Here is a 109,846-nt window from a genome sequence, read left to right on the forward strand (position 1 = left end):
ATATGCATATAAATAATTATATCAATTGCACACATTTTATAATATATGTAAATAATTTCATTTATTGTTAAAATAATTATAACATAACATAACATTATTAAAAACACTGTTCATAATTTGTTATGTTTTTACATAATAACATTGATCACTGTAACAGATAATAATAACTCCAACACAAATCTAATTGATTGAAAGTTGAGAAAGTCACAAAGTAGAGAATGATATGGTCAATAAGCCTTGAAATTCAATATTCACGGTCTGCAAAATGTGGACAGAAGAAATCTAACAGCCTTCGCACAACTCTGACTTCTGAGCAAAATCTGAAGTGGCACCAATGACCACATGCTGTACATTGTGCCCACTTTACAAACACTATCCCATCGCATTGGCCAATTCCTGGAGGTGAACACTTATTGCAAACACAACAGTTATTTGCTGGGTCATCTTCTGCTAAGTCACTCTCACTATCTGATGAAACTTCATATGTTTTCATGCTGTGGTCTTTGCTGCAGGAAGGTTTTTGGTCATTAATTATTTGTTTAACCATAACTGTTGTTTTTTTCCTATTTTGTTCACCCCGGATCTTTCAATGTCATATTCTAGTAGCTGGTTGAACACTTTGTCCTCTGTAATTGGTTTGCCTCCCAATTTTGTTTTCTTTTTGGTTTCTTTTGTCTTGTTTTTATTCGGTTTTGTTTTTTCTTGTCTGGATTTTTGCGCGGTTTCAATTGGATTTTTATCTAATAGTTCTTTCATTGTCATGCTCGATGTTTCTGTGTTGCATTATTTTTTTTTGGGGGGGGGGGGGGAATGTGATGGCAAAATCATCTCAATAAGAGCCTTTGTTGCATCAAAAGGCAATATTCCGGCTTTTCTAAATCCAGCTTGGATTGTGAGTAGTGTCATCGACGTCAAGTAAGCCTTACCTGACAACTCTGCAATTTAATACTTTGTAACTATTCCACTCCTTTCTTCAGCCATGTATAAGTTGCATTTACTATTGAATGTGGCCTTGAATATACCAATGCATGCTATGTCTAGCGGTTGGAGGGCATGCGAACTTTGTGGTGGGAGAACAAAAAGGATCACATGGTGCTGTCTGGCCCACTTTACAATGTCAAGAGGCACATGAGATGAATGACCATAATACATCAACAAGATAGGTTCAATGATGTCACCAGATCTGCTTTGCACAAATTTCAAGAAGTGTTCTTTGAGGTACTTCATGAGAACTTCACCATTCACCCACCCGTGTCTGACATTGTGTAGGCGGCCCCAGCTGTTGCATTTGTCATTAACTTGTCGTTTGGCCGTTTCCCTTTGAATATATAGTAGGGTGGTATAGCAGTACCTGCTGCATTTATACAGGCTACTATGGTAGTGGTGCCTGTGTTTGGTGAGGTTTCTGCTTGCGTTTTAGTTGCAGAAACACCAGTTATAACTTGTGATGGCCTGTGCTCCGGTTGAATTCCTGTCTCGTCAAGGTTGTAGATGAGATGTGGTTTTGATTTGAGACCATACTTTTCAAGAACCGCATTCAACTCACAATAGTTATTTTCAATGATTTCTTGGGTCACTGCTGCTGCACGGGTGGATGAAAGGGCTCTTGGTTTTATTATCTTAAGTCCATGATCCCATCTGTTCAGGAAGTTATTGTACTAGAAATTTCTCAGCTTGTCATCTGAATTACGTCTGCCAAGCTTCACTGCAGGTTCACTGGCTAGAACATTCAATTGTGCGCGATTTAGACCATCCCCACCTGTGCTAGTGATTCAAGATGGTTACCAGCAGCTCCTCTTCGTCCAATGCAAACAATAAATCCTTACCCCACTTTGCATTTACATTCACTTTGTTTAGAACCCTGTCCCTTAATGTTTGTTTTAGAACACCAAATGTCATAGCAACTCTGTCCACTTTCATATGGTTTTCCTTAACTGCTTTATAGGCTGCCATCATATAATGTAGTATTTTAATGACGAAATAAAAGTTAAACAATGTAAAAAATACCAGCCTGTGTATGCGCATGCGCGGTAAAAATAGTTAAGAGGCACGAAAGGACGAGAAGATAGCATACTGCTTCAGGTTCTTCATTCTGACAGTTTTTTTTCTGAAAAATATAATAAAACACAACATTTATTTATTACTGATTAATTTGTTCCTGTCTTCAAATTTCTAACAATTAATGAACAGAAACAACAATTACTAGAGACTGAGCGTTACCTGTTAGCGTCTTTACAGCAATGCTGTGCGCCTGTGCAGTCCGCCATTTGTAAAAAATTTAAACTGACGATGTAACGTGGAAATTACTCATAAAAATGATTTTGTGTCACTTAAACTATTTCACAAGAACTTTCACAAACTACATCATATTGTGAGTACAATAAGCAACCTAATGAAATTATTACCGACCATATTGCCCAATGCATAAAGTTAAATGTAATAGTCAATATTACTGACAAGAAATTGCCATCACTTTACTGGATACCTAAATTACATAAGACGCCATATAAAAGTCGTTTTATCGCTAATTCAGTGTCTTGTACCACCAAACAATTATCAGTGTATCTTACATCTGCATTGAGTGCTATTAGATATCATATAGCTAAATTTTGTAATAAAGTTTATGAAAATAGTAATATTAACCTATTTTGGTCAATAAAAAACACCTTAGAAGTTATTGATAAAATTGAAAATAAAAAATATAAGGTGTCACAGGTAAGTACTTATGATTTTTCGACACTATATACAACGCTTCCTCACGCTTTAATAAAATCCAAACTTGTTTCTTTGATTGAAAAAACTTTTGCTAGAGGGAAACGTTTGTATCTAGCTTTAAACACTAAAACAGCTTTTTTTACTAATCAGATATTAGATAATTACATCATTTGGACTGGTCTTGACTTTTGTGCAGCACTTACTTTTCTTTTGGATAACTTGTTTGTTGAATTTAATGGTAAAATATTTAAACAAATTATTGGCGTTCCTATGGGTACTAATTGTTCGCCACTTATAGCTGACCTTTTTTTATATTGTTATGAAAGCGAATTTATGTAAGAATTATCTAAAACTAAGCAAGTAGATTTGATTAATTGTTTTAACCTTACTAGTAGGTACATTGATGACATACTTAATTTAGATAATCCATTATTTGAACAATATATTCACAAAATCTACCCAAAAGAACTAGTCTTAAATAGATCGTGTATATCCAATACAGACGCTGCGTATTTAGACTTACATTTAACTATTAATAATAATTTGATAAAAACTAGTTTATACGACAAACGGGACGATTTTAACTTTGAAATTGTGAATTTTCCGTTTCTAGATGGCAACATCCCTAAAGGACCTTCCTATGGTATTTACATTTCGCAGTTGGTACGTTATGCCAGAGCATGTTCGTGTATTAAAGATTTTAATGATCGTAATCTAAAATTTAACTAAAAAATTGCTAAAACAAGGCTTTTTGTATCATAACCTAAGAAATAAATTTGCTAGATTTTACTCTAAGTATGGTGATTTAATTTCAAAATATAATGTTTCTTTAAAATGGCATTTAAATAATGGAATCTCCCATCCATCATTTTACGGAGATGTTTTGAAGCGTGTCCGCAAATTAAAATATGTTAAACCAAATGTTCATATTAAACTTTTCAATTTAATTAACTTGTTTTTATCAAAAGGATACGATGCTTATGTACTTAAAAACACGTGTTTGATGGTTTTCGATTCACTATATCTTTCTTCCCTTAAAATTTGGAATCATTAGTGATATTATAGGCATTTTTCACTGTTGAATAAAATTGTGTCATTGTGTCGTATGAACAAATCTGCATGAATACTACATTATAGGCATTTTTCACTGTTGAATAAAATTGTGTCATTGTGTCGTATGAACAAATCTGCATGTAAACTACATTTGGACTCAAATCGTACATCAAATCATTTCTGTCTTCAGTTGTCAAAACACCTATATACTGTTTGATTCCAATAATGTCGCTTTAATGGAATTACCATTTGTATTCATTTGCTTCTTAATATTAAATCACGTAAACTTGTTTTATTAGTAGCACAGCCCCATTAATATTTTTATTAAGTACTGCCCTTGTAATTTGTTCACGTCATTATGTCATTATGGATTTTTGTGACGTCATACGACCGACTTTCCCAGTTGTAATCTACATGCATAGGTCATTGGGTTTATAACGTTCCATTTTATTTATATTTTCTCTCTGATAGGCGTTTCTTGTTTGATTTAATTATTTTTAATTTGTTTAGCAGTCACATAAACAACCAAGCTATGTAATATGGAATTTTTACACCCATTATTGCTGCTTCTTCCTGTATTTGCGCGATGATTATCTGAGATATTAACTCTATGATTCTACATTCTCAAATCTTTTCTATAAAGAAGGAATGTAGTTGACAATTGTTAATAGTTTTATTTGATCGTTCGTCAAAAAGTTGTAATTCTGTTACTCTTGTATCTTCAATGCAATTGAGTAATTAAATAGTAATTAAATTGAATGCGTTTTAATTCCCTTTTATTATTGTTTAATTTGAGTTACAATGCTATGACGTTAAATTTTATTTACACTTAAATGTATTATGAATATTGCTGGGCCAAGTGTGAGGTTGAGCGCTCTATAACCAGGTTTAAACCCCCAATGCTTTGCATTGACCGTTCCAAGGCGGTGACCCCAGCTTTATTCATATTTTGTGTTTATGTTGGTTTGTATTGTGCTGTATTGTGCTGTTTTGTACTGTTTGAGCAATCGGTCACTTGCCTTAAATAAAGGACCAACTATTTTTTTTTAATAAAAATTCAATACTGCTCCAGCAGCGGGAGTTTCACTTCTTTATATTAGAAACAATATTTGGGTAGAAATAGTGTTTATATTGGAAAGAGTGCATTGGATAGTGGTAAATGGCAATATTTACCTGTTTTGTCGCATTTTCGAGCTGTAAACCGAACGCCGACTATGTCAATTTTTTACCAGAACGAACTACAGCGGGTGCGAACGTTCCATCATGCCATTTCACGCCATCTCTATAACCACGACTCAACAAGAACCCACGACTCAACCAAAACCTACATGTGTGTACCATTGTGAAGTTTTGTCATATGTTAAAGCGTCCATGAAGAATTTTGACTCCATAAAATGACAAACTAAGTAAACGTGTATGTTTGTGGACAGATATTTCTTTTATAAACTAACACAAAACGACATATTCATTAAATACACTACCCTTTCAGTTTCAAACGCGTCAATATACCTCGAAATGATGAATACACACTTATATTATATTTGACTCTTTTAAGGAAATATGTTCTCAATTGTTCACCGAATAATCTTATAATGACTTATGATTCATAGATCTACTCGAGTTCATTCTAACAATAAAAAAAGAAATGCTTACTGTATAACCGTTCCATTGGAGTATTATATACAAAACATTTAATGTCATTATATTTTAATATATCATTAAAATCCATCCAAAACTCAAAAATACCTCATATTTTCCCGAATGTGTTTCAAAATGCTAAGTAACACGCTTAGATTGTAAACCACATTGAACAAGTGATTACGTATGGATTTATTGTGGATTGCGTTTAAGCGTATGACGTCATCGGATTTCCAGACAATCGATTTATCGTAATACGTCAGCACTAAGGAAAAGTGATCGAGAGTCGGAAACACGTCACTTTTCCAATTTTTAACTTTTGAGCTTGTTTAAAAACATGGACGGATTTGGTACCCGGTGTATAGTAATATTCCAGCTTTAATGTAAAACCCTTTAAAGCTGGTTTTCAAAAAAGGTATGGTTTACAACTGTGTTTGAATAGGGCTAAATACCCGTAAACGACTGTGAGACGCACAATTTCTATAAGATTTCCAAATATGGGCATGCAGTTGGTGTGTACAGATGCAGTAAAGGTGTTTAAAATGTAAACAACATGTAATAAGTCTTTTACAGACATTTATTTTGTATAACTTGTTATCGATGGAAGGTCGCCATGAAATGTAAGAGGTTTCAGCCAAGTAAAAATGCATGATTCTTATTTTCAGCAGTAAATCACCCAATTTAGCCATAACGTTGTTATAATTTTAAAAATTGAAGAAGGTACATAAAAATTGCATCAAATTTAACAATAAACATTGCTATTATGCTATATTAAATCAAATTAATTTAGAAGAGAAATAAAAATCGTCGCAAAAAGTATGCGTTGTCAGCAGGATTCGAACCCGCGCGGGAAGATTCCAAAAGAGTCTAGTCTATCGCCTTAACAATTCGGCCACGACAACTTCACATTAATACCTGCTTAAATTAGATATCCATAAGTAAACAGGTGAAAAGGCTCTTCAATCTTCGCAAAAATCGCGGGAAATCATTACGGGTGGGCTACCTTAAGTCGGACACTGTTACTTACGATCACATGAATGCCTGTGATATTCATTTCGCTTGATTGTCACATGCTAAAGTTGGGTCCTTTTTAGTCGAAACCGAATGTTCAGTCTCACATACTTGCATAGACTAAATGGATGTGTGATTAATTTATTTTATAGATGAGAATTTGGACAATCTCAGATTCATATCTTCTCCTGAGGTTTTCAAAAACACCTCATTTATCAAACTTAAGCTGCATCAGGTACATCCAACTAACTAAAGGTAACACATTCATGTATTCATGGAATCGCGGTGGTGTAGTGGACCAGCGACGGGAGGACACAGATTCGATCTTCACTGTGTGAGCGTTCTTAAGCACCAAAAATCACAAATGAGGCACATATATCAGGTACAAAAGGTCAAAAATATTTTGCTTCTTTCATCCAAAAAAATGTTAATTCGGAAGTATGAAGATGTGCAGTAATACCTTCAAAATCTGATCTGCCAATTCCATCTACAGCTGAAGACATCGTATTCCAACCTATATTCCAACATGTAATTAAAAACATACGTTATATTCAGTTGACCCCCCAAAATAGGTTCAGAGCTTTCTCATAATTATAATAATCAGAATATCTTTTCAACTGTGTTTATCTCCGTCAAGTCTATTTAATAGAACCAGCATTCGTTAAATTGCTAGAAAATATATCTAGAAGAAAAAACACAGACTTGAATCCTCAAAAGAGTATGGCTTTACAATTAACTAACACCATACATACTGATCATTAAAACTAACTAAACATCATTACACTGAAAATCATCTGTATACTCAATCAACTACAACACGGGATAAATAATTCAAGTTTCTAAAGTATTATTTCGAACTCTTTTCATGTTCAGATAATAGCAAATACAGGCCCCGTGTTCACAAAACTTTTAATGTCATCGAAAATCAATTTTGCATGACATTGAAAATCGTTGTCAAGTGACATCGATGACAAAGTTCGAGTTCACGAAGATATTTATAATTAATGTCGTTCATCATCGGTTTTAACGACATCGATTTTTTTCGACTTTTTGTGGACGTAAGCGGTAAAGCGGGCATTCTATACATAGATGGTGAAGCGGGAGTTGTTTTTTGTTGACGTCTGCTGCAATGATGTTCCAATCTCTTGCACGAAGATTACATTACATTCACCTCTGTGTTGGGCTCAGAACGGACAATTGTTATGAAAGCGTCTCATTTATGTCATGATCATTCCAAGCGTTCATCATTGAGGTTACAGAATACTAAACAATCTCTTGCACGACGGTTACATTGCATTCACTGCATTAAAGAAAGCCATCTCATACCATGATATCTTATATCAGTCTTAATTCATTATTATAAAATTGATATGTTTTTTATGTTAAGAAACCAACACACATACACACGTCGAAGCAATTCCTAACGTCACTCAAGAAAATATGTTCAATTGTTTACATTTGTGAAGTGCGTGGAATGATTCCATCTGCGTTAGTGGGCAATAAATTAGTTCCAAAGAGTTGCATTAAAACTCGCAAGTTTTTGCACGATTTATCGTACATTTAAAAGTCATATTTCTTAATTTAATGCATGCGATCTTAAATATCCAATCAAATATACGTTGAATGCGTTTGTTCGTTTTTTATTTATTTTATAGACAAAATGGAGGGCTGAGCCTTTCGCAGAGTTGTATGTGAGAGCAAGGAACGACAACTCTGCGTGGAGATTGATGATGGTCGTGTCAGTTTTGGAAGGAAAACTATTTGGCCAAAAAATATGGAAATACAACGCCTTTGCAGCAACATTTACGACAATGATTTTTTTATTCTATTTTAATTGGATTTTAAAAGTATTAAATAAAACTTCTTACTTTGATAATGATAAGTAGTTATATCTCTATTTATAGTGAAAATATTGTGAATAAACATATTCAATTTGTAATACAGATTTATAGGGCTGATTGTGCACTACGTGCATTGTGTACACACCGGTCTTACTGACAATAATTAAGTGACGTCACCATCTATGTATAGAATGCACTACGTGTGCTAGGTGTTTATTTTGCGGATCGGCTAGTATGAATTACGAGTGTTATAAAGCCCTATTTGTCTGCTTGAACAAAGTTGATGCTTTAGATGCACATCATGTGGAGTTCTGCAAACAGCATTAGATACTGCCAGGCACACTATTAGGAGTTCAGAATACATATTTATAGTGAAGATCCTGTAACTTCTATTTACCTGCGTCTCTGCGTCTCTTCACAAGTTTTTATACGGGTGTTATAGCGTTGGTGAAGTAATGGGCGCCTATAAATCTTTATCCAGATAACGTTCGCATCGTGCTTATAATGTACGTTAAAATCGGGTTTATAAATTATTGTTCCCTAAAGATCTGTGCTCAGTTTACATGACATGCGCTTATATACGTCCATTATTCCATAGTTGAACCCTATAATATATATGCGTCAAAAATTGAGTGAGCTTGGGATATGCATGGGATAAATCATTGACTTCTATCTATGGACTATCTGCGCGAATACGGGTGTAATAGCGTGTGGGAACTAATGAGCGCCTATTATTCTGCGTCCAGACAACGTTTTTTTATATCCCGCGTAAACGGTTATATTCGTGTTTAAAAATGTTGGTTAACGGTAATCTGGGCCCAGTAACATTTACATACGGTCGTACGTGCATTATAGAGCATTTAGAGCCCTATCAACCTGAGTCGAGAGTCAACACATTAAGCATAGGCGGCTCCAATGGAGGGAGCGGACGCGGCGTACGCCCCCCCCCCCTAAAATCTTCAAAGTAAAGTCAAATAATATGACGTTTCACACTTAGCTAGATCTAAATCACCTATGTAAACTCATTTTCTTTTCTTCTTCTTCGTACTCAACATCGCCCACTAATCAAAGACAATCGCTAAAATGTTTTAACTTTATACTCTCTGTCGCCCGGCGTATAAACTATGCATATTTTTGGCATTATAAGAAGGTACTTTGATGAAAGTAAATAAGGCGTGACATGTTCGAAAAGTGGTTGACAAAGCCTTCAAAATCACTTTAATCGTGGAGCTTCCGGGAGGGGGGGGCTTCTGTTGAGTGTGCTTTAATGCTATTAATTGCATCAAATAACTAAGTTAATTAGATTGATGTACGTGCAGAAAATCTCCGCGTGTTTTATTTTTTATATTTTTTTTTTACCATTGTATAATTAATACCACAACCTCCTCCAAAAAAGCATCCAGACAACATCCACTTCGTGCTTATACGGTACAATTAGGGTGAAACCAGGGATGGATCCCTATTTGTCTGCGCCCAGTTAACGTTCACATGCGATTATAAGGTCTTGATTGCATTATAGTGTAATGAAACCAAATAAATCTGCATCGTATGGCCTAATAAAACCCAATCAATCAGCATCGAGCGAATAAATTAAGTTTCCTTATACGGTATCAACTGCATGAAGAAACTGATCTACTTCTGTTTATCTGTGTCCATAGGATATGCACATGTTATTTTACGGATTTAATAGCGTTTGGGATCACATGAACCCATATTGGTATGCGTCTAGACAACGATCACATCGTGCTTATAAATCGGGTTTTATAAATGAAGGACCCCTATAAAGCAGCGACAAACAAACAATCTCACGTGCTTATCCCTTTACCTCTCAGAAATGCACTTTGACGCATTTAAAGTCCTTTAGAAAATTAAATTAAGTCCTTACTTAATATTTTCAAGTTTTAAATGCTTCATTTCCAATCCTTATGTACTGATGAGTAACAAACAGAAAAAACCTTAGCAGACTGTGAGTTGCTGTTCTGGGTTTATACTGGTTGCAAAATCAATTTTCACTTTGCTTCTTATGGGAGAAAGGGTTATACGGTCTATATTACATTTTAGAAGTCATACATTGTAATTACCTTATAATTGATGGATTGTTATTGTCAATGACTTTATGTTCTCTGATAATGTCATATCTTCCGTTTTAATACAAAAATTATTACAAACAAAAATGCTTAGAACAAGAACAACATTTATTCAGCAACAAAGCCTATACAAGCTCATAGCTTACATTATATATGGATTATACAATTTATAAGTGATGGTAGAAGATAAAGGTTGGACGATATTGTTATGAACTGGTTAACATGGAATGTTTATGAAGGGAATACATAATTTCATGTAATATTGCAACTGCGTATCTAAAATTTACTAATTTACTCACCAGACATACCATAAGAAGAATTTGCAGTATGGAAACGAACATATTGATACTGATTTTTCAGTTGTTTAATTAATGACGTTAACATGATAAAAAGGAGTGCACCTTATTGGTAAATGTTCAATGGGTTAATGTGCGTGATGCATATGGATCAATTGTTAGGGTATAAGACTAAATATATCTAATATGTATATCATTACATACATACATGCATGCATACATAAATATATACAACTTTATATGGCATTCCAATATGAACACACATCTATGAGATTTAACCATCCTTGGCCACATAAGTGCTGTTGAGTGCAGCCTATGTTTGGTTAAATTTATTTGTTGCGAAAACACGGACTAGACTTAAAAGGTTACAAATAAAAAATAATTACAACTTTAAGTATTGTAAGATCATCTTTGAAGAGTGTCGCCATAACTAATGTGATAACGACGAATATGGTTAATTTCACAAAAATACACAGTTAACATCACGAAAACTCATTAATTACAGGTTGGAACACTCAATCAATCATACAATTATTAAAAATACATACGTCTCCGAAAATGCAGATAAAGTTGACATTTTAACAATGCATTATTTACACGAACTTCATCATAAATATTTACCAATTCAAGGTGAAATGGGAGAAATTGTGAAATGGTTTACACACAATCTATACATTTCTGCCGTGCACGTCTGTGGCAACCCATCTCGTTTCAAGAAAATCATACCAAAACATCGAATAAACTATGGTTATACGCAAATGCTAAAAAATGCATCGAGTTTTAATGAAGAAAAATATAAACTAGCAAATTAAAATGTAACGTAGGTATCGACGTTACTACAATGCAACTATGCCTTTACATGAAATTTGAAATTTAGCTTGAAAGGCTTTAAAAATACATTTTACTTCATATTAATGTCCTTGAAAATGTAATTAAAACAAACGCAGAACTCGTTCTATGCCGAAAGGTAGTTGACAGCGTCCGTTTAAAAGGTTTGTTTGAAGATTTATTACCTTTCATAACAAAAATATGTTTTATGTTTAATCGTGTTTGTGGAATTACACATCGGCTATTAAAAATTCCTTGGCATTTCCGTACAAATATAGACACGAAAGTTTTAAATAGCCATAAATCTTCCGAACATCGAACGGACATCGCGTATTTGAATCACGTTTATGTGTGTTCAATCTAAAACATTTGGTCGAATACAGTACATTATATGCTATGCAATGCAGGCATATGTAGAAAGAGACAAATGCGTGATTTAAAGCCAAATATATAGAGTGTTAACGTCGTTGTAATGGGAGGCGGAAAACTACAACGGGCGAGGCATGGTATGGTATTGCGCAAGGGGAGGTTAGAGGGTTAGGGTTAGGGTTTGGGTTAGTGTTAGGGGTCGGGTAAGGGTTTGGGTTAGCCTAAACCCAACCCTAACCCGACCCCTAACCCTAACCCTTACCCTAACCTTTTTTTGGGGTTATCACCCCTGACCATGCCTCGCCCGTTGTAGTTTTCCGCCTCCCCGTTGTAATATTCGGTATCAACGAATATAAAGTAACCCGATGTACGGAGTTTAATTACTTCAATGATATAGTAATGTTTTATCTATAAGAACTTCTTGTATATGTTCCAGAAGCAGACGTTTAGTATTCGCATCGTCACGATGCTTATGGAGAGCATAACTTAGGTAGTATTCAATGGAAACTTACACTTCTTTTGCTCTTCTCGTTCTCAAAAGCCGCTAAATCATGTATATACATAAGTTTATTTACATGATACAGCGACCTTAGAGAAGAATTCGGCTGAGAAATTACTGGAACAAATGTTCTGAGCAAGTTTCTTATGATTGGGCGATAATTGTGTCTGCTGACGTGTTCACAAGATTCCATTATAGCAACGATATGAAAACTGCCCCCAGACGGTAATGTTTTAATGGCATGCGTCATATGCAAAATAGGCCAACATATTATTAGAATGAATATTCTGAACATGTTTTATGATGATTGTTCTTTAATGTGACTTCTCAATTATTTACAAGGTTTCAATAGTGCCATATCAAGAAAACTGACCCCCCCCCCCCCTCCCTTCGCGCGGCGGCTATGTTTCGATCTCGACAAGGATATCATTAGAAAACTTATTGCCAGGCGGCAAACCATTTTTGAACACTGGCAGGATGCATCATACAAGTACAAAACATGGTGTGTGCAAGTGTGATGATTGGGTAAAATTGTGACTTGTTTAGTTTGAACAAGGTTTTATCGTAGCCATTTACAGACAACTGCTTTAGCCCCTGTTGACCATGTTTTATGATGACTGGAAAAACGGGAAAATATTAGACTTCTAGTTTTCACATGGTTTTCCTTTAAGTTAACCAAGTGACCTAGTTTTTGACCCCATATGCCCCAGCACTTCGCCCGATGCATATTCGGAACAATGTTCTGACGTAGTGTCATGAAGATTGGGCAATATATCAGGCCCCTAGTGTTTACAAGGCAAACGTTGACGACGGACAAAAGCTCAGTACAAATGAGCTAAAGGTAAAGAAAACATTAACGCAGGCGGAAAAATTTCCGATGCCGTGGGTCTGTGAATAATATTTTCAAATGAAGAATCTAAGAAGTAGTCCGTGAGTTAGAAAATAACGGAAAGGTGCTCATGGTTTTGGTAAATTAACATCAGATGTCGTTAGATAGGGATTACTGCATCACTAAGTATCTAATACTTCCTCTTGAAAACACGTGTAAAATGTATTTTTATCAAAGGTCATGAAGGTATAATCATTGAAAGGCAATTTAGACTTTGCCCAGTCTTGATAAAAAATCAAAGTACTGACAGTACTGGTGTGACGATGCTTTTGAAGAGGATTGATATAAAAGCATCTATTTAAGTTTATCTACATCACCACAATTGTGTATGTGGGTACGAAAATTTTGGGTAGGAAAAAATGGGAACGAAAATTTTGGGTACAAAAATTATGCCAAAAAAAAATAAGTACGTAAAAAGATTTGGTTACGAAAAAAAATTGGGAAGGAAAAAAATGGGTACGAAAAAAATTTGGTTACGAGCAAAAATTTGGGTACGAAAAAAAAATTCGGTACGAAAAATGTAGGGTACGAAAAAAAAATGGGGGTACGGGGAAGTAGTACCCGTGGGAAACTTGATCCTTTGGAGGCAGTCTACAGTTTTGTAGCCCTATTTGCGCATTGGCCCCGGTCAATTTCCTGAACATAAGGTGTATGACCTAAACAAAATTGTTTTTTTGACTCCAGGAGCTTAAATGTAAGTACAAATGGTCAATATTCTAGTAATTTCACAAGTTTTCAGTAATTCGAAACTAAGTTACCTGAATTGTAGTCAACAACAACAACATGCTCAGTGAGATGTAAACAAATGTACTTCCTGCTTAAAGCAGCCGGCATTTGACAGATTTCAACGGTGGGTTTAAATAAGTTAGCAGTGCAAACAAGTTCAATGGTAATGACCCATTTTGTTTGGCTCAGTTTGAAAGCTTTTGCGGTGATAGTGCAAAGCATGTTGTCCACTGTGTGCGTATTCTTACCCGAAAAGATAAATGTGATTGCCGGGTTTATCTGAAAATGGGGTTTTTAGGGGCAAGTTCCGAGACCTCCGAAAAGGTCTATTTTACATCAGATACCAGTTTAAAGTGCTTTTTCTGCATTGTTTTGTGCTTTATTTGCAAGCTGTTGATGAGCTGCACTGAATATTGTCTGAATCTATTTTCAGGTTGGGACTGAAGGCCTTGTTTTGAGGGTGTTTTGCAGACCATAGGTTGTCGGCCTGGGGATTTTCAAGAAAAACCGTAGACTGCCCCCTTAAGGTAAATACCTAAATTTCACACCCAACGCCCCATAGTCAAAGGTGACATTTTTTAATAAAATAGAGTCATCAACACCTGAAAACAGCTTTCCCATTGAATTCTGAGCAATTTGAGCAGAGATATTAACATTCCAGTAGGGGGAGGTAAGCCTGATTTTTGAAGAAAACCCTATTTTGCATGGTGCGCACATCTGCTATAGATCCGCAGTCTTTGTTTCTTTGTGCGATATGCTTAGTTGTTTATGCAAGAAAGACTAAGCTGACTTATCTCAACTATATGTACAACATTTAGTGCCTTTCAACCCATTTAAACCCCTAAATGTGCATACACTTTGATGAAAAGTGAGTAAAAAACACTGATTTAAAGGAAAAAAACATCAAAATTCTTTATTTTTAAACTTTGACCAGTGTAGTGAGCAATTTTTGACTCAGGATGCAAGCTGACACTCATTATGAGTGATTTCTGGCAATATGATTATATCTACATCTCATATCTGTGCAAATTGAGTGCTTTTTAGACTTGCGTAGAATACCGAAAGAATGACCAAAAAGTTGCGTGAAAATGCTGCCGCTGATATGCTCACTAAAAATAGTCTTAAATTGTACATTGCAGTTATATTACAAAGAAAACCACCCAGTTTCATCCAGAATTGACTGAAGAGTACAAATAATTCAAATTTAGATGGGTTTAAAACTTTGGACTGCTATCTTAAGGAGACAGTCTACAGTTTTGTAGCCCTATTTGCGCATCGGCCCCGGTCAATTTCCTGAACATAAGGTGTATGACCTAAACACAATTGTTTTTTGACTCCAGGAGCTTAAATGTAAGTACAAATGGTCAATATTCTAGTAATTTCACATGTTTTCAGTAATTCGAAACTAAGTTACCTGAATTTTAGTCAACAACAACAACATGCTCAGTGAGATGTAAACAAATGTACTTCCTGCTTAAAGCAGCCGGCATTTGACAGATTTCAACGGTGGGTTTAAATAAGTTAGCAGTGCAAAAAAGTTCAATGGTAATGACCCATTTTGTTTGGCTCAGTTTGAAAGCTTTTGCGGTGATAGTGCAAAGCATGTTGTCCACTGTGTGCGTATTCTTATCCGGAAAGATAAATGTGATTGCCGGATTTATCTGAAAATGGGGTTTTTAGGGGCAAGTTCCGAGACCTCCGAAAAGGTCTATTTTACATCAGATACCAGCTTAAAGTGCGTTTTCTGCATTGTTTTGTGCTTTATTTGCAAGCTGTTGATGAGCTGCACTGAATATTGTCTGAATCTATTTTCAGGTTGGGACTGAAGGCCTTGTTTTGCGGGTGTTTTGCAGACCAGTGGTTGTCGGCCTGGTGATTTTCAAGAAAAACCGTAGACTGCCCCCTTTCAGCGAAACTGGGAGGCGGGTTACATTCTCGATCAAATATAACAAGAAATATATTGTAAAAGGTATTCGACGTGTATTTTCTGTACCACTTATCTTAAAAAACTGTCTGTTACAGTAAAACGTTTGTGGGTTATAACATTACGTTTCAGCATATAAATTCAAAACTTGGCATGCTCTTTAATTACACCATGCTCTTTAATTTCACATGTATATCATACCAAACTTTATATTTCGTTGTTTCCTTTCCTTAGTTAATGATGCTATGTGTACGGACGTGATTTCGCAATCCCATGTGCATGAACATATACGTTTTCTCGTTTGATTATCGTTCTTTTTCTCTAATTTAATAAGCTTAGGCATGTTTGTTCGTTAAGTACGGCAATAATTTCATGATGATTCCCGATCAAAAGTGGGTATGAGGACATAGTTAGAGCACTTTAATAAGTGAGTTCGCCCATGAATACATGGTAAGGTTAACTAAATCTCCGCGATTTGTTTGTTGGATATTGTTTGCTGTTTTAAACACATATTAGGATATGTGTTGAAAACAGCAAACAATATCCAACAAACAAATGAATTGTCAAACATAGTATGTGCACTGATGTGGCTCTGTAATTTATGTTTGAAAAGTTTATAAAATATGCAAAATGACAAAGCACGCAGAAGAGCGAGTATCACAAAAATGATATGTGTGTGTGTTTCAGAGTTTATTTACAGGTCCTACTGGCCTCTTCACGAGGTTACGGTAGCCCGACCTGTTACACAAAAATGATAAAGCTATTATGCTGTTTATATACCATAGTCGCTACAACGTTTACAAATGGCAGGTTCGAAATAATTCGTTTTCTTTACACTCATGATCGCGTTGAAAGTTAATTATACACGTTTTAATTCGCAATTTATTTACCGAAACACGACAAATGTCAAATACAATACAGAAAATGCATAGTTGTTTCATTGATCTATAAACATAGAATGGATTGAATAAAACTGATTTAAAATTAACGTTTTCAAACTATTATTAAATCTTTTCCCAGAATATGCTGTCCTATTTATAGCTGAGCTTCCTAAACCTTTATCAATGATAATCAGCGAGGTATGCCGATTAGAAAAATCTCAATCGGACTGGCTCGGTCCTTTACATAGGTTTCCATTGTGAATAATTTTTTCATGATATGATAACTTAGACGATGCTTCGCAGCATCGTCAAAAACACTGACAGGCGTATCTTTGTGACACGGGCACTCTTGTTGATCTTTCATACACCTTAACCAGTTTATATAACTTATGTGGATCATTTTAGGAGGCATATCCGTTATTCTTATTGATAATACAACAGAAATCTAACTTTGTTAAATATCAGTCGCTGAAGAAAATTACCTGTTTGATTTTATTAATAGTTTTTATTTAATGTTGCTGTTGAAATAAGCCGGTGTGTTCATTTTGAATCAAATGAGGTATATCCATGTCCGAGCCAATGGAGTTGGGGCCATGACTCCGTTCAAATTTACTTACTCGACTCAAAAATTCGGACGTGTTATCAGAATAATGCATAGCATGAAGCTCCAAATTTAAGCATTTTGTTTAGAATTTTAAAGTAACTTTTGGAATTATCTTAAGTTGAACTGACAAAACAAGATCAACCGTAGGAAATCCAGTGTGGACTTTGAAATAACAATTTTTTTGTTCATCTTTTGAAATACTTTCAAACATGTATTCCTTATTGTCGGTGCCTTTAACTGTACATGTATGCTGCTTCTACAACATTTACAAATCATGAACAGACAGACAAACAAGTGATCAAAATTGTATTTGTTTATTTGGTATGATAACATCCCATACACTAGAGAATGTATACCGAGTAAGCATAAATATTTATCATAAAAAGTGCAATCTAGTATGGTTACTCGTAATATACATTAAAACACTAACCTCTGAGAAGTAAAATGTACATGAAGAGTCTTTTCCATGAAGACAATCACTTAATGACCAATTCATTTGAGCCAAATCATGCAAAAATGAGTCCAATGACACATGTGACCAGTGTACCTGCAAACCAGCCTATCCATTCATATGAGCAGTCTGGTCAGTAGCTACTTTTTCGGCGTAACTCAAGGTTTCGTGATCTCAGACAGAGTAGCTACAGACCAGACTGTGGTGTTGTGCAGGATGGTCTTAAGCACTGATGGCCATATATGACACGAGACCAACATTCGCATGACGTGAAGCAAACCATAAACGGTCTACACGGTCTACAAAATCTCTTAGTGAAACTGTGAAAACTGTATCAGACAATGCAGAGAGGCAGAACAGATTACAATCAGAGCGACCTGGACCCCCACTTTATATTCGGGATGCTACCACAGGACTTTGCTGAGGGTGGGGTGGAATATTTGCATCACTGTTCTATTAAAGAAAGAAGTGAGCATTATGTGAAAATACTTCAAGTGGATGTTTCATGTAATATACCATTTCAGATGTGAACAAACTCTTTTTATTACAAAGTCTTATTTACAAGTTTAACATTTTATGACACCCTATAGGGAAAGCTTCTTACAACTGCAAATTTGGCAGACTGAGGTCCTTTACAATAATTGCAAAACAATGATAGCAATCGGATCCAGTTTGCAAGTCAGAATCCAGGTATTGTCATTTGCATTATGGTCCAGTTCTTCTAACAAACAATACTCTTCAAATCCAAATAAGTTCACAGTTCCATAAAGACTTCCCAACCACTCAGTGTGCCTACGCTTGCGGCAGTGCTAGCAAGGTCTGCTGGCCAGAGGGCAGGTACACAACGTTCCTTGACTGGGCCAGCTGGAGGGCGATGTCCTCTGCTGCCTCTATTTTTCTCAACTCCACCAGGCCTTCTCCGCTCTCCCCAATCGCCTTGGAGACCATGTTTGCAGCCTCGGACTCACCCTCTGCGCGGATAATTGCTGCATTCTTCATTTGTTCTTCCTGAAATGGTGGCAGTAAAACTGACATTTTAATATTTTTTTTTAAGAGTTTAGAGCATTTAACTGTATAATTGTCATGGCATAATGTGGATGATGTACTGCACTGCTTAAAAAAACATGCACTTTTTGTATTACATGTCCCTTTTTGTTTGCCGTTACATACTAAGCCACATGCTGAATATTTCATACAATTAAATATCAATGTCAGATAAAAATTACAATGTATAAATAAAAGACATTTAATTCCAGCTGAGATTAATAAAACTTCACAAACAATCCAATCGAGGATACAGTTTATGGATACCCACCATACATAAGCAAAGCCTTAAATGCAATGTATGATATAACCTTGAGCACATTGTTCACATTCAACCGACAGTCATTCAAAAATCTGAAACTGAGCACAAAGTAACTCATTTTTATGCTCCCCCAAAATTTATTTTGGGGGGAGCATATACTCGCCGCTTCGTCTGTCATTGTTTGTGTCTGTCTTTCTGTCTGTCCGTCAGTGCACAATTTTTGTCTGGGCTATTTCTCAGCAACTAATGACCAGAATTCAATGAAACTTTATGGGAAGCTTCACTACCAAGAGGAGATGTGCATATTATCAGCCGGGTTTGGTTGGATGATTTTTCACAGAGTTATGGCCGTTTGAAATTTTTCATTAACTGTACATATAGTGCAATTCTTGTCCGGGCTATTTCTCAGCAATTAATGACCGGAATTCAATGAAACTTGATGGGAAGCTTCACTACCAAGAGGCGATGTGCAATTTATCAGCGGGTTCTGGTCGGATGATTTTTAACAGAGTAATGGCCCTTTGAAAAATTTTATAAAAAAATTCTTGTCCCCCCAACTACTGTGCCCTCAAGACGTTTCCTTTTATCTGAATATATAGTGCAATACTGTGACCAAAAAAACTTTTGGGGAGCATCACCCGTCTCCGACATTTTCTTTTATCCTAAGCATTACACTTACTTGCAGTAGGAGGATCGTGGGCCTTTATAAGAGTAAGGAACTGAATGTCATCATCACAACCAATTATATTGAAGACCATCTTAGAAATGTTCAATGAACTCAAAATATTCAGAAAACACATTTTCTTATTTCAGTATGTTTTCCAATATTTTAATATTATTTTTCATGTTTTCATTTTAGTCATCCTACAACTGTTTCAAGGCAGGTATCATTAAAAGAAAGTTACATTCTACTGAAATCCCTCTAAAGCAATAAAATACCAGAAGTTCCAATGTATGTAACAAAAGGGGCTATTTATCTCAATCATGTAAATAATAGTGTCAACAAATCATTGAGTTCAAACTGTTTTTGAAACATTATGCCTTGTTCAGTTTATCAACATGGTTTTACGTGTTCAGTAAAACATTGCATTTTTTGCGGTATAAGTATTCATCAAAGTAACAAGTACCTAAATATTAATATCTAATAAAGTAATAACATATTTCATAATAAAAATGCATAAAATGTAAAAGGCAGGCCCAATGCTACAGACAATAATGATTGAAATTTTAGACCAATTCTTTGAGACTGAAGTATGCATATTGGCAGGGCTAGATTTATATTTTTAGCTTAACATAACCCTTGAAATCTGGTGGCGCAAAGGCATGGAAAAAGGATTCTTAACAATAGAGGGAGGGGCGAGTATAGAGATTTTAGCTTTGGATTCAAAACTTTTTGTCTGACAAAAAAACTGAAATAATGTACATATTCCCTACATGACCTTCTTTTTTTGCATACCAAGTATCATCAACGTTTAGCTTTAGAACGTTTCAAATTATCGCACAAAGACCAGAATTTTTCTGACCAACAGACCATCAGCTCAAAAGTTATGTCATAATTTATGAAAAACATGTCAATGTGCGTAAATTGTGTTGTTTTGTTTTAACCAGTGTAAGGGTGTTTGGTGGCGTATGCCCCTTTCGCTTCAATCCATAGTTGCTATATTGACATACCCGCTCTACAAGGTAGCGTGCTCTTTCTGCCTCCTGCTGAGCAACCTGCTTCTGCTCAACGGCATATGTGAACTCTGTACCAAATGTCAGGTGGGTCTGCAATGATTGCAATTAGTGTCAATTATACACAGGGGTATGATTTTGTTAACACCACAGAAGAACAGACGCTCCCCCCAAACTTTTTTATTATAAAACACATACATTATAGTCTTGAATAACTATTTCTAAAGCAATATCAACAATGAAAAGCACGAAATCCGCTTGAAGAGTGAATATCATTTCCTTGTGCCTGGCACTGAAGCTGTAAATGTGTATTTTACTCATGGTTTCATTTCTACAACAAGTTTTAATAGTGAGTGTGGTCTTTAATCAAACAAACAACATGATAAAACAGCAACAAAGGATACAAACACAATTTGCAAATTATTTCAAATGCCAAACATTTCACTTCATTTTGGCACAAGTGCAAGTTACATGAAACAATCAGTTTCCCTGCCTATTGAATTCTGATACTTTTTAAACACTGTTCCCCAAAAAATTATCTATTAAGTCATTCAGTGAAACAACTTTCTATTTGCGGTAATGGTTGGTAACCTTTACTGCAAATTTCTCATATGCAATAGCCCATGACCATGTGTTATCAGTTGTGCATATATATTATTGTTAAATACACATGATTTCAAATTGACATATCTCAATCAGTTCTTAATTTATTAATTAAATTGCACAGGGCAACAACACAACAGGGTAAAATACCCCAAAACCCAAAAACTTTCACAAAATCTTGGTTAAATGAGTACTTTTGAAAAATGTCAAGGTCTTATCACTAGAATAAACTTATTTGAATGTAAACTATTAAGAGTGATTTTATTTTTAACTGTGTTTCTCACCAATGAGATGTCATCGAGGAGAATGCTGAAGGCGTCTGCTCTATTGCTCAGGGCCTCACGGACCTTGTGTGACACCACCTCTCTCTGTGTGATCATCTCGGCAGCATCAAACTGGGCCTGTTCAAGTAGGCAGAGTGTAAACAACAATCTTTACTAAACAAGTAAATATTGCTTGCACGGAAAACATTTTATGCGTGTTAGTATTTTAAGCAATGTAATAGAACAAGAATTTGATTTATCTTGTTTTATCAGAATTAAGTGTAAACACATAACTTCCAATAGTTCCTTTTTAGTTATATATATTTGTAATTCTATATTTATTTCGCTATATTATTTAGCAGTATTTCAGTCACATGGCAGCAGTCAGTAAATGTACTTTTTATCTACTCAAAATTGTTCTAGTAAAACTTTGCCAAACAAAGCATTTAATAAATGCACATACATGTAACAGTAACGGACAACAGCACTATACAAAGGTTTAACAAGAATTGCAACTAAAAGGTTTCAAGAAAACAACATGTAGCTGGACACATTTATGAAATTCAAACATTCTTGTTTGAATGATACACTTACCATGCAAGCTTGCCTGATTGTACAGGAAAAGGTCTGAATATTTTCAGAAACCATTTGCAAAGACAGACAAAATCTTAACATTTCTGATAGCCTTTTTATTATAAACACAACAATAAAAGTACCGGTAATCAATTGTAACTTGAATTCAAAACATATGCTGAATATAAATGTCTTGCACAACATACCACAACAGCTTTTAAGACTTCTGTAGTAATAGATGGCAGTACTCTTTCATCGTAGTCTATGCCCAGGTTTGTGTAAATAGCTGGTAGGTCGGACGGCTTTGGTCTATACAATATCCTTAATGTGATGGAGACAGTCTGAAGATCTGCAACACAAGGATGTATATGTACTAGTCTATGAAGACATAATACATGAAGCCCATCTAAATAAAATTATTTAACATTTCATAAAATATGTAAAACAGTCATCAAAATTTAACACTACCTATCATACCTACCAATATTATCTGCCAAAACTTTTCCAAAATATTAAATCAGTGAAATGTGTATTAATCTGTTAAGGATGAATTATCCAATTTACAATTTACTATAATTACCGGTACTGCATCAACAAATGATCTACATATTTAAGTCAAGCCATTATACCTGGCTGGCAGCTGTTATTAAAATACTGTTGTATTTTTACCTTTGCTACCAGTAGCAACAGGAATATTTCTGGGACGTGCTCTTATGTCAAAAATAATAGGCCTCTGAACCCAAGGAATGAGAAAATGTGTGCCTTCTCCAACTATTGTTTGTTGAACACCACGGAATCGGTCAAAGATCACAGCTCTATGCCCACCATCAACTGCAATATATAATTTAAAAATTGTATTTGACATAGCAAATTTTAATATAAACTAGAGCTTTGTCACAGACGTGACGAATACCCCCACATGCCGCATTGACACAGAATATTTTGCATGTTGTCTTCACAAAATACAGCGGACACCATGCTCAATGTTTAAAACGCACTTAGTCACCCCGTGACCTGGTTTTTGACCCTGCATGGCCCATGTTCGAACTTGACCTACATGTACACATCATCTAGATACAACTTCTGACCAAGTATGGTGAAGATCAGATGAAAACTACTTGAATAAGAGAGCAGATTCCATGCTTAATGTGTAAAACATACTAAGTGACCCAGTGACCTAGTTTTTGACCCGGCATGACCCATATTAAAACTTGACCTAGACATCATCTAGATATAACTACTGACCAAGGTTGATGAAGATCAGATGAAAACTACTTGAATTAGAGAGCAGACACCATGCTCAATGTTTAAAACGCACAAAGTGACCCCGTGACCTAGTTTTGGACCTGCCATGACCCATGTTCGAACTTTGCCTAGACATCATCTAGATACAACTTCTGCCCAAGTAAACTTTGTTAAGTGGGGGTATAAAAATGGTGTTCCAAGAACAGCGGCCACCTGTCAACGACGGTCATTTTGGCCATTTCCCTTGACTGACCACTGATGTCAGTTTTGACTGTACTTTTTTTCAGCGTAGCTGTTTAACATCACTTTTGACCTTACCTGACCTGTGTAAGTGTCCAATAAAATTCAAATACAATTTCCCGCGGCTAGACACGAATGAATACACTTCATTTATTCCATTGGCTGATTTGAGTATCCCACCAGAACATTGGAAACATGTCCGCGTCTTTGTAACACTGTTTAACTGCATGAAACAATTGTATCTCTAATGAAAAGGCTAAATAGATAGAACAGTTTTACACTCAACTCTCGACATCAATACAGTTTGTAGGTGCACCTTTTGTTTTCAGAGGATTGCCAGCGCAAGAGCGTTTGTACTTTAAGGCTTTGTTCTCATATTTAGTACTGACTTCCATATCCCTGTCAACATGTTAACATGTAAAAGTATAAACAGCAGTGGAAGCGTGGCTTCACTTTAATGCATTGCATTTCAACCCGCGAGGTATCAGGGTCAGTTAGCGGCCAGTGTGTGTGAGTGTCAGGTCATCGCTGCGTCTTCATGACTACCTTATGTGCTGACCTGAGTTCGCAGCCAGTTAAATAATCGTTAAATAATATAGACGCTATCGCGTGAACTAGGTGAACTGGAATTTTCTTAGACCAGAAATATATTAAATGAAGATATTCAGTGATATAATTATGGTATGCCAATAATAGATTCTTAATGTGTTTTCAACAATACCATGATAATCATATGTTTGATTAATATAACAAGAATTATTCAACCGGCATATTGACTATGTATTAAGCATGAGCGCGATGATTCTCGATACTGCAGTGTTTTTTTTCACTTATAGGGGAATGGTGGCAGGGCCCGTCCAAAGGGCATTTAAATGCGTCGTTTTTTAGGAAAAGGGGAAAATTAAAAATTCACTCTTTTATTTGTAATGATATTTATTATATGAATACACATGTTTGTATGAATATAATATTCACAGCAGAATGTCTCTGTCCTTTTTCTGAAATATATATCAATGATTTTTTCAACATTAGTTTCAGACAGTTCAGCCTTCATGCACAATCTCAGTTTTCTTAGCCATTTTGAGTCGAATTGAGTTTTTTTTAAATCGATTAAATGGCAAATTTGAGCATTTTGTATCAATAAAATGGACCAAATTGGAATGTTTTTATCAACAAATATTGACACAATATAGATACATTAGGCCTTTTCCTGGCCATTTTGGGAGACAAATGCAATTCATGTGAAAATTCACTGATTTGGAAAAAACTAATCTAATTTAATATAACACTTTATAATAATTAAAAATCATATAAATTATAGTTATATACTTTGTTAGTTATTTATGAAATAAATTTGAGATATATTTGTCATGATTATGAAACAGTTCTTTCTATAAAAAAAAAAAAATAAATAAATATTTTTTATTACTTCTGGAGGGGATTTTTTTTACAAAGTGGGGGAAAAATATATACTCTTTTTTTAGGGGAATGGGGCCGAATATCGGCCCCGAAATGGCCATAAAAAAAAACACTGTACTGTTAATAATCGAATCATATAGCAATGCCGGACAAACGACTCAAACATGTTTGTTCGAAGAACAGGCGTATAAATATTAAAAATATGTACGAATACTTCGCGTGTGGCCGGTTGACTCATATGTTTTAATTTCACTTCCATTCTTCTTTTGGTTTTCTGTTTTGTATCTAAAGGTTAATGACCAGCAATATGTAATAATGTAAAATAAGCCGAGAAAAATCCGCTTAACATCACGTACTGTGTGTGATGCAGCTAAGAACTGCACAGAAAAAGACATTCCCTATCCTTGATCTCATTCATTGAACTCTTTACCTTTCACAAACTCCAACTACAATCAACGCCGTATATCTTTTTTAAAGATATATCTTGTTTCTATTGCACTCTCTATCGATCATTGTGAAAAGCTGTTGCAATTTTGCCAATATAAAGTATCGGTTAGGTTGCAGGGTCGCAAGACGACTCTCCCAAAGACAACTCGCCCTAAACATAATCAACCTGCCCCAAACTTTTTGGACAACTCGCCATAATGGAAAGCCAACTCACCCCAAATGAAACAACAATCTGCCCAAAATTTTGGTTTGGGATCGTGTCCGTTCGCTTTTAGATCGGGTCCGTTTAACATCCTTTTTAACATAGTAGAAAACAAGTGGGCATCAATCATTTCATTTTAAATTAAACAAGGGCTGTTTGTAAAACATTTATGCCCCCCATATGGGCTCTCCGTTGTAGTGACAGCCATTGTGTGAATATGTTTTTGTCACTGTGACCTTGACCTTTGACCTAGTGACCTGAAAATCAATAGGGGTCATCTGCCAGTCATGATCAATGTACCTATAAAGTTTCATGATCCTAGCCATAAGCGTTCTTGAGTAATCATCCAGACACCATTTTACTATTTCTGGTCACCGCAGGGTTCGCCAAAACCGTCGATCCGCCGGTCCTGACCGGCAAATTTTTCTAAGGACCAAAGTGATTTAAGATAATCGGTCCGACTGACCGACACAATCGAATGAAAAATGGTTTCAAAAAGATCACTCAAAGTGTATAATATGCTATTTGAATAATAGAAGGTAAATGCTTTTTGTTCAACTTCTGTTAAAATCCTTTTTTTCTTACCTTCATTTTGATGTTTTGATGTTTAAAGTTGGATTAGAAGTGACTATCAAATGCGTGTTCAAAATCAACGGTCTTTGTTAAAAAAAGCAACCGAGTGCGTCCACCATTTTATTTGTTCCATTTAATTTCTCCACAACAAAAACGGCATGAAAACTTGTTTCAACAGGCATTCGTGAACATTTCTGTTAAATAGTTTCATTATTATATTGTTCTGGGAAGGATATATTTTAATTAACACACCAACAATTTCTGAAATCATAATTAGATTTTTCACCCGATGTACTATATTTCGGATATTTTAAAATTGGGACATAGGCAGGGGTGGCGAAATCTCAAAAAACTATACTTGTCCACGGACAACCATTTAGGAAATTTAACTTGTCCGTTGCTGAACTACACTTGTCCATTAATGTTTATATATATTATAAATGCATTTATTGATTAATGTAAAACAATGTGGAATTCACCAAAATGAGTATGATTTTCTAGTGTTGTTTATAGTTGTATTTCAATAGTACATTCATTTTAGCAGTATATTATAAACAATATAAAGACTTTCTAAAACTTTTAATTTTGCAAAGCTAGTGTTATTAAAACATGTGTTGAACATAAGTACATCATAATCTTAACAAATTAAACTAGTCTAATATGTGGACCTCATCAGACTGAGGCTCCGCTACTGGTAGCAATTTGATTATCATCAACTGGTAACCATTGAAAATCTGTGAGCCAAGTTTCTTGAAAAGTTCTGGTGCGTTTACTAAGATTATATTTTTTATCATAATCTTTCTTAGTTTTTTTTGGAAGGTGGACTGCTCAATGCTTCGGGTTTCTGCTCCGTTGTTGAAGATTTAAAAAAAACTAAATGTTCCATTTTTACCATTAAAGTCGTCTAAAATAACAAAGTAGACCGTGTTTTGATTACCTTACTTTGATACTTTTTATTTCCGTCTGATTGTAAAAATAAAGAAACCAGTCTGTACACTGTCTAACAGTCGGGCCGAATGTTTAAAATGCGGCATGCTCCTGGTCTTTTATAGAATAAGGGAGATCACTGCGCAGGAGTGTGCCCGTATTTAAGCTTGATTGCTCCGCAAATAGCACTGACAATGTAATCGCATGCCGGTTTTGTAAAACTTAATTACTGCTTTTATACAATGTATTTTTTTGTATACCTGGACCCGACTTTTGAAAAACTTGTTGTCCACGGACAACTTAATTGAAAAAAATCAGTTGCCCAGACAAGCAAATGTACGACTCGGGCAACTCGGACATTTGATTTCGCCACCCCTGATAGGGATATTTATGTTTTGATTTGTTGTTAATAGTTTGTAGCAATATGTTTTGTGTTATTTCAGACAACAAGAATGGATGGTGGTAATTATCATGGGCCTTTCTATCAAGAAATAGGTGTGAAAGACATTCATTTAATTGAACCTGGAAATCAACCACCTCAGCTAAGAGAAAATATTTTAACAATAGGTGTTGTTTTAGAACTTGTGCAATTGGCTAATAAACAGAAATTGAAGTCATCCAATGTAGTGTGAATGGGTGTGTGCAATTAAGTCAAACTTGATTGGATGTCACCCTAACTTTTCAAGAACACGGATTTGTAGAGCTGTGGAGGCTAAAAAACAGTTTGACAAAAAGTCAAAAAAGAATACCTTATGCCTAGGATCATGAAACTTCGTAGGTAGATTGATAATGGGTGGCAGATGACCCCTATTGATTTTCAGGTCACTAGGTCAAAGGTCAAGGTCACAGTGACCCGAAATAGTAAAATGGTTTCCGGATGATTACTCAAGAACGCTTATGCCTAGGATCATGAAACTTCATATAGGTACATTGATCATGACTCGCAGATGACCCCTATTGATTTTCAGGTCACTAGGTCAAAGGTCACGGTGACCAGAAAAAGTAAAATGGTTTCCGGATAATAACTCAAGAATGCTTATGCCTAGGATCATAAAACTTGATAGGTAGATTGATCATGACTCGCAGTTGACCCCTATTGATTTTCAGGTCACTATATTAAAGGTCAAGGTCACGGTGACCTGAAATAGTAAAATGGTTTCCGGATGATAACTCAAGAACGCTTATGGCTACGATCATGAAACTTCACAGGTACATTGATCATGACTCGCAGATGACCCCTATCGATTTTGAGGTCACTAGGTCAATTTCATGGTGACCCGAAATAGTAAAATGGTTTCCGGATGATAATTGAAGAACGCTTATTCCTAGGATCATAAAACTTGATAGGTAGATTGATCATGACTAGCAGATGACCCCTATTTATTTTCAGGTCACTAGGTCAAAGGTCAAGGTCACGGTGCAGGGTTCACCAAAACTTGAAAAATCTGTCAGTCATCCGACTCAGTTTCTGTCAGTCCCACTGTCCGACTAAACTATAACAGCAAAACACAACAAAAGAGAGTACCTTTTTGATGTTTATTGGTTTTGATCACATTGGCTTCAGCGTACAGGTCTGTCAAAACTATATAAACTGTATCCCTTATTCTTCCGATACCGTTATTCTCGAGATACCGTTACGTCACATATATTACAAGAATTACAGCGCGTGCGAAATTTTCATTGTCCGAAAACTACGCCAATTTTGTTGGACCTCGTCCTTGTAAGAAAATACAGAAGAAAAGATGCGTCATAAGCAGGTATATTGCTGAAAATCATCATATTTATGCTAAATTATAACAAACAATATGTTAATCAGTACCCTTTGACCCAAATTTACTTTAAAATCCGATTTGGAATTATGAATTTATGTTGTCGTTTGTTTACACAGAAGGGAAGTAACTCACAAATCAGGTCAGTATATTTATGCGCTAAAAAGTATAGGTAATGTCAGGAAGTCTACGCTAAACTACCATGTTCACTTATGTGCATCAAAATCAATTAAAATCCAATTTAAAACTTGTATTCAAGATTGGTTGCACTGAAATCCGTTTCCTTAATGAGGTGTTGTCAAATTTTTTCCGGGTATTACCGGCACATCTATTGCAGATCTAATGGAAAAAAATATTGCGTTATGTCTGAGCCATGAATGGCAATTTAAGCAATTTAAGTAAAATAGTTTCACATTATTTCGACTGAATTGTGTGCTAGAAAAAACTGTCGAGTCCGTGCCATTCAGCGAACCAGATTGTTGAGTTTATGAGCAGATATTTATAACTTTATTTAGAGAGGATCGAACAATGAAGCTATTGATCGAAAGTTTAGCATGCACCATACGAGCTTCACATGAAACACATGTACACATTTAGGTAGCATTAATTTTGCCTTTCAGCCCGTCCCCAAAAAGTACAATGCTGGAAAACGAAATTACAATCCAGAAAGCCTGCTTCTTGCTAACAAGGCAGTTAAAGAAAAGGGTATGAAAATTAAAACTGCTGCGCGCAATTTCGGAGTTCCGACTCAAAAATTGAGGGATCGCGTTAAGGGTCTTGTAAACGCAGAGAATCCAAATGAACGATGGAGAGCTATGACCCAAGAAGAAGAAGAAACCCTAATTGAGCGCATCACAACGTTGTCCCAGTTAGGGTATGGTATAACCAATGCCAAACTTAAACAGCTGGCCGGCAAATTGCTTCACGAACTTGGAAGAAAACCGGATAATAACAAACCAATGAGCAACACCTGGCTCTACGGGTTTAGAAAAAGGTGGGACGACAGAATAGTTTCATTAAAGCCGAGAGCATATGACAACAACCGCGCCAAGTCAACAACCCCAGAAGCGTTAGAGCAGTATTTCAAGAATTTAGAAATGTCCTTTCATCAACACAATCTCCTTGACAAGCCACATCTTATATTCAACATTGACGAAACTGGAATTCAGCCTGAACACAGACCACCCAATGTTATCGCTCCCGTCGGCAGCAAACCACAGGCCATAACTTCTCCCAGATCCTCAACAACAACCGTTATCGCGTGCGCTAATGCCTCAGGAAACTCACTCCCACCCTATTTTGTTTTCAAAGGCAAAAGGTATAACCCCGAGTTGATGAAAGGTACGTCTCCGAGGGCCAGGGGGGTCATGTCAGACTCCGGATGGTCTAACGGTGACGTATTTCTTGAGTACCTGAAGACGCACTTCCTTGAGCACGTCCCTGCCCTTGGACCACAGCAGTCAGTTCTTTTTATCTACGACGGCCACGCATCTCACGTGAATCAAGAGCTGATTGATTGGGCAAGCAAAAATCGAGTGGTTTTGTTTGTGCTACCACCACACACATCTCATGTGCTTCAACCCTTGGATGTTGGTATCTTTGGGCCTTTTAAATCTTACTACTACAATGAATGCGCGTCTTTCATGAATGCTCATATGGGGCAGAAAATAACTCGTTTCGACATGGCTAAGTTAGCATGTAAGGCATACCTGAAGGCCATGACGCCGCTCAATATCCAGTCGGCATTCAGGAAAACTGGAATACATCCCCTGTCAAGCAACGCAATATCTGCTGAGAAGCAGATAACGTGTGAGGGTTTCCGCGAAGCAAGTCCTGTTCGCAAAGTAGCGGCACTGAAGGGCGGGAAAGATGCGGTGCTGGCATTTCTTAATTCAAAGAAAGAAAACGACATAGCGTCATCAAATAAATGCAGCATTTGCCAAACCGAAATGAAATGCCCTTCGTGCAGCAATGCAAAACCACGGACGCACAAACCAAAGTCAGGAGGACGAGAAATTACGTCAGACTCGTATAAAAATGAGGTCGCAACATACGCATCCCAGAGAAAGGAACAAAACGACACCTGCAAGATAACGCCCAGCCGTCCACTATCATCTACAAGTGGCCTTCAAATAAATCGACCCGATGTTGCCATGGAGACGGACACAGATGATGATGAGTTGGACGACAGAGTACCGTGCTGCGTTTGCAAGCAGATTACACCTCCAGACTTAAGACTCCATCCACATTTGAAGATCGTCAACTGGGCACAATGTGATAAATGCGACGGTTGGGTACATCTAGCTTTCTGTACAACCGTTCGTGTCGTCAGACGTATGTCGGAGTTCGTGTGCTCAAAATGCGAGGTCGAGGCTTAACAAACAAATCAGCAAGCAATTCATATCACAGTTTTATTTATGTTTTAAATCTCGTTATTATTTCTGTTACTGTTTGAAGCCGTTTTGCATTATACAATTTAATAGTTTAACGAAATTTGCAAGTTACATACGTTGATTTCATTTTAAATTGATTTTGTACAACTGGATTAACTTTCACGAGCCGACCCGTAGCGAGTGAGTCATTGTGTGTGACGTCAGCACTTGGCCAATGAAAAGAACGGTATCGAGAGAAGCGCTTGCTGTACACAGATCGTCATGGTCGAGTACATTCAGGTAGAGGTCACAGATTATAACATTGATGTTTGATGTTATTTGTGTTTTTAAAGTAAAGTTGAATGTTTTTCCCATATTTTGTTGCGTTTTAATAAATTGTGAGTTGAAACTATAGCTCACAGCATCCAATGTAACGTCTAAGAGGAACGGTATCTAAAGAACGATTTCCAGTCGTTACACCCCCTGGACGTTACACCCCTAGTCATTACACCCTCTAAGCCTGGACATTACACCCACCAAGATGTAAACATAATTGATTAGGTTACTAAGGTGTGATCACACCTACCATGGGGCACACTTCACTTGATTAATGATGTTTCTGCTTTAATGTGTGTCCAATTTTTTGGTGTCATCATTTATGAAACACAGTTTGTAAAACTAACAGTAACACTGGGCCACTTAGATAAACATTGGACCTATTAATAATTAAGAAACTATTTGTTACATATTAACCAACTACATCATGTGGAAAGTTTGGAATCCTAATAATACTTTCTTATTTTTACATAAATGAAATTCAATTTAATGGTCTTATGGACAATACTGGGTACAACTTGATATCTGTGTTTTATCTGTTTATATAACTTATATAATTATTAGTCTTTATAAAAACATATCCATTAATTATTAATAATTAGAAACTATTTGTTACATATTAACCAACTACATCATGTGGAAAGTTTGGAATCCTAATAATACTTTCTTATTTTTACATAAATGAAATTCAATTTTATGGTCTTATGATTTACATTTTATTAACAAAAATATTATTTTCCAAAAATATGATATGATATGTAACAGAATGGTATTTATGCAGGAAAACGGAAATGGGTAGAGACATGAGGGATTATACATGTTATATATATTTTTGTTATCATTCAAATAATAAGTTGATGTTATGTTGCATTAAGACTCATGCCCCAATTTAGTGTTTTAAATCATTGACACAGTTTTGTGTCATCATTTATGAAACACAGTTTGTAAAACTAACAGTAACACTGGGCCACTTAGATAAACATTGGACCTATTTGGGCCACATTAGGGCCAGACAAAGACCCTCTAACTGTTTATTAGGGGCCATTAAAGATACACAGACTAGTGCCAATTAGGGCCCTCCCATAAACTGTGAAAACATGCTTTGAATGCTACAGAAAGTGACAGATTCCTGTTAATTGTGTTTCAATATAAAACAGTATTTCTTCAATGATCCCTCATTATCAATTCTGACTTTAAAGGTTAATGATATTGTAATTAATGAACTTTGAAGTCTGCAGTAAAATTTTATATATCATACAGTGACAATATGTTACTTCTATTTCAATATCTAACAAACTCACTGAAACCAACAGATATAGGATATTTCTACTTTATTAATACTTGCTTAAAAATTAATAATGGGATTTCTTGGCAATATTATTTTAGTTTTTTTTTAATCAATCATAATTTGTATTTTATTCTCAAAGTTATTTCTGTCTGTAAAAAAGTATTTATGATTTAGATGCATATTATAACATTATGGTGAAATAAGAATAAATGTATATGAATTAAGATTGTGTTTTGTTATTCTAAATAATTATTGTATTTATCATTATTTTATTTTGTTTTCAAAGTTTTTTCTGTCGTTATTATTTATGATTTAGATGCATATTATTACATTATGGTGAAATAAAAATAAATGTATATGAATTAAGATTGTGTTTTGTTTATTCTAAATATTTATTTTATTTATCTTTATTTTTATTTCTTCAAGTTTTTTCTGTCTGTATATTCTTGAAAAAAAGTATTTATTATTTAGATGCATATTGTTACAGTCATTCTGGTGAAATAAAAATTAATGTTTTAAATGATGGCTGCTCAATTAAATAATTTGAGCAACCATTAATCTCATCAGTGTCATCTTACATGACAAATCCAATTAGTGGTTCATAAGTTGATTACACCTTTCTAATCTAATCAATATCTTGGTGGGTGTAATGTCCAGGCTTAGAGGGTGTAATGACCAGGGGTGTAACGTCCAGGGGGTGTAATGACTGGACACCTAAAGAACAGAGCATACGCTGAAGTTTCTTTAGCTACTAGTAAAATCGCCGGCTACCGTTGATTCCGGATAACGCAGCAAGTGCTTGAAAGATGCAATTCTTAATGTTACCACCAAAGTTTTTAGAGAAATAAATCATTCTTCATCACATGCTGATTGCATTTACCGTTGTACAGTGCCGAGTTGATGACCGATCCACCGACGAGGAGTCCCATCCCGATACCGGTGATGGAGTTGAAAATACGTGATGCCATGTCGAATGTGTCAGTGAAATATCTAAGACAGATTGAAAGTTATCAATTAAATAAACTGCTTTGACTGGTATATTTTTATTTTAAGAGAAATCTCGATAATCAGACTATGCCAATGTCAAACAAATTTCATAAGATTTAGCCGCCAATCGCACATTCTCGGCCCTTTCCGTCAAACATCGGATAAGTACCTCGAAGGAGATAGTATGAATACACATTTCGGAAGCGGTATTGCGGTCTACCTACGCGGGCCTACGCGAATCAAAATTACATAGTAAAAACAAACATGGCCCGTTTTGCGAGTTGTTTACATTTTGCAAAGATGAACATGGGGATTTTCTATGCTCTGAAGCCAGAGCAAGTACAAACTCTACAGGAATTATGGACGCCGTCGTTGTTATTGTTTTTGTTGTTGTAACATTCTTAGAATGGTATCACGTGGGCGGACTTCTTTCAACCCGTATTTCTCCCGAGTCCGATTATGATAATCTGCGAGGGGTACCGAATGATTTAGCCGCATGTACTTCCGGCGGAAACTAAACGGACTACTAAATATAACATATTTATTTGTTAAAGTTGCAAAAATGGGTATTACTGAATGGCGTTAAGAGGCCTATATGATAATTAAGTCCGCGATAGAAATTCAAAGAAATATACATTTTTCTACAATTTTCGCAAGATACGTAAACGAGTATTTTAGTCAGAAAAGGGTCATGCATTATATTTCAAGTTCACAATTGTCCGAATTTTTTTCTTCAAAAGGCAGACCACAACGAAAAGCGGCAAGACTGTACAGTCCAGAGAATAATGCCAGGAAAAGCGCTCATTAAGGCTGGTCAGTGCCAACCATATGTAAAGTTTAAGATAATGACAAGATGCCCATTAATGTGTGCTGTGGTCAGCATCCCATCATGATTAGAGTAATTAAGGGGCCATTGTAGTTGATAAGAAGTTGGCGGGCATGCCCAAACTTCAATTCTGAGGTACCTTCTGCGTTTTTAGTATTTCACAGCTACACAGTGTTTTATTCACTGCAAAATGATATTTCAATAGTCTTGGTCCCCATTATCGGATAAAAAAATGCATGGCAATATTGTGTCATGCATTTTTCTCACATGACAGTTCAAGTAAAATTGCTCGATGGACACACTGAGGATGATTTAGCAACTGTAAATAGTATTGCATTCCATTGAAAGAATATTGCCTGAGATCTGGGATGTTTATATTACAAAACCTATTAACTCATAATGAAAATTGTAAGAACATTTTAATACATTTTAATACCGCATTAATAATATTTATTAGCTAAATTGCAAATATTGTTAGCGCGTTTTGAATAATTATTGTCTTTACATGAAGGAAACGATTTATTCTTGAGGTACACACAGGCAAGTTCAGCTCGATTGGTCATTGTCGGCTCTAGTACTACTTACATGTACCCCGGGTACTTTTAAGTATACTTACATATACCCCGGGTACGGTTAATATACTAAAACGTACCCGGGAATTTTAATGCTAAATCGGTCGTTGTCGGCAATTTTTTTTAATTCAGTATATTCACATTTATGTCAATTTTCTGTAAAATGGCCTCTATATTATCGAAGCTTATACTCAAAAAGCATGTTGATGCATTTTTATTGTAAGAGAAGTTTGTTCCGTGATAACCGGTAGCACGTTTAACGACATCGGATTTTGGGCGGGAATATAACTCGGGTACAGTCTAAAATCGACCGGGAACGACTAAGTATATTTACCGTACCCTGGGTACATGTAAGTATACTTAAGAGTACCCGGGGTACATGTAAGTAGTACCCGAGACGACAATGACCAATCAAGCCAAATTAAGTCAACCCTGAATAAGGGTGTCATTGATTTGCAAAAGACGACTCAGTACGTCACCAAGGCTGAATGAGTTCAGTATATGATTGATAACTCTCTGTGCAATGATAGCTGTCTGAAACAGTAGAAACTTTGTAATAGCAGTGTGTTATTAATAACTGTTCATTACAACCATGTTCATGTGCATGTATCAACATTCATATTTACTATGATTGACATTTATTATATTTGTATTTCACCAAGTTGCCTTTTTAATTCATTTGACTCATAAATGTGTTCTTAACACATATGAAAATATGATGTAGCTTATGGTTGTTTATAATCAAAAGGCGTAAAAATGGCGGAATGTACAATGGCTAAGCCGGTTAATGCAACTACTGCTGGTTGCTCAATAAGACGTAAGTGTTTTTCGTATTATGTTTTAAGTATATTGTTCTTATAACATATATGGAGTGCTAAATAAGTGTAGGTATATAATTTAATCAAAATATCAGTTTAGGCGTGCTTGTAATGAGGATATTAATAATAAATAATTCTTGTAAGTTATGAGTGACATATTTCTTTATGTTACATAGTCTTGTATGTTTAACAGTATGCAATGAAAGAAAATAATTTTAAATCAATATAAGTGAATTGAAACATAAGAAATTATAACAAATACAGATCCAATATTATTTCAATCATTAGTCTATGAATATTCAAAGAATTTAGTTTTGTATGCCTCAACAAAAAAAATTATTGTATGAAAGTTTGCATAATTTATAACATCATATATTTTGTGCCAAGCATTGTTTGCTCATACATTAGCAAACATAGTTTAACCTAATCTTAAAATCAAGTACATCCTGTAGGAGCTGTCTGATCAGAGTATACGTATTTTGCAAAAGTCGTTCAAGGCGTCATAAGGACTGAATTTCCTTAGTACTATAACTCTGTAATAGTGTATTTTGTAAGTTGTTTACGTTGTTCACAAAGTGGTGTATCTTTTGGAGAGTCTAGAACAGATTTAAGCTTAAGTTATAAATGGTTGAGTACTCTGCTTGTTTGTACATTTATTTTTACTCGTAGTGTTCAGAAATTTTTCAACATGTGACTTAACTTTATATTTATAAAATTAATAGATTTTAGTTTTTATGTTTAAAATCTCATGCATACAAAATCAAAGGATCTGCACTATGTCGATAATGAGCATTTTTGTCAGTTGCTTGGCAAAATTTTTGTTACCTCCCGTAGATAAGTGTTATTTCAGTGTTAACTTCGAATAAAATATCTTGAAGTGTGACATTTTAGCATGATTAACAAAAACAATGCACACTGTGAGCTTAATTACTGCATTGATCTGTGAATAAACTTTTGTGACATTGTTTTTTTCTGGATATTTTGATTTGTTTTTATTGCAAACAATACATTTTGAAATTAATTATGTAGCAATATGTCTCAACACTCGACACTGTAGATCATGACATACTGTGTCAAAAGCTTCGTGCGATGGGAGTGGAGTCTGTGGAGTGGTTTCGCTCGTACCTAACTGATAGGACGCAGTCTGTGCATGTTAATGCCGCTAAATCGGATTTCGAATCGGTTGTGTGTGGAGTCCCTCAAGGGAGTATACTGGGTCCTCTCTTGTTTTTTTACCTACAATAATGATATGAAAACAAGTATATCATTCAATTGTAAACTAATACTCTATGCTGATGATAGTGCAATTTTGCATTCACATAAAGATCCTAGTACCATTAGTCAAGTTTTAGGCAAAGAGCTCGAGTCCTGTAGTAAGCGGTTAATAGACAATAAGCTATCCCTCAATCTAGGCAAAACAGAGTGTATTCTTTTTGGTTCGAAACGTAAACTCACTGAGGTGGACAATTTTAATATACAATGTAATGATCATGTTATAAAATCTCAGTCGCATGTAAAATATCTTGGTTCGATTTTGGATGCTGATTTGTCTGGTACTTCTATTGTAAATAATATCGTCAAGAAGGTTAACTCTAGAATTAAGTTTTTATATAGACATAGTGCTTTCTTAAACAAAAGTCTTAGAATAAGTTTATGTAATTATTTAATACAATGCCATTTTGATTATGCATCCTCTTCGTGGTATTGTGGGCTCACGAAACAGCTCAAGCACAGGCTACAAATAGTCCAAAATAAAATGGTTCGTTTTATTAACAATTCCCATGGTAGAACATCACTTGGTGTATCGAATTTTGAAGATCTTGGTTTATTGAACATTGAGCAAAGATACAAGCAGCATCGACTTAACCATATCCATAAGATTTTCTACAATTAATGCCCGAGCTATATGAAAGACAATTTTGTCAAATGTACAGATGTCCATCATTATGGGAATAGATCAAGAATAAATTTGTATGTACCTCAAGTTGAGGGCTTTACTAGTTCTTCATTTTACTACAATTGTATTAAGGATTGGAATTCATTACCTGATAATATAAAGTCCATCAAATCGAAATTTACTTTTAAGAAACTTGTTAAGAAACATCTATTAAATGAGATGAAGGAAGACGAGAATTCCATGTATTTTTACTTTTAGATATGTTTTATTTTATGAAATTGCTTATTTTTATTTTTATTTGTATGAGTCTGTGTATTATCATGTCAACGTTTGAAAGTCTCACTTTTTTAATATTTAAAAGAAATAATTTAAGGATCATGTCGTTTTTATCTTAAGAACTGAAACAAACTATATATTTATAGTCACTTATAAGACCTGTTTAACAAAAATCAGGGACCCCGTTGGAAATAAGCTTATACATGTTTACATGTCCAGGCTTTACGGGTTATCCTGTGTATACATCATGTCGTTATATTAGTTAGATCTGTGATAAAAGGCACCATTTACACTTGAAGTTACAATGTTAGCTATATCGTAGTATTTGTATTTGTACTTAACATGTTACGATATTGTAATGCATTGAGTATATTGAACTGTAAAATGTTTGACATGTATACACACATAAAACGAACTAACTAACTCAAATGTCATGACTCCAGTACATATTGTTCATACATGTACCTTTTTTATTAATTCTGAATTTTGAAATATTCCATGTGTTTTAAATATCTTGAAATTATACATTTCACTGTATTTTATTTAACTTATCAGTCTAAACAATTATCATGAAAACATGCAAAACTGTTTATTAGAATACATGGTTAAACAGTACTTGGAAGCAACTTGCAACCACACTGGCCCTGTGCAGTTTTATGGCAGTTTTATGGCCCCTAATTACCCTAACATGTTGATAGACTGACCACATGTGGCCCATTAGCGTAACTATAAATATGCTTCAGCCAAGCCAGCCTGAATGAGCACTTTTCGTGGCATAATTCTCTAGACTTTGTACACTAAAAAAAACATAACAATATGCCTGCATGTAATCCGTTGATATTCTTTGTAAGAAACGGAAAGGATGTCTGAATAACTCAGATTTCCGATATATTGATAATTCACACGTTAACTACGCCGTTATAAAGCAACGTGATCATCATAAGTATTAATTTTTTAATCCAACCGAATCCATACAATTAAACACCTAATGAAACTGATATTATAAACTTCATGTAAACACTAAGGCATAATTTTATAACGTACAACAGGTATTAAAGACAAAATTGAAGAAAAAATGGACACATAATCTCCTGCCATTAAATATAAGAGGAATCTACTAAGTAAATATAGAGAAAAAAAATAACATTGTTCGCTGTATACTATATTTATAAAAGCTACATTACTAGTACAAGCACGGAGCGTATATTGAGTCACTATACGCTCCGTGCTTATACTAGTAATGTAGCTTTTATAAATATAGTATACTGCGAACAGTATTTAAGTTTTTTCTATATTTACCTAGTAGATGGCATCTAGAGTCCGTGGCATAAGTAATATTGGTAGGATTAATACTAAAATAAGAGATCTTATATTTCAAGGGGTTTGCGAGTGGGAGCTCATGATTGGAAAACAAAAACGTTTTTCTCGACCGTTAACAGGGACCTATACAAACTTTGTTTGTATAGGTCCCTGCCGTTAATCACGGGCACAACCTTCTCCTTTTATATGTTTAAAGCAATTGTTTGATGCCGTTAGCGATATCATTGGGTGTAAATTTGGTCGCCACACACGCAATATACACCGATCTTCTGTTTAAAATTTCCCAGTGCCAAAACTTATAAAGGTCCTCACGTTTCCAAATCGGTTGTAATTACATGTATCTGTTTCTGAAAATTATTACATGTATCTGTTTCTGAAAATTATGGAATAATAAATCTTCACTGAATCGCACTACATTGTGCGATTTTTAAAATAATGATTAATATGTTTAAAAAAAAAAATAATAATTAAGTTACTCACCTTGTACATTTCAAAACATCCGGTCCTTATCGCTACCTCAGAAGTAGCTTGGGCTCATTTATTTATGCAGCGCAAAAAAGAGGTGGCGCCCGTGATTTACGGACGTGTCTTTTCTTCGTATGAACCAATGAACAGTCATTTCAACATCGGATCGATAGGCTGTTAGCATTGTCGTTATACAAAAGGTGTACACGTTTTTAGTTTAATAATTTATATGCATAAATGTTGTTGCACGATAATTTGTTACTAGTCAACTTACAACCTGTATTTCTGCGTTTTACTTATAGAACTTATATAAACACTCGCAGTAACGTAAAATTAGCTGAGGTTGAAAGTTTTGTAAATAACAATCGTTTAATGTCAATTGTTTTTTTTTTACGTAAGAGTGATTAAATATTGATTTATACTTTTGAACTTACACTTTATACTAACGCTCGATTGATCTTTGTCTGATATGGTACTACTTGAATGTACTCCTGCTTCTCTTAAGTATGCTTAAATGAACCCCGCTAACGGTAAATTTACTGAAAGATACCCGCTAATGCAAAATTGGTCGTTGACGGCCTTTTTTCTTCATAATGTCCATATTTATGTAAATATTCTGTAAAAAGGTCTCCATATCATCGAAACGCCTAATGAAAAAAAATGTTTAGGCAGGTATTGTTAAAAGAGAATTGTTTCGTTTTCCGTAGCGCGTTTTACGGTATCGGTTTATTGGCGGGGATAAAACTTGGATAATGTCTAGTTCGACCATTGTGTCACACCGGTCTTTACTGACCATCTATGTATAGAATGTAGTTCGACTGGTAAGGGCTGGTATATTTTCCGGGTTACATTAACGTTTACTTAAGAGTTCCCGAGGTCGATTTAAGTAGTACCCGTGCCGACAATGACCAATCAAACTATCCTTACTCATGTTTTTGTCGTTAATTGGTCGGAGGTTCATCTGGTTGTGATTATATCTTCTATAAATTGATATGTGTGTTTGTTTTAATATTCATTGCATATGATGGATCACTTTTAGAGAAATATCTCTTTCCTGTCCTAATTGAGACTGGATATGATTCTACATCACTAGTTTAGTGTACATCATATTGTGGGTATCTTCTATTAGTTGTTCTGTGCTTATTTGGAAACGTGCATCATCATTTGGGTATCCATCTTCTATTTTTCCCCTATTCATCCAGTTTAACCGTTTATCCATATCCTGAACTGTCCTATGGCGATTCTGAATTGTTGTACACCCGCCGGGGGGGGGGGGGGGTAACTTCCCAAAATTTAAGGTCGGGGTGTCCCACTGAGACTCCAAAAATGTGATGATAAAGAAGACCCATTTTGATACAAGATTTTTGAAAAAAGCAGACACATTTTTATACGATACCATTGAGAAGTGGACCCATTTCAATACAAGAATTTTGATAAACTGGACCCAATTCAATACTATAGGACTTGATAAAGTTGACACATTTCATACTAGAAATCAAATCTCTTGATTTTGTGCATCGACTTTCTCCGGAATGGTTCGTAAGGCTGATTTAAGCAATAAATCGTTTGCTGATCCAGAGTGCAGAAAACTATGTGGTTTACGCCTTCGTTTTCGTCATCATTTTCAATGTTTTCATACATTAAAACACCGTTTTCTGTAAATTTAACTATTTTCGCGAAAACAGTACTGTTTTCGGTATCTAATCACACCGGTTTGCGCATGCGCAATTTATGTAAACATTATCGTTAGAAATGGAAGACTAAAATGGATCAACGAATGTCGAAGTACCTGTTATCGAACAGCACCTATTATCGAACTTTTTGTTTTGGTTCTGTATGCGCAAGCGCAAAAGTGCACATGAGGTCACATCGATAAACAACTGGTCGTACAATAAATCCATGACCTACTTGCCTACTTAGCTTGAAACAAATGCGTAGAAAACAGGTGAAATTAATGCATTTATTGTTATTGTCATGTATTGTAATGTAAGGGACACAACTCGTATTGTCTTGTTAAAGCATGCAGTCATGAGTTACTTGTATTGAGATTTATATATATATGTGAATCTATGAATAAAGCCAGTTGTGAGTTACCCACCGACGAGTTCAGAGTTATTACAGTTATTTACACGTTTTTATGTGTTTTTTGCTATTACTTTTTGAATGCTTTTATCAAAACGTGCATTTACACACCAAAAAGCATATTTCCCTTTTCAATTTTGATTGTAGCTGACGCAGATTTTTTCGCGGAGTCCGGGTCACGTGATAGTCATGTGACTTTGTATATACTGGAGTAGTATTTATGCACTGTCTGGTAATGGGTCATGTTTACATCGGCCGCCATTTTGTTTTGTCTGCTAGAGGTGACAATAACCAGGGAATCATCGTTATGATTTCTTGAAGGATATTTGCTGGAAAACTTTACAGATAAGTTAATGAATAATTGAAATGTAAGTCATTAGTTAAAACAAAATGTTTTTGTTATTTTAAGTGTTTCAATTTTGAAGTAATTTCTTAGGTGTTCGATAACTGGTGCGTCCACCATATAACTAATTCAGTTATTAATAATGATTATTGCTTATTACACATTATATTCAAACACTAAATAATATCACTTTCTTCAAAAGTCCTAGTAAACCGTCAGCTTAGTGCGCTGCATCATCAGTAACTTCCGCTAATGAATCGGTAAGTCAACTTTAGCTGACACAATTGATGAACATTACATGTATCGTGCGATTCCCTTATTTCGAGCATGACCTAATTTCGATCACTTTGTTATCCCCACGCTTTTTGAAAAAAAGGTGGGGATATTGTGGTTATCTCCGCCGTCCGTCTGTCTGTCCGTCCGTCCTGGCCACTATCTCCTCCTACACTAAAAGCACTAGAACCTTGAAACTTACACACATGGTAGCTATGAGCATATGTGCGACCCTGCACTATTTGGAATTTTGATCTGACCCCTGGGTCAAAAGTTATAGCGGTTGGGGTGGGGCCGCGTCAGAAATTATCACTCATTTTTTTAGGTTATTTTACATTTACTTCTTTATTTCTACACCGATTCACTTCAAATTTATACTGGACCTCTCTTATGACAATACGGTCAATCTCAACCATGCATGGCCCCATTCCCAACCCTGGGGCGCCCCGCCCACATAGGCCACACCCACCAAAAATTTCCATTTACTATAATTTTTTCATTTCTACACGGATTCACTTCAAATTGATACTGAACTTTTGTTATGACATTAGGGTCAATCTCAACTATGCATGGCCCCAATCCCAACCCTGGGGCGCCCGCCCACATAGGCCATTTACTATAATTTTTTCATTTCTACACGGATTCACTTCAAATTGATACTGAATTTCTCTTATGACATTAGGGTCAATCTCAACTATGCATGGCCCCATAACCAACCCTGGGGCCCCGCCCACATAGACCACACCCACCCAAAATTGCCTTTTACTATAATTTCTTCATTTCTACACCGATTCACTTCAAATTGATACTGAACCTCTCTTATGACAATACGGTCAATCTCAACTATGCATGGCCCCATTACCAACCCTGGGGCCCCGCCCACATAGACCACACCCGCCCAAAATTGCCTTTTACTATAATTTCTTCATTTCTACACCGATTCACTTCAAATTGATACTGAACTTCTCTTATGACAATACGGTCAATCTCAACTATGCATGGCACAATTACCAACCCTGGGGCGCCCAGCCCACATATGTCACACCCATCCAAAATTGCCTTTTACTATAACTTCTTCATTTCTACACCAATTCACTTCTAATTGATGATGAACTTCTCTTATGACAATACGGTCAATCTCAGCTATGCATGGCCCCATTACCAACCCTGGGGCACACCTAGGTCAAACATTCGGCGTGGGGATACGCGTCGGCCTCTGCCGCGCCATTTCTAGTTTACATTAATTGGATCTTTTCACGGTTTGGTAAATTGACAAAATTGAAAAAAGTTGTTTCAGATTCGCAAATTTTCGTTTAAGTTATGATATTTGTGAGGAAACAGTATGGACTGAACATTTACCATTGTCCAATATAGTCATTATATCGTACGATTACCGTAAGTCGACCATGACCTAATTTCGACCACTTTGTTTACATTAAGAACGCGGCCATTTGGATGACGTCACACGCAAGCGCTCCGAGTAATTCGATAAAGTGACATAACTACGCTTATAAACAAAAACAAATAAAAACAAAACGAGGAAAAAACAGGTAAAATTGCATTTCAAAATAAAAAATTTAACTAAAATTACACAAATTAAACTATATCCCATACATTTTATTGGTCCTATTTATTAAATTCCCACAAAAATTGAAATGTAAAGCCGACGATCTTAACATAACACTTTCATTGACAGCGCTTCATATCGGAAATAGTAGTAAATCGTAGTAAATTTAAGGCAAAGCTTTTTTTATTAAATTGGTTTTCAGACCTTTTCTTAATGGTGATTTTTTTTTACTTGTTTTATTTTAAGGCTTATCCAAAACGACTTTTGTAAAATGGGCACAGTGTGACAATAGAGCCTGCAACCACTGGGTACACCTGTCATTTTGTACAGAAATTAAAGTCATCAGAAGAGGTGCAACATTTATGTGCCCATGCTGTGCTAAAGAAGAGTGAAAATTGTTTTTAAGAAAAGTGAAGGAAACTTGTTCAATTGTATTTATAAAATATTGAAAACATATTTAATATATATTTACTGTTTTAGTTCTTGTTAAAATTGTTCAAAGAAGCGAAGTTTTAAGTTACGGTAAGTTGTCCTAATCCATTACCACTAGAGTGCTGTCCCTTTCCCAGATGTGACGTATCGACTTAAGGTAAACAACGCGCAAAGTTAATGTTCTTGTTGTGTGTAAGGAACTATCGGCTTTGCGTAGTAAACATGCTGTAAATAATCATTTTGACATTGATTTAACGGGAATTAAATAAATCTCTGAAGGTAAATAGTATATTGCTGCATTTTGTTGCATAAATTCAGAAATTCTTTTACTTATTTCCTTAACCGGTCGACTTATGGTAATTGGAGGATATGTATCTTTTGACAATTTGAAAACCTCAAAATTATAAAGCGTTGCAACGCGAAATGATTGAATAAGTTGGAGAGTTCTGTTGTTGTCGTTTAAATTAACGAAACTACGAAGATTGCTTATATAAGGTATAAAGTACTTAAACTGTGTATACTCTGCAGAATAGCCGAGAGGGCTAATGCGTTTTTACTTCAGACTAACTCCAGGACTCCGGGGGTCACTGGTTCGAGCCATGGTACCGGCTACTTTTTTTTCCTTTTTTAAATTTTATTCTTGATTTTTTACTGGAACTTTTAAGATCCAATGTTTACATTTATCAATATAAAGCATTTAATGACAAACTTCAAAATATGCCAAAATCTGTGAAAAGGCCCTTTTAAGGACGCGGCTCTAATGATGACGTTACACCAAGTATTTTGTATTTTGTTGTACTAACATTACTACGCTTGAAAATAATTAAACACACGATTAAAATTAGGAAAAAATCAGTTTAATTGCATTTAAAAATCTGACTTCAACTGAAATAATCCTAATTGAGGCCTATTCTGTGCATTTTTTCGGTACTCTTCATTAAACTTGCTCATAAATGTAGACCACTGTGCTGGTGTAAACACATACTTTCATGTTTTTGATTTATTTAAAAGAAAATTATTTTACTTTTTCATGATTCCCAGAAAATGTTGCATGGAAAAATCTCTGTGCGTACATCGCGAAAATAGGTGATATCCCGTATCCACATGTTCAGTGGGTATACCTTGTCCTGATTGGATAATAATTTTATCAAATATTGTAATAATAACATATATGCCAAAATTTTATTTGAACAAATTGAGAAGGTTAGATTGAACTTTACCGGTACGCAGTTGTTTACCACTATCGACAAAGGGGGGGTTTGGGGGCGGTAGCCCCCGATACTAAGGAAATATATAGGATAAAAAGGATTATAAGGTGTTGCATTAGTTGTTATGTGTTAAGGGTTAGGGTACGCTGTTTGATGTTAAGTGTTGCGTACCGGTAAAGTTCACTCGTCCCAATTGTGAAAGTTGTTTTTTTTCTCAATAATTGAGCACTTTTTCGTGTCAATGTTGCTCAACAAAAGATCAACCCATAAAACAGAAAATTGTAAAATGGTAAATAGGATAAGGTGTTATAGAAAAAGTTAAATTAATCTTTCAGTTTCTCTAAATTTGTTCAGTGAATCAAATTTGCAAAGTTTTGTTGACCTCATGCCTATTGCAATCGAGTACTATAGCTTCAGGGGTTTTTCAGCACTGTCTGTGCCTCCGGAAAACGAAGGCGTTCCCAAAGCAAACGGACCCGATCCCAAACAGAAATTATAAAAAAATCCCAACTTCCCAAAAAAAAACTTTTTTTTTTTTTTAAAGAAGCGTTTTATGACTTATGATTATTAGATTATTAATGTACACATGTACAGCTGATGTGTATCATACCAACAAGCACTGCTGTGGTTGAGCGAGGATTCAGCACCATGAACCTGCTGTGTTCCCATTACGCAGCACATTCACACAAACCAAACTTACTCATCTGATGCTTACCTGCATCGAAGGTCTAGATCTGAATGACAAAACAACAAATAAAAACAAATTTATTTGTTAAACCACTGACTTATTTAAGCATGATAAATTCACAATGTTTTCCCAAAATGAGCCATTTCATCGAAGCAAAAATTCCCAAAATGGACAATTTTGTCGATAAAAAATTCCCAATTTGGTCAGACTCCTTTTCCCCAAATAGGCAGAAAAACTCCTGCGCTTTTTGTATGTGACCTATCGACTCAAGGTAAACAAGTCAACGTGCATAGTGTATGTCATTTGCGGGTGTAAGTGGAACTAACAGCTTTGCATGGTTAAACATGCTGTAAATAAACAATTTTGACATGGATTTAACGGGAATTAAATTAATCTTTTTAGGGACATCATTTATTGCGATTGTTTAAATTAATTCAGAAATTATTTTTGTTGTTTCCTTAACCGCTCAACTCAAGGTAATTGGAGGATATTGTTAAGAAACATTGGATATGTGTCGTACGATGCCCTTATTTCGAGCATAGCCTAATTTCGATCACGTTGTTAAGATTATGAACTTGGCCCTTTTGATGACGTCACACTATCTATCTATCTATACTGCCTAACTCCCCTTGCAGGTATTATTCATTATAAAATATTGACAGGTGTGCAGTCAGTGCCAGATAAGTGTTAAAAGTAGTGAAAGGAGACTTCAAAAGTGAAAAAGTGAGAAAGATAAAACAGGGGTTAACGTAAGAAATTGACACTCAATTTTTTATTGTCATTTGATCTTGAAGAATTGATTCACATGCATTATTATGCTACATTTAATTTCAGCTGTATTCAATGTATCAACAATAAAATAATAATCGTTTTTATAATATAAAGTTGTCAACAAAACAAAATCTGGACAGTTTTATTTCATTGAATAGTCACTATTGAATACAATACATATCAAAAGTTTATTACTATTAAAATTGTAAAATGGTATACTTGTCACTATATCTATAGCAGTTAAGGCATAGATTTAAAGGGGGAGGGCTTAAAATAGTACATGTGTACTGTGAAAATCATGTTGATGTCTTTGATGAAGAGTTCTCACTACGGTATTTTAAACTGTGAATATGTAACATACAAGTTATTCACAGTTTACAATTTCGTGATTCATTTTCATATTTTCTCTTCCATTCTTTTTCGGTTGTTTTTGTTTGTTCTTTTGACTGTTTCGAGTTACTTTTATTAAAGATAGAAAAGATTGGCTGGGCGATACCGTCCGCCATGTTGAAACGATTGCCGAGTAGAACTTGTTTTGAGCGTTTAGATTGGCTTATGGTTATATTACACTAATTCCGATTCCCATAGGGTCCCATTATAAAACTGACAACTTTCACAGCATTTTTCTTGCCTTTTCGACATATCAATTTTTCCGAACCTGGTATCATTTTAAAGATGGATCTGTCCTCTTCCAATAATTGCAATCAGAAACATATCGTCTCGCAACTTCTAAGAAAGTAAATAGGTGTCGAATGAACCCACCGTAGAAAAACGTATTTCGGAATCCTAATTTCGACAAAAGCCCCACACAATAGAAAACACACCCTCAAAAGTTCATCTTTTATGTTGTTTTCCAATCCAAGGCATCAAAGTACTCCAGACACATACAGGATATAACAAATAACCACAAAAGACATGTCTCACATTGTTAAATGGCTTATTTTCAAGAAGAGAAAATGAACTCTTTAGAAATAGGCACTACTTTCGAATGGACCACGGAGGGATACACAATGATTTAGTGTAATGTAACCTTATACAATGCAAGCAACCAATCAAATCTTGTTTTACTTGTACTTGATAAACAAATATATTGACCCAAAGAAAATAAATAGATACAAGGGGAAAAGTAAAAAAAAAGCCGCAAGTATGCTAATAGGAAACGGACTTGCCCGGCGGACTGCCGTTATCTACTTTGGAAAATCACTTGCCCGCGACGATTTTAACCCGGGCAAGCGTGCGTCAGCTTTAAAAAAGCCCTGGATAAAAGTATGATAGAGTTATCATATAAGGTTAAAAACTGATAAAAACATGTCTCCCAGAGTTCAAGGGGCAGAAGGGGAAAGCAGGGACAACTTAAAGTTAAACACGCATGCGCTCCGAGTATTTGTTTTACTTACATTACTACGTTTGAAAATAAATATAGACACAGCTAAAAATAAAATAAGGAAACAAAGGAAGTATAATTGCATTTCAAAATCGTATTTCAACTGAAATAATCCAAATGTATGCCTATTCCATTCATTTTTTCAGTGCTGTTCATTAAACTTTCACAAAAATTGCAGATGACTGCGCTGTGTGAACATGACACTTTCATGTATTTGATTTATTTTAAAGAAAATTCGTTTACTTTTTTATGATTCTCAGAAAATATTGGCGCACATGGCCAAAATTGGTGACATCACGATAAACACTTGTTCAGTGGGTAAACCCTGTCCCGATTGGATGCTAACTTTATCAAATTTTTGAAAGCAACATAAATGCCAAAATTTTATTAGAACAAATTGCGAATATTGTTTTGTTTTTTTTGCAATCCTCGAGAATGTTTTTTTGCCAATGTTGTTCAAAAGAAGATCGACCAATAAAACAGACACTTGTTAAATTGTAAATAGAAGTTAAAAAAAAATTAAAATCATCTTCCAGTTTCTTATAAATATGTTCAGTGAATCAAATTTTCGAAGTTTTGTTGGCCTATTTTTATTGCAATCAAGTACTCTCACATTTTGGATGTGACGTCTCGACACTAGGTTAACAACACGCGTAGTGAATGTAATTTGCGGATGTGTATGAAACTATTGGCTTTGCGCGGTTAAACATTTGTAAATAAACAATTTTGACATGGATTTAAGGGACATGAAATAAAAACGATGAGCTTGTTTTCTGTACACAGCTTAGGTATTTCCGCCACCTTTTTTGTGGTGATGTCATTTTTACACAATGCGCATGACAAGGAAATTTGTCCATTGTTATAACTGATTGGAGCTTGAACACTTCGCCCAGCTGCTTAATGTCAAACTTGACATTTAATATTTTGTCATTTTGTTAATTTTTTGTTAATTTTTATTTAAAGCATTTGTTGAAATTAGTTTTTTGCATGACAAATGTAATTCAACATGGTTCAGTGTGTGGCTTTCAGGTGCATGGAGTGTCCAGCCAAAACTTACATGAACACCCACCAGATTTCAAAACAAAATATTATTTTTATATATTTCCTGAAATTGCGAGACAATATTGTTAATGTATTAATATTACTAGAATCACGGAAACACATTATTGTTATGCCTTTTTGTAGATCACATACATGTATACAGATTATTTTTAATTCCACTTTTTTCATTTACATGCATGCTTAAATGGTTAGGTATCGAAAACACGTTATTTTAACCTTTTGCTAATCATTAAAAAAAATAATACAATGTAGATGAATTAGCACAAGAGCTATAAAAAAAGGACAAATACCTTTCAACTTATAAATAACTTAAGTTATGGTCTGCGTCTCCATAATATAAATTAAAAATTAAAAATATGTCTGTTTATCAATTATTTTTCCTGAACTTACAAGAAATTATGAGAAAATAAAAAAATAACTATGCAAACTAAGTCATATGGATATTTAACCCAATAATTTACTGTTTTCTACACAAACTAGATACAGACAATTTTTATCCCCCGCCAGAGGCGGAGGGATATTGTTTTGGCGTTTTCAGTCCGGCTGTCCGTCCGGCACTTTTGTGTCCGGAGCCATATCTTGGAAGTGCTTTGGCGGATTTCATTGAAACTTGTTATGAGTATATATATGCATAAGAGGATGATGCACGCCAAATGGCATTGTACACCATCTGTTAAAAACAGAGTTATGGCCCTTTGTATCTTGAAAAAATGCTTTTTACTATAGGCTCTTTTGTGTCCGGAGCCATATCTTGGAAGTGCTTTGGCGGATTTCATTGAAACTTGGTATGAGTATATATATGCATAAGAGGATAATGCACGCCAAATGGCATTGTACACCATCTGTTAAAAACAGAGTTATGGCGCTTTGTATCTTGAAAAAATGCTTTTTACTATAGGCACTTTCGTGTCTGGAGCCATATCTTGACAGTGCTTTGAAGGATTTCATTGAAACATGGTATGAGTATATATATGCATAAGAGGATGATGCACGCCAAATGGCATTGTATACCATCTGTTCAAAACAGCGTTATGGCCCTTTGTATCTTGAAAAAAAGCTTTTTACTATAGGCACTTTTGTGTCCGGAGCCATATCTTGGAAGTGCTTTGGCGAATTTCATTGAAACTTGGTATGAGTATATATCCCCCGCCAGAGGCGGAGGGATATTGTTTTGGCGCTGTCCGTCGAGCTGTCCGTCTGTCCGTCTGTCACTTTTGTGTCCAGAGCCATATCTTGGAAGTGCTTTTGCGGATTTCATAGAAACTTGGTATGAGTATATATATGGATAATAGGATGATGCACGCCAAATGGCATTGTACACCATCTGATAATAACAGAGTAATGGCCTTTTGTATCTTCAAAAAATGCTTTTTTTAGTGTCAAATATAACACTTTTGTGTCCAGAAGTATATAGGCGGGGGATATCAATTCTACGAATTTGCTTGTTTAAACAGCAATTAGAATAATATTAATAAAATTAATATTGTTTGCTAACACTAGTTGACATGCGATATTGAACTATTCACAATCAAATATAATATGCTAGTGGTTTTGTGCATGGATCATACTAATTATCCTCGCCAAAATTTCGGAAGGGGATATAGTAATAGTCTCCGTCCGTCTGCCTGTCCGTCCTTCTGTCCAAAACTTTGTCCAGAGCATAACTACAAATCTATTCAATGGATTTACTATAAACTTAGAATATAAACAAATGGCAACTAGGAGTAGTGCAGTGACCAAGAACCATAACTCTATCTACCTTAGTTTTTTAATTATCTCCCTTGATTATATCAAATTAAATTTTTGTCTGGAACTTTGTATCTTGAAAAAATGCTTTTTACTATAGGCACTTTTGTGTCCGGAGCCATATCTTGGAAGCGCTTTGGCGGATTTCTTTGAAACTTGGTATGAATATATTCCCGCGCCAGAGGCGGAGGGATATTGTTTTGGCGTTGTCCGTCCATCCGGCTGTCCGTCCGGCACTTTTGTGTCCGGAGCCATATCTTGGAAGTGCTTTTTGTGGAAAACGCACGACTTATTAATTCACCAAAATAAATTGTGAAGGCTTAAGAACCTTCCTTTGTCTTAGTTGTGTGTTATTGTCCTCCGTCCGTCCATCTATCATTATGTTCATCCGTCCAATTTGCACCCATCCTCAAACAAAGCATATGTTGCGGGGGATACCTTGGGCCTTTCAGGCTCTCTTGTTTAGATTATTTTTATTTTGCATTTTCTAAATTAGAAAGACTCTATTCTATTTCACTAACTGTAGTAAATTTTTCTTATTTTTGCATTTGATTCACTGAAGTTTCCTAATCTCCATAAATATTGTTTTTTAAATCAAATTAGACCTGTTTTGTAAACTAGATTTTTGAAGCACTTTCTGGACTAACAGTAACTTATATTTATATCATTTTTTTTTGACAGATTTTGAACTTCTTTTTACATTCATTAAGGTATTTGCTGTATGTTGTTCATTTTTGTAACGATACTTAGATTCTTTAGACTTGGCTTGTACCTGTTCTTAATTTTCTGTCATTGTTCTTCATTTTCCGAGTTCTTGGAATAAAGATTAGTTATTATTGTTAAAGCTGCCTTGGTTTTCACTTATAAATAAATTCTTTGAGTGTATTTAGGCGTCCCTGACTGAATGCCTTTAGTTAATTGAATTACAACCAGTCAGTATATTCATCCTGACTGGAAATAAGAGTATGTCAAATAAATATTTCCGCATTACATAAATGCTTACAAAGTTACATAACTTGTAACCGTCCTGTGACCGGTTCATTTGTGTAAGCGAAGGGGACCGCACTACCACACCTGGATAGGACAGTTGAGTTTGATAATGGTTTGGATCGGTAAAAAAACATGGCCGCCAGGGGGGGGGTTATGTCCCCCACTATAGTAGTGGGGGATATATTGTTTTTGCTCTGTTGGTTGGTCTGTTGGTTGGTTTGCGCCAACTTTAACAGTTGCAATATTGAAGATAGCAACTTGATATTTGGCATGCATATGTATCTCATGGAGCTGCACATTTTGAGTGGTGAAAGGTCAAGGTCATCCTTTAAGGTCAAAGGTCAAATATATGGGTCAAAATCGCTCATTTAATGTACACTTTTGCAATATTTCAATATTCAAGATAGCAACTTGATATTTGGCATGCTCATGGAGCTGCACATTTTGAGTGTTGAAAGGTCAAGGTCATCCTTCAAGGTCAAAGGTCAAATATATGGGTCAAAATCGCTCATTTAATGTACACTTTTGCAATATTTCAATATTCAAGATAGCAACTTGATATTTGGTATGCATGTGTATCTCATGGAGCTGCACATTTTGAGTGTTGAAAGGTCAAGGTCATCCTTCAAGGTCAGAGGTCAAATATATGTGGCCAAAATCGCTCATTTGATGAGTACTTTTGCAATATTGAAGATAGCAACTTGATATTTGGCATGAATATATCATGGAGCTGCACATTTTGAGTGGTGAAAGGTCAAGGTCATCCTTCAAGGTCAAATATATGGGTCAAAATTATTTTAACCTTTTGCTAATCATTAAAAAAAATAATACAATGTAGATGAATTAGCACAAGAGCTATAAAAAAAGGACAAATACCTTTCAACTTATAAATAACTTAAGTTATGGTCTGTGTCTTCATAATATAAATTAAAAATTAAAAATATGTCTGTTTATCAATTATTTTTCCTGAACTTACAAGAAATTATGAGAAAATAAAAAAGTAACTATGCAAACTAAGTCATATGGATATTTAACCCAATAATTTACTGTTTTCTACACAAACTAGATACAGACAATTTTTATCCCCCGCCAGAGGCGGAGGGATATTGTTTTAGCGTTTTCAGTCCGGCTGTCCGCCCGTCCGGCACTTTTGTGTCCGGAGCCATATCTTGGAAGTGCTTTGGCGTATTTCATTGAAACTTGTTATGAGTATATATATGCATAAGAGGATGATGCACGCCAAATGGCATTGTATACCATCTGTTAAAAACAGAGTTATGGCCCTTTGTATCTTGAAAAAATGCTTTTTACTATAGGTACTTTTGTGTCCGGAGCCATATCTTGGCAGTGCTTTTGCGGATTTCATTGAAATTTGTTATGAGTATATATATGCATAAGAGGATAATGCACCCCAACTAGCATTGTACACCATCTGTTAAAAACAGAGATATGGCCCTTTGTATCTTTAAAAAAATGCTTTTTACTATAGGCTCTTTTGTGTTCGGAGCCATATCTTGGAAGTGCTTTGGCGGATTTCATTGAAACTTGGTATGAGTATATATATGCATAAGAGGATAATGCACGCCAAAGGGCATTGTACACCATCTGTTAAAAACAGAGTTATGGCCCTTTGTATCTTGAAAAAATGCTTTTTACTATAGGCACTTTCGTGTCTGGAGCCATATCTTGATGGTGCTTTGGCGAATTTCATTGAAACTTGGTATGAGTATATATCCCTCGCCAGAGGCGGAGGGATATTGTTTTGGCGCTGTCCGTCCAGCTGTCCGTCTGTCACTTTTGTGTCCGGAGCCATATCTTTGAAGTGCTTTTGCGGATTTCATAGAAACTTGGTATGAGTATATATATGGATAATAGGATGATGCACGCCAAATGGCATTGTACACCATCTGATAATAACAGAGTTATGGCCTTTTGTATCTTCAAAAAATGCTTTTTTTAGTGTCAAATATAACACTTTTGTGTCCAGAAGTATATAGGCGGGGGATATCAATTCTACGAATTTGCTTGTTTAACCAGCAATTAGAATAATATTAATAAAATTAATATTGTTTGCTAACACTAGTTGACATGCGATATTGAACTATTCACAATCAAATATAATATGCTAGTGGTTTTGTGCATGGATCATACTAATTATCCTCGCTAAATTTCGGAAGGGGATATAGTAATAGTCTTCGTCCGTCTGCCTGTCCGTCCTTCTGTCCAAAACTTTGTCCAGAGCATAACTACAAATCTATTCAATGGATTTACTATAAACTTAGAATATAAACAAATGGCAACTAGGAGAAGTGCAGTGACCAAGAACCATAACTCTATCTACCTTAGTTTTTTAATATCTCCCTTGATTATATCAAATTAAATTTTTGTCAGGAACATAACTCGTAATCTACTGAAAGGATTTACATGAAATTTGAAATATAAACAGATGGCAAGTAGGAGAAGTGCAGTGACTAAGAACCATAACTCTCTGTACCTTAGTTTTTGAAATTTCTCCCTTTATTTAATTTAAAAGTAAATTAAATTTGTATCCGTTTTGTCCAGAGCATAACTGTAAATCTACTGAAGGGATTAACTGTAAATCTACTGAAGGGATTAACTTAAAACTTCAAATATAAACAGATGACAACTAGGAAGAGTGCAGTGACCAAATACCATTACTCTATCTACCTTAGTTTTGAATTATCTCATTATTGTCCCCTAGCGGGTTTACCGGAGGGGACTTATGGTTTGCGCTCTCTGTGTCAGTGAGTCCGTCACACTTTTCTGGATCCTGTGATAACTTTAAAAGATCTTCATATTTTTTCATGAAACTTGAAACATCGGACATATGGCAATATGGAGATTATGCAAGTAATTTTATTGTGTTCCTACGTTAAGAATATTGGTTGCTATGACAACAAATAGACTAGAAATACTGCTGAAAATGGTGGATCCTGCACACTTTTCTGGATACTGCAATAACTTTAAAAGTTCTTCCTATTTTTTCATGAAATTTGAAAAATGGATAGATGGCAATATGGACAATATGCATGTCAATTTATTTTTTTCTACGTCAAAAATTCTGGTTGCTTTTGCAACAAATAAAAAAAATCTGACAATGGTGAAGCAGGTAGGGGACATATATTGCTTGGCAATAGTCTTGTTTAATTTGAAAGTTCATTTTTGTCCAAAGCATAACTCTAATTCTATATAAGAGTTTCACTTGAAACTTAAAAAATAAATCCTTTCTATATAAGGGATTTACTTGAAACATATTGTTCAAAGCTATCCGGGTCTAAGAAAGAGTTTAAAATGAAACTCAAAATATATCAAGGACAAGTGTAGTGTCTCAAAGCCATAATCATAGCTATGTATTTTAGCTTTTCAATTTTTAATATCTCCCTTTATCAAATTTTACAAAATATTTCAATTTTAACACTGAAGTATTCACTGTAAAATGAATGGAAGAGTTAAAGGAAAAATACAGTGATCAAGAACAGTAACTGTTTATAGTCATCTTGTTTAATTACCTCCCTTTCTTTCATTTCCATATTTTTTATTTTCTACAGCATAACTCCAACACTATGTAACTAATTGATCCTTGAAATATGAATAGATGACACAGGTGCCATGTTTTACAAATATTATTCTTCTCTCTAAAACAAATGTTCTCCTACAGGCAAACACATTTCGGCGGGGATGGCTATGTTAATCAGTTAATGTGGCTCTTGTTGGTATTTATTTTATAAGCACATAACAGCTTTGCATTTTCCAGTTTTTATTTCTGGATTAAATTGAAGGTAACAAAGAGAATGATTGCCATCTTATTTTTCGTAACTTTCACAAATATCCAGAAGAAGCGAATCTCAAATTTACACAAGTTATCATCACGGTGTATAATTCCAGATGTTGTCATGTAGTTTATTGTTATTTGGGTGTTGTTATGTGTCTTATCAGCGGATATATTTCAAGTTCATTATGGCAGTCACAGTGCGGTATCAGATAAGATATTAGACCTCCCAAATTCAAATCAACTTTGTATTATAAACATTGATCGCTATCAGACAAGGGCCTAACACAAGGGTGCAGAACCAAGTCACACCAAGGTCCCACCCTGCCACCTTTTATCCACACATGCCCTTATTTTGATTTCATCACATTATTATAACAGAAGTTGTATTTGAAGTTTCAACAATAAATCCTTTCAAAATTCTATCAAGTATCCGTTCTGTGTCAATGAACCCTACAGCGTAGTCATATGCAATGCGATCGCACTGTAGAATTACAATCAAAGAAATAAAAAATAAATTGTGTTTTGTTTCCAGCATGTGTATTAGAAAGAAAATTATATTTGCAAATCCCTATTTCCTTAGTTTAAACCTATTTATTTAAGCTCGCTTGCATAGAAAGCCTAAGGCTTATTTGGAACGCTCTTGAGTACGTTTCCTGGGACTAGAACCAGTGCTTGGAGTCTGGGGGAACTTTAAAAAACGCTTCCACAGTGGGGATCAAACCCCTGACCTCCAGATTGCAATGCAGACACCATATTCACTACATGACTTTTCCCTTCACAATTGGCATCTTAAGCATCGCCAAAAGAATCCTGGCTGTCCGATTTAGAAGGATATGACTGACAATCACTAAATTCTCATACAATTGCAACATATACAGTTCAACAGAAAATTCTCCATGATAACTATCGTATTCTATTTCCATTTATTTTTCTTACAAAACTTGCGAGAAAAATATCACATCCAAAGCCCAATTATGCCGGTGCGGGCGTATAAGCACGGATTCAAACTAAGTATCTACCAGTTTTAATGACAATGTAAAAATTCAGGACTTTCTCATATTCCTTCTCGCTAAAAACACTATCATTGAATCGAAGCTGGGTGTGAAAATGTTTTTATATGGACAAAATTTGATAAATAAAGTGTTTCTATTAAAGGGTTTTTAAAAAGCATGGCATTTCACCTTTAAACCCCCTTTTCACAGAGCACCTCCCATATTAAATGAAAGCTTGTTTTACAGCAAACATAAAAGTCATTATGAATCTATTACAAGTTATATAATATTTATATATTTTAAGCTCAACTGAGCACAACGTGCTCAAGGTGAGCTTTTGTGATCGCCTTTTGTCCATCGTCCGTTGTCTGTCGTGCGTTGTGCGACGTCAACGTTTTCCTTGTTCACTCTCTAGAGGCCACATTTATTGTCCAATCTTCATGAACTTTGGTCAGAAGATTTGTTTTCAATGATATCTTGGATGAGCTCAAAAATGGTTACGTTTACTTGAAAAACATTGCTGCCAAGGGGCAGGGCATTTTTCCTTATACATGTATGGCTATATACTAATATACTAGTACATGTATGGCCATAGCAAAATCTTGTTAACACTCTAGAGGCCACATTTATTGTCCGATCCTCATAAAACTTGGTCCGAAGATTCATCCCAATGATATCTTGGACGAGTTTGAAAATGATGTCCGTTGGTTGAAAAACATGGCCGGCGGGGCATTTTTACTTATATGGCTATAGTAAAACCTTGTTAACACTCTAGAGGCTACATTTATTTTCTGATCTTCATGAAACTTGCTCAGATGATTTGTCCCAATGATATCTTGGATGAGTTCAAAAATTGTAACCTTGGCTTGAAAAACATGGCTGCCAAGGGGCGGGGCATTTTTCCTAATATGGCTATAGTAAAATCTTGTTAACTTTCTAGTTTGCTCAATCTTCATGAAGTTTGGTCAGAACATTGGTTTCCTGTGTAGTAATGTTTGGTTTTATTATGTCAATATTACTGTATGTGACATTAACTGTGTTATGTAATTTTTCATAACACAGAATTTTCATAGTTAACATAACTGTTTTAGTCATTAACACTTATGATAAGCCTTTCAACTAAAAGATAACTGACACAAAGACAACATGTACATGATTTTGCAGTATTTATGCAGTATTTATCTCCCTTGTTTAACCTGGTTCAGTTATCTATTTTTAGTTCTGCTCTGGAATTTGGGAAGATATTGATCATTGATAAATGCACTGTTCTGAGGGAAAATTGACTACTCTGCCATTGATCTCTTCTGAACTGTATAAAATAAGCTGTTTGGGCTGATTTTAACACCTCTTGATGCTTTCTTGAAAAGTTAACAGCTCTTGAAAAAGGTTGAAATTTTGAAATAATTAAACTCTAAATTATTTTAAACACAAGCATCAAGACATTTTGGCATTATTTTCTTAATTATTCTTATTATTATCCCCCGCCAGAGGCGGAGGGATATTGTTTTGGCGTTGTCTGTCCGTCCGGCACTTTTGTGTCCGGAGCCATATCTTGGAAGTTCTTTGGTGGATTTCATTTAAACTTGGTATGAGTATATATATGCATACGAGGATGATGTACGTCAAATGGCATTGAACACCATCTGTTAAAAACAGACATATGGCCCTTTGTATCTTGAAAAAATGCTTTTTACTATAGGCACTTTTGTTTCCGGAGCCATATCTTGGAAGTGCTTTGGCGGATTTCATTTAAACTTGGTATGAGTATATATGCATAAGAGGATGATGCACGCCAAATGGCATTGTACACCATCTGTTAAAAACAGACTTATGGCCCTTTGTATCTTTAAAAAATGCTTTTTACTATAGGCATTTTTGTGTCCGGAGCCATATCTTGGAAGCGCTTTGGCGGTATTTCTTTGAAACTTGGTATGAATATATTCCCGCGCCAGAGGCGGAGGGATATTGTTTTGGCGTTGTCCGTCCATCCGGCTGTCCGTCCGGCACTTTTGTGTCGGGAGCCATATCTCGGAAGTGCTTTTTGTGGAAAACGCACGACTTATTAATTCACCTAAATAAATTGTGAAGGCTTAAGAACCTTCCTTTGTCTTAGTTTTGTGTCATTGTCCTCCGTCCGTCCATCTATCATTATGTTCATCCGTCCAATTTGCACCCATCCTCAAACAAAGCATATGTTGCGGGGGATACCTTTGGCCTTTCAGGCCCTCTTGTTTAGATTATTTTTATTTGGCATTTTCTAAATTAGAAAGACTCTATTCTATTTCACTAACTGTAGTAAATTTTTCTTATTTTTGCATTTGATTCACTGAAGTTTCCTAATCTCCATAAATATTGTTCTTTAAAGGGGCCTTTTCACAGATTTGGGCATTTTTTAACTTATTCATTAAATGCTTTATATTGATAAATGTAAACATTGGATCGTAAAAGCACCAGTAAAAAATCAAGAATAAAATTAAAAAAAGGAAAAGAACTTGCCCGGAGCATGTTTCGAACCAGTGACCCCTGGAGTCCTGCCAGAGTCCTGAAGTAAAAACACTTTAGCCTACTGAGCTATTCCGCCAAGTACACATTCTTGACGTATTTTATACCTTATATAAGCAATCTTCGTAGTTTCACAAAATTTAACGACAAAAACAGAACTCTCCAAATTATTCAATCGTTTTGCGTTGCAACGCTTTATAATTTTTAGCTCATCTATTTTTTGAAAAAAAATTATGAGCTATTGTCATCACCTTGGCGTCGGCGTTGGCGTTGGCGTTGGCGTTGGCGTTGGCGTCGGCGTCCGGTTAAGTTTTGCGTTTAGGTCCACTTTTCTCAGAAAGTATCAATGCTATTGCATTCAAACTTGGTACACTTACTTACTATCATGAGGGGACTAGGCAGGCAAAGTTAGATAACTCTGGCGTGCATTTTGACAGAATTATGTGCCCTTTTTGTACTTAAAAAATTGCAAATTTTGGTTAAGTTTTGCGTTTAGTTCCACTTTTCTCAGTAAGTATCAATGCTATTGCATTCAAACTTGGTACACTTACTTACTATCATGAGGGGACTGGGCAGGCAAAGTTAGATAACTCTGGCATGCATTTTGACAGAATTATGTGCCCTTTTTATACTTAGAAAATTGACAATTTTGGTTAAGTTTTGTGTTTAGGTCCATTTTATTCCTTAAGCATCAAAGCTATTGCTTTCATACTTGCAACACTTACTAACTATCATAAGGGGACTGTGCAGGCAAAGTAATGTAACTCTGACTGGCATTTTGACAGAATTATGTGCCCTTTTTATACTTAGAAAATTGAAAATTTGATTAAGTTTTGTGTTTAGGTCCACTTTATTCCTACAGTATCAAAGCTATTGCTTTCATACTTGCAAGATTTATGAACTATCATAAGGGGACGGTGCAGGCAAAGTTATGTAACTCTGACTGGCATTTGGACGGAATTATGGGCCCTTTATACTTAGAAAATTGAAAATTTGGTTAAGATTTATGTTTTGGTCACTTTACCCCTAAAGTATCATAGATATTGCTTTCATACTTGGAACACTCACAAACTATCATAAGGGTACAGTAAAAGGACAAGTTGCATAACTCTGGTTGTCATTGTTACGGAATTATGGCCCTTTTTTGACTTAGTAACTTTTAATATATGGTTAAATTTTGTGTTTCGATCCACTCGAAGTATCAAGGCTATTGCTTTCAAACTTCAAATACTTACATGCTATCATGAGGTTACTGTACCTGGCAACTTGAATTTTACTTTGACCTTTGAATGACCTTGACTCTCAAGGTCAAATTATTAAATTTTGCTAAAATTGCCATAACTTCTTTATTTATGATTAGATTTGATTGATACTTTGATGAAACTACTCTTACCTGACATACCACAATAGACTTCACCCAAACCATCCCCCGTGCCCTCCCCCCCCTCCCCCCCTCCCCCCCCCCCCCCTAATTTTTTTTTTTTTTTTTTTTTTTATAAGATCATCTCACAAATGACCACCACACCCTCACACTATACCCCCACCCCACCCCCCCACCCCCCCCCCAAATTTTTTTTTTGATTTTTTTTTTTTTTTTTTTTTTTTTTTTAAGATCATCTCACAAATTATCACCACACCCTCACACTATACCCCCCCCCCCCCCGATTTTTTTTTTTTTTTTTTTTTTTTTTTCGCTTTTTTGGAAGATAATGTAATAAATGTCCACAACCCCACACTATACACCCCTCTTCACTCCACTCCTCCCTCCTTTGTGATTGAAAATGAGAGTCCCTTCACCTTTAAAAAGAAAATAGATGAGCGGTCTGCACCCGCAAGGCGGTGCTCTTGTTAGGTTTTAAAATCGTCAAAAGATGCATATAATGGCTATATTAGAGCATGGTAAATGTTCAGTATTACTGTTTCCTCACAAATATCAAAACTAAAACGAAAATTTGCGGATCTGAAACAACTTTTTTCAATTTTGTCAATTTACCAAAGCGTGAAAAAATCCCTTTAAATCAAATTAGACCTGTTTTGTAAACTAGATTTTTGAAGCACTTTCTAGACTAACAGTAACTTATATTTATATCAGTTTTTTTTGACAGATTTTGAACTTCTTTTTACATTCATTAAGGTATTTGCTGTATGTTGTTCATTTTTGTAACGATACTTAGATTCTTTAGACTTGGCTTGTACCTGTTCTTAATTTTCTGTCATTGTTCTTCATTTTCCGAGTTCTTGGAATAAAAATTAGTTATTATTGTTAAAGCTGCCTTGGTTTTCACTTATAAATAAATTCTTTGAGTGTATTTAGGCGTCCCTGACTGAATGCCTTTAGTTAATTGAATTACAACCTGTCAGTATATTCATCCTGACTGGAAATAAGAGTATGTCAAATAAATATTTCCGCATTACATAAATGCTTACAAAGTTACATAACTTGTAACCGTCCTGTGACCGGTTCATTTGCGTAAGCGAAGGGGACCGCACTACCACACCTGGATAGGACAGTTGAGTTTGATAATGGTTTGGATCGGTAAAAAAACATGGCCGCCAGGGGGGGGGTTTATGTCCCCCACTATAGTAGTGGGGGACATATTGTTTTTGCTCTGTTGGTTGGTCTGTTGGTTGGTTTGCGCCAACTTTAACATTTGCAATAACTTTTGCAATATTGAAGATAGCAACTTGATATTTGGCATGCATATGTATCTCATGGAGCTGCACATTTTGAGTGGTGAAAGGTCAAGGTCATCCTTTAAGGTCAAAGGTCAAATATATGGGTCAAAATCGCTCATTTAATGTACACTTTTGCAATATTTCAATATTCAAGATAGCAACTTGATATTTGGCATGCTCATGGAGCTGCACATTTTGAGTGTTGAAAGGTCAAGGTCATCCTTCAAGGTCAAAGGTCAAATATATGGGTCAAAATCGCTCATTTAATGTACACTTTTGCAATATTTCAATATCCAAGATAGCAACTTGATATTTGGTATGCATGTGTATCTCATGGAGCTGCACATTTTGAGTGGTGAAAGGTCAAGGTCATCCTTCAAGGTCAGAGGTCAAATATATGTGGCCAAAATCGCTCATTTGATGAGTACTTTTGCAATATTGAAGATAGCAACTTGATATTTGGCATGCATGTGTATCTCATTGAGCTGCACATTTTGAGTGGTGAAAGGTCAAGGTCATCCTTCAAGGTCAAATATATGGGTCAAAATTGCTCATGTAATGTCACTTCTGCAATATTGAAGCTAGCAATTTTATATTTGACATGCATGTGTATCCCATGGAGCTGCACATTTTGAGTGGTGAAGGGTCAATGTCATCCTCCAAGGTCAAACGTCATATACGGGGACATAGTGTTTCACAAACACATCTTGTTCCTTATATTTATAGAGTAAAAAAGCTTGTGAACACTCTAGAAGTCACATGTTTTGCCTAATCATCATGAAATTTTGTCAAAACATAAGTTATGTGGATGTCTGGGACGAGTTTGAAAATGGCCGTGATCAGTGAAAAAACATGGCCGCCAGGGAGTGGGGCAGTTTTGTTTATATGTATGTAGTGACAACATGTGAACAGTCTAGAAGACACATTTTTTTCCCAATCTTCATGAAATTTGGACTTGTCTTGGAAGAGTTAAAAAATGGTTCAGGTCTGTTAAAAAAACATGGCCCTCAAGGGGCCATTTGTTGTTCATTCTTCATGATACTTGGTTAGAACATTTGTTCCATTGATATCTTGGGCTGCAAAGAACAGGTCATTTCTTTTTATCTCAGTTGAGCAACTTTGGGCCTTTCAGGCCCTCTTGTTTAATTCACACTGAAAAGAAGTGAATAAAAATATGGCCCAACAGGTAAAATTCTTTTGCTTCATATTCACAAAGAGAAAAGTCCTTGTTATTTCACAGAGAGTTTACCATGTTCGTTTAAAGGTAATTCTTTAATTTCTGGCTTTGATTCATGCTTGAATAATTACCGACAGGTAGATGACCATCAATGGCAGCAACAAATAGACCAGTTAATAAGAAGAGAAGGCCTTCTTGTAGTGGAGAGTACAATGAGGCAGATGACTACCTGGACCTCACGGACACCAGTCTGGAAAGTGCAGAAATGTATCTGTCCATGAACTTGTCAGACCAGACTGCTGAACAAAATACAACTGCTGACTTTTTTGACAGTGGTCTTGGGTCAGAACAATTATTAATGTCAGAGAGTATGTCCCTCCTCTCGTCACAATCAGGTTATTGTAGTTTCTGTATTCTGATGAACAATGGAACAGTATTATTTAGTAATATCAAATATTTAATTTGTTAAATGATTTTTACCACAGCTTTCACTTTCTTTATTGATATACATGATTTATGATGTAATCAAATTTTTACAGTTTAATATTTGTTGCATTGTATTGGAAACAGTTTTGCTAAGTGCAGTTCTGTGTGTAAATATTTTTAACTATCTTTTCTATACAGAACGTCACAATTCCAGTATTAAAATAGGATTGGAACAGAAGAATGCACTGGAAGAAAAATTCAACAAAAAGGTAAGCATGATTAAATCATTACCAGGTTTGTCTAGATTCATAAAAATCATCATTAATTTGCAAATTAGAGAATGTATTACCAACTGTTAACATCTACATAACATTGATGCATAAATTACATAAGAAGAATAATCTTTTATGTTGATAAAAATCTGGCATTCAAAACTGGTGTAACACTCCGCCAGGGCTAATTAAACACCCTTATGTGTTAGTACCCGCTGCCTTTTTAGCTCACCTGAGCACAACGTGCTCATGGTGAGCTTTTGTGACGGCTTTTTGTCCATCGTCCGTTGTGCGGCTTCAACATTTGCCTTGTTAACTCTCTAGAGGCCACATTTATTTACCAATCGTCATGGAATTTGGTCAGAAGATTGGTTTCAATGATATCTTGGATGAGTTCGAAAATGGTTATGTTTGCTTGAAAAACATGGCTTCCAAATGGCAGTCATTTTTCCTTACAGGGCTATATGTGGCTATAGTAAAATCTTGTTAACACTCTAGAGGCCACATTTATTGTCTGATCTTCATGTCAGAAGATTCATCCCAATAATATCTTGTACGAGTTCGAAAATGATGCCATATGGTTGAAAAACATGCAGGGGTTCCGCTGTCGATCGCCATTGGCGCCAAATGGCGCTAAATTTTTAAATGTGGCTCCAATTTTTTAAAAGTGGCGAATTTCAAAAAATCGGTAAAATCCTATCCGAAAATGTACTGCGAGTCGAAAGCACGCGACCGAGCATCAGCGGCCAGCGTCTGTCAGTTGTAAATATTGATTTACGATGATGTAAGCGACCTACAGTGCAGAGTGCATTAGAAATCACCGAAGCATGTAAGTGTTACAAACGGTGTTTTTACTGCTATTGTCAAGTTTTATGGGGGTTATTATCGGATTAACGGCTCCTTTATGATATTGAGCAATAAGTTAAGTAACTCGGGGACAAACTGTCACGACGATCAATAATTATAATGATTATTAGGGCCTCTATTTCTTTGTTAAAATCAAAACCATGGGGCTGGCAAAAGCATTTAATTCCTCCACATCAACAAATAAAAACTTGTTTCAACAGGTATTTGTGAGCATTTCTGTTTAATAGATTCATTATTGTAATGTTCTTGGAAGGATATAAATTGATTAAGATAACAACAATTTCTGAATTAAATATAAAACATTCACTCGATGTACTATATTTCGGATATGTTAAATTCGGACATTTAAAGATAGGGACATTTATGAGTTGGTTTGATGTTGATAGTTTGTAAAAATATGTTTTATGTTATTTTAGGCAACTAGAATGGATTGTGGCAATTATCTGGGCCTTTCTGTCAGGAAAAAGGCGTGAACAACAGTCATTTAATTAAACCTGGAAATCATCCACCACTCACAGAAAACTTGTTAACAACAGAAGCTGATGTATATCATGTCCAAATGACCAAATATAACTGTTAAACAATTTGAAGTGAGATGCTTTATTTTCTGATTCCCTTTCAAATGATGAACATTGGTGTGATTTTATGTTTAAATAATTACTTTCGAAACATTTATGCAGCATACTGTTTAATACATTGATGTTAACATTATTATATTATTTTGGTTATCCGTGTTGTTTATCAAGTTGAAAAAAATGTTATTTATATACAAATAAAGCTTATTAAGACTTATAAAGGTACTTATTGTTTTCTTTATGAAATAACATACTTTTTAAAGTGATAATATAGTAAATGACAATAATGTAGTAAGGTTTCTTAAAATGATTGTTCTTATTAATAAGGTGGAATAACCAACAGTATTCACGCCGCGAAAAAGTGGCGACAACTTTTTTTGGGCCAGTGGAACCCCTGAACATGGCCGCCAGGGGTGAGGCATTTTTTCCTTATATGGCTATAGTAAAACCTTGTTAACACTCTAGAGGCCACATTTATTTTCCGATCTTCATGAAACTTGCTCAGAAGATTTGTCCCACTGATATCTTGGATGAGTTCAAAAATGGTAACCTTTGCTTGAAAAACATGGCTGCCAAGGGGCGGGGCATTTTTCCTTATATAACTTTATATGGCTATAATAAAATCTTGTTAACCCTCTAGAGGCCACATTTATTGTCCAATCTTCATGAAACTTGTTCAGAAGATTCATCCCAATAATATCTTTGACGAGTTCGAAAATTATGCCTGTTAGTTGAAAAACATGGCCACCAGAGGGCGGGGCATTTTTCCTTATATGGCTTTGGTAAAACATTGTTAACACTCTAGAGGCCACATTTATTGTCCAATCTTCATGAAATATGGTCAGAAGATTTGTCTTTATGATATTGGATGAGCTCGAAAATTGTAACCTTTGCTTAAAAAACATGGCCGCCAAGGGGCAGGGCATTTTTCCTTATATGGCTTTATAAGGCTATAGTAAAATCTTGTTAACACTCTAGAGGCCACATTTATAGTCCGATCTTCATGAAACTCGGTCAGAAGATTCATCCCAATAAAATCTTGGATAAGTTAAAAAATGATGCTGGTTGGTTGAAAAACATGGCCATCACAGGGGCGGGGCTTTTTTCCTAATATGGCTATAGTAAAACCTTGTTAACACTCTAGAGGTCACATTTATTTTCCGATCATCATGAAACTTGGTCAGAAGATTTGTCTCAATAATATCTTGGATGAGTTCGAAAATGGTTTTGGTTGCTTTAAAAACATGGCCACCAGGGGCGGGGCATTTTTCCATATATGGCTATATATGGCTATAGTAAAACCTTGTTAACACTATAGAGGCCACATTTATTGTCCAATCTTCATGAAATTTGGTCAGAAGATTCATCCCAATAATATCTTGGATGAGTTCGAAAATAATTATGTTTGCTTGAAAAAAATGGCTTCCAAGGGGTGGGGCATTTTTCCTTATATGGCTATAGTAAAATCTTGTTAACACTCTATAGGCCACATTTATTGTCAGATCTTCATGAAACTTGGTCAGAAGATTCATCCCGATAATATCTTTGACGAGTCCAAAAATGATGCCGGTTGGTTGAAAAATATGGCTGCCAGGGGGTGGGGCATTTTTCCTTATATGGCTATAGTAAAACCTTGTTAACACTCTAGAGGCCACATTTATTTTCCAATCTTCATGAAACTTGGTCAGAAGATTTGTCCCAATAATATCTTGTTATATCAGGTGAGCGACTTTGCGCCTTTTAGGCCCTCTTGTTACACTATATACGTTTTATTGACCAATTTAAATAGCATTTGGCAAATTATTTAATTTATGGATCTTCGATATCAAAGGATGTTTATATTGACAAAGCATTATTAGTTAATGCATAATATAACATTCTTTCACAATGCTTGCAAGTTGCATGACTTAATTCATCTTCTAGCCTAGGCACAGTTTGGACTTCACTTCACCTGAATCAGACCTTGATGTTGATGATGCCTTGGATGACAGCTTTCTGGCAGAGGTCGTGTCAGATGATGATGCAGTTGTTGATCATATAATGTCAGCTTTAGATGATGTTTCTTACGATGCAGAACCAACAGTATGTTGATTTCATAGTGTTTCCAGATGAGTAATTTGAAATCAGCGGTGATTTAAATGTCCTCTAGGTGCCGATTTCCTGATAGATGGTGATGTTGAAAACTTGCTTCAATTTTTAAAGATCATTATTTTCTGGATAACTAAATCCCCTATTGTGATAAAACATCATGCATAAATAAGTTGTATTCAGATTTAGGTTGGGTTTGCATATGGAGTGGAAGGGGTCATGGTCAAGGAAACGTTTAGTAAATTAATTGTTTCTGTTCAATTACTTAAGAATAAATTTAGCTATGGGTAATGCAACTAGAATATGTAATATCTAGACGACTCTAGGGTTGCATGTGGCATGAATGTTGTCAAGGTCATGCCACTGAGCATGTCAATTGGGGACAAGATCATCATGCCACTGGGCATGTCAAGATCATGCCACTGTGCATGTCAAGAACATGCCACTTTGCATGTCAAGAACATACCACTGAGCATGTCAAGAACATACCACTGAGCATGTCAAGATCATGCCACTTTGCATGCCAAGATCATGCCACTGAGCATGTCAAGAACATGCCACTGTGCATGTCAAGATCATGTCACTGAGCATGTCAAGATGATGCCACTCTGCATATCAAGAACATGCAACTTTGCATGTCAAGATGATGCCACTGTGCATGTCAAGAACATGCCACTGTGCATGTCAAGATGATGCCACTTTGCATGTCAAGATCATGTCACTGAGACGGTCAAGATCATGCCACTGAGCATGTCAAGAACATGCCACTGTGCGTGTCAAGATCATGCCTCTGTGCATGTCAAGATCATGCCACTTTGGATGTCAAGATGATGCAACTTTGCATTTCAAGATGATGCCACTTTGCATGTCAAAATCATTCCACTGTGCATGTCAAGATCATGCCACTTTGCATGTCAAGATCATGTCACTGAGCATGTAAAGATCATGCAACTGTGCATGTCAAGATCATGTCACTTAGCATGTCAAGATCATTCCACTGTGCATGTCAAGATCATGTCACTGAGGATTTCAAGATCACGCCACTGTGCATGTCAAGATGATGCCACTTTGCATGTCAAAATCATTCCACTGAGCATGTCAAGATGATGCCACTTTGCATGTCAAGATCATGCCACTGTGCGTGTCAAGATCATGTCACTGTGCATGTCAAGAACATACCACTTTGTATGTCAAGATGATGCCACTTTGCATGTCAAGATCATGCCACTGTGCATGTCAAGATTATGCCACTGTGCATGTCAAGATCATTTCACTGTGCGTGTCAAGATCATTCCACTGAGTATGTCAAAGTCATGCCACTGTGTATGTCAAGATCATTCTACTGTGCGTGTCAAGATTATTCCACTGAGTATGTCAAAGTCATGCCACTGAGTATGTCAAAGTCATGCCCCTGTGTATGTCAAGAACATTCCACTGTGTATGTCAAGATCATTCCACTGTGTATGTTAAGATCATGCCACTGAGTATGTCAAGATCATGCCACTTTGCATGTCAAGATCATTACACTGAGCATGTCAAGATTACTTATGTCATTTATTTCAAAAGACTGAAAATTTTGTTGAATACAAGAAATCTGAAAATCAGTCAGTTAGATGATTCTTTAAATTGACGAACAAACTATCTTATATCAAGGACAGACAAATGACAGATTGGTACATGCATGTGTATAGAATTTACCCAATATTTTTTACTGCCAAATTGATGCATTTAGTTTGACTGCCTTTTTTAGTCATTGTTGAATCCCTTGAATTCATTAAATCTATCTTTAGACTGTGACAGTATAAGTGTGGTGTGTAAGTCTTATTTTTGTGTGAGATTTTAAAATATTTTTGTTCATTTGTGCACACAATGATTTATGCATTTATAAAATATTAATAAATCAGTCCATTCACTCTGATTTAGAGAGGTGAATGCTAAAGTTAAAGATATGTCTTATAATTAGTTTATATACCTTTTTCCAGAGTATTTCTTGAAAATTATAAGAGATGTCAACTTAGAACTTAAGAGGGTAGATCTAAATCAGAGAAAGTGCAGTGCATGAGAACGCATGAGATCCATAGCATCTCATTATCTTATAGCTATTGCTCTTGTGAATGTTATTTCAGTTCATATCTTATTTATAATGAGGTACCTAGATAAAACTTCATAAATAGGGAGCTTCCATTTTTGGAAACCTTGAAACTGAAATGCCAGTGCCTTCTGACAAAGTTGAACTATAGCCCTATCTTTATAAAACTTAGTTTTGCATGATGTATTGGATGAATTGGGTCATTTGTGCGATAACGTATGTCACTAGTTAATTTAATTTTTTTTTTTTAAGTCATAGTATCATTTAAAGGGTTAAATGACCTAGGCTCCAAATGATCTTCATTTACACACTTCCTGAAATTACATGAACATTAAGATATTAAGTTGCCCTGCCAAACTTAAGAAATAGTTCTACCCAATAGGGCTGTGTTTTGACTGCATATCGAGTTAACAATTGACTGTTGCAGTCTAAGAAACAGCGTATCCATCCATACAGCAGCAAAAAGGGCAAGCAGCCATTCAAAGGAAAGGCAAGGTTTAAATTTACTCCAACAAGGGAAATGAATCCCATACAGCAACAAATGCCTAGAGAAGAGTTTGAGGTATAGTAACATGTTTGCTGTTGTTTTAATACATTTAGATGATCTTTAAATGATTGGTATTTTGTCATTATGATGTGATCTATAACTTCTCACAGTGCTCCAGCTAGGCCTAAATCGAAGGGCCCCGCGCCCTGCCCTCCCGAACCTCCGCCCTGCCCTCCCGAACCTCCGCTTTTTTTTTACATATGATAATTCATAAATCTCTTATTACATTGTAATTAGTTTAATCCTCATTGTAGACATTATATTTGAATGGTTTAATAATAATGGGAATAATAAATTATTTATAACATATATATTAACATGCAATAGAAAGCATTCCAGAAACACCCGCGCGCTCGAATATACCCTTTTCACAAAATACTGCGCGTCGAAAGTGCCCTTTTCACAAAATACTGCGCTTCGAAAGTGCCCTTTTGACAAAAAAGCCCCCCTGCCCTTTTCAAATCCTAGCTGTAGCACTGTTTTGATTTGGAGAAGTTCTCCAAATCAAAACTGATTATGAACATAATCATTTTGAAAGCTATTGATTTCAAACTTGATTGACAGATCATATTTAGGAGATTTGCAGTGAAAGAACAATAACTCACTTTCTTGAGGAGTTATTGCCCTTTATAGGTGTTCATACAAAATTGTGTATACATGTCGTAACATGAACAGAACAGAACAGAACAGACAGTTTATTAAGACTTATACATAAGTACATCGTCTTTAATGCATATAATTATAAATAAAGTAATGTCACGTATCCTTATACTATAGTAGGTAACCAAATCAATATAATGATGTATATATGTTAGTAAGTAAAATGACATTTCAGAACTAAATTCAATGAAATGACATTTCTAAACAAAATAAGAACCGAGATAAACAACGATTTTGACAAGGAGAAACATAATAATGTTAAAGGCAGTAAGGACAATGTATTACAAATACTATCAGTGACTGCAAAGTGATACATACACTTCTTTGAAGAAAGTCAAACTATAATTCAGTGGTATTATTTAAAATAGCATTTCGTACAGATAATGCTTCCTTAACATATTTACACACGGTAAATATCACATGTGTCACCATGCCAGCAACTCTGAAACCAGCTGTAAAGACAATCATGAAGTGGCTAAACTGTGTCCTCATAGAAAATGTTGAAAAAAAACTAATGTGGAGAATAATCAAGTGTTGCAATTTCTCATAGAGACATAATTGCTTCTCTCACCTTTACCTACAAAGCATAATTTAATACATCTGACTATTATTATGCCCCCCTTCGAAGAAGAGGGGGTATATTGCTTTGCTCATGTCGGTCTGTCGGTCGGTCTGTCTGTCGGTCGGTCCGTCCACCAGGTGGTTGTCAGACGATAACTCAAGAACGCTTAGGCCTAGGATCATGAAACTTCATAGGTACATTGATCATGACTCACAGATGACCCCTATTGATTTTGAGGTCACTAGGTCAAAGGTCAAGGTCACTGTGACCCGAAATAGTAAAATGGTTTCCGGATGATAATTCAAGAACGCTATGCCTAGGATCATGAAACTTCATGGGTAGATTGATCATGACTAGCAGATGACCCCTATTGATTTTCAGGTCACTAGGTCAAAGGTCAAGGTCACGGTGACCCGAAATAGTAAAATGGTTTCCGGATGATAATTCAAGAACCCTTATGCCTAGGATCATGAAACTTGATAGGTAGATTGATCATGACTAGCAGATGACCCCTATTGATTTTTATGTCACTAGGTCAAAGGTCAAGGTCACGCTGACCCGAAATAGTAAAATGGTTTCCGGATGATAACTCAAGAACGCTTATGCCAAGGATCATGAAACTTGATAGGTACATTGATCATGACTGGCAGATGACCCCTATTGATTTTCAGGTCACTAGGTCAAAGGTCAAGGTCACAGTGACCCGAAATAGTAAAATGGTTTCCTGATGATAACTCAGGAAAGCTTATGGCTAGGATCATGAAACTTCATAGGTACATTGATCATGACTCGCAGATGACCCCTATTGATTTTCAGGTCACTAGGTCAAAGGTCACAGGGACAAAAAACATATTTACAAAATGGCTGTCACTACAACTTAGAGCCCATATGGGGGGCATGCATGTTTTACAAACAGCCCTTGTTTCATATTTTCTTTATATTCATTTTTTGCAGTCAGTGCTTGAAGAATGGATTCCAGAAGATGAGCCTATGACAATTCCTGTTGCTAAGCTTAAAAGTAGGTTAATAATTGTATTTAAGCATTTGAAGGCCCTTCTGACTGTTAAACTTATATCTACACTCATTTTCCTTGGTCTGCATTGTAAATAGAGTTGCCTTATTGAGAGCAATCCCTCTTTTCAATGGAGTGTCAATATCCATATATGTATTGGATATTATTCTTATGAGTGCAAGAATGAGTTGCATAATCCCACTAATTACTTTACAGCTGCCACGCCCCCTGTGAAACTAGCATGCCAGGGCTGTGACAGCCTTTTTAGCCACCTCAGTTTAATTGAATGCTGTGAAGGCCACTTTGCTTGCAACGAGTGCGCCACAAAGAAAACAAAGCAGGTGCTAACAGGAGAGAAGAAAGGCTCCGTTGGATGTCCAAAGCTGGACTGCAATAGCTCCCTGCCTATCAGTAGGTCATTTAATACATTTCAGCATCCCTCTGTGATAATGGGTTTTAATGCATGTGAGGAAAGTGTTGTCCCAGATTAGCCTGTTCAGTCGCCACTTGTTCATCTACTTTTGCAACTCAAATTAAGCAAAAAGAGCTGGCAATTACAAAGTTTGCAAATCCGAACAAGGACTTGATTTAAGCTCACTTGAGCACAATGTGCTAATGGTGAGCTTGTGATCGCCTTTTGTCTGTTTTGCATCGTCATCATTTTGCCTTGAGAACACTCTAGAGGCTACAATTTATTTTCCGATCTTTATGAAATTTGGTCAAAATTTTTTTTCCCAGTCATATCTTCGATGAGTTTAAAAATGGTTCCGTTTGGTTGAAAAACGTGGCTGCAAGGGTGAGGGGCATTTTTCCTTTTATGGCTGTAGAAAAACCTTGTTAAAACTCTAGAGGCCTTATTTATTTTCTTATCATCATGAAACTTTGTCAAAACATTTGTCCCAATGATATCTTGGACGAGTTCAAAAATGGTTCAGGTTGCTTTAAAAACATGGCCACAAGGGGGAGGGACATTTTGTCTTAAATAGCTATATACAGTCAAACCTGAATTCAGCGGTCAGTCAAGGGAAATGACCAAAGTGACCATTGTCCACAGGTGACCGTTGAATTCGGATCACAATTTTAAGATGGTTTGTCAGTTGGTAGTATTGCTACGTCGTTACCTCACCCAGTCGTTATAATACAGTGTTAAACAAATGCTGATTGCCGTAAACTAAGCATAATAACAGAATTTACTTACATTGAATAATACAGAATAATACCTTATAGATTGATTTAATTTCATATTGTCATTAAACTAAAGCAATGACTTTATCAACGCTAGTATAATTGTTTACTCATGCATCTCAATCATTCAGTGAACAACTTGACACGTGCCGTTGACGTCACGTCCGTACAAGTCTTAAAAGCGGATTCGCTTTCATAAACCGATAGTACGGTGATATTGTACCATTCTAATTAAAAGAAAAAGACGCAATAAGTGTGTTAAAATTTATTCGTTCGCAAACATCACACAAAAAGCATTTTAATTCAACAACCTCATACAAAATACAACGCTTCAAACTCACATTTGCATTTGATTCATACTCCTCCATAATTTCTCGCTTACGCTTAAGCACACTCTGCACTTGCGTACGTCCAACACAGAGCTCACTTGCTATTACACGCGAACTTTTTCCAGATTCAAACAGTTTCAAACACTTGACTCGCTTCTATAATGTGAGGAATTTACGTTCACCACTCATTGTTATTCCATGATTTATTATTCCGATTGCTTTTAAAAGTGTTGTGAATGCTAGAAAGCTCTTTTAAAGAATGATCCGAAAATGTTATTTTAAAATCGATACTCAATGTTGTAAGTACAATGTACTAATTAGCGGTCATTTAATTAGCAATTATTACTTTAAACGTGTCAAAACTCTGACATATTTTCTGTTGAAGAAACCCCCACAATTACTCCCGGAAAACAAACCTTCTCAACACCTTATTATTTGTTTACTCGCAGCGGGCCGCTTTTATAATATCAAAGGCAATTACCGCTATCAACGCTCTAACCGCAAACTAGACGGACAAATGATGTGCAGTGTTTTTAATTTTCGCGACTCGAGACGACTGACGCGTGACCGTTGATTTCAGTTCAAACATGACTTTCGGTGTTGAATATAGTGGCCGTTGGCCGTTATGGCCAGGTGGCCGTTAAATTCAGGTGTAATATAGAGTGTTTTTCGTTGGAGGGATTCCAGACTGACCGTTGTCTACAGGTGACCAGTAAATTCAGGTGGCCGTTAGGTCAGTTTCGACTGTATAGCTATATTGAAACAATGTTAACACATTAGAAGCCACATTTAGTGTCCAGTCTTCATGAAACTTGGTCAAAAGATTTGTCCCTATGATATCATGGATGAGTTCGAAAATGGCTCAGGTTGGTTTAAAATAATGGCCGCCAGGTGGCGGGGCATTTTTCCTTAAATGGCTAAAGTAAAACTTTGTTAACACTCTAGAGTTATTGTCCGATCATCATGAAACTAAGACAGAAGATTAGCCCCAATGATATCTTGGACGAATTTAAAAATGGTTCTGGTTGGTTGAAAAACATGTCCACCATGGGGCAGGTCATTTTTCCTTTTATTGCTATAGTGAAAACTTTTTAATACTCTTCAAGTCACATTTATTGTCCAATCTTCATGAAACTTGGTCAGAATATTTGTTTTTATGTTATCTTGGACGAGTTTGAAAATGGTTCCATTCTGTTTAAACAATGGCCACCGGGGGACGGGGAGTTGGTCCTTATATGGCTGTAGTGAAATCTTGATAGCACTCTAAAAGTTACGTTTATAGTTCACTCTTTATGAAACTTAAACAGAACATTTGTTCTAAATGATATCTTGGGCTGCACAGACTAAGTCAGTTCCTTTGTTTCTGAGGAGGGCGACTTTGGGCCTTAAAGGGACCGTCAACTGCGATTAACGAAAAAAGAAAGGTCATGATATTTTAATCAATATAAACTAATAATTGTAAAACAATACGGTATTTTAGAACTTTTCTTTTTTCGTCAATCCCGGTTGACAGTCCATTTAAGGCCCTCTTGTTTAAATTGTATTCAAAGATTTTATTGATTTAAAAACTGCTGCTAGCTAACACCAACGATTAGTTACTTTTCCGTATGTTGACAACAGCCCTTCCAACCTTCAAGTTAATAGTGTTGAGCATTCTGGAAAATAGCATGCATTTATAATGGATATTTTTGATAAAACAATGAATTATGCTCAAATAAGCAGCAAGAATGGCGCTTGATGATGATGATGATGATGATGATGATGATGATGATGAAGATGATGATGATGATGATGATATTGATATTAGTTTAGTTTAAACCTATTTATTTTAGCTCGATTGCATAGAAAGTAATTCCTACTTATTTGAAATGCTCTCGAGTCCGTTTCCTGGGCCTAGAACCAGTACTTGGTGTCTATATGGGAGATCGAAAGAACGCTCCCACAGCGGGGATCGAACCTGTGACCTCCCGGTCGCTAGGCGGACACCATATCCATTACACCACGGCGACCTTGATATTGATGATGATGATCATCATGATGATGATGATGATGATGATGATGATGATGATTTAATAATTATAATGCTGATGATAATGATGAGGGTGCTGCTGATGCTGATGAGAGGTGTTGTTTCCTGCAGGTGAGCTGAGGAAGGTTCACCCTGTGATGGTGATAGAGCTGCTAGAGGACAAGTGGAACAAGGAGACAATGGAGGCCCTGGAACAGATGTCAGATGTTGTCAAGTAAGTACACTGCGGAGCGAACAAAGTAGGCCAATTTAGGATATCAATTGGGATATCTTTTTAACTCATCTGAGAACAACAAGTTAATGGCGATCTATTGGTATCACTTTTTGTCTGCAAACATTGTGTTGTACATTGTTAACATTTATCTTGTGAACATTATAGAGGCCACATTTATTGCCGAATCGTCATCATTTTTGGTAAGAATATTGGTCCTTATGATGTTTCTTTCTGGTTCATGTCTTGTCACAATTAAGGTCATTATCAACTAAAGAAAAGGCTTGAGGACATTGAAGTCAACATTTTTCTCAAAATTTCATGAAACATTTAACAGAACATGTTTTAATAATACATTTATTTAGGCCAAGTTTCAATATTGGTTGCAGTCAGGGGGGGGGGGGGGGTGAGCAGTTTTCTTTCTATGGCTTCTCAGATAATTTGTTATAACAATTACATGTTTTCTTGGATAAGTTTGAAAATGGTTCTGGTTCTTTGAAAAACAAGGCTGTCAGAGGTTGGGGCAGGTTTCCTTATTTCCCTACATGAAATGTGAAACTAAGTGAATGCTTATGAACCTACATGTTTTACCATTAATTATAAAACTTGCTTAAAACATTAATTGTAATGAAATAAAAAAGTTATAAGTTCTGAGTTCTAAAATGGAACATGACACATACAAAATCTGCTCTGAACATGTATGATGGTGTTGGTCCCAGGTGAGCAATATAGGGCCTCTTTCCCTCTTGTTTCATTTGAGCTTACAAATAATCCTTTTTGAATGCCTATGGTCATTATTAATATATTAGATTTTGAATCAAAATTTGTAAAGCGATAGCATTTAACTTGTGTGTTGTTTTTAGCTGACCTGAGCACAACATGCTCATGGTGTGCTTTTGTGATCACCTTTTGTCTGTCGTCCATTGTGCGTCGTCAACATTTTGCCTGGTGAACACTCCAGAGGCCACATTTATTGTCCAATTTTCATGAAACTTGGTTAGAACATTTGTCCCTTTGATACCTCGACTGAGATCGAAACTGGGTCAGGCTGGTTCAAAAACTAGGTCACTAAGTTAAAAAAAAGAAAAACCTTGTGAACACTTTAGAAGTCACACTTAATGCTCCATCTTCATGCAACTTTGTCAAAATGTTTGTCTAAATGATATGTTGGTTGAGTTCAAAAATGGTTCCAGTCCATTGAAAAACATGGCCACCAGGGGGCGGGGCGGTATTCCTTATATGGCTAAAGAGACACCTTGTGAACACTCTAGAAGTCGCAATTATTGACCAATCATCATGAAACTTGGTCAAAACATTGGTTTCATTGATATCTCGGACGAGTTCGAAAATGGTCCAGATCGGTGAAAAAACATTGCCGCTAGCGGGCGGGGCAGTTTTCTCTATATGTTTATAGTGAAACATGTGAACAGTCTAATGTTTAAGAAAGATAACCTTTACATAATTTCTAATACTGGTAGTTAACTCCCTTGTTAAAACCTTGTTGACACTCTAGAGGCCACATTTATTGTCCGATCTTTATGAAACTTGGTCAGAAGATTCATCCCAATAATATCTGGGACGAGTTCAAAAATGATGCCGGTTGCTTGAAAAACATGGCTGCCAGGGGGCGGGGCAATTTTCCTTATATGACTTTAGTAAAACCTTGTTAACACTCTAGAGGCCACATTTATTTTCCGATCTTCATCAAACTTGGTCAGAAGATTTGCCCCAATGATATCTTGGATGAGTATAAATATGGTTTCAGTTGCTTTAAAAACATGGCCACCAGGGAGCGGGGCATTTTTCCTAATTTGGCTATATATTGCATTTGTAAAACCTTATTAACACTCTAGAGGCCACATTTATTGTCTGATCATCATGAAACTTGGTCATACGATTTGTCCCAATGATATCTTGGATGAGTTCAAAAATGGTTTCGGTTAGTGGAAAAATATGGCCGCCAAGGGGGCGTGGCATTTTTCCTTATATAGCTATAGTAAAACCCTGTTAACACTGTAGAAACCATATTTATTGTATGATCATCGTGTAACTTTGTCAGAAGATTTGTCTTAATGATATCTTGGACAAGTTCGAAAATCGTTTCAGTTGCTTGAAAAACATGGCCACCAGTGGGCGGAGCATTTTTCTTTATATGGACTTATGAATCTTCATGAAACTTTGTCAGTATATTTGTTTAAATTATATCTTGGATGTGTTTGAAAATGGTTCTGGTCTGTTGAAAAACGTGGCTGCCAGGGTGTCCACTAGTCATGAAAGTTGGTAAGAACATTTTGTTCTAATGACATCTTGGGCTGCACAGAACAGGTCAGTTCCTTTGAATCTCAGGTGAACGACTTTGGGCCTTTCAGGCCCTCTTGTTACAGTTTGCAAAAATTTGACCACCTTTTTTAATTTCACGCGTCTGTAATCCGCTTTCACAAGTTTTTGTCTCTAGGTCTGAGGTGCAATAAACCGGTTCAGACCAATTTAGAAAGGTACATGATTACGTATGGAATTACCCAATTTTTATTCAAAGAATGACCAGTATTCGGAATTGACCTGTCTTGAGGAGATATTTTACGCAGGGTTTTATAGGGGAAAAAATGGAACCGGACATATTGTACGGTTTAGAGAGGATTCCGGTATAGAGAGGAACCAGTTTAGAGGGTTTCCAATGTATATGAATAGACATGGATATGAATAATCTCCTTACTCAATATTGGATTGTAATGAGTTCACAGTATATATTGTTACTATTCCCTTCTGTTATATGATACAATATGTACAGAAAAGGTTATAAAAATGGTAAATATAACCGGTTTAATATTCATAGCAATGACGGTTTGAGAAAATACACCTTCTTTTATATAAGAGTAAAAGTTTAAACAGGCTTCTTTTTACATTCATTAAGGTATTTGCTGTATGTGTTCCTTTTTAACGATGCTTAGATATTTTAGACTTGGCTTGTACCTGTTCTTAATTGTCTGTCAATGTTCTTCATTTTTCTAGTTCTTAGAATAAAATTTACTTATTTTCGTTAAAGCTGCTTTGGTTTTCACCATAGATAAATTCTTTGAGTGTATTCAGGCGTATCTGACTGGACGCCTTTAGTTAATTAGATTACAACCAGTCAGTGGTGTTATCCTGACCGGAAATAAGCGTTCTTTAATTAGACTATTTAAATTTTTCGGTATTACATAAGTGCTCACAAAGTTACATAACTTGTGACCGTTCCGTGACCGGTTCACTTGCGTAAGCGAATAAGATAGCACTTCCACAGTTGTTTATAATGAAAGATTGTGAATATTTTTAGTCACATTTTTAGTTCAATCTGAATGACACTTGCTGATCTTCACACATGGTGACAATCTTTATGAGCATAATATTTTTTGCTCATGGTGAACTTTTGTGATCACCTTTTGTCAATTGTCTGTCTTCCGTTGTGCACATGAATATGTGCCTTGTTAACACTGTAGAGGCCAAATTTATTGTTGGATCTTCATGAAACTTTGTCAGAAAATGTTCCCAATAATATCTTGGACGAGTTAAAAAATGCTTCCAGTCTGTTGAAAACATGGCCGCCAGGCGGCCATTTGTTGTTCATTCTTCATAAATATTTGTTCTATTGATATTTTGGGCTGCAAAGAACAGGTCATTTCTCTTTATATCTCAGGTGAGCGACTTGGGCCTTTTTGGCCCTCTTGTTTTAACTAAAATGTAACATTGAACAAAATGTACAATTAAGTGTACATCCTATAAAATAATTGGTTTCTTATGTAATGTCCTGTGAAGAAAACTTAGAATATAAAGCATGGTTTATTGTTTATTTCAACAATGCAACCTGAGGAAGGTATATCTGGCCTTGCCCTGAGAAACTGGGTTTAATGCCTGTGCGTCAAGTATTTTTCCATATAAGCCTGTGCAGCATGCACAGACTAATCAGAGATGACATTCCGCTGTAATGGTTTGTTGTAAGTAAGTCTCTTCTCAGCAAAATTAAAGTTATGACCGAAAGTGTCGTCTCTGACTAATCTCTGACGACACTATAAGCACATGCGTTAAGCCCTGTTTTCTAAGCAAGGTTCATATGGTACTTCATGCTGTATTATAGGTGCCCAGAGTGCAGCCTAGCTCTGGTAGTGGATGAGGAAGTGAAGAGATTCAAATGTGCACAGTGCTCAAATGTATGTACCCCATAAGAAATAAGAAGTATAAACAGACAGATTGGTTAATACAAAATAAGTCCACTTTCTGAACATTTGAAATTTGTCTGTCTTCTCCCTTTTTCAAGCTACAATAGTCCCATATAACATATATCTCCAGATGGGACTATCAGTTTAACCCTGGGCCATCTTGAACCTGCAATATTTCAGAAAGTGCATAAGGTTTTGGAATTCTAATATCACATCGGTTTTTTATGCCCCTCAAAGGAGGGCATAGTGATCGCACTGTCCGTCCGTCAAAGTCTGTCCGTCTGTCGGAAGACTTTAATATTGGTCATAACTTTTTCAATATTGAAGATAGCAACTTGATATTTTGCATGCATGTGTATCTCATGGAACTGCACATTTTGAGTGGTGAAAGGTCAAGGTCATTCTTTAAGGTCAAATGTCAAATTTATGGCTTCAAAGCGGGGCAGAAGGGGGCATTTTGTTTCTGACAAACACATCTCTTGTTTTGGAAGACAATTGTGGTTTCTTTTGTTCCAGAAATAATAAAAAAAACTAACATCTGGATCCTTTGATTACTCAAAAAGTAATCAAGCAAGGTTGATGTAACAAAGTATGCGGATAGACAATCAAATCAGGAATATGAATATTATTTAAGTTGTATGTAAGGCAAAGATTGTTGTTTCTATGATAACCAATTATATTGTTACAGAAATTATTGATCAACTAAAATCGTGATAGTTTTATGACCTAAATGTGTAGATAATCTTTAAGATAGAAGTATTGGCAGCAAAAGCATTATTAGTCCTGAAATTATGTGTTGAACTTTTCTTTTAGTACTCGATGGATCTCACTAAAACTTTCACAGTTTAATGATATTAATGTGTAGATGATCTTTAAGAAGTTGACAGATTTATACGAATTATAGTCCTTTTACAATACAATTCAGTCAAACCAGACTTAAACAGCCAGTTAAGGAATGTGGTAAAAAAGGACGCTTAGGCAGGGGAACACTTAAGTAAGTTGGCTGGTTGGCATCCTTTTACAAAGATTAAAATCACAATTTAGAACACTTATAATAAGTGTAAGTACTATGCAGGTACATTTGTATTTAATTCTTGCATTTATATGTAATAAATAAACTATGAAATATCATGTTTAGCTAAGCACCCATACTATGCACATATACATCACACTAACATTATTATTTATACAATGAGAAGCTTACCAAAGCTCTAATTAGATACAGGTAAAATTCAGTCACAAGTGTAGCATCATGGGTATAATGCAACAATATGTTGTAAACCACATACCATCTCTCTCAAGCGAAATAATAAGAAATGTGTAACATACTTTGACTTATTTTATTTGGAAGATGTTTGCATAATAATCACAGATAAACCAACCCCTACACACCATTATTTGCTTATGCATGGTGGGCACCATGGTGATAGAGGTGCCAAGCATACAACACAAACTCTTTACTTTTTGCATCTCCAATTGACTGTTGTACGACTGTTAAACACAGTTGAAAAATAATTTTGGTTGTGAAATATAATGGCCACTGTCTTCATAAAGCAGGTCAGAGTTAAACACGGGTGTAATAACAACTGAGTTGTTGGTGCTTCAGTGATTCTTACACATTTGTAAATATTGTTTGGTTTTCTGGAGCCAAATTGCTTAAAATATTTTTATTTGACTGCAGTCATTCTGTCGCCACTGCATGAAGAAGTGGCAGTGTAATGAACATGACCTGTGTATCAGTTTGAAACCCTGGACCTCCAGCTACTCTGGCAAGATGGTCAACATTCCAGCCTTCTGGGAGGACCCTACACCAAACCAGGTACAGCTAAGAGCCTAGAAGTTGAGAAACGGCATTTAGCTCACCTGATCATGTGTTTGGTGTGAGATTTTGTTAATGCCATTTTTAACTCACCTGAGCACAACTTGCTCATGGTGAGCTTTTGTGATCGCCTTTTGTCCGTCGTCCATCGTGCCTTGTGCGGCGTCAACATTGACTTGTTAACTATCTAGAGGCCACATTTATTGTACAATCTTCATGAAATTTGGTCAGAAGATTGGTCTCAATGATATCTTGGATGAGTTCGAAAATGGTTAGGTTTGCTTGAAAAACATGGCTGCCAAGGGGCGGGGCATTTTTCCTTATATGGCTATAGTAAAATCTTGTTAACACTCTAGAGGCCACATTTATTGTCCGATCCTCATAAAACTTGGTCAAAAGATTCATCCGAATGATATCTTGGACGAGTTCGAAAATGATGTTGGTTGGTTGAAAAACATGGCCGCCAGGGGGCGGGGAATTTTTCCTTTTATGGCCTTATTAAAACCTTGTTAACACTCTAGAGGCCACATTTATTTTCTGATCTTCATGAAACTTGCTGAGATGATTTGTCCCAATGATATCTTGGATGAGTTCAAAAATGGTAACCTTGGCTTGAAAATCATGGCTGCCAAGGGGCAGGGCATTTTTCCTTATATGGCTATAGTAAAATCTTGTTAACACTCTAGAGGCCACATTTATTGTCCGATCCTCATAAAACTGGGCCAGAAGATTCATCCCAATGATATCTTGGACGAGTTCGAAAATGATGTCGGTTGCTTGAAAAACATGGCCGCCAGGGGGCGTGGCATTTTTCCTTATATGGCTATAGTAAAACCTTGTTAACACTCTAGAGGCCACATTTATTTTCGGATCTTCATGAAACTTGCTCAGATGATTTGTCCTAATGATATCTTGGATGAGTTCAAAAATTGTAACCTTGGCTTGAAAATCATGGCTGCCAAGGGGCGGGGCATTTTTCCTTATATGGCTATAGTAAAATCTTGTTAACTTTCTAGTTTGCTCAATCATCATGAAATTTGGTCAGAACATTGGTTTCCTGTGTAGTAAAGTTTGGTTTTATTATGTCAATATGATGTGACATTAACTGTGTTATGTATTTTTTCATAACACAGAATGATCATAGTTAACATAACTGTTTTAGTCATTAACACTTATGATAAGCCTTTCAACTATGAGATAACTAAAACAAAGAAAACATGTACATGATTTTGCAGTATTTATGCAGTATTTATCTCCCTTGTTTAACCTGGTTCAGTTATCTATTTTTAGTTCTGCTCTGGAATTTGGGAAGATATTGATCATTAATAAATGCACTGTTCTGAGGGAAAATTGACTACTCTGCCATTATTCTCTTCTGAACTGTATAAAATAAGCTGTTTGGGCTGATTTAAACACCTCCTCTTGATGCTTTCTTGAAAAGTTAACAGCTCTTGAAAAAGGTTGGAATTTGAAATAACTAAACTCTAAATTACTTTTAACACCAGCATCAAGATATTTTGGCATTATTTTCTAAATTATTCTTATTATTTAGATTATTTTTATTTGGCATTTTCTAAATTAGAAAGACTCGATTCTATTTCAATAACTGTAGTAAATTTTTCTTATTTCTACATTTGATTCACTGAAGTTTCCTAATCTCCATAAATATTGTTCTTTAGATTAAATTAGACCTATTTTGTAAACAAGATTTTTGAAGCACTTTCTAGACTAACAGTAACGTATATTTATATCAGTTTTTTTTGGACAGATTTTGAACTTCTTTTTACATTCATTAATGTATTTGCTGTATGTTGTTCATTTTTGTAACGATACTTAGATTCTTTAGACTTGGCTTGTACCTGTTCTTAATTTTCTGTCATTGTTCTTCATTTTCCGAGTTCTTGGAATAAAAATTAGTTTTTTTTGTTAAACCTGCCTTGGTTTTCACTTATAAATAAATTCTTTGAGTGTATTTAGGCGTCCCTGACTGAACGCCTTTAGTTAATGGAATTGCAACCAGTCAGTATATTCATCCTGACTGGAAATAAGAGTATGTCAAATAAATATTTCCGCATTACATAAGTGCCCGCAAAGTTACATAACTTGTAACTGTCCTGTGACCGGTTCATTTGCCTACGCGAAGGAGACCGCACTACCACACCTGGATAGGTCAGTTGAGATCGATAATGGTTTGGATTGGTAAAAAAAGATGGCCGCCAGGGTAGGGGGGTCTTTTTCCTTATATTTATATAGTAAAAAAGCTTGTGAACACTCTAGAAGTCACATGTTTTGCCTAATCATCATGAAATTTTGTCAAAACATTAGTTATGTGGATGTCTCGGATGAGTTTGAAAATGGTCATGATCAGTGAAAAAACATGGCCGTCAGGGAGTGGGGCAGTTTTCTTTATATGCATATAGTGACAACATGTGAACAGTCTAGAAGACACCTTTTTTTTCCAAATCTTCATGAAATTTGGACATATCTTGGAAGAGTTAAAAAATGGTTCAGGTCTGTTAAAAAACATGGCCGCCAAGGGGCCATTTGTTGTTCATTCTTCATGATACTTGGTTAGAACATTTGTTCCATAGATATCTTGGGCTGCAAAGAACAGGTCATTTCTTTTTATCTCAAGGGAGCGACTTTGGGCCTTTCAGGCCCTCTTGTTCTGTTGTTTATCCTCGAAAATCTATAATTTCTTTAAATGTCATGTTTTCATTATTCACATGATTTTTTTTAATTAACTTGATAGGAATGGTCCTTGGGCAATCTCTGTAAGAGTTGCGTAAATTGTTCCATTCTTTGGCATAAGTATGTTATTGTAGCTTGAAAAAAATTTGTTTAATGAAAATTGACATCTCCTTGTGAACAACTGAATGTCAGACTTGGCAGAAGTTATCTGAAGGCAGTTGTCTGTTACAGTTAAATAAATGGTATCCACTCATTTGTATAATAATTACATTATAGCTTAAACTTGTAATATTTCTACAATTTCAATGACTTACCTATTGCACTTTTAATTCTGTCAATTTTGTTATCAAAATGTGTTATTACCATCTTTTCTAAGTAAATATCAAAGATTATCCCAAGAACTTTACAAGTTGTAGCTCCCCATGTCAGTTTCTATTTAGTTTTTATTGATCTAGTGCAATACCTCATTGAGTCTATTACATTTAAATTTGTTTTGTTATAGAGAACCTTGAAAATTCGTAAAGCAAGTGTAGGTAAAATTAAGGAATAATTCTGATCCGTCAAGTAGCAGAGATGTAGCATCTGCAAATTGAGATATTTTATGTTCTATGTCTTTGATTTGGATTCTTTTTATAACGTAGCATTCCCTTATTTTTCTTGTGTTTTCACCAATAAATTGGCCTTTAATGAAAAATATATATATTTTTACATCACTTAATTTGAACACATTATTGTTTTGTTTGATTTATACTTGTTATGAAATGATAAACATCTAACAGTGAAATTAATGCTTGATTATATTTTTATGCTCCCCCAAAATTTATTTTTGGAGGAGCATATAGTCGCCGCTTCGTCTGTCCGTGCGTGTGTGTGTGCGTCCGTCGATGCACAATTTTTGTCCGGGCTATTTCTCAGCAACTAATGACCGGAATTCAATGAAACTTTATGGGAAACTTCACTACCAAAAGGAGATGTGCACATTTTCAGCCGGTTCTGGTCGGATGATTTTTCACAGAGTTATGGCCCTTTGAAATATTCCATTAACTGTTCATATAGTGCAATTCTTGTCCGGGCTATTTCTCAGCAACTATTGACCGGAATTCAATGAAACTTTATGGGAAGCTTCGCTACCAAGAGGACATGTGCATATTATCAGCGGCTTCTGGTCGGATGATTTTTCACAGAGTTATGGCCCTTTGAAAATTCACATTAACTGTACATGTAGTGCAATTCTTGTCCGGGCTATTTCTCAGCAACTAATGACTGGAATTCAATGAAACTTTATGGGAAGCTTCACTACCAAGAGGAGATGTGCATATTATCAGCCGGTTCTCACTGGATGATTTTTCACAGAGTTATAGCCTTTTCCATTGTACATACAGTGCAATTCTTGTCCGAGCTAATTCTCAGCAACTTATTACGGGAATTCAATGAAACTTTATGGGAAGCTTCACTACCAACAGGAGATGTGCATTTTATCAGCCAGTTATGGTCGGATGATTTTTCACAGAGTTATGGCCCTTTGAAATTTTCTACAAACTGTACATATAGTGCAATTCTTGTCCGGGCTATTTCTCCCCAACTACTGACTGGAACTCAATGAAGCTTTATGAGAAGCTTAACTGCCTTGAGGAGATGCACATGTTATTTGTGGATTCTGGTTAGATGATTTATTTAGAGAGTTATGGCCATTTGAAAATTTTAAGTTGCTAAACCATCCATCGTATTATTTTGTCCGCAGTTATGCCCCTCAAGATGTTTCCTTTTATCTAAATATATAGTGCAATATTGTGACAAAAAAAACCTTTGGGGAGCATCACCCGTCTCCGACGGTTTTTATACGCCCGTCTATGACGGGACGTATTATGGTATACCCCGCGTCTGTCCGTCCGTCCGTCCGTCCGTCTGTCCGTCCGTCCGTCCGTCTGTTAATGTCGTACGCTACGTCAAATATCCTTTGACAGATTTTCTTCAAATTTTAACACAATCTTAATATTGATAAACCCTGATCCCCTTTCGTTTTTGACGGAATTCTGAATTGTCGTTCCAGAGTTATGGGACTTTGTTCGTCAAAATTTCGTGATTTCATTGAATGTCCTACTGTAGCTCAAATATCCTTCGATGGATTTTTTTCAAATTTCAACACAATCTTAATATTGATAAACCCTGATCCCCTTTCGTTTTTGACGGAATTCTGAATTGTCGTTCCAGAGTTATGGGACTTTGTTCGTCAAAATTTCGTGATTTCATTGAATGTCCTACTGTAGCTCAAATATCCTTCGATGGATTTTTTTCAAATTTCAACACAATCTTAATATTGATAAACCCTGATCCCCTTTCGTTTTTGACGGAATTCTGAATTGTCGTTCCAGAGTTATGGGACTTTGTTCGTCAAAATTTCGTGATTTCATTGAATGTCCTACTGTAGCTCAAATATCCTTCGATGGATTTTTTTCAAATTTCAACACAATCTTAATATTGATAAACCCTGATCCCCTTTCGTTTTTGACGGAATTCTGAATTGTCGTTCCAGAGTTATGGGACAAGATTCACAAATGTCAGAATCAAATAGAAGGCCTGCACATGGAATTGCTATCTATTCAAAACATTTATTTCAATGTGATTTCCCATCAAATGAATCCTTTGAAGGCATTGAAATAGCAATCTCAAGAACAACAGCAATGGCAGATTTGGCTATAATAAATGTGTATAAACCGCCAAATAAACCAACAAAACAACTTTGCGAGCTACTTTTATCTATTCACAAAAAACACATCAAAGATTCAAAAGTAGTAGTGATGGGTGATTTCAACATTGATTGGAATAAAGAAACACCAGACAAAAACCGACTGCACAAACTAATGGTTCAACAGCTGGACTACAAACAAGTGGTAACTGATCCTACTAATGACTACGGATCCACTATTGATTTGATATTCACAAATATTGACAACTTCCAATGTGGCACACTAGAGACATACTTCTCAGATCATAAAGCTATCTGGATTTCTCTCAGTCAATAAATCTTGAGTATACCATCTCATTTATGACAAACATTTTTGCAGATATTACTTGTGTATTCTTCTAATTGCTCTATGGACAAACCTCAATCTAAATTGATGTTGCAAGATGATACATTATGCTCCATTGAAATAGTATCCCTGAAAAATTGAACAAGGTGAGCTTTTTTCTATTCCGATTGTACACTACCACTTACCCATCTACATTTCTCTTTTATTATTGGTCAAAATATCTATAACAGGTTTACTTCAACTCCATATCCTCTAAAGAAATGCATACATATACTCAAAAAAAGATATGGTATGAATGTCAAGGAGACGGCGCTCCATGCTCATGTACTTATAAAATAAACCATGTATTCAAATACAAATAAACTGAAGTAAAAAAATGATTCAAAGGGTTATTTATTACCTTACTACTTCATTGGCGAACGACGGGCGTATCATGCGCTCATGGCGCAGCTCCTCAGTTTGTTTAACTTGTTTCAGTTTGTTTTATGTCACAGTAAACTAACAATAGATTAAATAAATTCCTTGCAAGAACTTCAGATATGATGGAAAGTCTGTATCTAATCCACATGCTGATCTAGCCTTGCATTTCATTTGAGGCCAGTTAAGTTCACTTTACTTGAAATGGGGAAAAAACGGTTATTCAATATCTTAGTTTTGAATGGAGGTATTATTTGCTGTGATTTTAAGCTTGGCGTTTTCGGAGAAAAACCGAGGTATTGTCATAGCCAGCTCGTCGTTTCGTCTGCTGTCAGCGTCATGCTAAAACCTTAACATTTTGTTAAGGTTTTGAACATTGGCTCTAATATCAAATTGCTTCCACCTACAACTTTGAAACTTTATATGTAGATTCACCTTGATGAGTTCTACACGCCACAGCTATTTTTGGGTCACTAGGTCAAAGGTCAAGGTCACTGTGACCTTTAAAAAAAAAAAAAAAATCTGACATGCTTTCATTTATTCAAAACTGCACCCGTAGCCAAGCGTGGCACCCGTTATGCGGTGCTCTTGTTTTGTATAGGTAGCATACATTCAGACCTTGTCTGGGATTGTATTTAAAGCCAGGGGTATCAAGGCCACTAGTACTAAATATAAATAAAAGTTGAACACTTAATAGTTGACATCGGATTGAAGTTATGTGATGCCAGTCAAGGTCACCATTACACACGTTTCCAATAATTAATTTGAGTTTTTATGGAGGTTTTATGCTTAAATTGTTTGTGTAGGTAGCATAAATACAGACCTTGCATAGGATTAAAAAGTCTTTTAAATTAAGTTAAAAAGGGAACATTAACACTCTTTTTCTGTGGTATTGTTACATTACTTGTTGTAATTATTTTCAATGTTTGGTTGTTGAGTGCTCTTTTAAAAATACTTCTTTATTTTAGGGCACCATTTTACAACTTATTTAGTTGAATATTCTCCTATTTTCTACCTTTTGTTGAAATTTGCTTGAAGGCCCCTAAACACCGTAATTGCTTAGAGAATCTTTGCTTATGATACAAGTTCATAGCTTTGCCAATAACATACATTGCAGGTATATAGCCTCATAGATTTATCAACGACGTCTATGGAATTTGTGGACATTATCCAGCACGTTCAGAAGTTCATGAAATGTGATGTGAAGAAGATCTTCCGAATTCAGAATCACAAGATCTGGGAGAAATATTCTGTGTAGGTATTTGTTTGTGTGTGTGTGGGGGGATGTTTTCCCCAAGCCCCTATGGGAAATCTCAAATTGTATTCTAAAGGGAAATGTTTCTGGTCAAAATTTGTTTCTTTGTTTTGCTTAATTTACAACAATGTCTGTTAACAAAATGTTTTGAAATAATTAAATATTGAAATATAGAATGACAGTTACATAGTCAACGACTTAATAAATTTTAAAATTATGTTTTTTAATGAAATTCATAATGGCTTATATATGGTGGTACTTTTTGCACATGCATTAAACGCATATTTTCCAAAAGAGGTCAAATTGTTCTTGATGCTTTCTACAGAACAAGGAGTCACATGATTGAGGAGCTGGGAATGAGGCTGACTTACGAGTCTCGCTTGTTTCACGGCACAGATGTTAGTGCCATTGAGGCCATCTGCAATGAAGGATTTGATCTCAGAGTGTCTGGAAAGAATGCTGTTGCATTTGGAAATGGTAATTGATTTGTTTGTTTATAAAACGAAATTGTACATTAACAAAAGAAGTGGCAAAACATAAATAGTTTTTCACATCCACAAACAATTATATAACCAATCTCTAACTCTCTGCAAATGTCACTTTTTCAAGAAAAGAATTATCCTGTAATTAATACTACTATAATGTTTTCATTTACAGGCATCTACTTTGCAAGATCTGCAGCATATTCTCACAGATATACCAGGAAAGGTGGACATGGGCAAGGTTTCTCAGCAGCCACCTTACCCAGTAAGGATGTAATATTGTGACCTTCGTGTGATAGAATTAATCATGTAAATATGTCCCGTAATCCTGTATATTAGACATAGTTAACAAAAATCCTCATTGCTTACAAAGAACCTAATTAAGTTACTTAATGTAATATGTTGAGCACAACTGTCTCCCGAATTTTATTAGAAAAAGGAAGCTAGGAAACCCTTTGTTGATCAGTCTTTCTGTTCATTTTAATTCATAAATAAATATTTGAAATTTGTGTTATATTTTTTATTAACATTGGGGATAATATTGTGTTAGCTTTCTATGTGTCATGCACATTTTGCTTATTTTGATTGATGTCTCGTTATGTGTGACTTTCAGATCTTGTACCCCTACCACAGTTTAGCAGTAATGCTGTGGCCAGCGTAATTTCACTTCACCCTCCTATATCATCCAATCAATCAGGAAATCTTATGAGGTATGGAGGACTAACAATGCAAGGAACAAGCTTTGGTCCCCTGATGACCCCTGCTCTGGGAAGTATCTCATATGCTAAAGGTATTTGCACCGTTAATCAGCAAGTGGTGCAGTCAAACCAAATAGTGCCTCCCACCAACCAATTGGCAAGTAATTCCAACACTGCAATGCCTCATGATCCTTTTAGGAGTTCAATTTTTGGAAAGGGGTTAACCCAGTCTTGGTCTCAGCCTGTGTCTGCATCATTAGCAGCAAATGCAGCTGGACAAGCATCTGTGTTTCAACTACAACAGGCTAGACAGCAGGTAGAAGGTGCTCATAAAATGCTTGTGACCCAAAGTATTGGAACAGCCGCTATCAGCTACCAGAAGGGTGTGCCATCACAGCATGTTCCTAGCTGTTCATTCCAAACCCCAGCTGACTCTGGGACCTCTACTGTGACAAGAAATATGTCCACTGCTGTAGCAGCCAAGTCAGAGAATGTGGTTCAGAATGCACGCTCTAGTGGTGGTCTGATAAAGGGCAGTGCTTCACAGAATGGTATGTTAGCAGCAGAAGACAGGTTGAACTGGAACATAGGTGACTCTGTTAGTAAAGATCCCAAGTCAAGATTAGACTATGTGAACAGTCTGAGACAGAATGAACAACAAGTATTAAAAGCTTTGATTTTACGTTTCTGCATTGCCAACAATGAAAACGAACTAAAAAGTGTTTTATTACAATTCAGAAAACCTTCAAAATACAAAATTGCATTAAAGTATGGTGTACTAGAGAAAAGAGAAGAAGGCACATTTACATTTACCATCATACCTGGTATCCAGCTTACTGATGCTCTGCCATGCAATTGTCACAGAATTCCGAGGCAAATCTGTGATCATTTATTAAAGGGACTTTCCTTTTTGAAGGATGCCACGAAAAGGGTTCAAGCATTTAGTTTTGAAAAGCGTGAAAAGTTGGCAAAATATTTTGCCAGTGCTTTGTATTTTATGATGGATTCTTCCCAGCAGAGTAAGTCAACCGCATCCAGTGTTTACCACAATCCTTCAGTGCCACAAGTGTCAAAGCTTTCCCTCACAACAGGGGATTCCAAAACCAATATCACTTTGACAAAATCTAGCAGTGGAAATATGTCTACTAACAGTGCATCGTTTAGATCAGGGCAGTTGTTAGCTGGTAGCCATCTACAAGTCCCCAGTGTCTGTCAACCAAGTCAAAGCCGTGATGTGCAACCCTCCAAGTCTTTAGTGCAGTCGAATAGCACAGGGATGCTCAGAGATGATCTGACAAGACTCATTACTGGTGGTGCAAATTCAGGAAGCCCTTCAACAAGTCACTCACAGCAATCTAATAGAATTGGAACAGACTTGCTGGGAATATGCAAGTGTCATCGCCTGCCTTTGACCTTGTGCAAAATAAAAAAACTTGCTAGACTCAGGGAGGATTTGAGATTAAAGGAGAGTTCAGACCCAGCTGTCACTTGTAGAGGAGCAAGAACCAATATGAATTTTCAGTTGCCTCAGACTGGAGTGGTTCAGCAAAACATTCCAGTTAACACCATTACCTTGCAAGGTTCTAATCCAGGTGGTTCAACAATGCAGCCTACTTCAAGGTTAGTCACTACAGCCCATATTCAGTCTTCTCATGAACCAGAGCCCATGGATATTGACAATGGGTCACACAAAACATTGTTTGATGTCGCTGCAGCCCATGCCAGCAATGACTGCTTTATGGTAGTTGCCAGGGTCCTCGTTGGCCGTATTTGTCAGGGATCTAAGGAAATGAGGCGGCCAGCAAAGGATCCCTCCGGCCTTGCCACTCACACAGCTGTCGACAATATGGCGTCCCCACAGATATTTGTTGTGTTTGATAACACACAGTGCTATCCTGAGTACCTTGTCAGATATTCGAGTTCTCTTTGATATGTATGAGCCGTTCAGGCAATAGAATCAATTAGAGACTCATTCATTTATTAATAATACTAAGTATTTAATAAATATTTAAGATCATAGCCAAAGCTCTTCATTCCATAGTGTAATATATTTTTCACATTATGGTACGTAATTATTCCTACTTAATGTTTGTTTCTTATATACAAGATTATAGAAATTTGCTGACTAAACAGTCATTGTTCAAATCTTTCTATGGGTCATGGTAAAATTGTTTGCTTACTAGGGTTTGAAAACCAGGCTTAATACATGTACATAAAGTATCTCCTAGATGAGCATGTGCCGTCTGGACAGGGTCAGGACATAAAGTATCTCCTAGATGAGCATGTGCCGTCTGGACAGGGTCAGGACATAAAGTATCTCCTAGATGAGCATGTGCCGGCTGGACAGGGTCAGGACATAAAGTATCTCCTAGATGAGCATGTGCCGTCTGGACAGGGTCAGGACATCACTTTCCACCTATACTGGAATTTCATTTAGAAGAGACTAGTCTTCTATTACACCAACAGATTCATAAAAGCTGAAAGCCTGTGAGAACTGCACAGGGTATTTGCAAGGATACTTATCAGGGGGGCATGCGTAGCTTGGAGCGTACTGGTTAACTCTTTACCCCTTAGATACGTATTTTGACGCATTTGTAGACCTTTAGAAAGTAACATTGCATTAGATGCCTTTCTTACTAAATTCAAGTTTTAAAGGCTTCATTTGGAAGCCTTGATCACTGATAAGCAGCAAACAGCATAAAACCTGAACAGACAGCGAGTTACTCCCAGGCTGTTCTGGTTTTATGCTGGTTGCAAAAGCCATTTTCACTTTGCTTCTTATGGGTAAAGGGTTAAGTGAGTTTAGTTGCAACTTACTTCCAAGATGGCGTCGTTTTCGTGTTTTTCATGAAGGAGTAGTGGATATGTTCTACTGTTAAGTCACTTTATATTTACATTCCTTTTAAATGAATATGCACTTTTGGCTCTACAGTGTCAATTTAGAGTAACAAATTCAGCAATTTATCTGCGTAACTTTCAAGATGAGGAACGACTTTAAAGATTTCTGTAAGAATAAGCTTCTAGACTTTCAACGTCGTGAGAGAAAACAACTGTACGATATAGGAAACAATGCGTCTATGTTCTGGAGGAAAATCAAACGTACTTACATTAAACCGTGTATACACTCAACTATTACAGCTGACGAATGGTATACATATTTTGGCAAACTACTATATGACACAGATGCTGTGGAAATCGACAATAATGAAAATACAGAATTTATTGATGTATCAGCTAATTAATTTAATGAACCTTTTACCGTAGAAGAAGTTGAACGATCATTGTCCATATTGATAAACAACAAAAGTTGTGGTGTTGATGGTATTCCCGCGGAATTTTATAAGTATACTTCGAGCGAAATAACACCGTATCTTTGTGTACTGTTTAACAAAATTCTCGATTCAAGTAATTTTCCAGAATCGTGAGGAACTAGCATTATATGCCCTATCTTTAAATCGGGAACAACTAATGACCCTGGAAATTACAGGGGCATTTACCACTGGGGGCTGACGAGGTCAAAGCGTAGTCCGTTTCGCTACGACGTCGGGTATATGTTTTACTACGAAAACATTGTTTAAAAACATATGACATCGAGAAAGTATTAGTCGAAAATTGTGTTTTAAACATGTAAGATCATGCTTTTCTAATAACAAAACTCTGAATTTAAGCATAATGACATTTCATAGGTTTGTTACATCAAATTATAATCAAAGATGTGTCTGGTTTATGCGGTTAAACATGAAATATACCGCTGATTTTCAAAGCAAAGTCAAGTTTCACTTTTAAAAATGCAATTAAGGTTTACAACTGTGTTTAATTGACACAATTTTACAATTTCCATATTGATCTATGTATCGTTAAGCCACTGGTGTGTTTAGAAATGTATAGGGTGACTCAGTTATCAGAAATAAAGGCTAAATATTATTATTAAGCATGATCATGTCTCTGACAGTATACGTATAAGCCTCGCTACGACAACGCTTTAGCGTGTATGCGTTTCTCACAGAAGACGTATTGGTTATCTCTCGAAGGCAAAATAAAGAAAAAAAAGTTAATACAGAGTCATGGAGTGGCTGGATGTTTCCTTTGAGGAAGAGGTAGTAACAACGGCACAAAATGATTCGAAGCGCACAGTCGACATTGTATTGCACATTATTATGATATAATTAAATTCACGACTAGGCCAAATGTAACGATTAAACTCGAAAATCCATATAATATAAGATGACAGTTGAGAGTCGATAACCTAATGTCGTCGGTCTCAATAAAAATGACGCATCTTTACCTCGTGACAATCCCTTATACGTTCATTTTGATACAGACCGACGATAGGTTTTCAGCATACGGTACTCTTTATCAAATAACATTCGATTCTCGTTATCCCCAACTCGCTTATCTCAAAACTCTGCTTATGTCAAAGTAAATCCCATGTCCCAACTTCGATCATTATTTATCTCATACGGAATTTGATTTTTACATTGTATATATATCAAAGCGATTTTCTTGAAAATCGGTTATCGTCAACTAATTTTGAGATGAATTTCATGTTCGTATACATGATTTTACCTGTAAAATCCACACCTGTAACAGCCGTAAGGTGTGGAAAGTAGGACCCCAATGGCACAAATCCGCAATTGCATAACCAATATATTGTTGTAAAGGTGTGGCAGTGGGTTCTGTCACAGGTTATTGTTTACTGCGTACATGACAGCCGGTAAATTTACCTCGTGTTACAATGCGGTTAAGGCCCAGTCTCACTATGATGCCGGCGGAGCCCCAGTGCGTGATCAGGCATCTACCGGGTTGAACCGGGGCCCTACCGGGATGAACCGGTGCTCCACCGGGATGAACCGTGGACGACCGGGGACAACCGGGGCTCCACCAGGGCTCCACCGGGAAAGTATTAAAATGTTTAATACCTCCGGGATGAACCGGGAGTCACCGGGTAGGACCGGCAACGACCGGCTTGGCACCGGGAACAACCGGGACTGTACCGGGAACAACCGGTATGAAACATTTGAATACTTTCCCGGTGGAGTCCCGGTTGTCCCCGGTTAAACCGGGGCGTTGCCGCAGCTCTGCCGGGGTCTAATGCCGGTATAGTCCCGGTGAGTGCCGGCGTAGTGACGGTATACCAGGACTCTGCCGGGACTCTGCCGGCTTTTACCGGGTTCAACCTTTTCGTTTGGATGTTCATGCGCACAGTGAAGCACGGCATCTTTTGCACTGGGAAATGGCAGTCTGCAGTAACTGCAAACTGCATGTGATTTGTCCTGAAATGGATACAGAAACTTCGTTGAGCAACCTATACATTATATTTGTACTTCGTTGCGCAACCAATACCTACTCTGTGCGAAACCTATACATAAAGTGACTTGTAATTTCCTTCGAAAAAAAGCATTTGAATAATTAAAATATATGTTCGTAACCTGTTTTGCACTTTAAAATGTGTTATGTACACTGAATCAAAGTAACATGTAGTTTTATTTTATTTAAGTAACCGTAATTAGCTATTTTAACAGAATGACCACCTTATGCATTGCTTCAAATCAAAATATTTCGATTTTAGCTTAAAATAAACTTAAAGGTTGCAATTACGCGTATTTGTTATTAGTTTGTTATTGAAAATAAGTACCTACTATTACTGGATGTTCCGTTCTCTAATCCATAAACACCAGAAAAGATGAAACTCGCCTGATTAAGTAGTGTATTTACACAATGTTTTCGTAGTAACACCTATACCCGACGTCGTAGCGAAACGGACTACGATTTGACCTCGTCAGCCCCCAGTGTTTACGTTACAAATACTATGTACAAAGTATTTTCTGATATAATTAATACACGTTTATACTCTTGGGCCGAGAACAATAATAAAATCGACAAATCGCAAGCTGGCTTCCGACATGGGTACTCCACGGTTGATAACATTTTTTGCCTCCAAGCTATGATACAAAAGTACCAATCTAAAAAGAAAGGCAGATTCTATTGTCTATACATTGATTTTAAGAAAGCTTTTGACTCTATCAACCATTTTAAATTGTTTAAATGTCTTGAAAGGAAAGACCTACATGGGAAATGTATGAATGTTCTAAAAGCTATGTATACAAACTTAAAATCATGTGTAAAATTCCAAAGGAAATCTATATGCTTTAACGATAATAAAACACAATCAGTTGAGCACGCTGTTACCAATTGGTTCTCTTGTAACATCGGCACCAGACAAGGAGACAAAACAAGTTCGACAATATTTACCCGAGTTATCTGCCTTTCTGCGTGAAAACTGTGGATCGGGTATTTTTGTTACATTCAAATTCCCGACATTGTTTGTTTTATGTTCGCTGATGATATCGCAAATTGCGCGGAAACAAAACAAAAATTACAAGAGCAAATCAATTTAATAGAGATCTTCTGTCAAAACTCAGGGATGGAAGTTAATCTCAATAAAACTGAGATAAATGTATTTCGGAACGGTGGAGTGGACACCGAACGTTGGTATTTTCGAGGTAAAGAAGTAAACACAACGCCAGAATACAAGTATATGGGTCTAATTTTTACCCCTTCATTATCATGGAAATTGGCACTTGATAAGCTAGCTGGCCAAGCACAAAATACTATATTATCAATAAATAACTTTCAAAAGCCTTTTGGCTACTTCCAACCTTTCGAAATGTTCAAAATCTTTGATTCCATGATCAAACCTATTCTTTGTTATGGATCTCAAGTATGGGAATATGAATACGTACAAGCAATCGAAACAGTTCACACCACTTTTTGTAAAAAAAAAATCCTTAAGCTAAATAAAAACACAAATAATTGTATTGTATCGGGAGAATGTGGTAAACATCCACTGTGTGTAAATTATTTTACTAACTGCATTAGTTATTGGTGTAGCCTTCTACAAATGCCCACGCACCGTTATTCGAGAAATTGTTATTTACTGTTAAAATCACTAGATGACGCTGGGCGAATCTGCCGGGCATCGAAAATAAGAAATTTGTTGTTTACATACGGATTTTGTTATGATTGGATTAGTCCAGATGTTGGTGATAAAAACATATTTATATCATCATTTAAACAACGCGTTATTGATTGCTGCACGCAAAAATGGCATGACGACGTTTCAAACTCGAGTCGTTGTCACCATTATAAACATTATAAAAGCCTACTTAACACAGAAAAATACTTATCAATTGACTTAACACCAAAATATAAGATTGCTCTTTCGAAATTCCGAGCCTCAAACCACAGATTACAAATCGAACCGGGGAGACACACTAATATACAAAAAGAGAACAGAATATGTACTACTTGTTCTATAAACGAAGTTCAGTATCTGGATTGCGAATACCATGCTTTCTTCAAGTGTAACAAATACAACGAAATACGATTAAGTTATCTTTATAGCTGGTATTTTTCAGGCGATTCACTGCTAGATTTTTATTCCTTAATGAGCTCTAATGATGAAGCTGTTTTAAAAAAGTTATTTATGTATGTATATCACCTACTGAAAAATATCAATAACTAATCAAATGCTTTCAATATATTAACACCGTATCTATTCTGTTTGTGTTGTTGTTGTTTTGTTGTTTTTTACATGTGTGTGCTTGAATTTAGAAATTTTCTTACCACAACAATGTTAACATCTAAAAATATGAATAACTTAACCACTTGCTTCATACAATTACACAATCCATATATATATATTCATAAACATGTTCCAGACGCAACTCTGTTAGGATTTCATAGCCAATTATAATGTATCACTATGTAATTTGGGCCAGAGGCCTTTGTTTACAAAATAAAATTGACTTGACTTAACAGAAATATTTGACCCCGAACTGAATTTTTATAAACAAAATAATCTGACAAGTTCAATACAAGTTGCATCCTTTTATAGCCTTTTATAGAGTAACTCGAATAAACTACAATCAAGTATTTTTTTAATTTGTATAATATAACTTCAATATAGTTGTGCACAATATATTTTTATTTTATTTATATTGACGTATATAAAATGAAATGTCATGATATATCCTTAAAAGCCCATTAACACTCAAAATCAACGAATATTTCGTACAATATTTCGAAAAAATAACGTTAGCCTCACAAACAATGTTCCTTACAGCAAGAGCCAAAATTACAATACTAGAGGTCGTCGGTAACATAGATTTAACAAGATACATAAATTTGTGTTTTGTGGGACAATACATGTCAGAAATGTTCATGTACCATATAGCGTTCGTGTGTCGTATGCAGGAAATTAAAGTGGAATATATTGTGCCGCAAAAAAATAATAATAAACTAGCACTTATATTTCGTTAAATCTATGTAACCATACCACATCTAGCGTTGTAATTTTGTCTACTGCTATAATGAACACTGATTGTTTATAGATTAACTTTATTTTACGAAATATTTTGCAAAATATTCGTTGATTTTCAGTATTTATGTTACTTTAATGTATACTGAATGCCCATTATCTGGTATATTATATATTTTATTTGTACTTTAAGTATAAACTATTAAAAACTCATTAGTTAAAATAATACTATTTGTATTTTTTATTATTTATATCAATTATTATTAGTATAAATAAAATATATATAATTTATAAGTATAATTATTAATAACGCTCGTTATACCATTATAATGATTGTAAATGGAGTTTAATAAGAGTCGAACACATGGTTTCGTGCATGTTTTCTTAACATGCTTTGAGTTTTTTATTAATTATAATTGTTATAAATACGGACAAAACATTTTGAGAATGCATATGTGATTTATTGTACACGTACTAGTAATAAACAACAACAACATGAATACAATCAATAAAACTAGAAAATGCAAATGTATTTTTAAAGAAAACTGTCTTTATCATACACAGCGCACGTAAAGAATGTCTGCTGTATATTATGATAGTTTAACTTAACAAACACTATACACTGTGTCATTAAAGACAATTATGAAATGAACCATAATCAACACTCATCAAGTCCAGCATCACTTGCCTTCAGGCGACTGTTCCTGGTACGATTCCTTTTGTTCGCGAACCACTTCCGGATCTGCTCGACGCTGATACCACCTTCTTCCGCCATGGAGAGTGTGGATTCGCGGGAGGGGTATGGATTCTCCAAATTCTCGCTGTACCAAGACTCCATCATCTTGACCGCCTGTTTCGGAAGCAGACGAGATTTCTTGTTCGCCATGATACACCGCTTCCTGCCGGCAGCTTTGATAGATTCAAGCGTCGCTAGCTTCTCCTCGACGTTCTCCAGAAGCGCGAGCAACTTCCTGTTGTAATATGCGTTTATGGATTGGGACGACTTCCTGTTACATGCCATCTGGGAGAGCACGTTGTGGCGCTCGATGTCTATGATGGACGTCTGCGATTGATAGTAGCTCTCTACGTTACTCGCGCCTTCCACGTCCGCCGTACACAGAGAAAACAGACGATGCAGAACGTCGCGTTCCCGAATGGCTAGCTTCATCTGTTCCGTCGGTTCATCAGATGCCGGCGAGGGCGAATGGTTGAAAGACGCGTTGTTGACACTTGTCCCGGAAGCGCTGATAAAATTGTCCACAGTCTTATTCACCATGTTTAAATGTCCATCAGAAGAAGGAACTGGTGACTGGCTGTTGGCGCTAAAGGACTTGTCGCCAACCGACGAGGGACTAGCGTAACCCGAATCGTTCATGCACTGACTGTAATATCCGAAATTACTGACACTATTTCGAGCGTTCACATAATCATTAGCACTAGATAATCCGTATCTAAAATCATAGTCCACAAAACGTTGCATCGCACTTTCATAATCCACGTCAAATCCACGTTTCGTGGTAACGTGGTTGACGTCATTTGCGAAGTCGAAACTTTCCGGTCCTGTGGGAAATGTTGGTGAACCGCTGTTACAGTATCCAGTGGGTGCCGTCTGAGAGAACCCATCGGAATGAGGGTAAGCAGTGTGGTCGTACGGATGGTTTCCGTACATGGCGAAATCGGAGACGTTCTTAGCAGAGACGTTAAACTGACACTGGATAGTGACGTCGACGACGTTAGAGTGCTCGTAGCACGCACGCTGCTGCCACATATTCCGAGCTATATCACGTGTTCCAATGGTAGGAAAGTACGTCTCAATAATGCACTATGTCTATATATCAAAATAATTGCAATGCAAGTGTCCAAAGTCTGATTCGCACGCCTTATTGCGTTCTTAATTTACATTTAATTAGTTATTGCACGTTATGCCTTTATCTAAATACGAAACGCGTTTAATAATATTTTGAAACTTATTTTTGCAAGTCCTATTTAAATTAATTTGGAAACCCTCGTCGTTCTTTTCTTGAATTTGATTGGATTGAAGAGTGGGCGGGACGAGCAAATAATCCAATCGGATAATTCGCGAGTTTGTGCAAACAATTAATTATTAAGTAATTGAATTTCAATTGCAATCGTTGTGCCAAACTGAGGACGCTAAACGCCTCACAATAAACCGGTTTGAATGCCGCTTTCATTTCTGACGATGCTGGTGATTACTGATTACTGGGTTTAATTAAAATTGAATTGATCCTGGAAGACTTTGTAACACCTATCATGGATTCTTTATTAATTACATAATTCGCTAATCAATGGAAAAATATAGTTTCAATTGCGAACAGGCAAAAAAGATCGATTCTGCTACTGATAAAGACTTAACCCTTAAAGCGCTGGAGCTGAATTTTAAAGGCCTTTGCAAACAGTTTGGATCCAGATGAGACGCCACAGAACGTGGCGTCTCATCAGGATCCAAACTGTTTGCTATTCGGATAGTATTCTTTGAAAAAAATCAAAGAAAATGCTAATTTTAAAATTCAGCAGACGACATTTTTTGCAGACGACAAATTTCCCAGCATGCAAAGACTTAATGTAACACGAAGCCGTTGGTTAAACCAATGTTTTGCATATAATATGTTCTATTGAACTCAAACGAATTCCTTCAAATCCCTAATTTTAATTTGAAGTCGCGATTCCGCTCAAACACATTTTCGTCTTAACGTTACTGTCGAATCGTAGGTTACATTTAAACCGAAAAGAACTCCGGTATTTTCGGTGAATTATTAAAGCTTCTCTCCGAATTCCACGCAATAGTATTGCGTTTGTAAAAAGAAACAATATTTAAGTAGATTAATGTTCAACAACTTTACCTGCGCATAGAATGTTTGCATAAACTTTCGTGAGGTACGGAACGTACTGTTCTTGATAGATTTGGTCCAGATTTCAGAATGACATAGGCACACAACGATCGATAACCATATAATCGTAAGTATTATTCTGAATTTATGAGTTTTTTTATTCGGAATTATGTGCTTTAGAAACAATATTTGCTGGGATTCAATCACATTGTACATGCAGTTGTTTTTAGGAATGTACTGAACCTAATCGACTGGTTTAACACGTACAAATTTATCTGAAACTTAAAATTGTGCGATATTTTTTATAGTTCAGGGTAAATCATAAGATTTTCTGAAACATATTTTTTGCTTGACTGTATGAAGAAGACGGGGTTATACGTGCACATTTATAGTAAATCATGTATGGTATACTTACGTGTCATATATAACATTTAACAGTGTTTACAAATTAAACTTTGGGACTTACAACATTAAGCCCGCTTATTTGTTTCTACGGGCGACTTTGAAGTCATACGCACAAACATCAAACTTGTTATATATTTCCGATCAACAATTCAAGATTATCATTAATATCATGATGATAATTACCGTTCATGATAAAAATTACCGTACATGATGAGTGCGCCGTAAATAATGAATATTACCGTTTATGAGGTAAATTGCCATTCATTATGACTAATACCATAAACTATAATGAATATTACTGCTAATGATGAATATAACCGGTAATAAAAAATAGTATCGTTCATGAAAAATTTTACCATTCATGATAAATACTACCGTAAATGAGGAATATAACCGTTTATGATGAATATTACCTTTAATTATGCATATTATCGTTAATTTTGAATATAAACGTTCATGATTAATATCGCCGTTAAGGATGAATATTACCGTTCATTATGAATATAACCGTTCATGATCAATATTACCGTTCACGATGAATAATACCGTTCACGATGAATATTACCGCTCATAACGAATATTATCGTTCATGACTAATAATACAGTTCAATACGAATATTACCGTTCATGATTAATATCGCCGTTCAGGATGAATATTATCGTTCATGATCAATAATACAGTTCACGATGCATATTACCGTTCATTAGGAAAATTACTGTTCATGATCAGTATTACCGTTCATGATCAGTATTACCGTTCATTGCCAGTATTACCGTTCATGATCAGTATTACCGTCCATGATCAGTATTACAGTTAATGATCAGTATTACAGTTCATGATGATTATTGTTGTATGGAAAATGATACAACCCGATTAAACGATAGTGTACTGGTAAATATGGATGCAAGTGCATGTAACGTCCCAACTTTCGTTCGCGTTGTAAATCTCGCACTCGGCGTTCAGTTCAAATACTTATACCAATCTATAGTGGCAGCATTGAAGTGGAATAAAAAATTGTCGTTTTGTTATGTCTCACATTACGGCGCATTGTATTGCGGTGATTACTGAATAATCATATCGCAGAGGGGGTGTTGCCGAACGCTAAAATACGTTTTGTATGATCCATTATTTATTCACAGGATACATGCGTCATAAAATGAATGCCATGATTCCACTTTATGTCCGCTTTAACGAGATTCACAAAAGTAACGGGCAAAGAACTGTGTAGTTTGTTAACATAACGAATATAATAAAATGCAGAAAGATTTTTGTTATTAAACTGCAGATTGATCAGAATCCCACGTGTCTTAATGACCCACCGCACGTTCGGTGGTCTACCATACACAAGCGTGTTTTTTTTCGCGCAGCCCAGCATGACTTATCATTTTGATCGTAAAACTTTCTTTGGGAAATTGAAAACAACCATCGTTGAACATGATATACTTTCGTTCAATTTATGAGATGCCACTAATTGAAAGGCATTGAAGGTAATTCATACTTGTGACCTTAAACTTTAAAAAGCGTATTTTGTATGAAATTTGAACACTTTCCTATGAATGTCGCGTCATTTTGTGTACATTTAATAGTTTCAAGTTTTTATTGGAAAATCGGCAAAAAGACTTTGACCATTTACATATTCAAGATAACAAATTATGGTCGAAGTGCATCAGTATGTAATATAAAAAAACACATACATAATTATACACATAAATAACTATGTAAAGTGTTCAAACATCATTTACCAAGACAATTATATAAGAAGAAACAAGTAGTAAATAAACAATATATTAACGAGTCCATACAATATTAATGTAAGAAGCAGCAAATGCTTCTAATTTTCATCACGGAGTTTATAATTAAATACTATATATATAAGTATATCATATATCTTTCATTTTTTCTCTAAGTATCATAAATTATCTTTAAAATATTCTATAAATAATCGTTTTTGTTTCTTTAAATATTAGCAGCTTTGGAGCAATCTTACAAGTTTTGGTTAAGAAAATAGAAAATTAATGATTCGAGTTTACTTTCTTTATCAAAAACGTATAAAAAATCAATTTACAAGTGAACATACACCTATAGATACGTGACTACCAATAAGCTATACCAATTATTATGATATATTTCTTATTCTTAGAAACCTATAAATATATACAACGTCTACAATTTATCGTACTAAATAGATTACATAGAATTATTAAAGATACGTTATAATGTGATTTACCATCATATATACAATTATTGGTCCCTGAAATATATACATACACTGAAGCTGAACATTTCTACACAGACGGACACTCCATGGATGATTTCCAAATAACGGGACTCTAAAAACTCATCGGGTCGAACGAGTACATATATATATATATATATATATATATATATATATATATATATATATATATATATATATATATATATTCGTTCTTTGATTTGTATGTTATAAGGAACCGTGTCCAAACTTCAGACTAATATAATTCTGATTTCCCAGGCATAATATTTCGGTTGTCATTGATTTATAAGCTCCTGCAATTGTTTTAACTGAATTCAATGATAGTAAATTATCTCAGATCGTCAACACTGCGTTAGTTCAAACCATTTTGCGATTGCGGAGGCTGGCATGGAGAACGCTGGCCGCATATGGCAATATAGTATACATAAGGCCCATTTTTGCAAACGCAAATAATCTTAAACGATGTCAACAATATTCGTTATATCAAGTGTTTTTCTGAGACCAGGCAGACGAGTGAACAGAAAAAACAGATCTTTATTACTCCCAGGTATATAGAGATACAACGTGGGGAAATATTATCAAATACATTAAATAAAGAAGACATGAATTATGTAAGGTTCCGGTCTCAAAATTAAACAATAATTTGTTGAATATAAATATGAGTGTTAAGCGTTTAGTTAAGTTAGTGGCATAGGAGAATGTCATTTAGAAAACATGTATAAGTACAGCATTTTCAGGGCTTGTACATAATTTAAGTGAATTACACAATAACAAGTACATTGAATCGGCGATCGGGCTAAACAAAATGAGTAACATATAAAATACTGGCCACGCCGACATGGAGCGGCTAATCAAAGAGACGCGTGCTAAAAACAAACTTCGTACTTACACAAGTGAAGCGCTGCCCGATGGCAATTAGGCAAGTAAAATTAACACTACAATTAAATGAAATTAGTTTGTAACGCCTGTAACAATTCAAACTACGGTATCGTTAAATATCGCACCATTTCGGTTTGCAAGTTTATTTAGTTTAAGCGTCATTACAAAGTGCGTTTCATTTTTGGAAATGTGTGTTTGTCACGCTCACTTCATAAACCCACCGCCTTTGATCTTTTCGCGCCGTTTGTAATGAAGCATGCTTTTTGAAGAGTTATCAGCTTGTTTGTAATTCTTTTTTTTATAGTGATTAAGCACCTTAAAACAAATACCGATTAGTTGATGCAACTATGATACTAAAATGCATATTTTCCAAGAATGTTTGTATTCTAATAAATTGAATGCAATACATGTAAATATATTTTCTTTAACAATGTAAACCGTAAAATTATCGCCGTTTCCTCAATAAATGACTTGTTAAAAATGGTCATGAACAGAAAATTCACGTAATAGATATTTCCTTAAATTCTGAGGTTTGTGTGAAAAATAAATTGGAAACAAGATATTACATGTATCATTTGGTGTGGTTTTACATTAATATTACCCTGATCTAGAATAGTGTGCATAATAATATGCACTCTAAATTATCTGTGAGTGAATCCACACTTTCCATCATTTTCAATGCTTTGGACGAGACGAACATAACTTACTTAATTTGTTCAGAAATACATATACATATAGTAATGACAAAACTAGTCTTTTGCAAACGTCTTATACCGGTACTTGCACGAAAACAGACTTATCGAAGAAACACAATTTATGTAAAACAGTCTAAATTTTACAATTACTAGAGACCAGCACTTCCAAGCATTTCAGTTCAAGAAAAAAGAGCCACATCAACACATTGTATTAACACTGTCAAAGTTCGCGTAAAAGAAAACAATGGGAACTACTGTTACCTCTTCTCCAGAATTTGTGGTATGGGACTCAAACGTATTGTTTTGTTTACTGGTCGTATGAAAAAGTTTATAATGGTATGCAAGAGCTTTTGACTTAAATTTATAAAATTTGCTATTAAATGCATGTATATCATGTAAACTATGTACGATATGGAGGTATGGAGTAGGGCTTCATTTCCAACTCGTAGATACTGACGAGCAGCAAACAGCATAAAACCTTCACAGACTACCAGTTACTCGCAGGCTGTTTTGTTTTTTTTTTTGCATATATTTTCTATGATCACGAGTGAATTAAAATCGATATTTTAATGCTATTTTTCACAGTTTATATACATTGTTTAAGAGTTTAACTAAATAATTTCGCTGGGATAATGACGTCATTTCACAGTAAACAGTGAAAATTATCGATAACTTTCACTGATAATTTTCACTGATATTTCTCTATAAACCACCATAAAGCATAAAATAAAACGTGTTTAATTAAGGTGATTAAGTGATTTTACGTCACGGTACGATATTACAAAATTGTACTTGTATTGCAGAGTACAAGTATTGGAAATTGAAATAATGCCCACAATAAATTGAGTCGTGTTCTGAGAAAACTGGGCATAATGCATTTGCGTAAAGTGTCGTCCCCGATTAGCCTGTGCAGTCCGCAGACATTTTTCGTTTAAATGATGTCTCTTCTTAGCAAAAATCCAATTAAGGCGGAAAGTGTCGTCCCCGATTAGCCTGTGCGGACTGCACATGCTAATCTGGGACGACACTTTACGCACATGCATTATGCCCAGTTTTCTCAGAACACGACTAATTAATGTTCGTCCAACAACGTATCGTTTTTCATTTATTTATAAATTGACAGCAAACGATTTTTTAAGGCGCATCACAAAGAACATTCTTGGTACAATAAACAGTTGTTCCTGCAATAATACACACTCAAACATCCAAAGCATTACGCATAACGTGTACACACAAAGTAATGTAATAGTTTCCTTTCCGTGATTCCACCATGAATTACCAGGTTTAGCCCTTTACTATTATCGGTGTACAAGATTATTTACTTAAATAACGCAAAAGTAACAGTAAAATTATTTATCGAATTCATCTGCCAGGCTTTATGAACGACATCAATGTTCTGTTTGTTATGTATAATTATGGTCCAATACTTTTAAACCAAATATCTAACCGTGCTCTTCAATCGGCATGTTTCAGTTTCTAATCACAGAACTAATCAAATGGTTATTTGTCGTATATTCATAGGGTTTAAGTCCATGTCAAAATACATGAAATATTTACGCTGTGAATAGTGGGACTATTGGTAGCTCACATTTTAGAAGGCGTGTAGTGGTCAATGATGGCAGATGCTGCACGGATTCCCGTATCTCGCGCCCGTGTGTGCACCCGGTAAAGAGCGCCTCCCCCGCGAGCATCAGAAGTGGATTCTGGGAAAGCGGGCATCGAACAGGCATTGCCAGGTCCTCTTGTTCCACTGGGGTTAGCCTCTCAGTCCGTTGGGAATAAGAGCCCAGCGAATACGGGTCCGAGCACCAACGGTATACACGAATGGACTTCAGCTTTGGAAGATCTCCACGTCCCAGAAACTGCTTCAAAATCTCAACGCGAATGGGAAGTATCAAGCCAATCGATCAATTCGTTGACGAGCTATTGATCAGAAACGCTTTTCCCACTTATTGTGACAGTAACCATGACCTTTGACCTCAATTTCAAAAGTGGTTATCTACTAACCAAGGCTAATGAACATGAGAAGTATCAAGCCAATCTGTCAATATGTTGACGAGCTAGTGATGGGAAACAAATTTCACACTTAGTGTGAAAGTGACCTTGACCTAGTGACCCCAATTTCAGTAGGGGTCATCTACCGTCCAAGGTCAATGCACATGTGAATTTTCAAGCCAATCGGTCAATAGGTTGACAAGTTATTGATCGGAAACGATTTTTCACTAATTGTGATAGTGACCTTGACCTTTGGCCTAATGACATAAATTACAATATGGATCATCTACTGATCAAGGCCAATCCAAATGTGAAGTATCAAGCCAATCGGTCAATTCGTTGACGAGTTATTAATTGGAAACAAACTGGTCTACCGACTAACAGACCAACAAGACATCCAGCAACACAATAAAAGTGTGATAGTGACCTTGACCTTTGACAAAGTGACCCCAATTTCAATAGGGGTCATGTTCTGTTCAAGGCCAATGCAGATGTTAAGTATCAAGCCAATCGGTCTATTTGTTTGCGAGTTATTGATCGGAAACGAACTGGTCGACAGACAGACCGACCGACCGACATATTCAAGTTTTAAAGGCTTCATTTTCAACTATTAGATACTGATGAGCAGCAACCAGCATACAATCTGAACAAACTACCTGTTACTCGCAGGCTGTTTTGTTTTTTGCTGTTTGCACATTGCCATTTTCACTTTGCTTCTGAGTGGGAAAGGGTTAAACCAAATCTGCCAGGTGTAAAAAATGTTGTAATCATGTTGCAATAAACGCAAGCAGGTTGATTTCTAATGAAATGATGTCCGCAAATTAAGAGTCATTAATGATATTGGAAAATCTTGGTTTTCTAAGATTCACACAAAATAATTATTTTGTCTTTTGTGTCTGAAAATAGTCTGAACACTTATAGTAATTATAATGTTATTTGGTATGAAATGACCTATAACTATAGTAATTAGAGTGTTATTTGGTATGAAATGACCTATAACTATAGTAATAAGAGTGGTATTTGGTATGAAATGACCTATAACTATAGTAATTAGAGTGTTACTTGGTATGAAATGACCTATAACTATAGTAATTAGAGTGTTATTTTGATATGAAATGACCTATAACTATA

The 109,846-nt window shown here is 35.7% G+C and overlaps 4 protein-coding genes across 9 annotated transcripts in view; 1 reads left to right on the forward strand and 3 right to left on the reverse strand.

Annotated features, from left to right (window-relative positions):
- LOC127834346 (alpha-1,6-mannosyl-glycoprotein 4-beta-N-acetylglucosaminyltransferase-like) overlaps positions 1-5,625 on the reverse strand; it is a 20,191-nt gene extending 14,566 nt beyond the window's left edge. For 3 of the 4 annotated variants that reach the window (XM_052360115.1, XM_052360107.1, XM_052360141.1), the window contains exon 1: positions 5,422-5,542. In XM_052360115.1, coding sequence (XP_052216075.1) covers positions 5,422-5,497 — 76 coding nt within the window. In that variant the 5' untranslated portion in view covers positions 5,498-5,542. Of the gene's footprint in view, positions 1-5,421 lie in introns of all 4 variants that reach the window. The other variant, XM_052360122.1, reaches the window with a different exon arrangement.
- A 12,034-nt stretch (positions 5,626-17,659) lies between these two features.
- On the reverse strand, positions 17,660-34,155 carry LOC127834390 (prohibitin 1-like). Its single transcript, XM_052360211.1, has 6 exons — positions 33,930-34,155; positions 22,901-23,062; positions 22,438-22,580; positions 21,680-21,796; positions 20,790-20,885; positions 17,660-18,820 (listed from the first exon to the last, which is right to left on the reverse strand). Exons 1-6 carry the CDS (start codon positions 34,015-34,017, stop codon positions 18,605-18,607), a joined length of 822 nt encoding a protein of 273 aa, XP_052216171.1. The 5' UTR covers positions 34,018-34,155; the 3' UTR covers positions 17,660-18,604.
- A 2,530-nt stretch (positions 34,156-36,685) lies between these two features.
- Positions 36,686-93,465, forward strand: LOC127834188 (uncharacterized). Of its 3 annotated transcripts, none has more exons than XM_052359850.1 (14): positions 36,686-36,802; positions 64,034-64,291; positions 64,521-64,591; positions 67,960-68,118; positions 70,641-70,775; positions 72,937-73,000; positions 73,211-73,405; positions 76,649-76,751; positions 80,860-80,932; positions 82,623-82,760; positions 90,018-90,154; positions 90,481-90,632; positions 90,813-90,902; positions 91,251-93,465. In XM_052359850.1, the coding sequence occupies exons 2-14, from the start codon at positions 64,048-64,050 to the stop codon at positions 93,263-93,265; spliced, it is 3,576 nt and encodes a 1,191-aa protein (XP_052215810.1). In that variant the 5' UTR covers positions 36,686-36,802; positions 64,034-64,047; the 3' UTR covers positions 93,266-93,465. The 3 variants fall into 3 exon arrangements, with proteins under 3 accessions (XP_052215810.1, XP_052215795.1, XP_052215802.1); XM_052359835.1 differs by lacking the exon at positions 36,686-36,802 and adding an exon at positions 42,755-42,895; XM_052359842.1 differs by lacking the exon at positions 36,686-36,802 and adding an exon at positions 48,694-48,840.
- Positions 93,466-100,119: 6,654 nt separating this feature from the next.
- On the reverse strand, positions 100,120-101,479 carry LOC127834374 (uncharacterized). Its single transcript, XM_052360168.1, has one exon. It carries the CDS (start codon positions 101,421-101,423, stop codon positions 100,314-100,316), a length of 1,110 nt encoding a protein of 369 aa, XP_052216128.1. The 5' UTR covers positions 101,424-101,479; the 3' UTR covers positions 100,120-100,313.
- Between the last annotated feature and the right edge of the window lie 8,367 nt (positions 101,480-109,846).

The sequence above is a fragment of the Dreissena polymorpha genome, chromosome 1 (assembly GCF_020536995.1).
Source record: "Dreissena polymorpha isolate Duluth1 chromosome 1, UMN_Dpol_1.0, whole genome shotgun sequence".
Classification (NCBI taxonomy): Eukaryota; Metazoa; Mollusca; class Bivalvia; order Myida; family Dreissenidae; genus Dreissena; species Dreissena polymorpha.

Bases quoted from the DNA above. Each gene is read 5' to 3' on its own strand.
- LOC127834390 (XM_052360211.1), bottom strand. From the start codon at position 34,017: ATGGCATCACGTATTTTCAACTCCATCACCGGTATCGGGATGGGACTC. The intron at 23,063-33,929 runs GTAAATGCAATC...TATATATTGCAG, and splicing joins CAACTCGGCACTGTACAACG to TTGATGGTGGGCATAGAGCT. The intron at 22,581-22,900 runs GTAAAAATACAA...CTTGTGTTGCAG, and splicing joins TGTTGCTACTGGTAGCAAAG to ATCTTCAGACTGTCTCCATC.
- LOC127834188 (XM_052359850.1), top strand. From the start codon at position 64,048: ATGGCAGCAACAAATAGACCAGTTAATAAGAAGAGAAGGCCTTCTTGT. The intron at 64,592-67,959 runs GTAAGCATGATT...TTCATCTTCTAG, and splicing joins AAGAAAAATTCAACAAAAAG to CCTAGGCACAGTTTGGACTT. The intron at 90,903-91,250 runs GTAAGGATGTAA...TGTGACTTTCAG, and splicing joins CTCAGCAGCCACCTTACCCA to ATCTTGTACCCCTACCACAG.
- LOC127834374 (XM_052360168.1), bottom strand. From the start codon at position 101,423: ATGTGGCAGCAGCGTGCGTGCTACGAGCACTCTAACGTCGTCGACGTC.